This window comes from Trifolium pratense, linkage group LG4 (genome assembly GCF_020283565.1).
Source record: "Trifolium pratense cultivar HEN17-A07 linkage group LG4, ARS_RC_1.1, whole genome shotgun sequence".
Taxonomy (NCBI): Eukaryota; Viridiplantae; Streptophyta; class Magnoliopsida; order Fabales; family Fabaceae; genus Trifolium; species Trifolium pratense.
The window spans coordinates 54,267,258-54,411,436 of record NC_060062.1 but is presented as its reverse complement, the minus strand read 5'-3'; the positions used below and the strand labels follow the sequence as shown (position 1 = coordinate 54,411,436).

The 144,179-nt window shown below is 32.8% G+C and overlaps 12 protein-coding genes, 1 non-coding gene and 1 pseudogene across 18 annotated transcripts in view; 8 read left to right on the top strand and 6 right to left on the bottom strand.

The window, feature by feature from the left end:
* Window positions 1-27, bottom strand: part of TRNAN-GUU — a 74-nt gene extending 47 nt beyond the window's left edge. The window contains exon 1 of the tRNA in view: window positions 1-27. This exon is cut by the window's left edge and continues 47 nt beyond it. This is a non-coding gene — a tRNA (tRNA-Asn).
* Window positions 28-14,802: 14,775 nt separating this feature from the next.
* Window positions 14,803-17,237, bottom strand: LOC123921933 (L-type lectin-domain containing receptor kinase IX.1-like). Its single transcript, XM_045974670.1, has one exon. The coding sequence runs from the start codon at window positions 17,015-17,017 to the stop codon at window positions 14,987-14,989; it is 2,031 nt and encodes a 676-aa protein (XP_045830626.1). The 5' UTR covers window positions 17,018-17,237; the 3' UTR covers window positions 14,803-14,986.
* Window positions 17,238-30,456: 13,219 nt separating this feature from the next.
* On the bottom strand, window positions 30,457-34,085 carry LOC123922931. Its single transcript, XM_045975587.1, has 5 exons — window positions 32,435-34,085; window positions 32,269-32,354; window positions 32,098-32,190; window positions 31,620-32,009; window positions 30,457-31,539 (listed from the first exon to the last, which is right to left on the bottom strand). Exons 1-5 carry the CDS (start codon window positions 34,083-34,085, stop codon window positions 30,457-30,459), a joined length of 3,303 nt encoding a protein of 1,100 aa, XP_045831543.1.
* A 4,795-nt stretch (window positions 34,086-38,880) lies between these two features.
* On the bottom strand, window positions 38,881-39,797 carry LOC123924170 (lectin 11-like). The gene has a single exon (XM_045976959.1). It carries the CDS (start codon window positions 39,792-39,794, stop codon window positions 38,949-38,951), a length of 846 nt encoding a protein of 281 aa, XP_045832915.1. The 5' UTR covers window positions 39,795-39,797; the 3' UTR covers window positions 38,881-38,948.
* Window positions 39,798-42,422: 2,625 nt separating this feature from the next.
* Window positions 42,423-43,223, top strand: LOC123922930 (lectin CPL-like). Its single transcript, XM_045975586.1, has one exon. It carries the CDS (start codon window positions 42,423-42,425, stop codon window positions 43,221-43,223), a length of 801 nt encoding a protein of 266 aa, XP_045831542.1.
* A 2,568-nt stretch (window positions 43,224-45,791) lies between these two features.
* Window positions 45,792-46,580, top strand: LOC123881665 (lectin 7-like). Its single transcript, XM_045930388.1, has one exon. It carries the CDS (start codon window positions 45,792-45,794, stop codon window positions 46,578-46,580), a length of 789 nt encoding a protein of 262 aa, XP_045786344.1.
* A 17,545-nt stretch (window positions 46,581-64,125) lies between these two features.
* On the top strand, window positions 64,126-64,911 carry LOC123922928 (lectin 7-like). Its single transcript, XM_045975585.1, has one exon. It carries the CDS (start codon window positions 64,126-64,128, stop codon window positions 64,909-64,911), a length of 786 nt encoding a protein of 261 aa, XP_045831541.1.
* Window positions 64,912-65,818: 907 nt separating this feature from the next.
* Window positions 65,819-67,781, top strand: LOC123923595 (annotated as a pseudogene).
* A 1,866-nt stretch (window positions 67,782-69,647) lies between these two features.
* On the bottom strand, window positions 69,648-71,690 carry LOC123924705 (L-type lectin-domain containing receptor kinase IX.1-like). Its single transcript, XM_045977661.1, has one exon. The coding sequence runs from the start codon at window positions 71,688-71,690 to the stop codon at window positions 69,648-69,650; it is 2,043 nt and encodes a 680-aa protein (XP_045833617.1).
* A 6,530-nt stretch (window positions 71,691-78,220) lies between these two features.
* On the top strand, window positions 78,221-80,639 carry LOC123923536 (L-type lectin-domain containing receptor kinase IX.1-like). The gene has a single exon (XM_045976228.1). The coding sequence runs from the start codon at window positions 78,383-78,385 to the stop codon at window positions 80,378-80,380; it is 1,998 nt and encodes a 665-aa protein (XP_045832184.1). The 5' UTR covers window positions 78,221-78,382; the 3' UTR covers window positions 80,381-80,639.
* Window positions 80,640-92,555: 11,916 nt separating this feature from the next.
* LOC123921193 (probable rhamnogalacturonate lyase C) lies at window positions 92,556-104,381 on the top strand. Its single transcript, XM_045973629.1, has 17 exons — window positions 92,556-92,911; window positions 93,141-93,270; window positions 95,865-95,940; window positions 96,097-96,218; window positions 96,557-96,607; window positions 97,035-97,154; window positions 97,269-97,388; window positions 98,131-98,266; window positions 98,371-98,553; window positions 101,636-101,791; window positions 101,894-102,000; window positions 102,093-102,183; window positions 102,357-102,498; window positions 102,586-102,745; window positions 103,158-103,271; window positions 103,345-103,471; window positions 103,980-104,381. The coding sequence occupies exons 2-17, from the start codon at window positions 93,152-93,154 to the stop codon at window positions 104,217-104,219; spliced, it is 2,064 nt and encodes a 687-aa protein (XP_045829585.1). The 5' UTR covers window positions 92,556-92,911; window positions 93,141-93,151; the 3' UTR covers window positions 104,220-104,381.
* On the bottom strand, window positions 103,957-113,854 carry LOC123921191 (putative pentatricopeptide repeat-containing protein At3g15930). Of its 5 annotated transcripts, none has more exons than XM_045973627.1 (7): window positions 111,199-113,854; window positions 107,459-107,508; window positions 107,105-107,317; window positions 106,303-106,332; window positions 106,139-106,207; window positions 104,573-104,680; window positions 103,957-104,138 (listed from the first exon to the last, which is right to left on the bottom strand). In XM_045973627.1, the coding sequence occupies exon 1, from the start codon at window positions 113,725-113,727 to the stop codon at window positions 111,775-111,777; it is 1,953 nt and encodes a 650-aa protein (XP_045829583.1). In that variant the 5' UTR covers window positions 113,728-113,854; the 3' UTR covers window positions 103,957-104,138; window positions 104,573-104,680; window positions 106,139-106,207; window positions 106,303-106,332; window positions 107,105-107,317; window positions 107,459-107,508; window positions 111,199-111,774. The 5 variants fall into 5 exon arrangements, with proteins under 5 accessions (XP_045829583.1, XP_045829581.1, XP_045829584.1 ...); XM_045973625.1 differs by having other exon boundaries at window positions 107,105-107,314; XM_045973628.1 differs by lacking the exon at window positions 107,459-107,508 and having other exon boundaries at window positions 107,105-107,163; window positions 107,273-107,317.
* A 10,868-nt stretch (window positions 113,855-124,722) lies between these two features.
* Window positions 124,723-126,453, top strand: LOC123923236 (dof zinc finger protein DOF5.7-like). Its single transcript, XM_045975921.1, has one exon. It carries the CDS (start codon window positions 124,947-124,949, stop codon window positions 126,015-126,017), a length of 1,071 nt encoding a protein of 356 aa, XP_045831877.1. The 5' UTR covers window positions 124,723-124,946; the 3' UTR covers window positions 126,018-126,453.
* A 16,871-nt stretch (window positions 126,454-143,324) lies between these two features.
* Window positions 143,325-144,179, top strand: part of LOC123924720 (uncharacterized tRNA/rRNA methyltransferase YsgA) — a 6,801-nt gene continuing 5,946 nt past the window's right edge. For both annotated transcript variants that reach the window (XM_045977686.1, XM_045977685.1), the window contains exon 1: window positions 143,325-143,645. In XM_045977686.1, coding sequence (XP_045833642.1) covers window positions 143,389-143,645 — 257 coding nt within the window. In that variant the 5' untranslated portion in view covers window positions 143,325-143,388. The remainder of the gene's footprint in view (window positions 143,646-144,179) is intronic.

Below are 144,179 nucleotides of genomic sequence, written 5' to 3'. Positions count from 1 at the left end.
CGCTCTAACCAACTGAGCTATTCCAGCATCACATATTACAACTTCCAACATAACGATGTAATCTGTAATAATATTGATTACCTCGCTTAATTTTTTCTTCTTCATATAATTAGATATGTGATAGTCCAATTACTGCATAAGTCAGGATCCATTGACACCAAGTGTCAAAATTTAGATTGACACCAAATCTCTACCCTTCATTATATTTAATCTAAAGGCCTAAAATAATTACTAAAATAATTCATAAATTCAAAGATTATGTGATTATTTTCACAATCTTTCCCTAAATAGTTTTTTTTTTTTTGAATTATAAATACGTGATTTTTTTTTATTGAAATTTTTGGTGCAACTTTTTTTTTGACAAACAATGTTTTTTTTTGTACAACTTAAATGACTATATTTTCTTTCTCCCCAAATCTCGGTGCTCGTTGCTCCCACTCTCCCTTCTGTTCAATCTCAATTCTCAATCCAGGCTTTCAATCTTAATTCATGAAAAACTGACAAAAAAAATCATTGACAAAAATGCATGGACTTGTAGAGATCGTTGAACACTCATGAACTCTATGCCATCCAAACATCCTCATGTTGATCGACAAATACTAACAAGAGTATTCTGTAAAATAAAAAAAAATAAAAAAGTAGCAGGCATTGAAGCTGATACAAGGAAACAAACAAAGAACAATGATGATTATGAATTTATTTTAATTTTGTGTAGGTGATGGATAAAGAGATTGGGCAAATCAATTTCATTTAGGAAAAGATTGTGCGAATAATCACATAATCTTTGAATTTATGAATTATTTTAGTAATTGTTTTAGGCCTTTAGATTAAATAAAATGAAGGGTGAAGATTTGGTGTCAAACTAAATTTTGACACTTGGTGTTAATGAATCCTGCTGTATATTAGTTAATTCATCACATTATAAAAAGAGCTTGAGAAAGAAAAAACTTCATCGCATTATATCCTGTGGTCCGACTTCGTCTGAACAAATTTGTGTCATCCAATTATTATTATTATACAAAAAATAAAAATTGATTCAACTAATCGTTAGTTAGTTCAGTTGTGATTGTCGTTGAACTTGATAAGGAGGATCACGGTTCGATTCCCCGCAATTATGATCGGAAGGGGCTTGAACCACTTGATGCTAGATGGGACCCCCGAACCAGATTAAAATGACAGTAAAAGCAAAAAATAAAAAATAAAAAATAAAAAAATAAAAATTGATTCACTTGTGAAATTAATTATTTTACATCATTATTCAAAATTCATTCATCATTATTCATTATACATCTAACTCAATCGAAAGTCAACTCACTCTTACCTCAAAAAAGAGCTTTACCACAACATAATTTTTTTTCACAAACCTAGGCTTCAAAGGAATAATTTCAAGAACTTTAACGAAATATGACTCATTTTGATTTTAGTCCTTGTTAAAAAATAGTTTTGATTTGAAATCTTCCAAAACTACCAACATTTTAAAAAAGTTGTACGTTATTTGATTATATAGCTGAGTTATTTCTTTAGTCCGGACAACAGTGATTTAATTTTTTTAATTTTTTACTCTCACATTATGAATGTTTTATCTTAAAATTGAGGTATCCTTATTTATAATTTTTACGTTAGTGTACTTATTTATGTATCAAAATAATCACCCTTTCAATTGTGGAGTATCCATTAGCAACTAAATGTGCCTTCTATATTGTTTGATACTACTTGTTGTAAAAATTGTACCTACTCACAATAATAACCAACATATAAATTTAACCAATCAAATATATATGAATCAGAATAAAATAAAATAGAGTTCATAAGAACTTATCTTCTGATTGCGGTAATTGATGTCGGCAACCGTGCAACCACGATATCACAAACCATGAACACCTGCGAAATATCAAACCGTGATACAATACCTGAGGCGTGCTGATCACACTGTCCTTAAGTATTTATCCGCCTCATAAGCGCAAATCCTCCAGGATTCAATAGGTCCTTCCCGGATATGAATCATATCCGAGGTGACAGAATTAGCAAGATATTATTAGACACCGGTAACGTAATCCAGGAAGATACACCTCAATTTTTATTAGAAAGAATAAAATTAGCTTATTGTATGTGCCCATGTATATCCCCTCTCTCACTGCCTTAAGCCACGTTCCAATCTCTATATATGAACCAAGCCTCTTTGTGAGATGATACAAATGTATGCGCTGTATTCCCCTTTTATTTCTTAATCCCACATAAGTCTGTATATTGATGCAAGCATAGACAAATCCTAATAAATAGGATCAAAACCATATAAATTCAATTAAAAGAAAAACTTGACTAAGTGAAAAAACACATTTAACAAATCATCAATAATACTTTTTTTTTTTTTGATAAGCCATCAATAATACTATTAATTCATTTAAAACAATATATAAAAGTATTTTAAATAACTTTAAAATAAATTATAAGATCAAAATATCCAACACTACTATCATAAAATTGCGTTTGAAAATCCATCAGCAACCAATTGGTAGTGTTGTGAATTCGTCATAAAAATTACACAAATGAAAAAGAACTTGATGTGTGGAGCAGTAGAACGACAACCAAATAACAAGAGGAATAAACAATAATAATAACAACCGATAAAAAGATAAAGGAGAAGAAAGAACACAATGTTTGTTTACCCAGTTCGGTCCAACAATGACCTGGTCTAGGGGAGAGAGCAGCCACTTCGTTGCATTATATCAAAGAGTAACTTTACAAAGAAATTCCCAATTGGGTTACAAGAATTAATCTTAATTCAACCCAAAACCCGAATATCTTCCCGTGCCCAAGAGACTCAATTTGATAAGTGTTTCCCAAGGTGTACCACAAAGATAGTTTGTCCACCTTAGAGTTGTACCAAGAGAAAATTCTTTTTCCTCTCTAAAATCCTAGCCCTTGTGTAGTGGTAAACCTCAATCCTTGTCTCTAATCTCTACTCTCTTTCTCAATTTTTCTATGAATAAAACACTCCCTATTTATAGAAAAATATATGCCAAAAAATTAGTAACAAATCTGTTTTAAAATAAAACAAATCCAAGTCAGAGTGTATTCCAAGAAGCAAATATGCAAAAAAGATTTAACAAAGATTTTTCTGACTTCTTGTAACTAAGATTTCAAGACATATCTAACAGGTAGACGAGGTTCCGTTTTCAACCAAAGCATCAATTTCAAATTACATTACGCGTCTTGCGCCATTCCAAAAAATTATTGATTTTAAAGTATGACTGCTGCTCAGTTTTAAAAACCATGGAAGAAAGAAAAGAACGAAGTGAAGAAGAAAAACAAAGACAAGATAAGGAATTAGAAACAAGATAAATAATATCAAGATCATTTGGAGAAGAGGAGCACCGTGAATTGTTGTGAATTCGAACCGAAAACCACACCAATAACTTTGATGTGTGGGACAAATGAATTGAAGCAACCAAATCAAAATCGATGAGCAATAATCACAAAAGCTAAAACATAATAAAGCGATAAAAGACATGAAATTGTTTACCCAGTTTAGTCAAAATCGACCTACTCTAGGGGAGAGAGACTCTCCGTTCCACTATCGATAGAAAACTTGATTACAACGAGATTTAATACAAGAGTTGCATAAATTAGACTTCAACCCTAATTCCACCCTTTTCCCAAATCTTTTCCTGTGACCAAGAGATTTCAATCAACAAGTGTTTCCGGTGTTACCATGATTATCCCAAACTGTAACATCCCAAACTGCTTTCAGGATGACCGACTGACCCCACCAACCAACACGAGTCTTTTCAACGTGCTTTGTCCTCACTCGCACGCTTTCCGGGAAAACTTCCCAGAAGGTCACCCATCCAAAGACTACTCCAAGTCAAGCACGCTTAACTATGGAATTCTTATCGAATGAGCTACCGAAAAGAAGATGTATCTTGTTTTCCTAGAGTATACCCAAAAGAATCCCCTTTTGACCATAGATTGATGTTGGTGAAGAACCAACTGCAAAACCCTAATTTTTCCTCTCCCAAATATCAGAAAACGTGACACATACATATATTATTTGCAATTTCCGCCCGGGCCGGAAAAACAGTGAGATCAATCATGTTCTACCAAAATTTTAGCCTGAGGCGCCATTTCCTCCGCCTGGGGCGAAAAAAATCAGTTTTCTACTTCAATTTCAAGGCAAATTCCAACATGAATAAGTGAGGGAGCACAAATAATCATCAAGATGGCATGGACATTTTTATAAAGCGTGATGAACGATGATGAATATTTGATAAAAGATTTTGATAAAAAAGGTTTTTCAAAAAAATATATTTGATAAAAGATATTGATTTTTTTTTTTTGGGCTAACATAATATTTAAAATTTTCACCGTCATCAGCGATGACGTCGAAGAGTCAGTGGAACATACAAAGTATATATATTCTTTCATTCTAATCGAATTTTCTTCAAACACAATTAGCCTAGTCGAGTTTCAAAGCTAATTGTGTGGGTGGAACACGGTTCGAAGAAAGAAGTGTAGACGTGATGATAATTGAATTGTTACATAGATTTTTTTTAGATAAATCAAATATTTCATAGTATTATTATTATTATTATCCTCCTATTTTTTATTTTATTTTTGGTACAATCCTCCTAGTATTTTTTTGGTTTAGTAGTCTTGTGACTAGAAATTCCACCTTAAAGGTGGATAAATATAGTGTTCACGGTTCGAACCCTGTCTCCTACATAATATATGCAATATTCTTATCAACTGAGCTTAGCATCGTGATTCCTCCTAGTTATTATTTAAGAAATTATATGAGTTCCTTTTGACTCAAATATATTTCTAGAAAACAAAAATATATTTAATCTTGTATTTTTCTATTGAGTTCCTCAAAGGACGTATACTCCACTTTCACGTATCATCATCATCCTAACTAATCAATAACAATATAAGAAAGTTGAAGTACCTGGTAAAGTCAAAAATGCCCCTACCTAAGAATATGACATGTGTCCAAAGTAGGGACTTTTGTTGTCAAAAAATTAAGTAACTGAACTAATGTAGCATTGAACCAAGCCATTTTTCAAGCCAACCAAGCCATATTTCTATATTGTGAGTGTAAAGGTACCTTTTCATCAAGCCCCATGCAAAAAAGTAACCAAACCAGTTTCAATTGAAAAGTAACACATGTGACTTATCCAATCAAACATTTTGAATATCACACATTTTCCCTCTTATTGTGGAATTCAAATTTTGAATTCAAATCTTAAAATTAAATGCTATATTACCTTCTTTCACCAACATAAATAAGAAACAAATGAAATTTTATCATTCTCTCACAAATTTCTCTTACATTCATCCTTTCATTTTAAGTCTTTTTTTTTTCTACTACTTTTTATTACTACTACTTTCTTATTATTATTGAATAGTGTTCTTCATGTTTTATGTTTGTTAATTTTTTTCTATCTTTCAAGAGATGGCAAAACAGAAAATCATATACTAACAACTTATGTGTTTCTTGCAGCATGAATAACATAGTTGAGTTAAAAAATAGTGGTATATTTTGAAGAAAGGAGTACACTGGAAAATCAAAAACAAACCAAATCATGAGATGGTTGAAAGAAATATACTATCTCTCACTCTTTCTTTGCTATTTTTTGCCTTCATCTTTATTTTTTAAACTCCATTTACATTTATTTTATTTTGCAGGAAAGTTCTTTTTTTTGGACAATATGAACACATAAAAGTACCATCGCAAGGTAAAAGTTTAGAAAAAATAAATAAAACATCCAAAGTAGATAAAATGATATGATTTATTCTTTAATATTAATCGACTTTTCATTTGATTTGTTTCAATTTTGTGTTTTATTTTGTCAGGAACCTAAAACACATGAGAAGTAAAGATGAATGGCACAAATTCACTATTATCTATTATTTACTAATTGGTAGATGATCTTATCTCTTATTTACTAATTGTTAGCTGTCAATGTAACAGAATTAGCTAGTATTACTCATCTGTTATTTAATTAGCTTAATGTCCATTTAATTGAATTAGCATTAGTTTAGCTGTCATGGTTTTGAACTTGTATAAAAGATAGTACTTTGTAACAAGTTTTCATCGTGAATAATATACAGAGAAAATTCTCAATTATACTTTGCCATGGTTTCTTGAATATTAACATGGTATCAGTCGCAAATTTACTTTGCTTCCGCTATTGATTTCTATTCTGGTATTACTTTGCCTGTATACCTCAATTTTTTGTTCTTTCCTTTTCATTATTCAATTTCTCTGTGATAGTTATGGCTTTTCCAAATTACAAAGACTATCTCACAAATGCTTCAAACCCCTTTTACTTACACCCTAATGAAAATCCCTCTGTGGTTCTTGTAACACCATTATTGGACAACAAGAATTATCACAATTGGGCACGGCTAATGCACATCGCATTAATTTCTAAAAACAAAGAAAAATTTATCGACGACACATTTCTGAAACCACCAAACAGCGATCTGATATTTGCACAATGGATACGGTGCAACAATATGGTTCTTGCCTGGTTTCATCGTTCTGTTTCCGAGTCTATTGCAAAATCGATTCTCTCGATTTCTACTGCCGCAGGAGTTTGGTCAGATTTGAAGAATCGATTCTCTCAAGGTGACATCTTCAGAATTTCTGACATTCAAGAGGAATTGTATCGATTTCGCCAAGGTAACCTTGATGTATCTGATTACTTTACTGGTTTGAGAGTTTATTGGGATGAATTAGAGGATTATCGCCCAATTCCTTACTGTAAGTGCTCTATTGCTTGTTCATGTGGTGGATATACATCCATGAAACAATTTCGTGAGCAAGACTATGTTATTCGTTTTCTCAAGGGTTTAAATGAGCGTTTTACACACACCAAATCACACATAATGGCTATGGATCCTTTGCCTACTGTTAGCAAAGCATTTTCCCTGGTTTTGCAACAAGAAAGGGAATTACTTGGTAATGGTATCACTACTTCTGAAACTAATGAGAATTTTTTAGCTTTAGCTGCCAATACTTCTAAAAATGCATCAAATCATGGTTCTGGCTCTTCCTCGAATCGAGGACATTCAACTAATTTTGCTAATCCTAGCAATTTTAGTGGTAACAATGCTACCAATGGTCAAGGCAGAGGCAAGAATTTTTATGCTAACAAGGGTCAAACCGGTCATAATCGAATGTGCACTCATTGTGGTAGAACCAACCACATCATTGATAATTGTTTTGTACTTCATGGATTTCCTCCTGGATATAAACCTAAAGGCAAAAGTCAAGCAAATTCTGCTCAAACTGAAGCTTCAGCTGCACAACAACACCCTTCTCAGCAGCAAGCCCCTCAATTTAGTGGCTTCACACAGGAACAATTTCAAGGCATTTTGACTTTGATTCAACAGTCTCAACAACCACATTCAGGTTCCACATCAGAAGTACATCAATCCAATTCAGTAATGACACATCCTTTTGCTTTCAATTGTGATTCTAACAAGACAAGTGGTAAGAATCCTTTTGTTTGGTTACTTGACACAGGTGCAACCGATCACATTTCCTTCCACTTCCAATCATTTACTAGTTTCAAATCCATTAAACCTGTTCCTGTGTCACTGCCGAATGGCAACAAAATTTTTGCTTCTATTTCAGGCACTGTGCAACTTACACCTACACTAATTTTGCATAATGTTTTGTACATTCCTGATTTTTGTGTTAATCTTGTCTCTGTTGCAAAATTAACCAAAACTAATAATTGTTGCCTTCAATTTACTGATTGCGTGTGTCACATTGTGCAGAACACTACCAAGAAGACGATTGGTACAGCTAGTCTTGTTGGAGGATTGTATGTGATTGCAGCTGGTCCTTCCTTAGCCAATAAGAATTCTTGTAATTCAGTTTTTACCGATGGTTTTGATGTTTGGCACATGAGATTAGGCCATGTTTCTAGTTCAGGATTGTCTATCATTTCTAAGCAATTTCCTTTCATTTCTTGTAATAAAAATGCTCCACCATGTGATGCTTGTCATTATGCTAAACAAAAGAAATTGCCTTTTCCTCATAGTTCAATAAAATCTTCAACTCCTTTTGACTTATTACATGCTGACTTATGGGGACCTTATTCCACACCTTCTTTTCTAGGGCACAAATATTTTCTTACTCTTGTGGATGACTTTTCTAGATTTACTTGGGTAATATTTCTTAAAACAAAAGATGAAGCTCAACAACACTTGAAGAACTTCATTGCTTATGTAGAAAATCAATTCCATACTACTTTGAAATGTCTTAGATCTGATAATGGTAGTGAGTTTATTGCTATGACTTCTTTTCTTTTATCAAAAGGCATTCTTCATCATAAAACTTGTGTTGAAACTCCCCAACAAAATGGGGTAGTTGAAAGAAAGCATCAACATATTTTAAATGTTTCTAGATCATTGGCCTTTCAATCTCATGTTCCGATTACAATGTGGAATTTTACTGTCCAACATGCTGTTCATATCATTAACCGAATTCCCTCACCATTGCTGAAATTTAAGTCTCCCTTTGAGTTACTTCATAAAGAACCACCTTCTATAGTTCACTTAAAGGTTTTTGGTTGTTTGGCTTATGCCACTACTTTGCAAGCCCATCGCACAAAATTCAATCCTAGAGCTAGAAAGACTATATTTCTTGGCTTTAAAGATGGGACTAAGGGATCAATACTATATGATCTCAATTCCAATGAATTGTTTGTCTCTAGAAATGTTATTTTCTATGAGAATAATTTTCCCTTCACTCCCGTAACTAAACCAACTACCACCCCTCATATCTCTTCGCCTATTGATCTTGGTGATCCTATAACACATTTGTCCCCTCAACCTAATTTTGCACCTGAGTTTCAACTTGTTTCTGCACCTCCTTCTCCGCTTATTTCTGCTCCTGAAGTTCAGCAAGCAATTCCTGTTTCTGAACCCGAGGTTAGAAAATCTACTAGAATAAGTCGACCTCCCAGTTACCTTGCTGATTATCACTGCAATCTTCCTTCCAAGAGCTGCTCCAATGTGTCTTCAGGTATTTCTGCATATCCCCTTTCTTCTTTCCTTTCATATGATAATTGTTCACCCAATTACACACATTTTTGTTGCACTATTTCTTCCATAGCTGAACCCAAAACATTTACTCAAGCAAACAAATCAGAATGTTGGAGGGAAGCTATGGCTACTGAATTACATGCTCTTGAAAAGAATAATACTTGGAGTGTGGTTTCTCTTCCTCTTGGTAAAGTTCCCATTGGTTGCAAGTGGGTTTACAAGGTAAAGTATCATGCTAATGGATCAATTGAGAGATATAAGGCTAGGTTAGTTGCTCAAGGGTACACTCAAATGGAAGGTGTAGACTATTTTGACACTTTTTCCCCTGTTGCAAAGCTAACAACAGTCCGGGTTCTTCTTTCCTTAGCTGCTATCAAAGGTTGGCATCTTGAACAATTGGATGTCAACAATGCATTTTTGCATGGTGAGCTTCATGAGGAAGTATACATGGTTTTACCTCCTGGTTCTCCAACCGCTCATTCCTCTCAAGTTTGCAAGTTACATAAGTCCCTTTATGGCCTAAAACAAGCCAGCAGACAATGGTACTCCAAGTTGTCTGCATCATTGATATCTTTCGGTTATACTCAATCATTGGCAGATTATTCTCTATTTGTGAAAGTTTCTGGAGCTTCATTTACTGCATTACTTGTCTATGTTGATGACATAGTCTTGGCCAGCAATTGCTATTCTGAAATTCAATCTGTTAAGACCTTCTTGGATAAAAAGTTCTGCATAAAAGACCTTGGTCAATTGAGATTCTTTTTGGGCCTTGAAATAGCTAGATCAAAATCTGGAATTTTACTCAACCAGAGAAAATATACTTTGGAATTGTTAGAAGATGCAGGAACACTTGGTTCCAAGCCGGCTGCAACCCCATTTGATCCTTCTACAAAACTTGCAGCCACCGAGGGGACCCCTCTCACCGATGCTTCTTCTTATCGGAGGCTAATTGGAAGACTCTTGTATTTAACTAATACTAGGCCCGACATCTCCTATTCAGTTCAACATTTAAGCCAATTTGTCTCAAGACCAACAGTTCTTCACTATCAAGCAGCTCAAAGAGTTCTTAAATATCTCAAATCTTCGCCTGCAAAAGGCTTGTTCTTCTCTGCCTCTAGTGAACTCAAGCTGAATGGCTTTGCGGATTCGGATTGGGCATGCTGCCCTGACACTAGAAGGTCAATAACTGGTTATTGTGTACTTTTAGGTTCCTCTCTTATTTCTTGGAAGTCCAAGAAACAAAGTACAGTGTCTCGATCATCAACAGAGGCTGAATATAGAGCTCTAGCTCATTTGACATGTGAACTACAATGGTTGAATTACTTGTTTCATGACTTGCAAGTTGAATTTTCAAAACCAGCATATGTTTATTGTGATAACCGATCAGCTATATATTTAGCTCACAATCCAACTTTTCATGAAAGAAGTAAGCATATAGAGTTGGATTTCCATGTTGTTAGAGAAAAGATCAATTCAAAGTTAATTCATCTACTTCCTGTGCCATCAACTTCTCAATTGGCAGACATATTCACCAAACCCCTACACTCTACATCGTTTCAATCTATATTGTCCAAGTTGCAACTTTGTGATATCCACAGTTCACCAAGTCCAACTTGAGGGGGGGTATTATCTATTATTTACTAATTGGTAGATGATCTTATCTCTTATTTACTAATTGTTAGCTGTCAATGTAACAGAATTAGCTAGTATTACTCATCTGTTATTTAATTAGCTTAATGTCCATTTAATTGAATTAGCATTAGTTTAGCTGTCATGGTTTTGAACTTGTATAAAAGATAGTACTTTGTAACAAGTTTTCATCGTGAATAATATACAGAGAAAATTCTCAATTATACTTTGCCATGGTTTCTTGAATATTAACATCCACCATGAGATAGAAAAATGAAGAACAAATAAATATAAACAAAGATGGAGAACAAAGAGCAAATAGTTTGGGTAAGAAAATAAGTGTAAAGAGAAAGTACTGAAAATTAGAAAAAGTGGAATTTATGGATTGGATTTTATGATTTGGGTTATTTCTTTTTACAAGAATGATTTTGTTTATGTGATCATAGTATTGTTAAACAATTTTAACTCCTTACTATCTCCAACCTCTCAGCCCATACTCAAACTACACCACAAATGATACAAATGATAGAAGTGAAAAGTTTTAATAAACTGAAAAAACAGTTGTTTACAAAATGGAGTTCAACAGCCAAAAAAACAATTTTTTAAGCATGTTCAAAAATGATTTTACTCAAAAAAACATATATAAACATTTTCAAACCTTGACCGGAAAAGTGATAGCTGCGGCGGCGATGGTTTCCGGCGCAGTGGTTTCCGACGAACTTGCTCCTATTGAAAAAATAATAATTGTGGGTTTTGGAAGGGGATATAAGAGAGTATTTCTATGTTAATAGTTTTTTGAAAAATTACCCGTGGTTGTCAAGATCTAACTAAAAAGTTAATGGTTGTAAAATTTTAAAAGGATGAAGATGGTGGATTGGTGGTTGTGGAGGAGTCATTGAAGGTTAGAAAATGGAAGAATCCAGACAAAGGGTTGTGGCGGCGGAAAGGGTTTCATGAAGAAGATAAGGGAGAATTTGGTCTGTTAGTATTGTTAACAAGATTGAACATGTAGAAACATAGAGAAAGAGAAAGACCCTTGAACTTAGGGTTTAAATAGAATGAACAAAAACTTAGAAACATAAGAGTTACAATAGAGTATATAAACTAAAGATTTGAAAAGACCACACTACCCTTACATAATAATATAATTACTATTCTCTAATAAGTATTACATAAATTTGGGGTTGTGAGCAACAATTGAACCATGGGTTGATAGTTAGAAGAAGAGGAGATGATTGAAGAAGGTGAACTTATGAAATATTGAAGAAGATGTTGTTGAGAAAAAGAAGGAAAAAAAAAAAGGAACAAAGAAAGAAACGAAGGAGTTGCTGTTGAATTTTCATGAAAGAGGAAGTGAAGATTTAGGTTTTGGGATAATAATAATAATATAATAAGAATAATAAATATTTGGGTTGGGTAATTAGTTTTGGGCTGAAATATGGGTCTATATGGATCTCTTCTCAACAAACATTGAAACTTAACTCTAATTATTTTTGACAAAATCAATTTTGTCAATTAATAGGTAAACATTTATTTTAGTATTTTTTAATTAAATAAATCATACACTAAATATACTATTGATTTTGATTAAAAAAAATATCATTGTAAAATATGTTACTAATTGAAATACGGGAAACATTTCACTATAATGTATTAAATAAGTGATAAATTTTTTCAAAATACGGGAAACAAACTATAATATACTAATAAGGGAAACATTCATTATAAAAAATATATTTAATAATACAGGAAGCATTTAGCTAATGTGCTAAATAAATTATACACCGGACAAAATATATTATCATATACTCCTTTCAGTTTTATATATAAGCAAAATTTAACTTTTTAATTTTGTTAATTATAGCTAATAAAAGAGACTTCACATTATTTCTTTTTTTATATACAAAAGTGAGGTTACAAAAGAAATAGAGAGAAGTGCTGTGAGTTTTCTTTATTTATTTTATTTTAAATATAAAATAACAAGAAGGATGTAAAATATGGATATGTTTGGGAGTGAGAAGTGGTGGTTGTTAACTCAAGAAGAGAGAGATGAGAAAAAATTTGTACTTACTTCAATTTTAATTTTTTTTTTTAGGACCAATATACGATATAAAATATATACGTAAGATAATTACACTTGAATGGAAGGTAAACAGACAAAAAGTTGCGTCGCTACTCGCTACCCTTTTTTGGATGGCAAAACCAACACTTTTAAACACTACATCCTGAATAATAAATTAGTAGTACTAAATAAAAAGTAAAATATAAAGTTTATATGTACCATGTGTGATGAAGGAATGGATGGAGACATGAGATGAGGAAGTGATATCATTGTAGCTAGGTGCAGACACAAATCAATAGCATTTTTCGAATTTGAACTAACAAATTAAATTACTATAGTACTCATCTTCCTTTGCTTATTTGTGTTGTGAATTTTATTTTCATTTTAAAATTTAAAGTTTTTATATACAGTATTATTAACATGATGAAAAAATTATTTACTAAAATACAGTGAACAAGATACTTGATGATGAAAAACTTAAATTATTACTTCCTCCGGTCTTATATATAAGAAAAAGTTGATTTTTTAGATTCATTGTAGAATTCATGTATCTAGACAATAATATAGTCTAGATACATTCAGGACCGGAGGGAGTATAATATACGGGTCACAAGTTGTTCTTGATGAAAAAATTATTAACTATTATATACAAGGAACAAGTTATTCTTGATGAAATTTTTTAATTAACTGTTATATACGCGGAACAAGTGATTATTGGTAATATATGAGTATTTTTCATTTTAAATGTAGTAGCATTGTATGATTCAATTAAATTTTTATTTAAACTACAAAGAACATGTCCTTTATACTATAGTAAAATGGAAGGGACGTGCATTATTGGGCAGTGCAATGGCTGAAAAATTCATGGATACACTCCACATCCACATGTTCATGCATGGGCTAAGGCTAGCTATCTATACTAAAGTATGGATATTGTATTATTTTATTTCTAATATATTGCAAAGACAGAAACAATATACAATGGGTATTTGGACAAAATATTCTAACACATGGGAAAAATTATAATAATGTATTATTGTTTTTTTATAAAAATTTTAAAAATTTCAAAAGATCGTATATACCGATAACAATCTCAAAATAATTATCATATATACTAAATAAACCATACATATGAGACAAATTATGTCACTGATTCATGAAACTCATAACAATATCAAAATAACTATCATATATACTAAATAAATCTTACATGGAGAACTTATGCTACTGATTTATATAACTCATAACAATATCAAAATAACAATCATATATATATATATATAGAGTCAGGATCCGTTGACACCAACTAGTTTGACACCAAATGTTACACCTCTCAATAACGTTTTAACCGATATAAATTTTATAAAATCCACCGTTGGATTGAAAGTTTACATCATATAGATCATTTGTGTAAAATTTCAAATAAATCCAAAATCATTTGATATGTTATTGAGATACATCAAAATTAACGGTTTTTGTATTTTTTTAAATGCCGTTAATCTTTATGTGTCTCAATAGCAGATCAAATGATTTTGGATTTGTCTGAAATTTTACACAAATGATCTATATGATGTAAACTTTCAATCCAACGGTGGATTTTATAAAATTTATATCGGTTAAAACGTTATTGAGAGGTGTAACATTTGGTGTCAAACTAGTTGGTGTCAACGGATCCTGACTCATATATATATATATATATATATATATATATATATATATATATATATATATATATATATATATATATATATATATATATATATATATATTAAATAAATCTTACATGGGACAAATTATACTACTGATTCATATAACTCATTAACTTATTTGTACTAAAATCTTTGTATTAACCATGATTTGTGTCTATGTTGTAATTGGTATTGAATGTTAAATTACTATTAATGTTAATCATTTTTGAAATAATCATACTACTTAATATATTAATGAATATATAATTTGATTATTTTTGGAAGGTGAACTTAGCAAAGTGTAACTAAAAAAAAAAATACACGTAACGTTACGACCCGTGCGATAGCACGGGTATATTGCTAGTTATGATAAGATAGTTTATTTCTCAAATAATATTATATTTAAAACCTTAATTACATTCAAAGCTAAACCAATAAAATATATATCATGGTACAGAGTGATCAAGACAATAATTTTTATTTATAAACCATAGCAAGAAAAGGAGAAACATAACACCGTGTCATGAGTCCATTGACCAAGTATCAGTTAACGACCATCTTGAAGGCTATTGGTTATGGAAGCTTCAACTGAGCTTACAGAAGGTGTAGGAGGAGCATGATAAGTTGCAACAGGTCTCTTTGGTGGAAGATTTGGCAATGAAACCTCAAAATTAAACACTTGAATCGCTTGTCTAATCGACGGTCTAAGATTTACATCAGGATGTGCACACCATAAACCAACAATCATCAAACACTCTACTTGTTTCTCATCAAAATCCCTTTTCAAATTCTCATCCATGGCCACAAGTAACTCTCCTCTTCCATAATGATCCCAAACCCATTCAATCATTCCCTTCTCTTCATCTTTTTCTTTGATTACTTCGGTAGCTTTCTTTCCGGTAGTTATCTCCATCACAACTATCCCAAAACTATACACATCTGACTCTTTACTAGCCCTGCCTGTACTCACATATTCCGGAGCTAAATAGCCGAATGTTCCTGCTAACCCAGTTGTTTGTGGCCCGAGTTCGTGATCCATTAATTTAGCCAACCCAAAATCACCAAGCTTGACATTGAAACTAGAATCTAACATAACATTACTTGATTTAATATCTCTATGTACCACACACCTCTCCCATTCTTCATGTAGATAAAGCAAACCAGAGGCTAATCCAAGAGCTATTTTGTGCCTTACACTCCAAGAAAGAGGTGTTCTTTTACCAAATAAATGAGAATCAAGACTACCATTTGGCATAAACTCATAAACAAGAAGAAACTCACCTTTGTCATGACACCAACCTAAGAGCTTCACAAGATTCCTATGTCTTAGTTGACTAATGACTTTAACTTCAGTTACATACTCTTTCTTACCTTGTCTTGATCCTCTTGATATTTTCTTTACAGCAACTTGTAAATCTAAATCAACAAAGTAGCCTTTAAAAACAGCTCCAAATCCACCTTGACCCAATTTTCTATCCTTAGAGAAGTTATTGGTAGCCAAATCAAGTTCTTTGTAGGTAAATCTTCTTGGCCCTGCTCCTCTTTCAAGATCATCATTCATTGAAGTTAAATGCATAGCCTCTTCCCTCTGCTTTTCACTTTTCTTTCTTTTCTTCTTTAGTATTACATATGCTACAAATGCTACCACTACTAATATCACAACTCCACAAGAAACTGTTACTATCAGAATCAATCTCGTCTCTTTTGAATTACTATCATCAGTTTTGTCCAAAGTTGAATTAAATTCCCATGACAAAAGACTATTTACTTCTGCAATGGAACCTGTTGCAGCAGAAAATCCTACAGTAATCCATTCTGGTAAAACTTTCATCAAATCAATTTTATATGAGAGACTATTTTTCTCTTGTGGATTAGAGGTGGTTTGATATTTCCAAGATACAGTCAAATTCTTGGTAATAGAATTGTAGCTAATACTTACCTCAGCAGTGTCACCACTATGGAAACTTGCATTCCAAGGTGTTGATACTGATGAAATGATTGAATTATTGTTGATTCCAACATGTTGTATTGTCTCATTCCATTCATAATTTGGGTAAGAATCAAACTCCACATGAACAATTTGGTTACTTGTTGATGAATCCATTGTTGTGGTGTTAAATAGGCCAAAAAAGCCACCAGAAGAATTGGGTGGGATTTCAAATCCAAAAGGAGCCAAGAAAAAAGCAAGTCCATGACCATATTTAGAAATAGCATAATTTTGAGTGTTGATGATGAAAGTGTAATCGGTTGTGAAGTCAGTGAGTTGACCTGTGTTTGAGTCCCAAAGTAACACTTTTTTGGCATAAATGACCCTTCCAACTTGACATGAATATTTTTCATTGATGTTGAAGTTAACTTCTCCATCATCTTGTGCTGCAGAACCTTGGTAGATTATGTTAGCATCACTTGGATTAAAACGGGGAATTCGGAAGTGAATTGAATAAGAAGGGACGATGAAGAAAATCAAGGACAAGAAGAAGAGGGGAATGGTATACAAACTAGGAGCCATTCTTTGAGTTTCTAAAGAGATCAACAGAAAAGATGAGGTTTGACAATTTTTGACGATGATCTTCAACATATAAATGATAATTTGAACGTGGTTGCATCAAATGACACTATGACAGCTACATAAAAGAATAAAATAAGTTCATATTCATGTAACATGTGAATAGTTCAATCAGATTGAATTGAATAACATAATAAATTATATATTACTTGGAGAAGAAGAAAACAAATTATATATTGACCTATAGGCCGGATATGCTCATATTTTGATTTTACTTCAGATTCAATGTTTAGTAATATTTTTAAAATGTCTGCATCAATTTTTCATTAAACATATAATGGATAGTTCGATTCTTGGTGAGAACAATTTTTTGCCAAACATTACTTATCTCGCGGCAGAGTTCTGGATTAACAGCATCTCATTCTCTTGAGAACTAGAGTTAATGCAAAAAAATAATAAGGATCTTATTCCAAATCTTCTGTTTATTGAGGACAAGCGATATATGGTTAAAGACTTAAAGCATAAGGAGTTGATGACATGCAAATTCACATTGTTTTTTTTTTTTAACCAAAATTCGCATTGTTTTTAGTAGTATATTAAAGGGTAAATGATTTACCCCTGCAAAATAAACAAATTTTCGTTTAACCCCTGTTCAGATTATTAATTTTTTTTTTTTTTGTTTACCCCCTGCAAAAGATAGAACCCCTCATTTACCCCCTACTTGCACAATAGGACATCTGACTGTGCGAATCTGCTGACGTGACTTGTACACATGGATAAAATTCATTTATATTTAATTTCAAAATTCCACGCCATCTATTAAAAAAATTGAAAAAAAATAATTAAACCATTTTTTTAAATTAAAAATTCTTAAACTTCATAAAATTCACAAAATTACACCAAATGTCATTTATCTTATTTATTTGTAACACTTTAGTCCTATCTTATTTAAAAATTACTTTAGTTTGATTTTTTAAAAACTCCTAAATTTTCAATGAACACTAAAATTCTCAAATTCAAACAGTTGGGAATGTTGAATGGGGGCAATAGCCAGCATAATTTCACAATCCAATTTCACCCACAAATTGCTAAACCTAGCACTTTATTTTGCTACTGCAACTTTTGTTATGAAAAAAAATATCCTTTTTTTGTTCTTTTCCGCCATAAATTAATAAGGATCCACTAGTACAGAAAACACATTTTACATCTGGCCAAAAATCCATTTTGGAACCAGATGAAAAGACTACTCAATATAGCTTTTCACATCTGATATATGTTCCACATATGTAAACTTCTTATGTAATATGTCATTTTTCTACTAGTGATCGTAACAAATTGGGTTTGTTGAATTTGTTTATCTTCAACTTTTCCATGCAAAAAATCATTGCTTAGTTTAATTTGTTGAATTTGTATATCTTCAATTTGAGTTGTAATCGTTTTAGGTTAGTTTCTTAGCTCAATTAGGGTTATTAATTATTATAAGTTGACTTTTATTAGGGTTTTTTCTGATTTATTTTGTTGTTTACAGCTTCATTTCCTCTTAGACAATGGATTCGGTCTGTATTCATCCTTCTTGATTTTTTGAATGTGGGGTTTTTGAGTGTTTATTGAAAATTTAGGAGTTTTGATTTTTGTGTCTAGAAGAAGATTAAGGTTAATAAAAGTAAACTAAGGTGAATATAAGATAGATTTATGATATTTGAATGTATATTTGAGTAGTAATTTTTTGATTCAACATTTTTATTCAAAGAAGATGATGAAGGTTTAAGGAAGATGATGAAGCGTTGGAACAAGTTAGCAACTTGTATGATGAACTTGGTATAGAAGTAAATACAAGTGAAAGAACTAGAGTGTGTGAATTTGAAAAAGTTCACATTGAGTCCCACATTGGAAGGGTCACTCACTTTAGTAGTGTTTATATACTTCAAATGCACACCTTGAGGTGTGTCCCAAGGGGTACCCAGTTTTGAAAACGGGCAAGCACACACTCATTATCGAATATCACATGCGCGCTGCTGCCGTCCGTTCGACCGGCCCAGGCCGGACCTGGGCTTGGTGATATCTTAGGTTTTAATACCCAGAATTGAAAAATTAATTAATAATTAATTTTCACTAAATGTGTTGACCGTTTCAAAAACGCACATGTTTTTTGTGCTCGATATCAAGTCAAACGGAATTATAACCGTTGTTAAATTGAATTTAGTCATAACTGAGTCCCTAAAATCTTGGCCACGTTTTGATGTGCTGGCCCTGATTTTTCTCCCACTTATCGATCCACATCAGTTGCCCTCTTACTCTATAAATACTCTTCAGTTATCAAAATTATTTTCACGTTCAAAAACTACAACTTTCTTCTCTCTCAAAATTCTTACTTCAAAAATTCTTTTCCGTGTTGTTTCACAGAAAGTGGTTTTGCCACTTCGAATTGATATTTGTATATCAATCTTAGACTGGTTCGTAGTAACCATCAGAGGTGTTTTTCTGACCGTTTTCTACAGTGCAGTAGATAACGGTATTTCGCTTGAATTGACTGCTTTATCATGGGGACTTCACGGTTGCTAGTCTACCTTGCACAATTTTGGTAGTGCCGTGAAACGTCTTAAAGAGAGCGTATCGAACCGCGACTCGGCCGATAATTTCATAGTTGCTATTTTCAAAAACCGTTTTTTCAAAAACCGAAAAATTAACATGAAGATTTATAATTTTTCTGGATTTGTTAATTTTCAATAAAAATATGTTTTAAAATCAAATCAAAGTATTTTTTTTAATAAAAAAATGAGAAAAAGGACTTATATGTGCGCATTATAAAACATAAATGACCAAAATGTGACAAAAATAAAATAAAACAAAGAACTGAAGTGTTCCAAATAAATAAGATAAAAGACTTTGAATGTAATTTTGCCAAAAAAAATATAAGTTTTGTTTTAAAAATAATTTTTTCAAAAATTTTTATTTTTAATAGATGACGTGGAATTTTGAAATTAAATATAAATGAAGTTTTTCCATGTATATAAGCCACGTCAGCAAATTCGCACAGTCAGATGTCCTGCTGTACACGTAGGGGGTAAATGAGAGAATCTCTCTTTTGCATTGGGTAAACAGAAAAAAAATATGAACGGAGGTAAACAAAAATTTGCTTATTTTACAGAAGGTAAATGATCATTTATCCTGTATTAAATAAATAACATAAGCTTTTATTATAATTTATTAGATTTATTTACTTGTTTTTGTTTGGTATATATTTTTAGGATCACATTCTTGAAGTGCGAAGAAAATAATGTTTTTTGATGAATTTTATTTTATGGTGCCATAAAAATCAAGACATGTTTTACGGCAATGATTCATGAAAGACATCTCTAAATCGTTTTTCTTTCTATTTTAATTAAATAAGTGTGATTTTTACATATATTTAGTATTTCTTTCGTTTGTTTTTTGTGATTTCATTATCCTTTATTTTAATTTTCCATCTTAGTGTCATGTATTTTGTTTTTCCGTCTTAGTGCAGAGTATTGTTGTCTCGTCTTGGTATCAACGCTACAGATCCGGAGGCATGAATATTTCGGAAACTTCAATATAGTCAAATATGTCATAGAATTGAGTTTTGAGCCTAACTTATTCTTACAAATCGGAAACTTCAATATAGTCAAATATGTCTTAGAATTGAGTTTTGAGACTAACTCATCCTTACACATGGACAGAACCAGAAAAAATCATCGAGGGTGACAAAAATATCACACTTGTTAAATAACATCAACCATAACTAATTTCTACTATTTAATATTTTTAAACACAACATTATTTAAGAATATTTTTTAAAAAGACACAGCTATATATTTTAACCTATTAAACAATACAGATATTAGACCAGACACGGACACTGACATATCGACAACGAAAATAATTTGACTAAATAAAATAATTAAATTAATCATATGTGCCGATGTTGTGTCGGTGTCGGACATCAGGACACGTCTGATATAAAGAGTGTCCGTGTTTTTCTAAGATTATAACATATTAAAATAACCATGCTTAGAAAACCTAGTAGAATGTAATTAAAGTGTTTGATAAATTTAGCTTTTGTAATCATAAAATGACATAAAAGTACATGGTTATTTTATGTGAGTGAGTAGTTATTTTTGTGAGTGAGTTGCTTTTTATTAAAAATATAAATAAATAAAAATAACAAGGTTAAAATTGGAATAAGAGGTAAAAAACTATAAACTATAAACTCAAACGCTACTTGAAATAACATATGAAAAAAAAGCTATAAGCTACTAATAAAAGCTTATTACCAAACACCTCTAATTTTATCAAACAAGCTTATAAGCTATTATAACAAGCTATAAGCTAGTTTATTTGTGTTACCAAACACACCCTTGTGTTTTTATAAAAGAACCTAGACTACTTGGGAATAGGAATACACATGGTAAACAAGTTGGTTACTTATTTACTTTACTGGTTAGGTGGACCTAAATAGAAGGGTGACATACTACTATTTTTTTTTAAAATAACATGGTGGCAATATATATGTTACATAGGATATTATATTACTACTATATGTATGATGGGGTGGCGGCTGCCCCTTTTCTTCACTACCTAGTTCCGTTCGTGTCCTTACAAACCGGCTTATAAGGTGATGATTGGCTCTACTTTATAAACACTTATTCAGACCATCTCGCAACTAATGTGAGACTAACAATATGTAGGCTTATGCAATATGTTGTTTTATGCTATTAACACAGATGTTGTGGGTTTGTTTGCAGATTCATCTTTTTTGTTTTTAAGGATTTTGAATTTGTATTACATCGACATCGATGTACTCTTGTCAATTTGAATGAATGATCATCTTTTATTTAGTAAAAAAAAAAAACACAAATGAAAATGTTTAAAAAAATATGACACTTACCGCACAAAATAAAACATTATATGTAATCATATCTTTAATTATGTAATTTTTCATTTAGTCTAAAATATTATTTCATTTTCATCGAAAGTCTTAGTCTTGTATAACTATAATGTTTAATTATGTCACTCTTTTGATTCACTGTGATTGAAACAGTCAAATGCAATAATCAAATGTATCATTGTTGATTCATTGTGTTGAATCCGAATTTTGTGCGGTCAAAGAAATGTGATTATACTGCAATCGAAACATATTTAAATTTTCAAATTCCTTCCTTCAAAAATTAAAAATAAAAATTCAACTTAAATTTTATTTAAAAAAATAAATAAAATAAAATTTTAAAATTTAGACCGTTTGATGTTAATTAGACGATGATGTACTGCTAACTTCATGCAGTCTTATTACACTTAATCCAATTCCAATTCACTTTTACTATTGTTATCCCATATTTTAGCTCAAGGTAAAATATGTTATAATCTCCAGTTCCAAAGACATTTATTGCTATAAAAAACCTGTTGAGATGGCTTTAGGTAGCCTTAGTCTTTAATGTCTTCAAGAACAAGAGAATCCTAATGGAAAAGCTTCATAGCTCGAGACTGAAAGAATCTTTCGATGGAAGCCAATGAATCGAAGTAGTCAAGAATTGTGGACTTAGAGCAATTTTTATCATTTAAGGGTGATTCGACTTCGACGGTTACAACGGTTTACAGGCCTTGGTTCATTTCAAATGCAAAGGACGCGTGGCTGAAGTTTAGTAGTTTAACGTTAGGATAGACGTTGCTTAATTTTCTATAAATAGAAGTATATGTAGTCGAAGTAGGGGTCACAATTCATTTACACAAAATCTCAAACACTCAAAGTATCCATGTTAAAGCGAGAAACGAGTTATTCGAGAAAGATGTATGAATCGGTGAACCTTTACATTTTCTTTGTAACTTTTACATTCTAAATGCAAATTTACTTTTTCATAAGTCTTTATTTTCTTAAAGCGTTTACCAATTCTGCTTTTTATTGGTTCCCTCGTTCGAGTGAACTTGCTTTAATTGCATTTAACATATGTTTCAGAAATTAAACATATTGTTCTTTTATAAAATAAGGATGTCTTCAAAAATAAACTTCCAAGTTTCCTTTAACAAAATGCATAAACAATTGTCCCGAGATTTACTAGTTGATCTCTCAAGTAATTAATTTAAACTAGCGGTTGTTTACCAAAAATCAGTGTAAACAAATTGGCACACCCGGTGGGACGGGTTGTTTTGTGCAATTTACATTGTTTAAAAGAAGTTTATTTTCTAAAAATCCTTTTACAAGTATTAAGACAGTTAGTGTTTATAGTTTGTGTTTTGATTTTGTATGCATTTGAGAAGTGGTAAATCTTTACCAAATTTAACTAGTGTCAAATCTAGATCAAAAATGGTTAGACCACCAAATAATAATCAAAACAATAACAACAATGTCCCAAATCCTGAAGGACAGCCAACACAAGCGTCAATTAGTAACGCTACTGTCATGGCCCAAGGCTCTGGAACATCTGCTTCGAGCGTTCCTGCAGTCAGTTTTGGGAATATAGGGGTAACAATGCCCTCAACGAGTTCGACTGTATCTGGGTCGATATCTTCGTTAGTATCACATGGTATAGGGGGCAGTCAGCCTGGTGCTGAAGATGTAAGGAGCCCCATTCGATCGTTTCTGTTGAACCAATCAGGATTAGGAATGCCAGATTCTCTGATGGCAGGCTTACATAATTCTAACCCAAATCCTGACAGGAGTACCATGCCTTCCCCAGCAGCCTCTGTTGTGGGAAATAGGACTAGAGATATTGCCTTACAAAATTTAACCAATGTAACTATGATGTCTTTTCGACAACAAATGGACGAGAGTAATCATGAAATGGTTAATACTCTGACTTCACAATTGGGGACTATTTTGAACCCTTTAATCAACAATACAAATAATAATTATCAGTTGCTAGCCCATCAGATGGGGCGGATTGCAGATTTCTTTGGCACTCCTACAATGCCTAACCAAAACCTTCAGCCCATTCGAAACCAAACACAGGTTCAGCACCAAGGGTTTCGTGTGAACAATGAAGTTCCAAACGATCAAATACCACAAGTGGTACAAGAGGAACCACCGGCTCCAGTGGTGCACCATGTGCCAGAGCCTGAAGTAATTTTGGTTAATCGAAATCAGAATGCTGACGAAGTGGTTCGAAATGTGCAAAGAAATAATTTTGCGCAACAAGATAACTTGGCAAATTTAGTCGAAACTATTTTAACTCAAAATGGTTTCAATGTTGGCCTACATAGGCCTAACTTTATTTCCCCATTATCTGAATACGTGTTACAAACTGAATTGCCAAGGGGATGGAAGATCCCCAAATTCACAAAGTTTGCCGGGGACACAACCGAGTCAACAGTGGAACATGTGGCAAGATTTTTTGCCGAAGCAGGAAATTTGGCAGATAACGAAAATTTAAGGTTGAAATATTTCCCAAATTCCCTAACAAAAAATGCTTTCACTTGGTTCACAACTCTTCCCCCCCGTTCGATTCAGCATTGGACTCAATTGGAAAGGGCTTTCCATGAACAGTTTTATATGGGCCAATCTAAGATTAGTTTGAAGGAATTGGCCAGTGTCAGGAGAAAGACACCAGAGTCCATAGATGATTATTTGAATCGATTTAGGCTACTTAAGGCTAGATGCTTTACCCAAGTGCCTGAACATGAGTTAGTCGAAATGGCTGCGGGAGGCCTAGATTATTCAATTCGAAAGAAATTAGATACACAACATCTAAGAGACATGGCACAATTAGCAGATAGGGTAAGACAGGTCGAACGCCTTAAAGCTGAGAAGGCCAGATCATCGAAGTTTCAAAAAAGGGAAAAGATTGCTTATGTTGAAACTATAGATGATGAGGAGGAGGAATATGTAATAAACTATGGAGACTTAGAGGATAATGAAATTAATGTGGCCGAATTAAAACCTGGCCCCCCTTATGTCTGCAAATTATTAAAACCTTCGAATGGAAAAAATCCTGTCGAACCCAAGAATGATAAATTTGTTGCTAAAACTTATTCGTTTGATATAACTAAATGTGATGAAATATTTGATTTGTTGGTTACTGATGGCCAAATTGTTGTTCCAAAGGGATTGAAAGTGCCTCCCCTCGAACAGCAAAAGAAAAGAGGTTTTTGCAAATTTCATAATTTTTTGGGTCATAAAACCTCACAATGTGTTCTTTTCAGGGATCTGGTTCAAAAGGCTTTGAAAGATGGAAGGCTGAAGTTTGGAGAGAAATCCGGACACAAGATGAAAATTGACGAAGATCCACTACAAATATCTGATGCTTCCTATGTGGAACCGGTCGAATGCTTGATGATCGATGCCATGGACTTATCAGGAGGCGCTCAATTAGTTTCTATTCCAGAGAATGAGTACTATGAGAAAATGAAAGTAGTATATCCTGGGGCTGAAGAGGAACTGATTGATTTTCTACAAAGGTGTAAGCTTAACAAGTCTGAGGTGATGCTTTGCCCAAGGTGTAGTGCTGTATTCGACAAGAAGGCTACTGAGGGCCTCAACAAGTTTATACCATTCAGAAGAAACAAAGAGAATTGGCCAAATTCAAGGCCAATGAAAAAACAGAACATGGCGCATGCTAAACCAATACATCAAAGGTTGGGCAACCCAAATACTTTTGTGCCATCCAACAAATCACCAATGAACAAATGGGTTCATGGTCCTGCATCCAACTTTGTCAGAAATTCTGTTGACAAAGGAAGTTCGAGTCATTCTGTCGATTCGAAGAAGTATGTTTACAGAAACAATTACAAGGGAAAGAATCCCATGACCCGCACACAATGGCGTAGGCATCAGCGCCAACAAAGGCTCTCCCTTCAAGAGGCTCAAAAGACTGAAGACAATAAAGGAAAACAGGTTGTCGAAGTAGCTAGAAGGCCTCTGAAAGAAAGATTGACTCAACCAGAGGATGATCAAAAGGTTGAAAATGAGTTTGAAGGAGAGAACATGGAAGATGAGGATCTCCTCGATTCAGATCCCGAGTTTGATGTGCTGGTGAACGTAGTTTCGATTCTCCCTGCTGAATATGACGTGTGGTCAGAAGTGACTGAAGGGGAGGATGAATTCGATGAGTCTGAATTGGCTTTACACAGGCCAATGTGTTATTATGTAATGAATAATGGCTGCTTAGAGGAACAAATGGCCAATTTTGAGAGGCCAACTGAGGGAATGAAGAATCATTTGAAACCCCTCTTTATTCAGGCCAAAGTAAACAATGTGGGGGTCAACAAAGTGTTGATCGATGGAGGAGCAGCAGTAAACCTGATGCCAGAATTCATGATTACCAAGATTGGTAAATTCTCTACTGACTTGCACCCCCACAACATCGTTCTTTCGAATTACGAAGGTGAGACTGGTTTCTCGCTGGGGGCAATTCAAGTCGATGTGGCAGTTGGCAGCACTGTTAGGCCAACTTTGTTTTTGGTTGTAGCATCAAAGGCCAATTATAATCTGCTTCTAGGAAGGGAGTGGATACATGGTGTTGGAGCAGTGCCCTCAACTCTCCATCAGAGAGTGAGTATTTGGAGAGATGATGGTGTGGTAGAAAATATCGAAGCCGATCAAAGTTATTTTAGGGCTGAAACACACCACATAACCAGGCATTCATTTGATAAGAAATTGGCGAATATATCGCCATGCACTGAACAGGGATATGCCTATGCCCCTGCTGATAATGTCTACCATTCTGTCAAATTGGATCCAACTCATGGATTCATTTGGGAGAGAGAGGAGATAGATGAAGGTCCACATGTGGATGAAGGCAAAGTCCGCCCAACTGGGTGGGACCTTGAGGAGTACTGCGATGACTAAGCCCAATGCTTGGGCCAAGATTTCGGCTTATATGGCCGAAAACAAGATAAAGATGGCTTTGGAAGCCACCATGCTGCAAGAAAATATGGCTGTCGAAGCCAACAACTGTGAAGATGGCAAATTATTGCCAATAACTCAAAAATTGGACTGCGTCTATGATGAAGAACCATTAGGATTTGAAAAGGATCCTTCCAGTTCCAATCAAAAGATGCAGGCCCAAGACCCTTTGGAGGAAATAGATATTGGAGATGGCTCTATCAAAAGGCCAACATACATAAGTGCCAATATCCCAAAGGACTTGCGTGATGAACTGGTTGAACTCCTTAAAGAGTTCAAGGATTGTTTTGCTTGGGATTACAATGAAATGCCAGGTTTAGACAGAAATTTGGTCGAACATAGATTACCCATTCGACCAGACAAGAAACCAGTTAAACAAGCACCAAGAAGATTCGCACCAGAAATCCTATCTAAGATCAAGGAGGAAATTGAAAGGCTGCTGAGAAGCAAGTTCATCCGGACTGCCAGGTATGTCGAATGGTTAGCAAATATAGTTCCTGTCATTAAGAAAAATGGTTCTCTTAGAATATGTATAGATTTTAGGGACTTAAATAATGCTACCCCCAAAGATGAATATTCGATGCCTGTAGCAGAAATGTTAATAGATTCAGCAGCAGGCTTCGAATATCTTAGCATGTTAGATGGATATTCTGGATATAACCAAATTTTTATCGCCGAGGAAGATGTGGCAAAAACAGCTTTTCGGTGCCCAGGGGCTTTGGGTACCTATGAATGGGTCGTAATGCCATTTGGATTGAAAAATGCTGGAGCCACATACCAAAGAGCAATGAACTCAATTTTCCATGATTTTATAGATACTTTTATGCAAGTATATATTGATGACATTATTGTTAAATCGTCGTCACAAAATGATCATTTGGTTTGCTTGAAAAAGTCATTCGAAAGGATGAGAAAATATGGATTGAAAATGAATCCATTGAAATGTGCTTTTTGTGTGCATGCAGGAGATTTCCTTGGATTTGTGGTGCGTAAAAAAGGCATTGAGATAAACCAAAACAAGACAAAAGCGATTTTGGAGACTAACCCTCCAACAAACAAAAAGCAACTTCAATCCTTGTTAGGAAAGATCAACTTTCTGAGAAGATTCATTTCGAATCTAAGTGGTAAAGCTCAAGCTTTTTCACCATTGCTTCGACTCAAGAAAGAGGATGTTTTTACTTGGGGGCAGGATCAGCAAGAAGCATTCGATGCAATCAAAAGATACTTGTCTAATCCTCCAACTCTGATGCCACCAATTAGAAATAAGTTTATGAAGTTGTATATTTCAGCATCTGATATCACATTAGGTAGCATGTTAGCCCAAGAGGACGAAAATGGCGAAGAAAAGGCCATTTATTATCTAAGTAGAGTCCTTAATGATGTTGAAACTAGATATAGTAGTATTGAAAAGCTTTGTCTCTGTTTGTACTTTTCTTGTATGAAATTGAAGCATTATATAAAGCCTATTGATGTTTATGTTTATTCTCATTATGATGTTATTAAACATATGTTGCTAAAACCAATTTTACATAGTCGAATTGGGAGATGGGCTTTAGCTCTTTCTGAATATTCACTTTCATACAAACCTTTGAAAGCAATTAAAGGCCAAATAGTGGCTGACTTCATTGTTGATCATTCAGCAATCGAATCACCTCAAAATTACATTGCTCTAGAACCATGGACTCTGTATTTCGATGGGTCTGGACATCAACATGGTACTGGGATAGGTATTTTGATAATTTCCCCACAAAAGATTCCTACTAAGTTCAAATACAGGATTAATGGTATTTGTTCGAACAATGAGGCTGAATATGAGGCTTTGATAGCAGGATTAGAAATATTATTAAGCCTGGGGGCAAGAGACATTAAAATAAAAGGTGATTCAGAACTAGTTTTGAAACAACTGACCAAAGAATACAAATGTATCAAAGAGCATTTAATTCGTTATTTTGTCATAGCAAATGCGTTACTAAAACGTTTCGATTCGATTGACATTGAACATGTCCCTCGAATAGAAAATCAAGAAGCTAATGACTTAGCCCAGATTGCTTCAGGATACAAAGTGTCCAAAGCAAAGCTAGAACAATTAATAGAAATCAAAGAAAAATTGATTTCTAATGAGCCAATGCAATTGGAATTGTCAATACCAAAACTTGAGGGGGCAGAGATGTCACCAAATGACATAAATAATTCTGATAAAGAAATGAATTATGATGAACTCCAAATTTTGGTCATTGACAATTTAATAGATGGTGATTGGAGAAAACCAATTGTAGAATATTTGGAAAATCCAATCGGGAGTGCTCCTCGAAAGATCAAATACAGGGCATCAAATTATGTGATCATTGGTAATGAATTGTTTAAAAAGACCCTCGAAGGAGTACTATTGAAATGCCTTAGTGAGAATGAGGCCTACATAGCAATATCTGATGTTCATAGTGGGGCTTGTGGTTCTCACCAATCAGGCCATAAGATGAAATGGCTTTTAGTTCGACAAGGCATGTACTGGCCATCTATGTTGAAAGATTGCATAGATTTTGCTAAAGGTTGTCAAGACTGTCGAAAACATGCAGGAATCCAACATGTACCTGCAAGTGAATTACATTCGATAATAAAACCTTGGCCATTTAGAGGTTGGGCATTGGATTTAATTGGTGAAATAAAACCAGCATCATCAAAAAATCAAAAGTACATAATAGTTGGTGTTGATTATTTTACCAAATGGATCGAAGCTATACCTTTGCCCAATGTTGATCAAGAAGAAGTTATAAGTTTTATCCAAAACCACATTATTTACAGGTTTGGAATCCCTGAAACCATCACAACTGATCAAGGTTCAGTGTTTACTGGTCGAAAGATGCAAGAATTCGCCAGGCAAACAGGGTTTAAACTTTTGACTTCGACACCTTATTATGCACAAGCAAATGGTCAAGTAGAAGCTGCCAATAAAATTATTATTGGATTAATTAGAAAACATATTGCTCAAAAGCCAAGAAATTGGAACAAGACTTTAAATCAAGTCTTATGGGCGTGTAGAAATTCCCCTAAAGAATCAACAAATTCTACTCCATTTCGACTAACGTATGGTCATGATGCTGTGTTACCAGTAGAAATTTATGTGCAATCTATCAGAATTCAAAGACAAATGGAGATACCAACTGATCATTATTGGAGTATGATGTTCGATGAATTGGTTGATTTAGACGAAGAAAGGCTAAGAGCGCTTGATACTTTAAGCAGACAAAAAGAAAGAGTAGCAAAGGCCTATAATAAGAAGGTTAAATCAAAAACCTTTGACGTGGGGAATTTAGTTTGGAAAGTTATTTTGCCTATGGACAAAAAAGATAGAGTTTTAGGCAAATGGTCTCCAAATTGGGAAGGACCTTTTAAAATAATACAAGTATTTTCGAATGGTGCATATGAAATAGAAGAATTGACTTCAGAAAAGCGAACCTTGAATATAAATGGTAAGTATTTGAAAAAATATAAACCAACACTTTTAGAAGTTAATATTAGCACAGAATAAATATTCGAAACGAAATTGAAATGGCATAAACGAAGTAAAAGTGCCATAAAAGGCAATTGTCAAGGTTACAAACCAAATAAAACAAAACCAGATAATTGTTCGAGAAATAAAAACAAAACATCAAAAGAAAATCTAAGACAAACACTTAGATTTGAAATCAGCATAATGGTCCTTAATAAGGCCAACTTCGACAGTCTGGATCTTGATTGCATCCTCGAGAGATTTGATCTCTTCTTTGATCACAGTGGCAGCACTGAAGTGGGAAATACCTTCCTTCGCAGCTTCGCGAATAGATTCATGAGTGGTGGCAGCAACAGCTTCTTCAATCTTTACACGCTTTGCTTTCTCTTCAAGAATCTTTTTCTCTCGATCAGCAATCTCAGCTCGAAAAGAATCTATTTCTGCCTCCCACTTGGAAATATTGTTGGTACATTCTTGAATCCCAAGACCTGGTTGCTGAACTTGTGCTTTCATTTGGTCAACTTTTGATTGAGCAGCCATGGCCTTCTCAAATAATGCATCATAAGCAGCCTGTTGACCAACAAGTTTCTGAGAGTTGCGTTTCAGGTTTTGCACTGTGGTAGCAAACTGGTCCAAGATCGATTCGAGCTGGATAACTTTTCTCAAGGTTTCGAGGTCAGTTTGAGGATTGTGCAACTTGTTCAAAAAGGACTTGTGCTTGAAAGCATTAGCAGGGTGTTCCTCAACTGATGCCAAGATGTCTCCATTGATGAAATCCGTATATAGCTTTGAAATCAGAGAGTCTTGTCGAACAGAAGAATTGATTTCTGAGTCTGAAGCAGTTGAATTACTAGGTCCACTCGAACTTACGGGATCAGTAGTTGTTTTAGAAATCAGAAGTTTTAGAGCAGCTTCAGGATCATGAATTTGCAAGGAAATGAATTCTTCTTCAGCGAGCCCTAGGCTGGCTGACAGCTTCGATGTCGAAGTTTCAGGTAGCAATTCTGATCCACCAGCCTCTGCTTCCTTTATGGCTTCAGAATCAAAGTCTTCTTCCTCTAAGGAAGATTCATCAGCATCGACCTCGACTGTTGGATTTTCGTTCCATTCCTTGAAAGGAGAAGTCTTGTTATCAATCTCTGCAGACATAGGAGGCTCTGATTGATCTTGACTAGGCTCTGGTATGACTTTTTCAGAAATAGTGGTCTCACTATCTTTGAGAGTATCACCACTAGACTTGTTCGATAGGATGTCCTGAAAAACAGAATCGAATATGAGGGAATATAACTTTACTTATTATAAATCAGAAAATGCAAGTAAAGTAGTACAAGTACCTCTGGATTGTTGTCTTGCTGGGGCATGTTGTCCGATTCTTTGAGTGTAGCATCAGGCATAGCAGCATCTTCTTGAACTTCAGCGTCAGGGATAGGCTCTTGTTGTTCATTCGAGATCGAAGGAGATTTAAGGTTGGTTGCAGAAGGATCACTTGAGGACTTTGATTTTTTATGTTTTTTATCCCGGGTTCGATCCTCTGAATTTTTCTTTCCTTCTTTCTTCTTTTCCTCTTTCCTCTTCGCTTTCCTTTCCTGCTTCTCTCTCTTTTCTTTCATCTTCTTTTCTTTCTCTTCAGTAGAAAGATTATCAGAGGTAGTTTCTGGGATATTTGTTTCAATAATCACAGAAGGCTGGCCCCTCTTTCTCTGGAAACTTTGTTCTTCTTCTTCCTGCAAATAGAAGTCGAAACAAGAAGTATTCGAATTAAGGGATTTGAGTTGAGAGGAACTTTGGAAATAATTTAGAAAAAACTTATACCTCTTCTTCGTCACTGACGACTATTGTGTTAGGTTTTGGCTTCTTCGATGGGCCAGTCTCAGTGGAAGGGACGTTGGTTGGTCTTTTACGTGCCTAGAAGAAGTGGTTTAGAAAAGTAAAGATTTAACTTAGAATGTTTCGAAGGAAAACAAGTTTCGATTCAATATGTACCTTAGAAGGCTCTTCAGACTCAACTGCCTTCGATGTTGTTTTTTCTTTAACTGTCTTAGCAGATTCTGCAGCTTGTTTTTTGGTAACTAGGAAACATAAGCAAAAGTTTAAATCGAAACAATATGGGAATATTTGGTAAAAGAAAGTGCATATATAGACAAGTTACCTGTAGTCTTGACTTGCTGTTCGATTCTCTTTATCTGAGGTCGAGTAAACCCACTCTCCAACCTCGAGATAAGCACTGCATCTCCTAGGTGTTTGCTGTCGAAATATCGCCTCCACCAGTTGGCAAACTCTTGTGTACAGTAGTAAGAAAGGTTGAAGTCAAATGGCTCGAAGCCATAAACGTTATCACGACTAATCTTCATGTACCTTTCATACAAAGTGGAAGTCACAGTTGTCCCGAGCACGATGTTTTTCTTCCTTATATACATGCTCTTTGGTCGAAGCTGTGAAAAGCCAAACTGTCTAGAAACCAAGTTCGGTTGATACCCAATTAATGCATATTCAGAAGATAGGGTACCAATTCGAATTGACAGGATGGTAGGATCTAAATATGTTGTCCAGGTTTCATTTATTTCCTCCTCATCATTAGGATTCAACACTGGTATCTCTTTGACGAACCAGGAGGGGCCAATGGTTCTCTTCACAAATGGAGCGTGTTCAGGCTTGAAGTGGTCGATGGCTAAGAAAATTTTCATGTACTTCATGAATAGCTGTTGAGAGTTCTGTTCAAGGGGATTAGGTTGAAGCCTTATTAAGCGAGTACCTTCGATTTTCCTTTTAGCTATCGAAGCGTGATGTTCAGTGGGAATGAACAAACCAAGTTCTTTTTCAAAGGTGGCATTTAACCACAACTGTAATAGCCACATTGGCCCAGCAGCTTGAAAACATCCATCTGGCGCAGCTTTCTTCGATTTCGACTTGGCAGGAACTAAACCTTTCAGGTTATCACAAACTTCCCCAATCGACTCATACAGGGTTGCCAGCAGAAGGCGTCCTAAGGCAAAATGGCATCCTTCATGTATTTGTACAGCCATAGGTATAAATTTCCTAGCAATTTGGAGAGATCGAGAACAAAATACATAATGGGATAGCCATAGAGTGAGAAAGGCCACATGTTCTTCATCTGAGACTTCTTCATTCTCAGGTCCTGAATGTTTGAGGATAAAGGCAGAAAAGGCGTTTTCTTTGTAGTTTAAAGTGATGTTATCACTAACATCATCAGGGCTGTAAGTTTTGCCAGTGGGTCTTAACCCTGTGATAGCTGACACATCGAACAAGGTAGGTGTCATCATACCACTTTTAAAATGAAAGGTGTTGGTAGATTTTTCAAAGAAATGCATCGCAGCAATGAGCATTTCAGGTTGGTATTTGGGTCCTATCCTAGAAAACTGTATTAACTCAAAGATTCCGTAATCTTTCCAGAATTTACCAAAGGATTGCTCTATTCGATCAAGCCAAGTAAGGTAAAGGCTATTTCCGTAATAAGGATGGGATCGAAAGGGTTTATAATTTGTCAGCATATATTCAAAGTTATAGGGTTTGCTATCAAAGATTCTAGGCTCGCAGGTTTCGAGACATGGAAATATCTCGTCTACTTCCCTAGTCAAATTCATATCATCTGGAATCGGACCACCAAAAGCATAAACATTGTTATCAATAGCAAAGGGAATCATTACCTGACTCTCCCAGATTTCTCGGTGTTCTTTGCTGCCTTTGGGTTCTGGAACATACTTCGTTCCATCATCAGCAACGGAGAAACCGCTCCATTTTCCAGCAAAAGGAACTTGAAACTTATTAGATGAAGACGCCATGAAAGTTCTTGGGAAAACGAAGGAAAAGATGTAGATCTGAGATCTTGAAAGATGCGAACTGAAGAAGGTGATCAAAGATCCGGTAAGTTCAAATTTGTTTTGAATCTTTGATGTTTCAAGATTTGGAGAAAGATTTTAAGAGATTTTGGAGCGTGAAAAGCTTTGAAAGAAGTTGGAAAGGTTTCAACTGAAGTGACAGAGCTCTATTTATAGGCAATCTTGGATTAAGACAAAATTTAATTAAAAAGATAAATGCTGAAAAAGCGCTTTTTGTCTATTCCGATTCAACTTCTCAGGCTGACGCGTGTCCCACTACTCAAAAGGATGCAGAACGTGACAGTTTTGAAAGAAGTGAAACGGTTATCTTCTTAAATACCATGACATCATCAAATCGAAAGAAAAGGAATGGCATTTGGAAAGAGGTACTTTGAAAAAATGCCAATCTCTTATTTCATTCGAGTCATTCAAATCGAAATAGGCATTTTTGGGGGCAATTTGTTATCCCATATTTTAGCTCAAGGTAAAATATGTTATAATCTCCAGTTCCAAAGACATTTATTGCTATAAAAAACCTGTTGAGATGGCTTTAGGTAGCCTTAGTCTTTAATGTCTTCAAGAACAAGAGAATCCTAATGGAAAAGCTTCATAGCTCGAGACTGAAAGAATCTTTCGATGGAAGCCAATGAATCGAAGTAGTCAAGAATTGTGGACTTAGAGCAATTTTTATCATTTAAGGGTGATTCGACTTCGACGGTTACAACGGTTTACAGGCCTTGGTTCATTTCAAATGCAAAGGACGCGTGACTGAAGTTTAGTAGTTTAACGTTAGGATAGACGTTGCTTAATTTTCTATAAATAGAAGTATATGTAGTCGAAGTAGGGGTCACAATTCATTTACACAAAATCTCAAACACTCAAAGTATCCATGTTAAAGCGAGAAACGAGTTATTCGAGAAAGATGTATGAATCGGTGAACCTTTACATTTTCTTTGTAACTTTTACATTCTAAATGCAAATTTACTTTTTCATAAGTCTTTATTTTCTTAAAGCGTTTACCAATTCTGCTTTTTATTGGTTCCCTCGTTCGAGTGAACTTGCTTTAATTGCATTTAACATATGTTTCAGAAATTAAACATATTGTTCTTTTATAAAATAAGGATGTCTTCAAAAATAAACTTCCAAGTTTCCTTTAACAAAATGCATAAACAATTGTCCCGAGATTTACTAGTTGATCTCTCAAGTAATTAATTTAAACTAGCGGTTGTTTACCAAAAATCAGTGTAAACAACTATTAATTCAATTCACTTGGATATTTCCAGATTTAATCCTGGTGATGCCAGTATTGTGTACCAAGGAAGGATCTGCAACACTTCGTGATGGACAAGTTAATTTCAATATTAATTAATCGTGTGTATTCGTGTTCAAGTTGGAACTTGGAAGGGTTGTGTTGTGTATGCCAATAAGGTATTACTATGGGACTCGAGCACAAGTCAACTTACAGACTTCAAAACTCTATACACTTTTATCATCGATACTGAAGATGTGTCCAGATATGGACATGGACTTGCTTTTTTTCCTTGCTCCGGTTGGAACTGAAATTCCACCAAATTCTTGTGGTGGTTTTCTTGGCCTGTTCAACACCACTACTATGGATTCATCTAATAACCAAATAACTTCTCTACAGACAGGAAGTTAGGTCAAGGTGGTTTTGGAGCTGTTTATAAAGGTTATGTTTTTTATCTAGATTTACCAGTTGCAGTGAAAAAATATGTGAGTACAGGCAGGGCTAGTAAAGAGTCAGATGTGTATAGTTTTGGTATAGTTGTACGTCTTGGAAATCACCACTGGAATTTGAAAAAGGATTATGATGAAAAACAAGTAGAGTGTTTGATGATTGTTGGACATTGGTGTGCTCACCCTGATGTTAATCTATTAGACAAGCAATTCAAGTGCTTAATTTTGAGGTTGCCATGCCAAATTTGCCACCAAAGAGGCCTGTTGCAACCTATCATGCTCCTCCGCATTTGTAAGCTTTGTTAATTGATACTTAGTCAATGATTTCATTTAGGCATCCCATATTTGCTCCTCCGCATTTGTAAGCTTTGTTAATTGATACTACTCAGTTGTATTTGAATCCTAACAAATATAATCCGATCGTGAATAAATGGATCGATTGACTCATGTCACATAAATTTATTTTTACTTCATCAAATGACGGATTCGTTGTATTTTGTTTGTATCAAACAAGAAATTTTTGTTCAAAGTTAAATGAAATAGTAAAACAAAATGATGCTTTTTTGGTTCAATCCTCTCTCCTTTTTCTCAAGGGTGGAAAACAAAAATAGTTTAAGTGAGAGAAAAATAAATAAATAATTGAGATTGATGCCAGATGAAAGGCATGAGAGAATCCAAATTCGTATCAGTTCCGATTAAGAAACACTTTAAAAAAGTTGTCTTTGTATTGGATCCGCTCTTCCTCTTCTGTTAGCAAAAGATTCTTAAAGCATTTATTTATTAAGATAATTACATTTTTTTTCTAAGAGTAGTACTAATGGAACTCAAACTCAATACCTTTTATGAATTCGAAATTTGTCTTCTACCACTCAACTAAAGTCTTAGATTTAGATTGTGCAACTTTAGTCCTACAATTTTTTGAGACGATATTGGTCCCTTTCATTCTCCCTTTGCAATTTCAGTCTCTGACTTCAATTTCTGTCGTTTTTAAATGCACTCTTATTTCTATGTTGGCTTTTGTTTATTTTATTAAAAAAAAATATGAAAAGAAGTATTCGAAGGAGAGAATGCAAAACATTTTCGTTTGTTGTCAAATATCAAAGGTAACCATAATTTCTCAAAAACAAAGTGGAGACTAAAATCGCAGTACCATAGAAATAGGGGTGGCAAATTGATCCGTTTGACTGTTTATTCATTCATTTTATTTTATTCATTAACTTATCCATTTAATCCATCCATAAATAAAATAAAAAAGTTTAAATGCAGTTTTGGTTTTCCTATTTTTAATTTTTTGAAATTTTGTTCCCTATTTTAAAAACTAACTTTTTGGTCCCCCTATTACAATTTTTTACTTTAAGTCCCCCACTCAAATTGGGAGTCAAATATTTTAATGATGTGGCAAGGTTAATTATTATGTAACAAATAACATGTGGATTAAACAATTACACATGTCATTATTATTTAATTCAATTTCAATAATGAATATATTACAAAATATTTAATGTATTATATAATAGGTTTATTGAGGTAAACAACATTTTAATGAATGTAAATATTTTATAATATTTTTAAAAAATAAAATTAAATAATAATGGCACATGTACTTTGATTTATCTCCATGTCATTTGCCACGTCATAATTAATTTGACCACATCATTAAAATTGACTCCAAATTAAAGTGGGGGATCAAAATTAAAAAAATTGAAATATGGGGACAAAAAAATTTAATTTTAAAATAGAGGACTAAAACTTTAAAAAATTGAAAATAGGGGGACCACACCCCTACCTCCATTTTATGATTTAAAACTACAAGAAGAGTAATTGGTGAAAGAGGAGGTGAAACCGGTTGAGGCATGATATCATGTGAAACTGAAATGTTGAAGTTCAACTTCATGATCAAAACAAACAAGTTCACAACACTGTAATAGGCGCAGTTTGAGCTTAACAAGCATAGAAAACTAGAGAAAATAGATAGGCGCATAGATAGAGTAAAAATATATTGACATTAATTCACACCAAAAATTTGAATGTATACAATGTAGATTACAAGCTTTATAGTCTTCTGCTTACGATCTAACCAATGGGAAGTTACAATCATAACTACACCAACTAATCCTAAGAGTTAGTTAGCCTAACAGATTGCTTGTATGACAAGTAATAAACTAACTGAATATTAACTACTGTCATTAAAAGAATCTATAATTGACTCAAGTCAGATCATTCAATATGAATCAAAAGAACATCACAACAAGACGTGAAATCAAACAACGTTGCAGAGGACGACGAACAACACAACATTGCATCTGACGACAAAATCACGACAAACCACTAAAGGAAAAACTTGATTTATACTTATTTAGACTAAAAGAAAAAAAAAGGGATGATTTTAGAACAAAAAATGAATCAACTCCAAAACCTTCTCCAAGGAGTACATGAAAAAGAGAACTTAGAAAAAGCAGATTTTCTCTCTCTAAGAAAAGCTAGAACTTTTTTTATTTTTTTAAAGAAGAAAAGTCAGGAACTTCATGTATTGATTTGCGTAATTTTCTTTTCTTCCACTTTTTTTCCTTAAAACCAAACGTAGATAACTTATAAACATATACTCCTATTTGATCAAACTTAACGGCGACTTAACATTGTATAAATAAACCTATTAATTTATTTATTTTTCTCAAAATTCTCATAATTTTATAGTTGGGTATCTAGGCGGAGCCAAGGCCCGGCCAACCCGGGCACGCCCGGGCTCAACCCAAATTTTTTGATATTTTAGGAGTTATTTTAGGACAAAATTAAAAATTTCAAGAATTAATTTAGGGCAAAAATGAAAAATATATTTTATTTAAAACTAATTTTATTTAGCCAAAACTGAGATTTTGTCCGGGCTTTAAAAGATTTCTGGCTCCGCCTATCGGTGTTGAATTACCTTCAGTGACATCACAAGACAACAAGTATCGTTATTATTGACTTTATTTTATAGCAATAGTACCTTCAGTGACATCACAAGACAACAAGTATCGTTATTATTGACTTTATTTTATAGCAATAGGAATTACATTCACTTTATTATACATCCTCTTAACATACGAGGTTATTATTTTGGAACAAAATATAAACTTTCCCACATGTATACTAAATGTTTGACTTGAAAGACCAAGAGAGAATGTCATGTGTCTCAACCAAATCCCCGGTAGAAGCAGAGAACCCAATTTGAACCTTTTCAGGAAGAAAAGTTGTCAAATCAATATTATATACTAAGCTAGATTCCCCATTCAATATTGGTCCCTTATTAAAATAAGTTACCAACACTTTCAATTTTTTGTCACTAGAATCATACTCTATGCGTGCTTTTCCTACATTTCCATCAAGAGTAAAATCACTATACCAAGGTGTATAAACCACTGACCTAATTGAATTAACATCAATTCCTATATGAGCAAATTGTGTCACAGGACTTGGATCCCATTCATTTGAAAAAGTATCAAACTCAACAAGAAGAACTTCTTTGGTATATAAAGCGGTTTCCGAGGTAAATATTCCGAGGTTTCCGCCTTCCGATTTTTTCTTGTCGGGGATTTTGAAATTTGGTGATACGATGAAGAAAGCAAAACCATCACCATAATTACTTCTACCGTTTGTGTTCACCAAAAAGGTGAACTCCGTTACAAAATCCGCAACTTTTCCGGTGGTTTTGTCGTAAATTTGAATTGGTGTTATCAATCCAAATTGGCCGGCACTATGTTTGAGTGGATAACCATAATCGTCTTTCCTTGTTAATTGTATTACCCCGTTTTTTAATGTGGCGTCGTTTGCGAAGGCGATACCTTCTTTAATAGTGTCAAGGTTAAAATTAGGGAAGTCGAAGGAAAAATCGGATTTTACATTTGTAACAAGAAAGAGTATATATATTGAGATTATTAATGCAATAGAAAAAGAGTTTTTGGTTGCAAGGAATTTTGGGATGGTAGTAATATTCATGCTTGTGTTTTTAACCAATGATGAAAATGAAAGTATGAATATATTTTGAAAATACAATTAAGGTATATATAGTGATGAGTACGTGAAAAACAATCATGCAATAACCAATTGATCCTACAAATATTGATGCTAGATTTTGGTGTGTCCCAAATAATTGGATATGCCTAGAACTAAGCTTGTTTTTTGTCTATATATATTTGTTCTTATATTTTCATTTGTGGAATTTCATGTTTGAAATTTACCTAGCAAATAATTTTGACAAGATGATAACAAGGTACTAAAAATCTATACACCTAGAAACACGATAGAAAAGTGATTCTTAACATATCTAAAAGTGTGTAAATAATTTTTTCAAAAAAAAGTGTGTAAATCTTATCGGTGTTTACCAATCATAACATTTGTTTTTTATCTTAATCCTCCGGTTTTTCAGAGAAATGGCTACAAGTGTACAATTTTATTGGGTAATAAATTTTTTTTATCGATTCCATAAAAACATATTGAATACCAAATGTATTTGTCGAAGTTGTTTAGTTAAAAATGATTGAATACTTCAAAATTTGGTATTTGATTTAAGGAAATATGAAATATAAAAGAAACGTCTTAGAATTAATAGAATTTATCATTATAACATACTTAAAAATTATGTAGCTTAATTAAGAACAATAGATTGAATTATATGATCTTGTAATTCCATGAGAAAAGGGAAGAATTGAAATTATAGAAAGTATATCATTAGACTACTTTCCATTATCAATGGTGCCAGCCAGATCATTTTGTATCATGGATCACACTTGACCTCTTCCACCGGTAAGCTGGTTAATAGATTCAATAGATCTCGCGTTTTTTGTCGGGAATGAAAACATACACCGAGCAATAGTTGAACTTGAAGTTATACTTGAAAGCTATAAATTATATAATCGACTAAGAGAGGCTAGCTATACATTAGAGGAAAAACTAATGTAATTTAATCCCAGTACATTCTCTTGTCTATAAATAAATTTATCGCATCTTTTGTTTATTTGTGCTTATGCAACAAAACCTTTTACAAACTCTCACTTAGAATTATACAAATTACTTAACGACAAAGATAATATAAATATATGATACTGATATGGTTTTTTGTGTTTTTGGTATTGCGGAATTTGGTGGGATATGATAATATAAATATACTAAAGTTCTTGTTTTATTCATCATGCTTATGGCTCTACATATAGAGCTACATAAAAAAACACTAATCCTATAATAAATTTTAAACAAATCTTAAATATTCTAAATAGAAATATAAATCATAAACCCTAATATTATATTATTTCAAATATAAATCTAAACTATATTTAAATATAAAATCTTCCAAAAAAAGATATTTAGACATTATTCCCAACAGATACCATTATTAATTTCATTATTTTATTTTAAATTGTATTTTATAGAATAAATTAGTAAATTATTTTCTTATCCTATTCTGTCGATAATCTGCCTCAATTTCAGAATAAGATTTTTAACTAAAAAGACATGATATGATAAGTTTCAAGATTAATTTATCATATTTTATGGTCTCCCCAAACACTGAATTAAGATAAGATAAGATTCAATTATCATATCATGTCTGTTATCATTTGCACCAAATGAATCCTTAAGGTATAATTGGCAAATCCAACCAACAAACTTATGTTCACATTTATTGATCGTTCCTAGGATGTATATATCAAGATTCAAGAAATTAAGATAAATAAAAGATAAAAATAATTTATAGAGCAAATTGTAATTTTGCCATGAGGGAGTACATTGACAAGGTAAAAAAGTTCTAAAGATATATATATTGTCCCTTCATTCTAAATTATAAGTTGTTTTAAAAAAATATTTAAAATTGTAAGTCAACTTTATAATATCAATAAAGTATTCAATATTACTTTTTCCGTCTGGAAGCAAGTCTTTTTGTGGTTGGGTTTTGATTACAACCAACAAGAGGGCGGATGGAAACATTTCTTGAGGTTTGGATCATTAGTGAAAACGAAGAAGGGAATGAAAGTTCGGCATTTGATTTGGTTGGCCACATCTTGGTGCATTTGGCGCATGCGGAATAATATCTTGTTTAGAGGAGAGAAGGCGGATTACTCAACTTTGGTAGATTCTATTAAATTCATTTTGTGGCTTTGGTTTAGTGGTAGAGCAGGTCGCAATGCAGATTATTTGTACTATAACTGGTGCATTAATCCTCTCTACTGTCTTCATAGTATATGAGAAGTTATCTATATTTGTATTTGTAAGGGTTTGAGTATCCATTGTACTCCTTATTAATACAAATGTTTGCTTATCAAAAAAAAATTTACTTTTTCTATTGGTGAATGCGACCAACATTCTTGTATTTACATATCGATTGATTGTTCCTATGATCGTAGATATCAATCATATGTAAATGACATTGTTTCGATCACCATTTTGCTAGTACTATCGAAAGTCAACATCAATGCATAGGAGAGATTTGCTGTTTTATTTTTTTCGTTGACCAAAAAACACTAAACTCATATTTTTTTACTAAATTAATCATGACCAGATATATAATAGTGAAGCATTACCATTCTTCATCCATATGTTAATAATAACAATTCACAAGCTTAATAGAAAACCATGCCTTTATACAACAAAAAACCCGTTTTCTTAATTCTCATTCCACTCCTCATGCTTCATCACAATTGGAATTTATCTTTCGAATTTCCAAATTTTCTTGGTCCATATACAAACGACATCCTTACCTACCAAGGTGATGCCTTTGCATCTCAAGGTACCATTCAACTTACTAAAGTAATAAATCACACAAACGTGCCAAATAGTGTTGGTAGAGCCTCTTACGCTCTTCCATTACGCCTTACCGATTCCACAAATGGTGAAGCAAGTTTTATAACCACATTCTCTTTTCTTATTGAATCAAATGGATCAAATTCCGGAGATGGAATTGCGTTTTTTATTGTACCATATAACTCATCTATTCCGGAATCTTCTGGTGGTGGGTATCTTGGTCTTTTCAATCCAAAATATGCTACAAATGCTCTTCTAAACGAAATTGTTGCCGTTGAATTTGACACGTACCCTAACCAGTGGGATCCACCCTTTGCACATGTGGGTATTGATGTAAATTCAATTGAATCAGTAAAAACGGTAAAATGGGGAATCGAGAGTGTTGAGAGCATCTTAACAACGGTGATAGTTACCGTTAGTTATGATGCTCTTATACACAAGTTAAACGTTGTTGTAAGTTATCCTGAAAATACGAGGGATGTTACTACAATTAGTCTCTCGAGTGAGGTTAATTTGAAGGCAATTATGACAACAGATTGGGCTAGCATTGGATTCTCGGGTGCCACGGGATTAGTGGACGAAACACACAAAATTCTTTCTTGGAGTTTCAGCTCTACCATGCATTATAAGTAAGAAAAGTGGAGAGAATTAATTGTAAATAAACCTTTAAATTGGTCATACAAAAATTATAAATTTGTTGAAAAGAATAATTGCAAAAGTAGCAATCTTAATCTTGTTTGTCACTTGGAAACACGCATCCTCTTACTCTGCCACATCGCCTTAGATTTAGTTATCCACTTCAGTTTTCTTTGACTGGATCTGGATTAGGACTGATTTGCTAGAAATGATCTTGAGTTTGTTGTTGTTCACATATACCGCGGATTTGACGCGGGATTTGAAAGAGTCTGTGTTTGGTCATAGTTTGTTAGGATCGCTTTGTGCTGATTCTATTTGTGCTGATTCTATTTGTGTATCACCCATTGGGTTGATATGCACTTTATTGAGGATATACTCCGTTAGGTTTTATGTCGCCTTAATTTTTATTTTACTTGTAATTTCTTTTATTTTTTTATTTTTAATTAGAGTGTCCAAACTGACTTTCTTAAAGATCCTTTGATATTAGCTATTATCTTAACTTAGCAAAAAAAAAGTCTTGTTTGTCACTAATATTGGCTAAATATATTTTTAGTCTTTATAATATTCTAAATATGTCTGTAAAATAAATAATTATTTAAAAATACACATTAACAACAAAGACTAAAACTGTGTGCATTTTAATTTATAAAAAGTTTAAAAATTCAATACATAAAAATTACAATAAAATTTAAATCATTAACGTGTGTCCAAGTGATTTTTACTATGCTTAAACTTAAAACAAGTCACAATGGAAGGGTGGCGGAGTTTTGTTCAGTGTGATTGAATTGAATTTTTTTTTTTTTGTTCAGTGCTGATTTTTACTATGCTCAATCTGAGCCTAAGAGAATGAACGCAGAGAATTAGGCTCAAGTTGAGCCTAAGAGCTAGAAATTTTATTTCACACAAAAATCTATTTGATACATAGCATAGCTTATGGCTTATATACAATGATGAGATTAAAACAAACTAACTAACAACCTATTAAAAGTAGGTATTAGTTATAACCAAGTGTGTGAAATCATTTAACTTGTGGAACAAGTAATTGATTTCTCTATATATCTTTTACGGAATTCGTTAATCATTTGAGCTCAATATCTAACCAAATACCATTTTGATCCACAATAGTACAAACTCTAACATAAAGTTCAAGTAAACTGTCATATTTTAATTTATTGTGTGATATCACGATCTCTAACAATGAATTTCACAAAGAGAAACGTTTTTAATTTATATATTGACATCTTACAATGTCAATGAAGAATTTCTTATTTATAAAAATTATATACTAATTTAAGCGATAATTACAATTTCAAACACGAAATTGTCTATCTACTTATTTTTCAAACCTTAGATAGCCCCGAACACAAAATGTTAGACCCTTTGTCCATTTACCTAAAGACCTACATAAACAAAAACGATAAAGAGTTGGAACATATAAAAATCAGCTGGCATCACTAAGACCATCCTAGCTACTTGAAAACATAAATTATTAAAACAAGAAATTGAAGAAATATTGATTTTCAAAAATTAACATTAATTTTCCCCTTGTACCTATGTAAAAATGGCGACCCTACCAAGATCAATATATTAAAATTACGCCATATGTACAAGCATTACATAGTATAGTAATTACTCTCTCCGTCCCACAATGGACCATTTTGACCATATATATTATATATATTATATATATTGTTTTGAACATATTTCTCTACTAATAAATAAAAATAAATATTAGTATATAAGGTGTTGTTGGATTCTTCTTAATGAACATTTTTAAAATATCAAATTTTTATAATTTTTACTATTATACAATTATGTGTTGGCATGCGTGAAACAGTCAACTGAGTCACTCATTGTGGGACAGAGGGAGTAGTATAATATGATTACCAAGCTAGCTTATGTTAATCACTTAATTGTTGTTAAGAAGTTTCACATCGGTTTTAAAATAATCTGAATAAAGTAGAGACAATTTTCAACTTATAAATCGATTTTGTATGGTTAAGTTAGACTTAACTCTCAATTTTAAGAATTACGTCTGCTTTTTACATAGTTTTTTTTATGCAGAAGTTGAAATTTCATTGTTTCAATCACCCCTTTTGTAAAAAAAAAAAAAAAAATCACCCTCTTCATTAATAATCTAACACATATGATGTGTATATTGAAGTTGTATATGAGATCAACATTGCTTAGATTTTTAGATTGTTGACGTATAAATGTAGGTATAAATCATTTTGCTTCTTAAAAAAACAATTTAATTGGTTTAGTATCTAGTTGTTAAAAATTTTACCTTAAGGTGAATACGTGGGATGTTCGGAGCTCAAACCCCAACTCCTCCATAATATATGCAATATCTTTATCGACTGAGCTAAACTCACGAGTATATTTGGCTTCTTCGAATTAACACATTATAATATTAATTAAGTTTCTTTAGCTGGCCATGGCCTGCCTTGTATATAACTTATTTTTTGTTAGGCTTTTTTCCCTTCCTTTATATATACATATTTTCATCTTTTATATATATCTCATAACATTGGAATTAATTCTAAGTACCAAATTTAATTAACCATGGCCTTCAATAACTCATCAGGGACTCAAATCATTTTCATCACCATCGTTTCCTTCCTTATCTTAGCTAAAAATGTAAACTCAACTTCATTCACAATCAATAATTTTGAGTCATACCAAAACATCGTTCAACTCGAAGGCAATGCCTTCATTTCAAACGGGTCCGTCTTTCTCACAAATGTCATCCCAAAGAGTGCTGGTAGAGCCTCTTACACTGGAGCAGTGCATCTTTGGGACGCAGAAACCGGCAACCTCGCAGCCTTCACTTCCGTCTTCTCTTTTGTAGTTGCACCAAATGGCCCCGGACACTTTGGAGATGGAATCGCCTTCTTCATTGCACCATTCACTTCCAACATCCCAAAAAATTCAAGTGGTGGATATCTCGGACTATTCAACGCCGAAACCGCTTTGAATTCCTACCAAAATCAAATTGTTGCTGTTGAATTCGATTCATTCGGAGGGAATCCTTGGGATCCTGTTTATCCCCATGTTGGCATTGATGTGAACTCTATTGCTTCCGTAACAACAGAGCCGTGGAGTACCGGAAGCATTTCGAATGGTTACACTGCATTTGCTTTTGTGAATTACGAACCTTTGACGAAAAATTTAAGCGTTTTTGTACAATATCCTGAAAAATATGGTGTGAATGGAAATTCAAGTAGTGTCTCCTTTGTGATTGATTTGAGGACTGTGTTACCTGAATGGGTTAGAATTGGATTTTCTGGAGCCACTGGACAATTAGTTGAATTGCACAAGATTCTTTCTTGGACCTTTAAGTCAAGTTTCTAATAATGTGGCCATTAGGGAACATGAGTTATGTATTGTATTGTATTGTATCAGAATAAACATACTTTGATATTTGTTTGTACCGAACTATATTATGTTGCTTAGTATACCGTGCAATGCAAGGTATTGAATATTAAGAGTGAATAAAAAAAATTGTGTATTAATTAAATTTATTTCAAATGATACATTCTTTTATGTGTTTGATAGGAGCAATTTTTAATTTTGGGTAGGAAAATTGTTCGAAAGGACAATATTAGAAACAAACATTTGATATTAGAACAAACATATATTATCCATGTGATGTTTTGATAGGAAGATAATCCTATTGCAATCGGATATTTGAGAGCTTATGCTTCACCAATCCAAATTACTCTATACAATTTTACAATAGGGTAGATTTTGCATTGCATTGTATATATACAAGGGAGTAGATAATGCAACCCAATTTCTCAATTTTTTAAAATTCTTTTGCTATAAAAATCCAATGTAAACATCTTCCATATCTAAAAACATTTCAGCTTCCAACAATCAAACCAGGTGGTTTATCTTAATGAAAAGACAACTCCTAACTCTATCAGGTCGCCACCATGCGATAACTTTCTTACATCGGCAGAGACGGATCCAGGAATCTATAAAACGGGGGACCGGAATAATTAAATAATAAATATTAATAAATCATAATTATAATACTTAAATATACTCAATAAAAAATGTACATCACATTGTTTATCTAAATTGTATACGACATTGATGGATAATTTTCGCAAGTGAACGAAATACCACGTAGTAATAAAAATATCGATCCACAGGGATTGTGTGATTAAACTAGTCTAATAGTGTTCATAAACATTATGCAAGAAATACACATAAATTGGGGGTATGTTGAGTGATGAATTGTTAGAAAATGTGCTTTGTGATAAATGGAAAAGCGAGGTAGAATCATCGGAATCACCTAGTATATAGCTAAATCACATGCAATCTACCGTATCATACGAATTTACTCAAGTGTTCACAACTGGATCAACAAATTAGTGAATCGCAATCTCTTGTCAAAATCCACTCTATTCGTTGTCGATACTCCCCCGATCTCTCGGGCGGAAGCTACCTACAACGAATGATATGAAAGCACGTCGATCGTTCGCTACACTCTATGTTTCAATCTCTCGACCGGAAACACTCGAGTGCTCAATGCAATTCAGTTCAGACATTAAATCAATATTCTCATACGTGACTTAACTCAAAATCATTACAACACTAATGAAGGATCATAAAGCATTAAGAGACGAATTGCATTAAGTAAACACTGTTAACAGAGTAAATCCTTACAATTAAGCAGATTACATGAGATTCATCTACATCCTAAGCTATCCTAGATCCTACCTCCACAAGGAATTTAGCTCCTCATGTTGCTTCGATCGCGTCCTAGCTTCAACTTCATGGCTTGAGAATCCATGCTATTGAGGAGCTTGAGGCTATCCTATGAAGGTCTGGATCCAACTCTGAAAGCTTCAAAACCAGAAAAGTAGATGAATGTAGCAGATTTTCCAACCCCTTTTACAGAAAATGCAGAATCCTTATATAATAATCGCAACCACGCCGCGCGCCAGATCTATCACGCCGCGCGTGGTTGCCATTTCTTCAACTACGCGGCGCGTGTAACGGTATCACGCGGCGCGTGATCGACTCTGAGGTCTCTGATCTTCAACTCTGCAATCTTCACGCCGCGCGTGGTAGCTCCACGCCCCCGGCGCAGTTGTCCTTCCTTTCTTCACGCCGCGCAGTGTCAGTGCTACGCCGCACGTGATCAAGTCAGAGAGCAATCCAATTCTGATCAAAGCTTCACGCCGCGCGTGGTCAGGCATCACGCCGCGCGTGATCAAGGTGAAAAACTTGGCTCCCTGTGATCTCCATCACGCTGCGCGTGATGGGCTACGCCCCCAGCGTAGTGAAAATAAGCAATTTCCTGCAATTTTCCTGTTTTCTTGCAAAACAAGTAATCATGCTTATGAATAGATTTCTCTTACATTTATTGCTTAAAACCTACTAAAATGCATTTAATGTTGCTAAAATAGGCATGGATTAGAGAGTGTGACGATCCGTCATCACAACCCCAAACTTAAACCTTTCCTTGTCCTCAAGGAAACAACTTTTACCTCAAGCTTTTATGTCAAGACCTTGGCATTTTTCTTAGATCCACTCGAATCATACATACGTGAGAATCACCTGATGATCAATGATCCACCTGCAAACAATGCTCAATTGCACAATCGTTCCCGCAAGGCATTTTCAAGTAATTCACACTTTTCAACCAAGGCTCTATGCTTCCATCACACTACTCACATACACTCTTCAATTAAGGTAATTCACTCAAATCAACACATCAATGCAAGTCAACAATAATTTTGCAAGTAGTCTAAGAATTCATTCGGTTCACTTTGTGCACACACTTTAGAGGTCTTTTAGGGTTATAACGTGGCTTGGCTAGGGTGGATGGTGACATTTTTGGGATAAGTAGTAGAAAAACTTGGAGCTAGATCCCCCTAAGGTCAAAAATTTTCATAAACCAAACCCCTTTTTCTTTTGAACTAAAGTGGACTAGAGAACTTTTTCAATTCATCAAATAAAGTTTTGTAATTCTTTTGAATTCAAGGCTATTACTTCTTTTTGTACTTTTTCTTTTTTTTTTTCATTCATCTCTCTTTTTTTTTTTTATTATTTTCATGTTTTCATCAATTTTCTCTTTTTCATACTTTTCTTCTATCTTACTCATGACTAAAGCCTTGCAAATTTTTGAAATTTTTCAATCAAAACTTTGTATAAGTTCTGTAGTACCCTCACCCCAAACTTTATTTGTTGCTAATTCCAAAGAGCAACCTCAAACTTAGTGGTGAGCAATGCGCATCAACCACTAATTAGGTGCCTAACCTCCAAGAAAGTCATTCTTTTTTTCATCAAAATTTTCTTAAGGTTGTGCAAAATAACATTTTCTTTTTCAGCTCAAATTGGTTAAGCAAAGGATCATTATATGTAAGGGCGGATAGAAAAGCTCAAAGGTACCAAGGAACATGCCTCGTGTGTGCTACAAAAGTACCAATCAAATAAAAAGACGACAAGCAAAATCGAGAGACAATACATGAGTGGATATCACACATAGAATGAAAATGAGTGTTTGGCTCAATACCTCTCGGTTGGGTCGAATCAAAGAGCCGGTCAAAAAGTGTGCGTTCCCTTCCTTAGCCTCTTGATCACATGAGTGCAACAAGCTATTGCACTGCAAGTTTCACAAATTACACACGGAGAAAATCATGCAATTGATACTCAAGTAACTAGAAGGAACATGCCAAAATATCGAAACAAATTCTAAAGGTAAAAACTATTCCACAATTAAACAAGACAAAGTTCAAATTCGAAGTTAACATAGTACAATCCAGCCAATTCAAAGGAACATCAAACAATTATTCATAAAGTAGCATAAGAGTGAAAGGGAAGAAAGGACCGTAAACTCATGGGTTGCCTCCCATGAAGCGCTTCTTTCTCGTCATTAGCTTGACGCTTCATCATCACAAGTTAGGGAGGATACTTCAACTTTGGTTCAACCCGGCTCCTCTTGTTCTCTTCATTCAAAGGAGCAATATTAATATCAAATAGTAATGATTTCACGCTTCCCGAATCACTCTTGAGACCTTCCCATTTGGCCTTCAAATTGGTTCTTTCCTTCTTACTAGACCGTGATGGAGATTTCTTAGAACCTTTCTTCATCGAAGATTTCAATGTTGAAGTGGAAGACTTTTGAGGATTAACAACCGGATTGGGCTCTTCTTCTTTGCCCACCTTGTACAAACAATAGATAGGAACCACACCATCCAAGTCCCATCCTAGGTCGTCATTCACTTTCTCCGCTTCTTTTAACAAGTCATTCTCTTCTAGTGGAGTGAGCAAATCACTTATGATCATGGGTTTCCTAGAGTCGCCTCCCAAAAACACATACTTCCATTTAGGAGGAAGTTCTTTCAATTCCGGTGGCTTTTTTATCGCCTTTGGCTCTTTCTCCTCTTCTAGGGGGTTATCCAAGTTTTGAAGAAAAATTTCAATCTCATGATCCCACTCTTCTTCTTTCCCATCTTTTACCACTTTCTCTAGCACTTCCACTTTGAAACATTCGGATACCACTCCACAAAATTCAAGGTCTTGGTTCTTGACCCTCTTCATCCTAGGATAAGGCATTCTAGCATATGGTGAAGGAACTTGAAACTTGGGGTCCTTCACAAGAGGTTTCTTGCCTATCTTGTGAAGGGATTTAAGAGAGGTTTTTCAAAAAATTAATCCTCTTAGCGGAACAATCCCGATGAACGGATCTTGATTAAACCATTAATCACAAATCAACGAACACAAAACCACAAGTTTATGTGTTTACCTCTTGAAGTGCAGAACCTTTGAAGTAGAAACTGTTTCTGATCACGAGCAAAGCAAAGTAGCGATGCATCTACTCAGTCCACACGAACAGAACTTCTCCGATGACCGGTGCTAGCCAATTCCACCAGAGATTCAGAGAGAACAGGGTTTAGAGAGCGGCGGCTAGGTTTCACTTTGTGAATTAGGTTAAGCTTACAAAACTTCATCACAAGGGTTCTATTTATAGAACCACTTGTGTGGTCATCAAACCAAGCACTGCACCGTACCTTACGGTGGACCGCATTTCTCTATTTTCATAAATTAAATAATAAGTCATACTTAATTATTTAATTACTAATAAGTCCTACTTATTATTTTATAAATAAGTCTTATTTATTTCTCTCATCTATCTGTCATTTGTGTGTGACCCTATAGGTTCTCGTAACGTTGGCAATAATATTAAATCACATATTTAATATTATAAACAGTGAGCGGTATCTAGCAACACATCACTGCTACCCAAGTGACGAGAATGTCATGTGATCTGACGAAACTTCTCTGTGATAACGATCGTGTGTATAATTACCCCTTTGCCCTTATATCTATATTGAACACAAGGCATAGATCGTGTCACCCTTGTATGGTTCAATATTTTATTTCTTGATCCCAGGATATACTGAACAACGAATAAGCTCAATATCTCATATTGACTTAGTTCGGCGTGGCCACGCATTTTATCAGTCATATTCCATCAAGAGGCCTACAGATATTGCTCCTGTTATGTAGGAGGGGCAAATTCCATCTAGGTCACTCATGTCCCTCAGCATGATTTGTGGAGTACCCATCAACCAACTTTATAGTCATCCTGTTACGGATAACGTTTGAATGGCAACAAGGTAATACACTCCTACATCTAGGGTACATAGTGATTTCAGGTCGAAGGGTAGTATACACCATTATCACTATGAGAATAACTTATGACACTTTTCATAACATACTATGTAGTATTCTCATGGCGGGTCAATCCAATATAAATATTACTCCTAATATTTATATCTATGTGAAGACTTGATATCTCATATCCATGACTCGTGAGATGAGGTCATCAGTCTACTCACATAATAGTCTCTATGTTTTATCGTTATCCCACATCACAGTAAAACTTGACTATGGATACTTTAAGAATAGTGTCCTTATGTTTAATGGAGTCTCACTATTAAGTCACACTTAATGTTCCATTAATTAGACTAGCTATTCTAGGGACTTTATTAGTTTCAAATAAACATAATAAAGAAATGCCTTATTATATATATTAAATATATAAATCAAAGTCATCATACAAAAGACGATTCTATCAAAATAGATTGGCTTTTAGGGCTTACTCCAACAATCTCCCACTAGCACTAAAGCCAATCAGATATTAACTCAACATCTATTGGACTAGCGTGATCATCAAGCATCTTCTATGCAAGATTTTCTATTAGTGGATAAGGAACTCTTTCCTATGTTGGTACCCGATACATCTTCCAATTTACACTTTTGATCTTCTATCAAAAGAAATAAAGTGTCAAAACTTGTATTTGAATCGTTGGTGAGATCTGGTTTTCCGCTGCTTGCAAGATTAAACCATTACCATCTTTAATGAGGTCAAGGGAATCTGCAACGTAAGGAAAACAATTTTCTGCCTCATCTTATGAGACAAACGATTCAAATCATATATTTGACCTTTGTAATAGATATATCAATCTTCTGAAGCTTGTAAGCTTACAGATTTGACATCCGAGCATAAAGTTTATTCCAGACTACAATCTGGGTATACTGTTCTTCGGTTTTGGACAATCAGTATCATTGTAACTCATTTACAATGATCATTTCCAGATCCAATCAAGAAGCCATCCTTAATCCTTTAAGATATCCATGGATATTCTTGATGGTGATCTAATGACAATCACTAGAAATAATTTGGTACATATTGTTTATGCTAATAGCATATAGTACATCTGGTCTAGTACATATCATGATATACATGATCAACCCAATTGCCAAAGCATTTGGTTACTTCTCATGCATCCCTTTCTCATCCAATGAGGTTGGATATTGTCTTTGAGACAAAAAATACATCATGTGACGTGTGCAATAATTTCAATAAAATTAAGCACATGAGGTGTCTGTACACTTCATCAAATTTGTACATAGGCTAAGGTTGAGATATGTCAATAATCTATCTCTATAGATCTTGATTCCTAACTTTTAGGAAGTCTCGCCTAAGTATTTCATCAAGAAACAATTACCTAATCATGTCTTACATGTGTAGTGTATGAAAATTGTCTTGATGATCAGTATGTCATCCACATACAATACCAGATTAATTTAAATACTCCCACTGACTTTCTTGTGTGCACAAGAGTTCCTTTATTAATCTTAGTTTTCATAAAACTCGATCAATAAAACTGATAATTCAACTTTGAGAAATTTGAACAAATTCATAAATGAATTTTGTAATTTATATACTTTTCTAGCATCCTTTAGATTAACAAAACCCTATCCATATGTCAAATACATATGTAAGGTCATTCCAATTAAGGAATTCAACCTCGTTATCCATATGCCAGAACTCGTAGTGAAACATACAATAATTGCAAGTGGAATCAAATGAGTTTAAGCACTATGATTGAAATAAAGGTTTCATCATAATTGCATCATGATTTGTATGAAACCTTTCACATTCAATCACACCTTAAATGTATTCACAATACCACCCATGTGAGTCTTTACAACAAGACTCATATTTATCCTATGAGTCTTACTCAATTGGATGACAAAACAATATCCATATATGTTTTGTGTACATGGACTCTTTATAAGTCACATTCTCATCTTCCATGAGCATCATATATCACCTTGTCGAGTCATGGTAAAAACGTGACTCTCAACTGTGTGATATGACATATCCGACTTATATAGGTCTTGTGCTACTCGAACTGTTGATCCAACAACTCTTGTTGAACCGATTCATGTTCCATTCTCAAAATTATGTGTTTTGTGGTACTCGAATTTACTCAAGTTCTACATCACTCCCACTATTTCTTCTAGAGACACATTCCTTCTAAAGGAATATTTTAATTCTAGTAACAAAACAACTTTTGTCCTAGAGAGTGTTGTAGAATTAGTATTTCTAAGTTTCTTTAGGATCCCTCCACAAATACACATTAATCCAAGTTGGAATTATGTTTATGTTATAAACCTTACAATCCCAAACTACCATAAAGTCAAACTAGGTACTTTCACCTCCATATCAAATATGGTGTCTTTACGATTTCTTTTATTGGAACTTTTGTGGGTAAAGAATAACTCTAATTAAAATAATTTTTTTCTCGAAAGAGTCGTCGGAGATAAACGAACTATCTTATTTGTAATCATGTCAAACATGATGTAATATAAATAGTTATTACTATACTCCTTATCTAAGTATTTACCATTACGACTTGTTTGTATGGTCTTAATACTTTTTCAAAATTATTCATTTACTTCATAAATTCTTTGAACAAATTCAAAGAATCATACTTTGTGTCAACCACACATATTCACATCTACTAAGCTAATTAGTAACGTAAATGAAGTAAAAGAAATAAAATTATATCTAGCAAATAATTAGTTTAGTGATTCATATACATCTCATATGTATATATTTCAAATAGATCAAATGTCACTTTGCCTTAGTTGGTAATTGACATACCGAACTATTTTCAAAAGTGGAACTCACATCCTTCAAATGATATAAATCAAATGAGTCCAAAAATTCCTATCCATGGAGTATGGAAATGTGTGTCTCACCTATTAGTACTAAACAATATTAATTGCCACTAATTTACAAGGTTCAAATCTTATTTGATCCTTATTCATCATTGTTATAGATAAGGTTATCAAGTTGATGGAACTCAATTCCATTACTCAATTAGAACAATAGAATAGAAAACATTATTTGGATAATGAAACAACACTTGTTTATTATTCAAACAAGTAGTCCTTTTTCTTGTCAATACAAGGTTTATATCCAATGTTTCTATTATTAAATGAAACATAATAACAATTATTTGGTTCCATGTCAAACTCAACTTCTACGATCAATGAAACTATTTCATTCTAAACGTAGGTTGACTTTATCTATGGTCAAATTTTCACTTCTTTAAAACAACTTCATATTTCAACAAATATGAAATTAACAACTGGTATCATATACCTAAGATAAAAGGTGGATAATTTAACTTTCTATAACAAGGTCTATGAAGAAGTCTTACTTCTTTCTTCAACTTTAACTCTTTCAAAATCATTAGTAGTTTTTCTCGTATTTGAGAGAACAATTCTCAATACATGTACCAATTCAGAAACTCCTTTCTGAACCTTCTGTCCTTTCTAAGGACATTTTACAGTAAAATATAAAATATATGCCAAATATATCTAACTAGAAAATAAGAATATTTGTATCATGATTAAAACATATTTAACTAGGCCTTTAATTAAATATGCTCCCACTATTTTACTCAAACCAAATGACCCTCGACATTTGATTCGGAAAATCCCGTTGGAAGATTTTCTAGTGGGAATGAGATCCATATTTTACTATGTTCTAAGTCAGCGTTGGACTGATTACACAAAACATAGTTATTTTAGGTAGGAAACTCCTTTCCAATTGTATCTCATACAACTCTCATATCCTTTCCGTTGGGTGAATAACACTTATTCTAATCCATCATATGGAGTAACCCAACACTTGCTTCTAAAATCATATAATCATATTATATTTCTTTTAGTTAAGTTAGACCCAATGAATAGCAATCGGGTAAACTGGTTACCTCACCGCAACTTATCAATATAGACAATGCACTTTACGTTGGCAAAACCTACATTGATCGATATTGATCTTGAAGGGTGCTAAATGTTGGAAAGCTTTCAACTTAATATTTCTTTTAAGGGATTTTAATTAAATTTAATCTCACCGTATTTTGTATCTCATACAAAACGTGTTTCAATTTACATGACACTCATGTAAATATTTGTTTAACAATTATATAAAATATTCAAAACATATATAATTAAAACATTCATCTCATGCATCACATACATAAAATAAACTAAGGTAGTATAGTTATGGCCTCCTAAAACGAAAGAATTAAATAAACTAATTTATTACAATTCTTTGACCCTCGAGCAAACTTCTCAAGTTTCTCCATCGGCATCCTTTGTTTGGCTTTGTCTCCCGTCATCACGAGCAATTACAATTATTTAAAATAAATAAATAAAGTAAATAAATTGTCACGACACGCAGGCCGTATTTAAAAAAAAATAATAACCACGACACGCAGGTCGTATTTAAACCAAACAAAATAAAATTAAACACACTATGGCCATAACTATATACCTCTTATAAATAATTAACTGAAATTTAATTAATTAACACGGCATACGTCACTGAAATAAAAATTAATAATAATTCTATTATTATTCTTATCGTTAAAGTCATATAAAAGTGAACGTATTATTCTGAATTAAATCCAGAAGATACTAATCAAACCATTTATTTAATAACATTGATTGCCAAATAAAATCGTATGCCTATATGAGGAAATTTATTTATATGATTATCAAATAATCAAAACACCTTATTTAGCAATAAATAGAAAGCAAAATATTTGTTTCAACATGTTTTTTTTTTAACTAGTCATCCACGCATAACTCTTATATCATGAATGAAATCAAGATTTTGAAACAAATTAACATGGCAATTTATAAACACATGTGAAAAATAAAATCACATTTAACCGATTTCATGAATGAAATATTTGAGTCAAACTCAGATTTTAACCATATGATCACCAAAATAACTTTTAATTTTGAACCTGTGACGGATTAAAATACGAGCATCGGTTCATAACCAATTCAAAACACCTTTTGAATTAACTCTTGAATAATCATGACAAGCCATACCAATAACATGTATACATGATTTCTAAAACCAAGTTTTATTTGAATCAAAGGCAATTATCACATAATCACGTATGCTATTCAAACCGACCTTTAAATATCATATATAGATTGGTCTAGAAACCGTAATCGGTGTCATATTTTAAACTCAACAATTGAAATTCTGGAAACACGTGATTTAAACAAATTTAATCAAACACATATGCATATGACTGAATCATATTCAATAAATAAATAAAACAATAACGCGTGTTTTCCTTTTAAAGCCAAAACGATTTCAGACTAAAAGTTCAAAGACACGATCGTTCATACATATATCACATATATAATTTAACGACAGAGCAACCGATTCACAACATGCTCTTATATTGAATCGAATTAATGATTTAATCGGAACCTAAGCTCTGATACCACTGAAGGGATTTAAGAGAGGTTTTTCAAAAAATTAATCCTCTTAGCGGAACAATCCCGATGAACGGATCTTGATTAAACCATTAATCACAAATCAACGAACACAAAACCACAAGTTTATGTGTTTACCTCTTGAAGTGCAGAACCTTTGAAGTAGAAACTGTTTCTGATCACGAGCAAAGCAAAGTAGCGATGCATCTACTCAGTCCACACGAACAGAACTTCTCCGATGACCGGTGCTAGCCAATTCCACCAGAGATTCAGAGAGAACAGGGTTTAGAGAGCGGCGGCTAGGTTTCACTTTGTGAATTAGGTTAAGCTTACAAAACTTCATCACAAGGGTTCTATTTATAGAACCACTTGTGTGGTCATCAAACCAAGCACTGCACCGTACCTTACGGTGGACCGCATTTCTCTATTTTCATAAATTAAATAATAAGTCATACTTAATTATTTAATTACTAATAAGTCCTACTTATTATTTTATAAATAAGTCTTATTTATTTCTCTCATCTATCTGTCATTTGTGTGTGACCCTATAGGTTCTCGTAACGTTGGCAATAATATTAAATCACATATTTAATATTATAAACAGTGAGCGGTATCTAGCAACACATCACTGCTACCCAAGTGACGAGAATGTCATGTGATCTGACGAAACTTCTCTGTGATAACGATCGTGTGTATAATTACCCCTTTGCCCTTATATCTATATTGAACACAAGGCATAGATCGTGTCACCCTTGTATGGTTCAATATTTTATTTCTTGATCCCAGGATATACTGAACAACGAATAAGCTCAATATCTCATATTGACTTAGTTCGGCGTGGCCACGCATTTTATCAGTCATATTCCATCAAGAGGCCTACAGATATTGCTCCTGTTATGTAGGAGGGGCAAATTCCATCTAGGTCACTCATGTCCCTCAGCATGATTTGTGGAGTACCCATCAACCAACTTTATAGTCATCCTGTTACGGATAACGTTTGAATGGCAACAAGGTAATACACTCCTACATCTAGGGTACATAGTGATTTCAGGTCGAAGGGTAGTATACACCATTATCACTATGAGAATAACTTATGACACTTTTCATAACATACTATGTAGTATTCTCATGGCGGGTCAATCCAATATAAATATTACTCCTAATATTTATATCTATGTGAAGACTTGATATCTCATATCCATGACTCGTGAGATGAGGTCATCAGTCTACTCACATAATAGTCTCTATGTTTTATCGTTATCCCACATCACAGTAAAACTTGACTATGGATACTTTAAGAATAGTGTCCTTATGTTTAATGGAGTCTCACTATTAAGTCACACTTAATGTTCCATTAATTAGACTAGCTATTCTAGGGACTTTATTAGTTTCAAATAAACATAATAAAGAAATGCCTTATTATATATATTAAATATATAAATCAAAGTCATCATACAAAAGACGATTCTATCAAAATAGATTGGCTTTTAGGGCTTACTCCAACATCTTGGCACTAGACTCATTCTCCACTCTCTTTTCAACTTCACCCTCATAAGCTTTTTCTTCCTTATTTTTTCCTTCTTTCTTATTTTCTCTTATATTTTCAACTACACCATCCATCATCTTTTCAACTACACTATTTTTACTCTCATCCTTCTTAGGATTCTCCACTACTTTTTGTGATGAAACTTCTCTACTCCTCAAATTAATGGAATTACAACTTTCATTACGAGGATCCGTGGTGTTTCCACAAAAACCACTTTGAGTTTGTAGAGAAGATACTTGCCTTGCTAGTTGACCCATTTGGTTTTCGAGATTTTTGATGGAGGCTTCATGACGTTCGCTTGACACTTCTTGGTTTGCCTTCATCACCTCAAAATTGCCTTGAGTCATCTTCATGGCTAAGATAAGAGTGTATTCAAAAGATTCAAGGTGACCTTCAAAATGTTGATCTTGAGGAAATGCTTGATTTGGATTAGCTCCATAAGAACAATTCATGTGATTCTTCACTCCAAGATTGTAGGTGTTGAAATGAGGATTATTTTGAGAGGTTGCTTGCACCATACATTGAGCTTCTAGTTGTTTGGTAATGATTTGTAGAAAGACATTATTGAACTTGCAACTAGTTAAGAGTGCCTCTTGATCGTATGATTCAAACATGTATTCCTTCCGCTTTACGATTTGCTCGTGCTGTTTTCTCAATCTCAGAATCGAATTCCAGCTCAATTGGACCTGTTCTCCGCATGCACAAGAAAACAAACAAGTAGAACGCTCTCGACAGAAAAATGTAAAAACAGAAAAATCAAAGAAAACACAGAAAATATAAACACTATTGCCTTGTCGAATCAATCACAATCCCCGGCAACGGCGCCAAAAACTTGATGGATAATTTTCGCAAGTGAACGAAATACCACGTAGTAATAAAAATATCGATCCACAGGGATTGTGTGATTAAACTAGTCTAATAGTGTTCATAAACATTATGCAAGAAATACACATAAATTGGGGGTATGTTGAGTGATGAATTGTTAGAAAACGTGCTTTGTGATAAATGGAAAAGCGAGGTAGAATCATCGGAATCACCTAGTCTATAGCTAAATCACATGCAATCTACCGTATCATACGAATTTACTCAAGTGTTCACAACTGGATCAACAAATTAGTGAATCGCAATCTCTTGTCAAAATCCACTCTATTCGTTGTCGATACTCCCCCGATCTCTCGGGCGGAAGCTAACTACAACGAATGATATGAAAGCGCGTCGATCGTTCGCTACACTCTATGTTTCAATCTCTCGACCGGAAACACTCGAGTGCTCAATGCAATTCAGTTCAGACATTAAATCAATATTCTCATACGTGACTTAACTCAAAATCATTACAACACTAATGAAGGATCATAAAGCATTAAGAGACGAATTGCATTAAGTAAACACTGTTGACAGAGTAAATCCTTACAATTAAGCAGATTACATGAGATTCATCTACATCCTAAGCTATCCTAGATCCTACCTCCACAAGGAGTTTAGCTCCTCATGTTGCTTCGATCGCGTCCTAGCTTCAACTTCATGGCTTGAGAATCCATGCTATTGAGGAGTTTGAGGCTATCCTATGAAGGTCTGGATCCAACTCTGAAAGCTTCAAAACCAGAAAAGTAGATGAATGTAGCAGATTTTCCAACCCCTTTAACAGAAAATGCAGAATCCTTATATAATAATCGCAACCACGCCGCGCGCCAGATCTACCACGCCGCGCGTGGTTGCCATTTCTTCAACTACGCGGCGCGTGTAACGGTATCACGCGGCGCGTGATCGACTCTGAGGTCTCTGATCTTCAACTCTGCAATCTTCACGCCGCGCGTGGTAGCTCCACGCCCCCGGCGCAGTTGTCCTTCCTTTCTTCACGCCGCGCGTGGTCAGTGCTACGCCGCACGTGATCAAGTCAGAGAGCAATCCAATTCTGATCAAAGCTTCACGCCGCGCGTGATCAAGGTGAAAAACTTGGCTCCCTGTGATCTCCATCACGCTGCGCGTGATGGGCTACGCCCCCAGCGTAGTGAAAATCAGCAATTTCCTGCAATTTTCCTGTTTTCTTGCAAAACAAGTAATCATGCTTATGAATAGATTTCTCTTACATTTATTGCTTAAAACCTACTAAAATACATTTAATGTTGCTAAAATAGGCATGGATTAGAGAGTGTGACGATCCGTCATCAGACATTGCTCTATATCATAAAATTCATCAACAATTGAATCTGTATTAATTATTTTGAAATTAATTTTCTATCTTGTTTCTCAACTTATTTTTCACAATCTTCATAGCAAAAAATAAACAATCAGAACTAATTTAATTGAATTTGAACTTTAATAGTGTATAATATATATTATCAAAATATTTTAAATTAAATTGTTACAATTACTATGTTGTAGGTGCATATTTTGCACCAAACGGTGTTACTAATCTTTTAACGCATCTCTCATATATCAATTTATGATTACATATATATATCAAGAACAAGTATATGAAAGAAAAAAAATATGACAAGAGGGGGGCTCAGTCCAGTACATCGGTAAGATTCAATTGATGAAGAAGGCTAATTGTCGAGGGACATCAGCGATCCACCGTGACACAATACTAGTACTACATCAATGGTACCCTTCTCTATTTCCAGTTTCGGTCACTTTTCCCTTTCCTTTCACGATGTAGTGCCTCGTTCTTTTATTTTTTTTTTATTATTATTATTTTTTTTATGGGAGATATAACTTGGAATGTATGGCGACTTGACTTCCTACTGTAATTTTGGTGTCTTGATTTTTATCTTTTTGTATTTAATAGCTTAATTCCTCTTTAATCATTTACCACATTTCGATGGCAAAGGACTTTTATATGGGTTATGAGTTTTCAAGGAGTAATTTTATTTTAACAATATTATATATATATATATATATATATATATATATATATATATATATATATATATATATATATATATATAGATGGATAGATAGATAGATACACTTGAATGAAAGACAAACGGACAACAAGTTGCACCACTAACTCTTTTTGGATGACAAATAATTAAGTTGCATATTTACAATGACGAATCAAAGGTTTAAATCTTTATTATTGATTCTTAGTATTGGGAATTTGATTTAACTCAACTCAGACCGTGTGTGGATATAAATGGTGGGTGACCCGACAAATCTTAGAAAGGTATCTTACTTATACATCTTTATTTATACTAACTCATATCCGATGCGAGCAGGGGCGATTATGCCGCCAGGCATGCCCAGCACGTGCCTGGGCTCCCAATTATATAATTTTTTTTTTAGGGTTCTTACTTTAATCTGAAAATTCGAATGTTTGAGTAAGAATTAATAAAATTTAAGTGCATATTCATAATCCTCATGAAATTCTGAGCAAAATGGTATATTTACTTGTCCAGTTTGGTGCAAGAATGAAAAATATCGTTTTTTTTATTTTGGTCTAGAGGTTGAAGATGATGAACAGCAGTTTTTAAGGTTATTTTAATAAAAGCCTATATATATTAAGGAAGCATGATTTTAAACAGAATGCGTAACCTGGCCCAGTGGCACTGTGATTTATTTCTCACATGGGGGACTTGTGTTCAACTCCCACCTCACTCATTTATTTTCTTTCCTTTTTTGTTTTTATTTTCTTTATTTGTTTATGACTATCAAATATTTAGATTAATTCCTTAAAATTAATTATTTTTATTATAATTTCAGTATATAAATAATATATATTTTATTAGTTAGAAACGGTCCGATCCGGTTGAATTCCGATCGGAAAACTTTAAACCAATAAACATTCGTACATTTGTGGTTAAAATTGTGCCCAGACTTAATATTATTCCTGGAGTCGCCACTGGATGCGAGACTTCTTAATATATATACTAATTTTTCAAACCTTACATATATCCCGAACATAAAGTGTTAGACTCTTCGCCATTTTCTGCAAAGTCCTAAAAAACAAAATCCAAGAAAAGGTGGAACCTATCAACTGGTATCACTAAGACCAACTTTAATTGAAAACAAAAGTATTAAAACAACTAAACATATGAAATTCAAGAAATATATTTATTTTCAAATTGACAGTTTCCCTGGTAATAAGCTAATAGCTGTACCTAAGTAAGAATGGCGACACAACCAAGACAAATGCCAATTGTATTGTTTAAGCATTAAACTAAGGTGACACTAACTAGTGCTCCAGGACATTAGTTAATATTTTCCTTAAACTAATTCGGTTTTACAAATATTTGATTTCCAAGCTTGACTATTGTCCCTAACTTTTTAACCGACTTATTTGAACTTATTTATTAACATAAGTTTTATGAGATTGTTTGAGATAACTTATAAAACAACTTATGAAATTTTTTGAAAGATTCTTTTAACTTATTTGTATTACTCATGAAGACAACTTATATTATACAAAAATAATTTAACTTAATTTTATTGAAATAAATTTTGTAAATTTTGTAGACTTAGGTTTTGTCTAGTGGTGAATGGTTTGAGTAGTATGTTATAGGTCCTGAGTTCGATTCTCAGCTCATTGTAAACAAAAAAAAAATATGTTGATTTTTTTGGGTTTACAAAAATAAAAAATCAACATGTGTGGAAATTAGAAATTATTAGTTATGTGATTTACAAAATTATCATTAATTAATTATATAAGAAACAAATTAATTGAATTAAAAGAAAAAATAGTAATAAATAGTAAATTGTATGATCTGAAAAAAAAAAGACTGATATTTTTTTATATTATAAAAATATTAATAATTCACTTTAAGGGTGACAAAAATATTGATATTTTTTTTATATTATAAAAAGATTAATAATTGGAGTTTTTTTTTATTATTTTATTTTATAAAGTGGCATAATTTAGGAGAGTATGATTGTTTTTCTTTCAAAGAGCCAGATTTACATTGTTTTAATCACCCCTTCATTGTGTGTGTCAAAAAAATATCACTCCTTCATTAATAATCCAATACACTATGTTACCAATAAAAATCCAATAGTGTACCAAAAAAAGTAAAAAAAATAAATCCAATACACCATCTAATCTAAGGTGTTCAATGTAAATCATTTGGCTTCTTCTAATTAACTTTCATTAGCTGGCTATGGCCTGCCTTTGTATCTTCCATTTATCAAATTCATATTTTGTTAGGCCTTTCTTTCCCTATATATAGATACATTTTCATCTTGGTTATATATCTCAAAACATTGGTATTAATTCTAAGTACCAAATTTACTATGGCTATCAATAACTCATCAAGGACTCAAATCCTTTATATCACCATCATTTCCTTCTTTTTTTTAGCACAAAATGTAAACTCAGCTTCATTCACATTTTCTGATTTTGGACCATACACAACCAACATTCAACTCGAAGGCGATTCGTTCATTTCAAACGGGTCCATCTATCTCACAGGTGCCGTCCCAACCAGCGCTGGTAGAGCCTCTTACGCTGGCCCCGTGCGTCTTTGGAACGCAGATAACGGTAAACTTGCGGCCTTCACTTCCGTCTTCTATTTCGTAGTTGCACCAAATGGCCCAGGACTCTTTGGAGACGGAATCACTTTTTTCATTGCACCGTTCAATTCCCACATCCCTAAAAATTCGAGTGGTGGGTTCCTTGGACTAGTCAACGCCGAAACTGCTTTGAATTCCTACCAAAATCAAATTGTTGCGGTTGAATTCGATTCCTTCGGAGGGAATCCTTGGGATCCTGAGTTTTCTCATATCGGCATTGATGTAAACTCTATTGCGTCATTAACAACAGCGCCGTGGAAAACCGGAAGTGTTGCCAATGGTTTCACTGCATTTGCTATTGTGAACTATGAGCCTTTGACAAAGAATTTAAGTGTGGTTGTAACATACCCTGAAACATATGGTGGAACTTCAAGTAGTACATCGTTTTTGATTGATTTAAGGAATGTGTTACCTGAATGGGTTAGAGTTGGATTCTCTGGTTCCACCGGACAATTAGTTGAATTGCACAAGGTTCTTTCTTGGGGTTTTAAGTCAAGCTTCTATTAATGTTGCTATAAGGGAACGAACAAGTGTTATGTGTGTTTTTCAGAATAAACTTTAGTTTTATACTTGTTATTTGGTTTTTTTTTCTTCATGTACTAATGAACTAAATATGGTGGTGTTTATTTTATCGTGCAATGCAAGGTATTGAATATTACTAGTTGAATTAAAAATTACATTACTATATTTTCAATTTAGTCTTGAATTATGCTCTATATAAAAAAAAATTCAATTTTTATGTATACGGAGTTGAGGATCGAATTCAGAACCTCTAGCATAATATTCAAATTTCTCACCATTAAACCAAACCTAGTGCCTTATGCAGTGATTTTTTTTTTTTTCCAAAAAAAAATGCATCAATTTTTAATATTCATATTAAATTTAATAGCACTTTTGTTAAGTACAAGGTGTACCTAATCATGGTGTCAACTGAATATGATGTCAACAGTTGTTCTCAAATTAGACGGCTTAAATCAATAATTGCGTGACATTGTTACTTCGTCAAATCCAAATCCAAACCCCCTAATCATAAAGTAACAAAGTCACAAGGAGGTGTATAACACACCCACACATAAACAATTACAAACAAAACTTTGAACCAAAAACAATACAATCCAAATCAATATTTTTTTAAGTAAAAACAAGTATTCTACCCACTTGATAAATGAATTTGTTTTTGGTCAAGGTAAACGAATATATTTTTTGTAAGTAAAAACAAAATTGGGATATCACTACAAATAATAATATTCATGTAATTTATTGCGTTCTTCAGTTCAATCTAATTGAATCAGTCACATTTTATGAACATTTTATATTCGTTTTTGTAGGTGGCATTTGATGCAACCACTTTCCAAAATTTCATTTATATATATGTCAAAGATTATCACAAGATATTCACAACTCAAAGCTAAGCATGGCTCCCATTTTCTATACCAGCTTCTTCTTCTCCTTAATTTTCATGACCACTTTCCCTGTTAATTCAATTCACTTCAAATTTTCCCGTTTTAATCCTAATGATGTTAACTTAGTCTACCAAGGTTCTGCAGCACCACTTGATAGACTAGTTAACTTCAACATGAATGACTTATATACATGTCAAACTGGAAGAGTCTTTTATTCAGAAAAGGTGTTAATTTGGGACTCAAAAACAAGTCAAATCACTGATTTCACAACTCATTACACTTTTATCATCGACACTCAAAATGATACTAATTATGGCCATGGCCTTGCCTTTTTCTTGGCTCCTTTTGGATTTGAAATACCACCCAATTCTGATGGTGGCTTTTTGGGCCTATTTAACACCACAACAATGGATTCACCTGGTAACCAAATGGTTCATGTGGAGTTTGATTCTTATCCAAATGGTGAATGGGGTGAAGCAACTGAGCATGTGGGAATCAACAATAATTCAATCATATCATCGGCATCGATAACTTGGGATGCAAGTAAACATAGTGGAGACCCTGCTGAGGTATGGATTAGCTATAATTCTACAACTAAGAATTTAACTGTAAATTGGAAATACCAAGCCACCATTGATCCTCAAGAAAAAACTAGTCTTTCGCATCAAATTGATTTAATGAAGGTTTTGCCTGAATGGGTTACTGTAGGATTTTCTACTGCAACAGGTGCAATTGGAGAAATAAATTATCTTTTGTCATGGGAATTCAACTCTACTTTGGAAAAAAGTAGTAACAGTAATATAAAAGAGACAAAACTAGTTGTGATACTTACAACCTCTGGTGTGTTTGTAATAGTGGGAGTGGTAGCTTTAGCAGCATATGCATTAGTTTGGAGGAAAAGAAAGAGAAGTAATAAGCAAAAGGAAGAGGCTATGCATTTAACTTCAATGAATGATGATCTTGAAAGAGGAGCAGGACCAAGGAGGTTTACCTACAAAGAACTTGATTTGGCTACCAATAACTTCTCTAAGGATAGAAAATTGGGTCAAGGTGGATTTTGGAGCTGTTTTTAAAGGCTACTTTGTTGATTTAGATTTACAAGTTGCTGTAAAGAAAATATCAAGAGGATCAAGACAAGGTAAGAAAGAGTATGTAACTGAAGTTAAAGTCATTAGTCAATTAAGACATAGGAATCTTGTGAAGCTCATAGGTTGGTGTCATGACAAAGGTGAGTTTCTACTTGTTTATGAGTTTATGCCAAATGGTAGTCTTGATTATCATTTATTTGGTAAAAGGACACCTCTTGCTTGGAGTGTAAGGCACAGAATAACTCTTGGGTTGGCCTCTAGTGTGCTTTATCTACATGAAGAATGGGAGAGGTGTGTGGTACATAGGGATATTAAATCAAGCAATGTTATGTTAGATTCTAGTTTCAATGTCAAGCTTGGTGATTTTGGGTTGGCTAAATTAATGGATCACGAACTCGGACCGCAAACAATTGGGCTAGCCGGAACATTCGGCTATCTAGCTCCAGAATATGTGAGTACAGGAAGGGCCAGTAAAGAGTCAGATGTGTATAGTTTTGGGATAGTTGTCTTAGAGATAACTACTGGAAAGAAAGCTACTGAAGTTATGAAGGAAAAAGATGGAGGAGAAAAAGGAATGATTGAGTGGGTTTGGGATCATTATGGAAGAGGAGAGATACTTGTGGCCATGGATGAGAATTTGAAAAAGGATTATGATGAGAAACAAGTAGAGTGTTTGATGATTGTGGGACTTTGGTGTGCTCATCCTGATGTAAGTCTTAGACCATCAATTAGACAAGCTATACAAGTGCTAAGTTTTGAGGTTTTCATGCCAAATCTTTCACCAAAGAGGCCTGTTGCTACTTATCATGCTATTGCTATTGCTCCTACACCAGCAATAAGCTCTGTAGAAGCTTCTATAACCACAAGTCTTCAAGATGGTCGCTAATTGATTCTTTATCAATGGAATCAAGATGGTATTACTGCTTTTCTTGCATCGATTTATGAAAAAGCTAGTGTGTTGCTTGTATAATTAAGGTTTAATATGTAATATGTATGCAATACTAATGTGATGTATAAATATTTTTAACACAAGTTGTTATGTGATACCATGAAAGGTGAGTATATATTATGCCTCGTCGAAGTCAATAAATAAATTTTTTAAGTTTTGATTTTATTTTCTTATAAAATAAAATTTAGATTGGGGAGGTATACTGTCATGTAAGACCAAGCATTGTGAAATTTTAGACTTAAACTCAAGTCACAACATGTGTCAACGGAATGTCCGACCATTTGTGCCATTCACAATATAGATAGTTTTTCAGTTCTTATGATTTTTATACAATTCTATTAATATTAAAGGTCTAGAGTTGAATATGTAAAATGATAAGTGTGAACTCCATGGAAGGAGAGATCGAGCAAGAAAATCTTTCAAGAATAAGAAGCTATAGAATCAAAATTATCGCATTCACAAATCTAAATTGTACATTGTGTTAGATGATTTATTTATACTAACTATGACCCAATTATAACTAGAAGTCGTTGATCGAAACTTTAAACTAACTTCATCTAACAGTTAGTAACTATCAATTAGTGAGTTCACTAACTTGCAGTGCAAGAAACTATCTAATTCTTCTTAATTCCACAATTAACGCCCCCCAACTGGTGTCAAGTAAGCCTGTTCTGCAGTGTATTGAATGAACTAGGATGGAGAGATTTGGTCAATATATCTGCCGCTTGCTCTTTTGATGAAACTAGAAGCAAATGTGTTGTATATGCTTTGTTCTCTGATGAAAAACATGGTTTGCTGCTATATGTAGTACTAAACTTGTTAAATTAAATTTTGTTGAATATGAAATTTGAACTTTGGTCTTAGAAGATGATGCCTCATTTTGACTACATATGCTAGGTAGCTTTGCAATTGCCCCTTCTTTTTGTAGTAATTTCAAAGCTTTGTTTGTCTTCTTTGCATAGTTGCTAAAGTTTGCAAGTTTTCATGTGTTGAAATTTTCAATCCTTTTCTTTAGATGAATTAGGTGTGTGCAGAAAACATAAAGCAAATATTCAATTATTGTAATATTCAATTTTGTGTTAGATATGGGTTTGTTTGATTTGATCTCCTATCTAACACAAAATGGTTGTGTTAATAGGCAAATTTTAGTTTGGGAAATGGGAACCATACATAACTCTTCGACTAAACCATCCTCCATATTCATCTTCACGTAGCTGCACCAAGTCGATGGCACAAAGTCGATGGAGATTTCTAATATGTTTGTTATGGAAGGCCAGGCTACGGATGCAATCACAATGGCATCGAATTTGGGACTTGATCGAGATGTCTTCGAAAGTGATTCTCAAGTAGTAGTTAACCCTTGCAAGGGTAGTCATTTCTTGGACAACTCATCGTTTCTTTGATTTAATCCTCCTCATATTTGATTAATGATATGAGTTAACTTTGCTTTGGTAAGAAAAAACAAGCTTAAACAAGATTGACACTAGTACTGAGAGTGAGAACCGAATAAGACATGCATACAAATAACAAAAATATACATGATCTCAACATGTCAAAAAGAGTTGAAGAAAATTAATTAAGAAGATCCAAAGTGAACCAAGATGATTCAAGCACACACAAGATATTGCTTTAGCATTACATGAGAAATTCTATTCCAAGATCATTGCTCTTACAACCTTTTATATCATACGGAAAATCTAATTATCAAAAAAAATTAAGTAATTAACATAAAATGAATGAATTAAAACTTGATTTGCTACATCACAAACCAAATACAACACACAAAAAAACATAACTTCATTGCTACAATAGAGATTTTCTAGACCCAGCTGACAATGATGAATGAGTAGATGATCCTTTAGTTGTGAGACCATCAAAAGTAGAGGAAAATCTACACATCTCCATAGGAGGTGCAAAGTACATAGGCACAGGAAATTTTGAAGGAAGATTAGGCAAATTAGCTTCAAAATTCAAAACATTAATCACTTGCCTAATAGAAGGCCTCATAGTAAAATCAGGATGACAACACCATAATCCAATAATCATCAAATACTCCATTTGCTTTTCATCATATTCCAAATTTAACCCTCTATCAACACCTTCAAATAATTCACCTTTACCATATAACTCCCAAATCCATTCCACAAGCCTAACTTTCTTAGCCTCTTCTTTTGGTTCAATAGATCTTCTACCACTTACTATTTCAAGTGCAACAACACCAAAACTATAAACATCAGATTCTTTACTTGATTTTCCAGTAGTAACACATTCAGGTGCTAAATATCCCATAGTACCTGCCAAAACAGTTGTTTGTGAACCAAGTTCATGATCCACTAATCTTGCAAGACCAAAATCACCTAACTTGGAATTAAAATTTGCATCTAACATAACATTACTTGATTTAATATCTCTATGAACCACACATTGTTCCCACTCTTCATGTAAATAAAGAAGTGATGATGCTAAGCCTAATGCTATTTTGTACCTTAAATTCCAAGTTAGCATAACCCCTTTTCCAAATAAATGAAAATCAAGACTTCCATTAAGCATATATTCATAAACAAGTAATAACTCATTTTTTTCATGACACCAACCTAATAATTGAACCAAATTTCTATGTCTTAATTTGCTTATTATTCTTACTTCTGATATGTATTCTTTTTTTCCTTGTCTTGACCCTTTTGAAACCCTTTTCACAGCCACTTCCATTTTTTTGTTGGTTTTTCCAATTATGCCCTTATAAACACCTCCAAATCCACCTTCTCCAAGTTTCCCTTTTTCCTCAAAACCATTTGTTGCATTGCTTAGTACTTTGTAAGTGAACCTTTTTGGACCAGTTCCTCTCTCAAATTCATCTTCATCTATTGAAACATGAAAATCTCTATCATTGTCCACTTTACCACTATTTAGTACTTTTCTTTTTCTCCAAAAAGTGAACCAAAACAAACCTACAAAACAAGTTATAGAACCAAAACCAACACTTAAACCAACTCCTAAACCAACCTTGATGTTGTTACCATTACCATTTTTCAAATTTGAATTGAATGACCAAGATAAAATGTTGTGTATTTCAATCCATTTACCAGTAGAAGCTGAAAAACCAATCCTAACATATTCAGGCAAAACTTCACTCAAATCAATAACATATGAAAGACTAGAGTTTCCCTGAAAAGTTGGATTCTTAGCATAAGTAAGAAAAACGGTTAGGTTTTTTGATGTTGAGTTATATGAAATCCAAGCATTCGCAATTAAACCGTTTTTCATGTTACTCTTCCAAGATACATTTTGAACTGATTGAATCGAATTAACATTGATTCCAACATGATCAAGTTTTGGATCCCAATCATTCGAAAAACTATCAAACTCAACAGCTACTATTTGGTTTTTGCTAGTGTTGAATGCAGAGTCTTCGTTGAATAAACCAAGGTAACCACCCGATGAGTTTTTTGGGATATCAGATTGAAATGGAGCGATGAAGAACGATAAACCATCACCGAACAGCGATGAATTAACGGCTTTCATAACAAAGGTGAAATGTGTTGTGAAATCAGTTAGCTCTTTTGTTTTTTTGTCGTAAAGCTTCACCGGTTGGTCAAATGAAGCACGACCGACGCTGCTTGTGATTGGGCCGTCGAGTTGGTTTTTTGTTAGCTGAAGAACATTGTTTGATGAAAATGCATCACCTTGGAATTTTATTAGATATAAGTTTGAGGGAAAGTTAGAGAAGTTGAAGGAAATTGAGTATGCAGGATTAAAGAGTGCATAGAACAAAGTAAAAATTATGATTAACATGGAAAAGGTTTTTTTGGTTTGATTATAGTGTGAAGAATATGTGATGATAGCCATGGATGATGGATGCAAAGGTTGAAAAGGGATTGAAGATGAGAATGATGGTGGTGTTGCCAATGCCAATGCTTAGCTCAACTACATGCAACGTAGAATTCAAAGCTTTGTTAATTAAATTAATTTAACTAATAGTAGGATATTGTTAAGAACTGTCCATAGTAATTTGTAGCTGTTTAGAAAAACAGCTAATTGGTATTTGGACTTACTCTATAATAACATAAGTATTTACAAAGGTGTTTAGAAAAACTTTTAAAATAGTTATTATATATTTGGACATATATCTATTCTATACTATATACAAAGAGGATACATGAGTTTTGGTGTGGACTTTTCATAATACCAACAATATCCTTTATTTTATTTTTTTAAGTAGCAACAAAAATATTTTATTAACAAACTCACCGTAACATAAAACACGCTTGCCTGGTCCGCTAGTATTCTATAATGACATAGTATGAAGACCGCCATCACATGATAGTTGTTGAGACAGTGAACCTGGCTGGATAGTTTTTTTTTTTTTTTTTTTTTTTTTTGGGGTTAGATAGTTTATATTTATCAGAGTATGAAAATTGCTATTTTAGCCCCCTTTATTGCTCTAAGGACATTTTGGATTATAGGATCCAAAATTGCACAATTTCGGAAGTTACAATTGTCTTTCTGCTAAAAATTTCTTACGGTCCACCTTACTTAATTAAAAATTTCTGCTAAAAATTGTCTTTCTTGGACGAGATTATCTCATCTAAATTTCTTACTTAGATGAACATATCGATCTCAACACTAAACATTGTCTTTATAAGGAGGTGAGTTAGTTTCCAGGGTGTCCACAATTCACCCTAAAGAGGTATCATAAAGCAAATACTGTGCAGATAATGATCTGGTTAGCTACGGCATTCCCTCTATTGTTATTGATCAGAATAATATCATGCTTACTTGTTTGCTTCAAAGAATGATTAAAACAAATGTGGACTTCATTAATCTTTTTTCTATTTTGCTGGTTTGCAAATGTGGGCACGGATACTGTTGTCAACTTGATTGTTTACATTTGCGCGGGCGTGTACATTAGTGAATTTTGGTGTTTCCATCCAAGACTTTGTTTGGTAGAATTTGATCCCATTTTATTTATGTGGAATCTTTTATAATAGAAGTTTGTATCCTAACTTTTGATTTTCCCAATTGCGCATGAGTTTTATTTCATATTCCCTGGTGTTTTGTATTTTCTTCTTTTTTATTTAGTAAATCTCGGCCATGGTTTTGGATTGAATTTGTGGTTCCAACCCACTCGAATAGTTGCCCATATATCTAAATCTAAATAGTTTGGGTTTAAATGTCACAAACTTGTAATTTTGATTCATTAACTTTTAAAATAAAACTTTTGGCCTCCTAACTTTCGAAAACTTACGATTTTAGCTCCTTTACCAAGTCAATGCACATGTGACAAGTGAATCACATGCTACATCAGCATCTTTTGCCAAGTGGATAAGGACTCGCATGCCACGTCAACATACGGGGTAAGCCATGCGGACATGACATGTGAGTCATTGTCCACATGGTAAGACATGTTGACGTGTCATGTGAGTCATTTGCCACATGTGCATTGACTTGGACAAAATTAGAGTGAGGCTATCCTTTTGCAAAAGCGGCTAAAGTTATGGGGTCAAAATTGCAAGTTTGTTAAAGTTATGGGGTCAAAAGTGCTATTTTAAAAGTTATGGGATCGAAATCGCAAGTTTGAAAAAGTTATGAAGTTAAAAGTACAATTTAGCAAAAAAAAAAGAATTATGGTTATAAATTATTACTCTTTTTTAATGAAAAAAAATAATCAAAGTATAAAGGCGTTAAATAGTGGAGAATGGAGATTACAAATTAAATTACATTATAGACATGAGTGTGACTACTCTGAACAGGCGGAATTAAATGGTTTTCCTGAAGGATCGGTAATGGTAATGTCGATGGTGGTGATGATGATGATGAGGATGAAGATGATGAATGATACTTACAGAAATGTTAACACTACTACGCTCAAGTCATTAGCCACTCAAAATGAGAGTACATAAAATGGGCAAAATATATGCACTTTGAGGTAAACGTGTACTCGTGTATGTAGGGGAATAGTGGAATAACCATTTCAGTGGGTCTCCATGTGAGTGAAACGTAATGAATATCTCATGACAAGGGTCACTTATCTTCTATTAAGAGTATATCATAAGAGTCGGTGAATCTATGGAAGTGTTACTTATACGTTCAGTGACGGATCCATAAATTTTCTGTAAGGATAATATGTCTTAGTGAGGATGATGGCAGCAATACTGAACTGTGGTGCAAACAGTTATCGAACTTTATTCAACTTTAAAAACATCTCTTTTTTCTTTACTTTTCTTAAGAAAACATATATTATATTATCATGTTGAATATGAATATTTAGAAGAAATGGCCGGCACCGGCGTTACTTGTTTGGTATATCCCCATTATGATCTTAACACAATTTGTATCTTCTTGTTGTCTCAATTACTTATTTCTTAATTTGCCAAAGCATATATACTTTGACCTGTTCCTTTTATCTCATTGAATTTAATAACGTCAAAAGATTCCAATGTAGGAAGATATATCACTTTTTTTTTTTTTTTTAAGAAGCTAAATTAGCTTACCCAAATTGGCGCCAGAGAGAATCGAACCTCAGACCTCAAGAGGAGCACACTCCCAGGTCCCAAGCCAATACCAATGCACCAACTCAAGTGAGTTTTGGAAGATATATCACATTATGTCCAAACATTCTATAAATCTAAAAAACAAACATTTTTTTATAATAAGGATAAGATGAAGTATTTATAAATAGGAGTAATTAATCTTTTGACTGAGTTACATAGACAAATAACTCATGTCACGTCAGCATTTTTTATTACATATAGGTAATTTTTTTTTAAGAAGCTAAATTAACTCATCCAAATTGAGACCAAAGAGAATTGAATCTAAGACCTTAAGGAGGAGCACAATCTCATGTCTCAAGCTAATATACCGGACAACCCAAGTGGGTTTATATAGGTAATTATTAAAAAAATATTTTTTTAAAAGAAATTGAAAAAAATTAAAATTTTAAAACATTTATAAAAGATTAATTTTTTAATGAAGAATGCTAGCAACACACTCTTTAACAAACACACTCTCTTTTATTGATTGAAATTCACATGGGTCCCATAAAAAAATGTGGACCCATATAAATTTTATGGGACCCATGTGAATTTCAACCAATAAAAGAGAGTGTGTTGGAGTGTGTTTGTTAAAGAGTGTGTTGCTAGCACTCCTCTTTTTTAATAATCACATGTGGTAAGACATGCTGCCGTAACATGTGAATCACTTAAGTGACTATCGACGTTTGTATTGACTTGGTCAAAATTACCGTTTTGCAAAAGAGACTAAAATTATAAAGTCAAACTTGTTATTATAAAAATTAAGGGGATTTAACTTAAATTTATAAGGAGAATGTTAACTTGTGTTCTTAAGGCACATGTTAAGAAGATAAATGTGAAAAATATTTATTGAACTTGTTGTATTCAATTCTCTAAGCATTAAATTCTTTGTATCATTAAATACTATATATTTCTATTTTTAGGTAGCTTAACATGTGCCCTTAGAGCACAAGTTAACATGACCCAATTTATAATTGGAAATAAATTTTATCATACACAAATCAATTTTATAGTATTGTACCGGCCTCCATAATATGAACTCCATAAAAAACTCAAATCATAGAAAGTGCCGGCCGGTTGAGCCTATGAACTTAAAAGATATTATAGAGAGTTGAACTATGATTGGTTATTTATTCGAATGCTAACATTTTCTATATGTCTTTTATGTCCTCCTTCTATCTTGCAAATTCAGACGACTTTGATTTATTAAAAACAACACTCTGCTTCGTTACATCACTTAACATAAAGTCTAAGGGCTGAGTGGGAAGTGTTTGTATATTCATTAAGCATTTGTCGTATAAAAGAGATGGGGAAGTATCCAATGTGCTTATACAGTTATTCAGAACATCATTAAAAATCCTTAACTTTAAGTGGAAGTTTGAGTCTTCCTCGTCCTTAATTAATCGATGTTGATTCAACAAATATAATTAATTAAAATTAAAATTTAAGGCATTAATATCGTTTACCGACCCATCAATTCGATCATAACCTTAGTCATAACTCATAACTCATAAGATTAAATAATATCGTGTGTACGAATCTACTCACATGCAACAACATTGGTCATGGTAAAAAATTTGAACCATTTTTAAGTAATAGTACATCGTAAAGTCATAAATCATATAAGCAAAAAATGTAAGTGGATTTTTCCCTCATGATAGCTGCAGCTCGAGGGTGAGTTTTATTGGATAAAGTTAATGATCAGAGGTATCGGATGCGTAACGCCCTTGACTTATTCTCAAACTTTAAATAGGTACGACGACGTGCCTGGTTGTGCACTAACCTAGACCCCATAAAGGGTGTTGGTCGATTAAGACAGTAGGACGGTGGTCATGGAAGTCAAAATCTGATAACGAGTGTGTAACAACTCAGCTGCCGAATCAACAAACTCCAAAAATGGACGGCGCTAAAGCGCGCGACCTACGTCCGGTCTTTGTGGCAAGGGCCAAGCCCTGCTGAGTAGGAGGGTGCGGTGGTCGCTGCAAAACCCGGTGCATGAGCCTGGGCGGAGCGGTTGTCAGTGCAGATTTTGGTGGTTGTAACAAATATTCAAATGAGAACTTTGAATGCCGAAGTGGGGAAACGTTAAATGTGAACGACACTTGCACATGGGTTAGTCGTAGAGCTGTCAAATGGGCCGGCCTGGAGGGGGCCGGTCAAATAAAAGGGCCGGCCCAGCCCGGCCCGTTAACTTCATGGCACAACCCGCTTAGCCCGGCCCGATAAGCAAAAGCCTACATGGCCCGATGGGCAATTTAATAATTTATAGAATTTACCTCCTAAGGGTCACAAACAAGCAATCTATTTTCTCTATTTCTTTATCTCTGCGTGAATCATATGTTTGCGACAAAAGGGACAGAATTGTTTCAATTCCAATCGACTAGGCGTATTGTGTCGATTCTTTTGAGTAATATATCTAGAAATACCCCTTGATTCCTTCCACTAATTTTCATAATATTTTTTTTTTTGAAAAAAAAAAAACATATTCTACTAAATTTATGTTATATTTTTCAACTAAATCTTCAAGAAGGTAATTCTTATCCCTATATTTTCTCACATAATCTCCCAAATAACAATATCTTCCTCTTTATCCTCATCAAACAAACAAACAAATCTCTAACAAATAATCTCATTCTAATCCAATAAGTTTTTTGTCATATTATTATTATTATTACTACAAAAAAACAAATTCCAAGTTTTATATCTTTCATTCATCCATTGTAATTTAAGTAAAAAAAAAAAACAAAAATATAAAAGAATATAAAATAAATACAATAAAAAGATGATAGGCTTAAAATAACCATATTCCAAGTTTTATATCCTTCGTTGTAATTGTACAAAAAACAATAAAACAACAAAAATAATTAAAAAAATTATATATGGATTTATGCATAAAAATAGGACCAAAATATAACAATAAAAAGATTATACAATTTTTTTAAATAATTTTTTAATTCTTTAAGGGGCCGGCCCAAAAGCCTGTGGTCCGGCCCATGACGGCCCATGAAAAAGCCTGACCCGATATGGTCCGGCCCGATAAGGCTCGGCCCCCTTTTTATGAAGCCCGGCCCGTGTAAAAGAATAGGGCTAATGGGCCGGCCCGATAGCCCGGCCCTTTTTGACAGCTCTAGTTAGTCGTAAGGGACGGGGAAGCTTGTCTAATAGCGCTCTAAGCACCTACACCCGAAAAGAATCGAGTTAAAGTTTCTGAACCGAAACGTGGTGGCTGACGATAACATTAGGGAGTCCGGATATTATTGATGTCAGCTTATCTAAATAATTTAGTAATACTTATAGGGCCAATTCTAACATGGAAGACTTGATGAAGTCTTCCATGGTGCACAAGTTGCTCATATTATTATAACGAATACGAATTTTACAAAATCGACCGTTGGATTGAAAATTTATATTGTATAGATCATCCATAATTTATTTTAAAAAAATCGAAAATCGTTTGATATGTTATTGAGACCCATCAAAATTAACGGTTTATGAGTTTTTATTGTATACCGTTAATCTTGATTGGTCTCAATAACATATCAAACGATTTTCGATTTTTTTTTTTAAAAATTATGGATGATCTATACGATATAAACTTTCAATCCAACGATCGATTTTGTAAAATTCGTATTCGTTATAATAATATGGGCAACTTGTGCACCATGGAAGACTTGATGAAGTCTTCCATGTTAGCCAAAGCCATGTTATAGTATAGACCAAGTCCAAATACTAATTATTAACACTCATATTTGTATTTTGTTACAACTACTAACTACTAAGAACTTTTCTTGACCATATGCTAATGTCACAAATATATTAGTTAAATCAATTTAATTAACATAACATTGAATTCTACGTTGCATATAGTTGAACACTTGAACTAAACATTGGCAACATCACCATTATTCTCATCTTCAATCCCTCCTCAACCTTGCATCCACTGATCCACCCATAGCTATCATCACATATTCTTCACACTATAATCAACCCAAAAATACCTTATCTTCAATGTTAATCATAATTTTTACTTTGTTCTATGCACTCTTTAATCCTGCATACTCAATTTCCTTCAACTTCTCTAACTTTCCCTCAAACTTATATCTAATAAAATTCCAAGGTGATGCATTTTCATCAAACAATGTTCTTCAGCTAACAAAAAACCAACTCGACGGCCCAATCACAAGCAGCGTCGGTCGTGCTTCATTTGACCAACCGGTGAAGCTTTACGACAAAAAAACAAAAGAGCTAACTGATTTCACAACTCATTTCTCCTTTGTTATGAAAGCCGTTAATTCTTCGCAGACCGGTGATGGTATATCGTTCTTCATCGCTCCTTTTCAATCCGAAATCCCGATGAACTCCTCGGGTGGTTACCTTGGTTTATTCAGCTCGGACTCTGCATTAAACACTAGCAAAAACCAAATAGTAGCTGTTGAGTTTGATAGTTTTTCGAATGATTGGGATCCAAAACATGATCATGTTGGAATCAATGTTAATTCGATTCAATCGGTTCAAAATGTTTCTTGGAAGAGTAACATGAAAAACGGTTCGATTGCGAATGCTTGGATTTCATATAACTCAACAACAAAAAACCTTACTGTTTTTCTTACTTATGCTAAGAATCCAACTTTTCAAGGAAACTCAAGTCTTTCACATGTTATTGATTTGAGTGAAGTTTTACCTGAATATGTTAGGGTTGGTTTTTCAGCTGCTACAGGTCAATGGATTGAAATACACAACATTCTATCTTGGTCATTCAATTCAACTATGGAAAATGGTAATGGCAAAAAAAATAGCAAGGTTGTTATAGGAGTTAGTTTAAGTGCTGGTTTTGGTTTTATAACTTGTTTTGTATGTTTGTTATGGTTCACTTTATGGAGAAAAAGAAATGGGTTATATAGGGGTAAAATGGACAATAATAGAGATGTTGATGGTTCAATAGATGAAGCTGAATTTGAGAGAGGAACTGGTCCAAAAAAATTCACCTACAAAGTACTAAGCAATGCAACAAATGGTTTTGATGAAAAAGGGAAACTTGGAGAAGGAGGATTTGGAGGTGTTTATAAGGGCATAATTGGAAAAACCAACAAAAAATTTGAAGTGGCTGTGAAAAGGGTTTCAAAAGGGTCAAGACAAGGTAAAAAAGAATACATATCAGAAGTAAGAATAATAAGCAAATTAAGACATAGAAATTTGGTTCAATTATTAGGTTGGTGTCATGAAAAAAATGAGCTATTACTTGTTTATGAATATATGCTTAATGGAAGTCTTGATTTTCATTTATTTGGAAAAGGGGTTATGCTAAGTTGGAATTTAAGGTACAAAATAGCATTAGGCTTAGCATCATCACTTCTTTATTTACATGAAGAGTGGGAACAATGTGTGGTTCATAGAGATATTAAATCAAGTAATGTTATGTTAGATGCAAATTTTAACTCCAAGTTAGGTGATTTTGGTCTTGCAAGATTAGTGGATCATGAACTTGGTTCACAAACAACTGTTTTGGCAGGTACTATGGGATATTTAGCACCTGAATGTGTTACTACTGGAAAATCAAGTAAAGAATCTGATGTTTATAGTTTTGGTGTTGTTGCACTTGAAATAGTAAGTGGTAGAAGATCTATTGAACCAAAAGAAGAGGCTAAGAAAGTTAGGCTTGTGGAATGGATTTGGGAGTTATATGGTAAAGGTGAATTATTTGAAGGTGTTGATAGAGGGTTAAATTTGGAATATGATGAAAAGCAAATGAAGTATTTGATGATTATTGGATTATGGTGTTGTCATCCTGATTTTACTATGAGGCCTTCTATTAGGCAAGTGATTAATGTTTTGAATTTTGAAGCTAATTTGCCTAATCTTCCTTCAAAATTACCTGTGCCTATGTATTTTGCACCTCCTATGGAGATGTGTAGATTTTCTTATACTTCTGATGGTCTTACAAACACAACTAAAGGATCATCTACTTATTCATCATTGTCAGCTGGGTCTAGAAAATCTCTATTGTAGGCAAAAGTTGTGTCTGTTTTTTTTTTTTTTTGTATGTGTGTTGTATTTGGCATTTGATGTGGCAAAAAAAAAGTTTGATTTCATCCATTTTATGTAATTACTCAATTTTTTCTTTTATATAAGAGGTTGTAAGAACTTTTGATCTTAGAAGTGATCTCCTTATATATTGCTCCAGCAATATTTTGAGTTTGCTTGAATTATCTTGAATTATCTTAAATTATCTTGATTCACTTTGGATATTCTTAATTAAATTCTTGTTGAACTTGATTTTGTTCATTGTCTTACACAGACTTTTGATTATGTATATCTTTTTTGTATATGTAAAATTCTTCAGTTTTCACAGTATTTGTGTCAATTTATATATATTTGTTAAAAAGAAAAAGATGCGAGTTTTGTTGATTTTAGGTGAGTCTTATGCTTGTTCTTATTGATTGTCATTGTTTTTGTTTTTCGTTTTTTTATGCAATAGAAAGAAACAACAACTAAACAACTAAATTAACCACGAGGGAAGGAAATCCCCGTTTAATCAGCAAAAAGATAGGTAGAAAGAGGCGTTGGGCACTCCTCCAATAGATCATGTCCCACACCAATCTTGCTCCATGTTTTTAGCTAACCAGTCTGCACAACTATTATCTTCCCTCAATGAGTGATGGATAGACAAGAGTCACGGATAATCAACGAACCTCTTGATGAGGTCAATAATAGGTGCGTAGAGGTGAGTTGTAGGAACTCAATCTTGAATAAAATTCAAAGCCGATTGACAATCTGATTCACACTCAACCTGTCGATAACCATTGTCCCAAGCCATCTTGAGGCCATGTAAGATCGCTTGCAATTCTGCATTAATATTTGTAGTGATACCACAACTGCCCGAGAAACCTAATAACCAATTACCATTAGTGTGTCTCGGATTAAACCTCTGAAACCAGAGCGTCCCGGGTTACCAAGAGAGCTATCATCAACATTTAATTTAACGGCTGGACTTATGGGAGGTTTCCAAACTACCATACGAGTTTTCCTGTGAGTGTTGGCCGAACTAAAACACCTAACGGTTACTTCATGCTGAGTATTAATGAGATTCACAATTTTCCAATCAGCCCACAAGTTGTTAGAAAAAAGCTCTTTATTGCGAGCTCTCCAAATGAACCAACAAGATATCAAAAAATATTGTCCATTCCTCTCATAGGCAAAATGTTTAATCCACTCATAACAATTAGACATCAAGAAGTTATGAGAACTAGAAAAATGCAACAAGTTCCAAATTCTTACGGCTTTCGGACAATCCCTCAAATTGTGCATGATGTTTTTGTTTGTCGTTGAATATAGATTTAGTTGATTGATTGTCAATTTGACGTTAATTTCTTGTTCTTATTATTTTGGATTGTTGGTGAATAAATGCTATTCGAAGTCTAAGAATGCTTTTATGTTGGGATGTAAAATTCAACCTGGTTTATATACTAGATTTTTTATTTTGGAATATGTTAAACATATAGAGAATATTCTGTAGAAATTTCAATTAAATTATAGTTTCAAGTAAATATTTGATGTGTAATCTATTTTTCTTTTGGTTTGTCAAGTTTAGTTGTTAGACTTGGCAAAAACTTTGGTCGTGACAAAGTTGTTAAGCCTGGGATCATGTGATTTCTTTTTCGATGCTGAGTATGGAGAATGTAAGTTTTGCAAAACAGACATGAACAGTCAATGTGGCAAGGTTCATCAATTATATATGTAAGGGATTAATTTAAAAAAATTAAAATGTTAGGACAAACATAAAATCTGCAACAAGTGGGAAAAAACTTCTATTAATTCTGGTAAACACCACCCAATATAGTGTTGCGGGGACGCAGAAGGAAGATAATTCTTCTTTCATATGAATCATGTCTTAAAAAAGCTAGTCCAAATATAGTGGTGCCTTTTTGGCCATAGTCCATTTAAGCAAAAGAATTTCTTTTGACGCCTCCTGAATTTTATTGTGCACCTCCTGAAATTATCAAAATACCTCTTTCACTACTTATGTAGCAAAATCAGTTGCTTTTTTTTTTATAATAAAAAATTTATTATAAGGAGTACAAAGGGGTACTCAAACCCTTACAACAGAGAGCACTAAACTAAGTGCTCATAATACAAGACATAGAATTTAAACACCAAAAAGGGAAAAGGAGTACAAGTCCTACGTTCATACCGACTAGTGAACCACAACCAAGAATGAAGTTTGATTGTCTCCAATAACGACGAAACATCCGGAATATTGCCCTTAAAAATTACTTTGTTGCGAAGATTCCAAATATTCCAAGTGGTTGCCAACCATACCAAGTACTGGACACGACCTTTGTCTTTCATTTTGAACAAATCACCAAATAAAAGAAAATAATCTCTACATTCGACTCCGGTTTAACGATGTCCCTAACCAAGATAAAATTTTGTTCCATACTCCCTTACTAAAAGGACATGAAAAGAAAAGATGTTTTTCGTCCTCAGCTTGTTGAAAACAAAAGACGCATGATAATTCATGATGATTAGTCAAAATACCACGGTGATGAAGAGTTGCTCTAGTTGGTAATCTGTTTAATAATAACCTCCAACCGAAAACATTTACTTTCGAAGAAACATCCGACTTCCAAAGGCGCTGAATGGCCTCAAGCACATGAGCATCTTGAAGCTCTACCTGCCGCAGGTCTAATAAATACGTGTAACAAGATTTAGCGAAATCAGTTGCTACTTAAATAGCGGATGTGTAAAATCTTCAAAATGTCATGTTAGAGGGTGTTTTTTTTTCAAATTTATCATTTTTACAATGTCTGCTACTTACACAAGTAGCAGACGTGACAAAACTTGAAAATTTCATGTTAAGGGATGTTTTTTCTTAAATTTCTTATTTTAAAGTATCAGACGTGTAGAATCTTGAAAATATCATGTTAGGAGATGTTTTTTTCCTAAAATTTCTCCTTTATATAATATCCGCTATTTAAGTAGTGGAAGAATAAAATAAAAAACTAGAAGGCACGCAAGAAGCACATGAGACACCAAAAGAAATTCTCTTTAACCAATATGAAAATTGGGCCCAACCAAACTAGCCCATTGGCCATATTTCATTTTTTGTTAAGTTGTCTAATAACTTAACTGCACATTTTTCTTTTAGACAAATGTAAATCAATTCATTTCATCACAAATAATAATATTAATTAACATAATGAGGAGAATAATAAAAGATATTGGGGCTAGACTAAAATATAGACATTCTAGCTAGATTATGAGCGACTCTATTAGCTTGCATTCTAATAAAAGCTAGATTGTAGCTAGCATTAGATGAAATAAGGGATTTGCAACTAGTCAAAATAGCGCTGAGTTTATTAACATAAACATTACCGTTTGTTATAGTATTAACCACAGTTTAACAGTCACTCTCAAAATTGATCTGAGCATAATCACATTCTACCGCAATCTGTGGAGAACAACAAGAACAACTAAAGCATTACATTCAACGGCAGGAGCAACATAAAGGAAGGTATGAATGAGCTTGCAAAGTCCCGGATCTATCACACAACTTATATATGAAAAGTGGAGAGTTTTGAATTTCCGCCACTACATTATGAGCCTATTTGTTTCAGATTTTTCAACAAAAAAATCAATTTTTCCCAAAAAAAATCTATTTTTTTATCTTACTTGTGTTTGTTTCAGATATTTTCAAAAATCATTTTAGTAAAAAAAATCATTTTTTTTTTCATCAAAATGAGAATATATTTTCAATAGCTTTTATCAAAATCCATTTTTTTATCATTCATCATGCTTCACCATCTTAAAAAAATAGATTTTAATGATTGTAAACAAACGACAAATAATTTTAGATTTTTTTTTCAAAATCTCTACAAAAAAATGATTTTCTTGAAAATAATTTTTTTCAAAAAAAAAATCATTTTTTTTAAATCTCAAACAAAGAGACTCAATATGTCCCTCTAGCTACAATCAGTTGGATCAATGGGACCTTAATGTTTCATATTCTAAAACAAAAACAAAAAAAATATTAAATTTGAGAAAATATAAATTATTTGAACAATGTCCTTGAGGTTAATTATAAATACAAAGTATCCCACTTGGGGTTGGTCTAGTGGTGTATGCTCTTCTCAAGGTCTCAGGTTCGAATCTCCCTGGTGCCAATTTCGGTGGGCTAAGTCCATACAGAGCAACAAAAAAAAACTCTGACTTTAAATGGGACCCCTGCAAGTGGGCGGTGAGATTGGTCCCCTTTGATTAGTCGTCCTAGGGCCGAATACCAAGTTTTAAAAAAAAAAATTATAAATACAAAGTCAATCCCTAACACATCGTAGACATATTCTAAAAATAATTTATTCTATCTATAATCTATAATAACATCATATTATAACAAAAATATAAGATTCTAGTTGCTCTTCTGAAATCTTTGCTAATAGTTCTTTAACTATTTCAAACATATGACCTTCTTGTGTACATCATGGAAGAACATGGATCACGAAAATTATTTTCTTCCTAAATTTATTGGCTTAACTCGTTTTCTTTTTATTTAGTATACGTTATTAACAATTTCTTCGAGGAAAACGCTTTTTATTTAGTATACAACGTTGAATTGATATTGTTTGGCATGAGAAAGCAAATCATTGGACACATGTAAATAATAATAATAATAATAATAATAATAATATAAAAACATGTGACATTTTTTTTAATCATAAAAACATGTAACTTGTACTCAATGATTTAAGAGGTTTTTTTTCTTGTCTCTCGTGTTAGTCGGACTTCCTGCTCATTTTTATTTTTATGTTTTTTTTACTATTTAAGTTGGGGATGTTATATGGTTCAAAAAAAAAAGTTGGGAATGTTATAAAAATGAATTCTTTTTCGTCAAAAAATAAAAAATAAAAAAGAATTTTTTTTTCAAAATAAAACCAACGTCTGCTACTTGTCTAGCGAATCTTATGAATTATGAGGTATGTGATCAAATTTTTTGTTTGTATAGATCATCATTATTCAACGGATATGAAAAATACATTTTTGTTTGTATTTAAAACATGAGGGAGTACACCAATTATCCACTGGATTGAAGTCCAATTACGAATATGTTTAGGGATAAAAACAATGTTTTCTTGATGTGTGCTATCCTCCCATTGGTCGATCTTTCTATAGCTCACAACAAGTCCTCTCCAACTCCCATTTGGCAGCTGGTTCTATTTAATTTAATCAATTTAATTTAATTGAAAAACCATGTCACTTATAATGCTGAGATAACTCCCATTTAAAAATTAGACTACCACATATGAATAAGTTAGCTTTTGATACTTTTATTTTCATTTAGCTACTATTTTAGTTTATTTATATTTTGTTTGATTGAATATTTATTTTATCACATCTCATCATCAATGTTTAACATTTAATATGAGTCTATTATTATAAAATAAAATTAAAAAAATTTAACATAAGTCGCACACTTTTGTTTATATTTATGTTCGAAAATTTATTTGTAGATTATTGTTTTCTATTTATTAAATAAAGATAGAGTTATCAACAATGAATTGTTTCAAGTGGTAAGAGTCTTGGTCCCCTTAAACATGTAGTTGGAGGTTCGATTTCTGGCTCATGCGTATTGAAAAAATTCGGCTGGGAGGGGAGAACCACCATGTGTGTCCCACAGATTTCCCGACGGAGATTAGTCATTGCTAACGACAGTGAAAACTTCGTACCAGTATCACGATAAACAAAAAATAAATACAGATAAACTTTGTACAAAAAGAAAAACAAGCAATACCGCCATTTGTTTGGTATATACACTTAACAATTTTGACAGTTTTTTATCAGTTGAGGTAGGATTTGTGGATACCATGTTTTCTATTAGAGAAGGGTTATATTGACTCCAAGAGTAAGTTATAAAAGCTACTCCAAATCATGACCTTTGTTTTTAATTTCAATTAATGGCTAAGATTAATTCATAATAATTAGTTGGGTGAGACTTATATTTTTATCACACCGGAAAATGAACATTATCAAAACATTCTTCAAATTGAAGAGAATGAATTAATTATAATCATTAATTGTCAAAACAAGATCCTCCCTTGCTTTTTTTTCCACTTCTACTTGCATACTACATGGAATCTCATCAAAAACATTGACATCCATTATACTAAAAACCTGTTTGTTTCTTCAACAAAATCATTACAAATTAAATTATTAAATTAACCTATTGTTCAAATTTGTAAAAAAAGAAAACAAAAAATATTGAACTAATAACAAGAAAAGAAAAGTACGAGCAAAGAGAATATTGTAACAAAAAAATCATACACCACAAAAAAAATGGTACACTTGTAAAATTGAAAAGAAAAGAAGCATATCGTAAAAAATTGTATGAAAAGAAGCAGGATTGTCAAACGATTAGTGTTACACCATTTCAGAGTGTGTGGAATCCTTGTTTTCCCATGTGATCAAAAAATAAGTCTCAATTGATTATTATAATTGATTCATTCTCTTCTATTTAAGGTATGTTTTGATAATTTTCCAATACAATAAGGAAAATGCTAGATCTCGCAAAGCCTTGCTTCACGAAATTCTGCGAATAACGTGTGCTGCATCTTAATTGGAAATATTCATTTACCGGATCAAATAAATGCCCCGTTACTATACAAAATTCCATCCACTTGAAAACCCATCAAGCTGGCGGTTCTTTACGGCATCAGCCTCGGCGAGAGCATCGCCATCAAGGCATGTGCCTCACCGTGACGAACTTCATAGTCGATTCCCGCATGCTCTGAATACACTTGAGCATCAACTAACACAACAACAACAACATTAACATAGCATCACCATAGCTCATCAAATTGTTCTGCTAGTTTTCTTTTGCTCATAGTAGTATCACTTCGGCACTTCCACGGGTATCCTATTGTAAATGACTAATAATTATACACAACTTGAAGAAAACTTGATAATTTTTTCTATTGAACCGGTTATTAGCTCTCTTTAAGTCAAGTATTTTTCTCTGTTCCTGTTAGAGCTTCACACATGAAAAAACAGGGCACAATGAGTTCAATAAAAGATAAAATTGTACCAAAGCTAATTGGGACGGAGGAGTAATTTTTTGAGATGATAAAAAAGAGGTTCACACCTGTCAAAGAAATAAGAGGCCCACGTTTTCAAACAAAAGAAGCATGTTCACGCTCCAATAAAAGTGAGATGGCCACGCGCTCGTGAAAAATTCGTGATAAAATTGTCGCTGTAAATAACAGCGCTCATACAATAAAAAAATAAGTCTTATTTTGTGTTTTATGATCAATCAATCTTAGCCATTAATTGAAATTAAAATTAAAGGTCATGATTTGGAGTAGCTTTTATAACTTACTCTTGGAGTTAATATTAAAAACAAACAAAGATCATCATGTTAAAAAATAAAAATTCAAAAGAACCATTAAAAACTTTTTGCCACCTTTTCAAAAGAATATAACTTTTAAAAACAAATGAAAAATTTAAACTTTCAAAAAAGGATAGTCTATTTATAGTGTTCAATATTGTTCTTAGGCGTGAGCATCATTCAGTTTCGATCGGGTTCGGGCCAAAAATCATCAAATTGATAAAAATTGCAATCATTTAATTTAGACCAAATTCCAACCGTCTACATTTTCGATTTGTTAGGGAGTTGGACCGTGCAGATGGCAGGTAGAATGATTCGGTTATTACGGGTTAGATTGAAACTTTGTTTACATCTAAAACTCCATTATTATCCAAAAATTTCTAATTAATTTTTAAATATATCAATGCAACAAAGGATGGAGAAACTTAATGAAAAAACAAAGGGTGAGATGCAGTTACTTTGTTTCAAATCTGTAGCAGGGCCGCGACCCAACATAATGTGGAGTCTAAAGCGGATATTAATATGAGGCCTACCAAAAAAAAATGTATTTTTTTAGTAAAAAATATTGCAAGAAAAAACAAACGTAAAATTTATATTTACAAAAGTTTAAATAATAATTTTTTCGGTAAGAAAGCTAAAAATATATCGATTTTGTAATGAAAATAAAATTTATTACTCGTAGAAAATAAAATATACTATTAAAAAAAACTTCTATAATATGAACTAAATAAAATAAAATGATTTTTATTGTATAATATTTGTTTTATTCAAAAAGTCCTGAAACTAAATTTTCTAAGTTTCAAAAGCATTTTTGAAAACCTTTTTAAAGTCAAGTGTTTGTCTTTCCTTAATCAACACATTTGGCCTATTTTTGGCATCATTCAAAACAAGCAAGAATGCATATGCCGTTGCACCTTCATAATATAATATATCTCTTCTATATTAAAGATGAATAAAAACAACAAAACGAAGGGTATATGAGATTAAGAGAGAGCTAGAGAAAAAGAAGGAAAAAAATAATTTGCATCATAATGATTGTTCAGCGGATTTTGATTAAGAATAGATAGAAATTTAGAGACCCGCAACCACTCGTATGCAAGCGTTCATGCCCAATTTTTTGCAATTGTTGATCCGAGATCCGACCTACATCCAACTGAATGCTTCGATATGTTATCGGTTATACCAATTTTAAGTCGAGTCGTCAGTCCATGCTCAACCCTAATTGTTACTATGTTGCACATATTTTGAAATGAATCAGCATACCAAAATTGGTATTATCCACATGAATTGAATTTAAAATATACTTTCAACAACTTTTTTGTTATCAAATCCAAGCCATAAAAAATTAGCACAATTATTTGCAGACGAAGTTTTAATATCAACAATGTCCTTGTCTTAGATAATTTATTCAAGGGTGTTGGTAATGTTTTGCAAGTGTCATCGGTTTCAAGTTGAGCAGCAGGTCCATGCTTGCCCCTAATTATTCCTATTGTAGTGGGATTGCTTCTATTGCAACGAGATTTAACAAATTTTTTAATTTTAATATTCTGATAAGGCGGAAAACATCTATACATCAGGGGATAAAATAGACTTCGCTTCTATCCTTAGTCTATATCTCCTTATTATATATATAGGCTTTGTCTAACATGCACCATTTGATTAAGTGGTGCATGGTGCACAAGTGTTTGATATTTTTATAACGAATACGAATTTTATAAAATCCACCGTTGGATAGAAAGTTTATATTGTTTAGATCATTCATAAATTTTTTAAAATTTTTTGAAAATCATTTCATATTTATTGAGACCCATCAAGATTAACGGTATTGAATAAAAATCCATAAACCGTTAATTTTGACGGGTCTCAATAACATATCAAATGATTTTTAATTTTTTTAAAAAAATTTGGATGATCTATACGTTATAAACTTTCTATCCGACGGTGGATTTTATAAAATTCGTATTCGTTATAGTATTTTCGGTAACTTGTGCATGGTGCACAACTTAACTCACTTGTGCACCATAGAGTTTGCCTATAAAAGACTGAGGGATATAAACATTAACCTAATGAGTCCAAGGACAATGAAACAAAGCAAACCAACTTCTAGAAGTCCTAAAAAGATAAAATAGGTGTCCTAAAAAACGGTCAGGCGAATGAACCGATCGACCGTCAACACGGTAAAGGTTCACGTACCCATTACTTGATGCACCAAGCAGCAACCGATGATGGATTTTTCAAGCTAATCCGAAGTCAAGGAATGCTACAGATATTGAGATAGACCCGACACAAAATAGGCAATATGAGATCTCTCTATCAAACGCTGAGGAACAAGTCTTGTTGTGAATCCAAATCACCCAGAACCAATTGAAAGCCAGATTGAGGGATAGTCTATCAATGGGACTAAGCACCACGAGCAGAAAAATTACCAAAATAGATAGGAACCTGTTAGCACGACAAACGAATACTACCGTCAACACAGAGTATCAGTGCACTTGGCCCTTTCAAGCAATATTAGGCCAAATCAGGTCTTCAATAATCTAACTCGTAGAAAGCTTCCAACAAAACATGCAGTAGGCGAAACCCCCTATCTAAACAACCTCTCTAGTTGTGCATTAGAACAAAAACAACAAAAAATAGAGTCCAACACAGAAACAACCGACCCACTAACAAACTCACGACAACAACTAATACTCTCGCCGACGTGTTTGTTGAAAGTTTTCGCCTCCTATTATTAAAAAAAAAATAAATATAATAGTTCAAATGAAGGGTATATATATATAGGGGAGGGATCAAATTACACCGGTGTAACATTTGAGTAATGTTACACCGCTCAATAACGCTTCAACGAATACAAATTTTACAAAATTCACCGTTAGATTGAAAGTTTATATCATATAGATCATTCATGTTCAATTTTACAAAAATCTAAAATCGTTTCATATGTTATTGAGATTGATCAAGTTTAACGGTATATATATTAGTAGGAAAAACAGACAACAAAACTAGATATATTTGTTGTTATATAGTTGCACATATTTTGAAATGAATCATCATACCAAAATTTGTATTATCCATGAATTGAATTTTAAAATATACTTTCAACCACTTTTTAGTTATAAAATAATCCAAGCCATAAAAAATTAGCACAATTATTTGCAAACAAAATTTTAATATCAACAATGTCCTCGTCTTAGATAATTTATTTTATGATCATGTAATGGTTCAGATTGACCAGTGACCTTTATAAAAGGTATATCACGGGAGGAACTTTTGTTGGTATGCCGTGTCCTGAAAGGAGTGGTTGAATAGTGCCATTCACATACTTTGAGGGCACTATAGACTCTATTTGAGTATATATATCATGACATAAGGTTTGTTTTGGTTACCGACTTTGTTTCGTAGTGGTTTCAACAATGATTTTTCTAAGCTTCAAAATGACTTTTCTTTGTCTTTCAATTTGGTTTTTGAAATTTTTGGAAACATTTGTTACCTATTCTTCAAAAGCATTTTAGATTTTTCTTGTATATACACGTGTATTAAGTAGGATTTTTTCTTATTTTACAAAAAATGTATTATTTCTTTTTTAACCCTTTGATCCGACCTCTTGATTTTTTTTTTCTTCTTTTAACTTAACCAAAGTTCTGGATTCGGTTTTATCTTAAGCAAGTAGTAGTGTTAAAAATTTTAAGAAGAATTTGTCATTCATTTGGGTCTGACAAGGCTCGAGACATTAGTTTCTGCAGTTACCCACAAAGAATGCACGATTTATGCAAAACAAAAATAAAAATTGAATTTAAATAAGAGTTATTCACATAATCATGCAAATGCAAACTTTGTTTTGAGGACAGATAAATTTATGGTGCATTTAATCTAAACATCATATGAAGATTTTCTACCATTAGGATTAGGTACACACCAAATTAAACGCCTCCCTTGTAGTACGTAGTAGGAATATAATTAGACTAGAAGTTCTTAGGGGGCAAGTACTTTTATTTCAATTTATCACCAATTACACGTCTTTTTTCAACCTTTTGGTATAACGGCATAAACAACTCCATTAACGAAACTATTAATTTTATCATTGAGGGAAATTCTATGGTCAAAATTTTTGTTTAGTTTGACTTTTAGTCAAAAACTTCTATTACTTACGGAGTATATTAATATTTACTCCAATATTCTTCTACAGCGCCTAACCATGAGAATTTTGTTAAGAGGGAAAAATAAAGTCGTCAAATCAGACTCAAATAGCATTTTATTTTTCATAGAAAAATCAAGTATTTTTTCTTTTGAAGGATAGAAAAATCAATTATTGTAACTAGGATTCTTGATGAATTGATCGAAGCAACTGTCTAGATTAATTTCCGGTACTAATTAACCAGTTAATATGGCAACGATTAAATATATATAATATAGTACCAAATCTCTTACCATTTGAACCAATTCATTGTTAGTAACAATAATATATTAACAATAATTTATGTGTTAAATTAATTAGTCAACTAACATGCTATATGTGGTCTTCAAAAAAAAAATGTTATATGTTCATGCTATATGTCGTTCGAACAAGTGCATGGACTCGAGTGGTTAATGGATTCTTATAGGATGAATTTTTCACAAGATCCCAATTTTGATTCCTGATGATAATAATTATTGGTCAAATTTTACTTACTTTGTGTTACCGAACTCTAAATTACCGGACTCATTTCTTTGAGAATGGGTAAATAAAAAAAAAAATGCTATGCTGTTCAAAGGTGGTCCATGTTCTACGATGAAGGAAAGACTTACTTAACTTGAAATCGTGGAAATTGATGGGAAGGGGTTTGCCAAACAAATTTAGACCAAAAAATATATTTTCAAAAAATTAAAATTGCCATTGAAAAATAAAAATTGTAACATGAAAGAGAAGCTAGCTAGACCTTGTCATTGAGTTTCGGTTATATATATATAAGGTCCATTAACTTGCCATTATGTAAATGTTAGGACGTTTTATTAATATTTAAATAATAAGGTTCATATTTAAGTTTCAAAAGAGAATATAGTAACAAAGAGAGAGAGAGAGAGAGAAGGAGAGAAAGAGAATAGAATCATACAAACAATTTTATTCTTTCATCTCCTATGGTTTTATTTATTTTTCATGAAGGAAATTAATGCATTTGTATTCTAAGGTTCGTCCATGCCTTTCAAAATTTCTTTTCTTGTTAAAATTCTTTTAATTATGAACCACATTTATATATGGTATGTTAGTTTAACAATACTCTTTAGTTTTCCACATTTTAATTTATAACAGCTCCACTTTGACATTGTTCAATTAATTTCTTCTTCTTCTTTTTTAGCCTTGAATATTTTTGTCCATAAAATGAAGCTTCTAATTTTTTTTAATTTTTTTTTTTGTAGGTTATAAAGAGATGATGATGATGAATGTGTTGAGTAAGAAGAACAAAAATGTTATGTTGTTTTGGTGGCTTGGAATGATTGTGCAACTATGTTTCTTGCTATGTGGTTGTTCTGAGAAAACTTCATTAAGGTTCTTCTTCTTCTTGCTATTTTGGCTATATAGCTTTTTTTTTTTCTTTTATCTTTGTGTGTGTGTCAGAGAAAACATAAAGGAAAACAAAGGAAAAAGAAGCATGAGAGCATTAAAAAGAATAACATTCTATATATGTTTGTTTTGTTGATGTTGTCTTTGTTGTTGATGTGTTTATTCTTTTCATGAAAAGTATTTTATTTAAATAAAAAAGAGTTTAAATTGAAAGAGAAAGAGAGGGTTTAAGCAAAAACAAAAAGAGTCACGGTTTGTTTGTCCTTTGTGCTTCTCACATGAGAACTTTAGAATTTCATGTCTTTTATGTTTTTGATGTTTGTGTTTTTGTTTGGTATAATTTTGAAGTTATTGTTTTGTTTTTTTTTTTTTATTAAATTGTTTTCATCACTCACTTTATGGTAATGAAAGGACATTTTGCAAGTTACCCATTCTTGTGGTGAAAAGAATTTATTCTTGTATTGTATGTATCCACATCTTCCCCTGCATTTTCTGACACTTACTAGTTTCACATGTTTTCCTCTTGAATCATGTTTAGAACATATAATCTATCATACCAACTCTAATGAAAATGGTATATAATTAGAACTTCTAAGGAAATCTTTAAAATTTCAAAGTGTAATTTTAGATTCGTGGTGAGTTTGTTAGAAACTTAGAAGTTAGAACAATGGTGGATCAACATGATTTTGGCAAACGAAACTTGAACAAAATTATCGTGTCATTATAATTTTTCAAAATGATTGTTAATCAGATTTTGTCACCGATTTTGTCACCGATTAAATATCATTTACTTTTAAAATTGCGAGTTGGGTGATCCAAATTCTATATTCATTGTACTCTTTAAAGTGCATAAGCATGATCCATAAAGCTTATGAAAAATGTTTTAGCCACTCATATACACCCACTCATATACATCCCTTTTGTAGGTAGGGATGGCAACGGGCACCCATGGGTGCGGGTTTGACACTTACCAAACCCACACCCGAAATCATCATCCAAACCCAAACCCAAACCCAAAGGCTATTCGGGTGGCAAAACAACACCCACGCCCACACCCATTGGGTTCGGGTTTTTTCCACCCAAACCCAAACCCGCAGCACATTTAAAAATAATTTGCAAATTTAAGAAATTAAATTACAACATAGACTTTGAATTAAATTACAACTAAAATTAAGGTATTCCAAGGAAATTCAAATATAGACTTTCAAGAAATTACAACATAGACTTTCAAGAAATTAAATTACAACTAAAATTTAAGGTCTTCCAAGAAAATTGAGGGAGACTATGGGGGTAATTATAAAATATTTCGGGTGGGTGTATGGGTTTCGGGTGTGGGTTTGACTGATACCAAACCCACACCCATATTATCGGGTGTCACCCGAACCCAAACCCAAACCCAGTCAAATCGGGTTTCGCCCGTTGACTTGGGTTTGAGTTCGGGTGGGTCTCTCGGGTTTGGGGTTTTTTTGCCATCCCTTTTTATAGGTCTCATCTCTTTATTTTATTTTTTGAATAAGTGTAACTCATTTCTTAATTCAACAATGAAATTAACTATTTCACTTGCCTTATTTTTCAAGACTCACCGACCCCTTGCCCTTATAGTAAATTTTATTTCCGTGTCTCTCCCATTATCTCTCTCTCTCTCATCCATTTCATCAAAATAACTTTTTTGAGTGGAATAGTAAGAAAATCATAGTTGAAAATACATCTATCAACAAAATTTAGCATAGTACTCTGGTCCTTATTATAAGAAACACTTTGACAAAATCACACAGACCAAGGAAGGTAAATTTTCTCATTAATGATTCTAACATTTTATGTTATATTCCAAAACTAACCTTTGACTAGCATGAGAAATAGGTCTCTCTAATTAATGCACTAGCATTATAATGAATTATTTGATTGTATTTAATAAGGGTACAAATGGAATTGTGTCAAAGTGTTTCTTATAAAAAGGACCAAATAAAAATTCCAAAGTGTTTCTTATAAAAAGGACCGGAGGGAGTATTATTTATTTTGGATCCTATTCCGGTTATGCGAATAAAAATGGTATTGTTGTGACAGTTTCCATAATCTCTATGACTCTAGAAAATATAAGTCTAATATTAATGTCCAGTGATTCACATTTTACCTAAAAGTTAATCATAATCAAATGTGACTATGTTTTTCCAATATCAGTAAATATTTTAAATTAACAGTACATTTGATGAAATCACAAAAACACCGTAAATTTTGCATCATGTATAAATTAATTAACTTTTACTATGAGGTCAATAAATTTTCACTATTAGATCAAATGAGTCTAAAGTCGCTTATTAATTTAATGATGAAAAATATATTTATGCATAATGCACGACTATTTCACCTCTAGTCGGAAAAAAAATAATACTATTTTGCTAAAAATTCAATGACTTGCTATAATTTTGTCGAAATTACCGCAAATCCAAATAGCTTCCATCATATTCTTTCTCCTTCAAATATTACCCTGTTGCAAAAGCAGAGGATATTAAGTCCATAATATTATGATTTCATTTTTATTTTATTTAATTTTTCTTGCTATATATTCCTTTCATGTGCAGAGGAAGTTCAAAGATTATTAATGGCATGAGATCAACATCTATAGTCAAGCTAAATACAGAAGAAGACCAAAAGCAGGTGATAATAGCTGGCTTTGGGAAAAGTTTAATTGTTCAAAAATTAAATAATGAAATAAAATTATTGGTTAATTAGATTTTGATTGTTTGGTAATCTGAAATAAGTACTTGGTTTTTGACCTTAACATTTATTTTTTGACTTTCATAACTTTTTCAGTTGGTTGTTGATAATGGCATTGTTTCTGTGACATTATCAAGACCCGAGGGGTACATCCTTGGAATATCGTATAATGGAATTGACAATATTCTTGAATCTAAACTCGAAGAACAAGATAGAGGGTATGTTCCTATTTCATACTCTTTTTTATAAAAAAATAATAATAAATGAGATGATCGGGGTTTGAACTCCGACCTTCGACACAAAAATACAATATCTTAGCAATTGAGTTAAGCTCACGAGACTGTTCCTGTTTCATACTACTCCGTATGTTAGTCAAATTAAAGATTGAGTTTAAATAATGAATTAAAGGTTTCAAATAAAAATAAGAGTTCAATGTTTATGTACTATTAGGTTCCACAGTATTAGTATATATGGTTTATTATTTCATATATGTTAAAAAAAATTATAAAAGTTTAATTTATATACATTATTTTACATGTTATTTAATCATTTTTAGGTACTTCGACGTTGTTTGGAATGAACCAGAAAAGGTTGGTAATTTCCAGAGGTATAACATTTTACATTTAATTTTTATTTACATTCAATATAAATTTTTTGTTATACATATCATGTACATAGTTGTAGAAAATTTTCATAAACCTAACATAACAAAGTGTCACCATATTTAATTATGATTATATACATATGCACGTCTTGTGCTTGAATAGATGTTTTCATGTATTTTTAGACTTTTTCAACAAACAAATTTATAAATATTTATGTAAAAAACCAATGTCATGGCATAAAAATTTATCTCTAGTTTTTTTATTTGTCTTTTCAGTTAAAACAAATTCTAAGTTGGTGTATTCCTAATTATTGTTTTTAAAGAGATTTGGACAAAATGCCATCCAAGTAAATATATTAAACAAAAGCATATTTCCAACACCTAAGTGTATAATTTAATAGATTAATTTACAATTGTAACCATGCTGCAGAGTCCATGGAACAAACTTTTCAGTTATAGCAGCTGATGAGAATATGGTGGAGCTTTCATTTTTAAGATCATGGACATCTTCCATGATGGGCAAGGATGTCCCAATAAACATAGACAAAAGGTTGATTATTTAATTTCTCTTATTTTATATCTGTTACAATTTTTGAACAAGTTAATTTGAATTTTTTTGGTTAGGAACTAATTAATAGTGGCTGTAACAAATTTATATATGCAGATACATTTTCAGAAGTGGTGATTCTGGGTTTTATTCATACGTAATCTTCGATCGCCCGGAAGGAATGCCCGCAGCTGAGGTTGATCAAATTAGATATGTTTACAAACTCGATGAAGACAGGTATAATTAAAAATGTTTTTTAACTCGATTAATTATTAAGGAGCTTTTTCCACTATATATATATATATATATTTCACACCCAAAAATTTAATTTAATTACTCTTATCTTTGATGGTTTCATAAAATTACTATTAGTTTTTGTAACCAAAAAAAAAATTACTATTAGTTTTGTATAAACAATAATTAAAATAACTACTCACTTCAATCTCAAATAAATTATATTGCTTAAAAAAATAGTTAATATATCATTTATGCTTTTTTTGGTGTAAGCATAAAGTTACATTCTGCAATCTACCCTTAATTGAAGTATACTCAAATTTTGTCAAAATATTTAATGTGTTAATGAGAATAAAGATTATTGGAATATTAAATTCAAAATTTACTTATACTTCGGAGGGTAAAATTAATTAAACTGCTACTATATATTGGACCACTAGAATAGGGTAAAATTAATTAAACTTACTTATATATTGGACCACTAAAAGAGAGTAAAATTATCTAAATTTATACTTTGCACTGCTAGAATGCGAGAATAACTCAGTTAGTAGGGACATTGTGTCAAGATATAGACAAGGTAAGTGAAAATATAACCAAGTTTACTAAATTGAACAATAGTATATGGTAAGTGTAATATGCAATTGTATGTACAATAAAAAAAAAAGTCCTAAAATTATATTATAGACTTAAATTGTAATTAAATTGTGTCCAACAACATATTTTGGAAAAATGTTTAATTGCACAGATTCAAGTACATGGCATTATCTGATACAAGGCAAAGAAGCATGCCATCAATGAAAGATAGAGATACAGGTCAAGTCCTAGCTTACAAAGAAGCAGTTCTATTAACTAAACCAAGTAACCCAGAATTTAGAGGAGAGGTAAGTACTTATTTGGATTTTCTACTTTTTTATATATGGACTTATTTTTGGTTATAAGATGCACGTGAATGAATATGAATATGAAATGATTTTGTTGGATTCAGGTGGATGATAAATATCAATACTCATGTGAGAACACAGATAACACTGTTCATGGATGGATTAGTTTTGATTCTTCTGATGCACCCCCCATTGGATTTTGGATGATAACACCAAGTAATGAGTTTCGCAATGGTGGGCCCAATAAGCAAGATCTTACTTCTCATGTTGGGCCCTACACACTCTCGGTATGTTCCAACTTTTATTATTATTTATATAAAAAAAAAAATCAGTATATACTAATACTAGTATATTGTAGAGGAAAATGCTAAACAGTGTCCCCGGGGCACTAGTTAAGGATATAAATATGGAAATTTCATATCGTAAATTGTGCATTCAATGTTTTAATATGTAAAAAGTTATTCTCTCTCATCATCAACTTTTTCATTTGTTTCTTTTTTTAGTATGCTTAACTAATGTCCCGGGGGCACTGTTTAGCATGACCCTATTGTAGAATGTGGTAATTATTCTTTAGTAATGAAACAAAATATTTATAACGATTGAGATTAAGTGTTGACAATCTTGGTCCCCACATATACACAAATTACAAACTATATGCCCAATTAAAATTAAAATTCATAAACAATTATCAATATGGTACACCACATTTTCCACTAGCAAGTCTTACTTGAGCACCACCTCAAATAAAAATATTTCGGCACACTCACACAATTGAGTAAAAATAAAAGCTAAATAATTAAGTCACATCATCTAATAATAACTATTTCTTTTATCTTTTATTCTTTTTACTTTATGTATGTGTGTCTAAACATAATATATTTAGTATTTATCAAAATAATAATAATAATAATAATAATAATAATAATAATAATAATAATAATAATATGTTTCATTTGCCAAATATTTAGATTCTTTAACCATATGGTTAGGATTTAGGAATTTGATCTTCCACATGTATATATAGAAGAGATGAGATTGTATGATAAATAAATAATAGTGCATGTTTGGATTCACCCACTGGAGAACTAAGGGCCTGTTTGGTGCACATGATAAGAGACATGATAGGATAACTGTATCATATCCTGCCGCAATCCAGTGTTTGGTGATACAGCAGGATATGATAAGTTAATCCTGAAGCTTATCCTATCCTGTCTCTCTAGTTATAATTCTTATCCTGAATTTGAGCTGGGTTACCAGCAGGATAGGATAAGAAAAAAAAAACACTGATTTATTTTATAAAATATATTTTAAAATACATAAAATAAAATTAATAAAATATAAATAATAAAATAATTAATTTTTAAATATATATGTGATTTTCTCACAGGGTAATTTTGTAATTTATATATTTTAAAAAATCAAAATTTTACTAAAATTACAATATTTTAAAGTAAAATGATTATTAAAAAATTGACAAATAGGAATATTAATTTAAATTTTATAAAAAATTAAATATAATTCTTTTGCAATAGTAGTTTGATTATTTACGTATGAGATATATCATATATTTATTTGGCTTATCTAACATGTATATATTATTGAATTATTTATTTGATCATGATTCATATAAAAAATTAAACTTGATTATTTTCTCATAATTTTTATTTGAAATTATATAAAGTTATTTGATTACCTATTCATATTTTTTATTTATAAAATTAAAAGTATTACAAAATAATTTTAAAAAAATAACAATTGTTTTACAATAGTAATTTTGTCATTATCATTTAAATATGTTATATATCTTATCATATTATTATGAGCTATTAAAAACAAAATATAATAGTTATCATGTTTGTTATCCTGTGTGCACCAAACACAGGATATGATAACTGAGTATAACTGTTATCCTGCTGTTATCATATCCTATCATTATCCTGTTTTATATCATATCCTGTCACTATGCTATCCTGCGCACCAAACGGGCCCTAATAGTTATTTTGAAGATTTAAAATTAATTTTGGTATATCCTGATCTTTTCAACTTATCCTGAATTTTGTACATTTTGTCTGCAATTGTGATTTTTACGGTTAAATGATTGTTCAACTTATTTCCATGTGAAAATATCCTAAAATAAATCATTTCACCTTAAACTTACTTTTAGTCAAAAAAAAAAAAAACTATAATCAATCTTACAACAACAATTCAATCTTTAGCAGAAAAAAAATTTGCTACCTAAAACTAAACATGTAGGTTGATGCAGTTGGTAAAAATTTACCTTAGTCCTAGTGAATCTCCAAAGTCCAAACTTAGCTTGTCTAATCTAAACATTTTTTCACCAAAAGAAACCTTAGGTTACGTGAGTTTAGCTCAGTTGGCAGGAACATTGCATTATATATGCATGGATCGTGTCCCGAACACCCCATTTATTTACTTTAAGGGTGAAATCTCTAGTCATTAAGCTGCTTGACAAAAAAAAAATTAGCCTCTTAAATGGATAAATTTCTCGATTTCTTGAGTGATTAGCTCAGAACTCAATAATACCCCTTAAAATCCACAAATAATTCTTTGCCAGGATCTATTAAGATCAGACATAAACACCAATAAAGTAGTTCACAAGTTGTATATTCGTGCATGCACACAAGTCGCGTAGTGTTGATTATCAGGGGGCGGCTCCAACTTTTTAGAGACCCTGCTCAATTATTAAAAATAGGTCCTAGTAAAAAAATGAAAAAAAAAAATCCTCTCTATATAAGTTTTAAATAACATTAAAAAAGTCATTCTTATAACCAACATAAAAAGCGACCTCCGAAAAAAAAAAGAGACATTTTATAATCAATAAGATCTAAATATAATTTTCAAGTTAATATTACTATCAATCTTCTAGCTACTTAAAAGATGTGAACATTTTAACATTTTTTAAAGCAAATTGATCAATTAAGTCTTCATTTTATTCATCATTTATTAATTTAGTGTTTATTATTAAGTAGTAGTAGTAGTAATAATAATAATAATAATAATAATAATAATAATAATAATAATAATAATAATAATAATAATATTTCTATGAGTATTATTTGTTTACGCTTATTGTTACTAATATAACTACTATCCATTGGTATGATAGTTGGTATCATGATATCATACATTGAAGATCCATAGTACATAGGAGGCCTCCAACTTCTCCAAATTTAGAGGGGCCCTATGCGGTGGCACACCTTGCACACCCATAGGAGCCGCCCCCGTTGATTATCATATTAAAAAACACAAGTATATAATAGAAATGTCTAAAAATTTGTTAAAAATGTTGTAGTATAAGTGAAATTATTGAAATATAATACTTGATTTGCACATTTTGTTTAAGTTTAGATGTTTGTGAGCACCCACTATGCTGGCAAGGAAGTAACCATGGCATTTCAAGATGGAGAGACTTATAAAAAGGTTTTTGGTCCTGTATTTGTCTACCTTAACACGGATTCAAAAGAGAATGATAAACTATCTCTCTGGTCAGATGCTGTACAACAGGTACTAATAGTTGCTACTCTCTCACATTACCAGACACATTGTTAGATTGCTTATGTTTATGACAAATACTAATTTGAATTAGTTCTTTAAACATTTAATTAGTTGTCAAAGGAAGTCCAAAGTTGGCCTTATGATTTTGTTCAATCACAAGATTACTTTCCACCTAATCAAAGGGGAGCTGTATTTGGAAGATTATTAGTCCAAGATAGGTACATGTTAATAACTTGTTGAATTTGTATTTCATAACATCGAGCAATATAAGTATTATTTAATGTTTCCTTTCATTTCCTTGCTTATCAAGGTACTTCAAAGGAGGAAGATTTCAATGTACAAATGCTTATTTGGGTCTAGCTTTGCCTGGAGATGCAGGATCATGGCAGAGAGAAAGCAAGGTTTGTATTTACCAGACTACTATGTATTTTTTATTTTTTTTTTGGTTCACAATGGAACGAATGAGAATCAAACCTAGGACCTCATGCATACTACTCATGTTCAACCTATGTCTGTATTTGAATAAACAACATAATTATTCGTCTATGTTCAAACTATTTTATGCTATTCACAGGGCTATCAATTCTGGACTCAAGCTAATGCCAAAGGATACTTTAAAATAAATAATGTTGTGCCAGGTGATTATAATTTGTATGGGTGGGTCCCTGGATTTATTGGTGATTACAAATATAATGCTACAATCACCATCACCCCAGGTAAATTATGTTTTACTCTCTTATAGATTTAGCCTAAAAATTAGTTATGACTTGGATAATTAAAAAATTACTTCTTTGAACTTGTAGGAGGAATCATAAACTTAAGTTCACTTGTATATAATCCTCCAAGAAATGGACCAACCATTTGGGAAATTGGGATCCCAGATCGTTTAGCTTCGGAATTTCATGTACCTGATCCGTACCCTAGTCTCATGAACAAATTATACGTCGAACAACGCAAAGACAAGTTAGTACAAAACTCTGCGTTATTAAAAGCTATTATGTTTAATCTATATCTTAAATTTATGATTATATAGTATGTTGATAGTCCCTACATAAATTTACCAATCTTAGTCCCGCATATAGTCATTAAAACCAAACTAACGACTGAGATTGAACAAAATTTATGTTATTAAAAGCTATTATGTTTAATCTATATCTTAAATTTATGATTATATAGTATGTTGATAGTCCCTACATAAATTTACCAATCTTAGTCCCGCATATAGTCATTAAAACCAAACTAACGACTGAGATTGAACAAAATTTATGTATGGATTAACTAATCTTATAATATCGTGAATTTTGTTGAGATTAAAAATATATTTAACTCTTAATTTTATATTTAGTTCATTCAAAATATATTTAACTTTTTACAGGTTTAGACAATACGGATTGTGGGAACGTTACACTGATATGTATCCAGATGATGATCTTGTTTACACTGTGGGTGTTAACAAGAATAGGGATTGGTTTTATGCTCAAGTCACAAGGTAATAATAAAAAAATTCTGAACAATATTGTTAATTGTTTATGACTTTTGACACTGAATTGTATTGTAAGCAGAAGCACAGAAAATAAGACATATGAGCCAACAACATGGCAGATTGTATTTGATCATCAACATGACATAATCAGTGGAAACTACACACTACAACTAGCCTTAGCTAGTGCTGCTGATGCTGACCTACAGGTACATACATCATTTCTTTGTTTTTTAGTCAATTTAGTTTAAACAACGGTTCAGTCGAGCACTTTAGTATGTTAAATTGATAAAAAAATTATAGATAATTGATCACATTAATCTTATGAATCAATTAATATAAGGACCCTTAATATAATGTCTAAAATTGTCCTTTTTATTACTGTATGTCTGAATTGTCTTGGTGTGTTTTTGTTAACCTAGTGGGTTAATGCTACCTCATGTTTACGGCCCCTCCCACCGCAGTTTCCCATAAGCTCTAATTGTTATGCAGTCACACGGCGACTTTTCAAAATATCAAACAGATGTTTAGAGAAACTGATGTATTGCAAAATTTTCAATTTAAGGAATTATTATCTCAATATTTTGTTAAATTAATAGACAAATGTATAATTCCTACAATTTGAAGGACTAAAATATTTAATGATTGAAATAAATAACAATATATAATATAGTTGAAGAAATTACAACTAACCTTTTAAATGGATGACATTATCAGGTTCGGTTCAATGACCCTAGCATATATCCACCGCACTTTGCGACAGGGCACATAGGAGGAGACAATGCCATAGCAAGGCATGGAATTCATGGATTGTATTGGTTGTTCACCATTGATGTACCAAGTAATCTTCTTGTGAAAGGACAGAACATCATCTATCTGAGACAATCAAAAGCCATTAACCAATTTCAAGGAGTTATGTATGATTATATCCGTTTAGAACATCCACCAACAACTTGATTGTGTTCAACTTCATGTTGGCACTATGTATAGACAATTAGCCATCTATAATGTGATTATGCTTTGTGCAATTCAATTAGTTTTTCATTTTACATATATAGGACAACATAAGTATGTAGAAAGAATTGGTTTATAGAATAAATTACTCATTTAAAATCTCAATTTCATCATGTGTCAACAATTTTTGACAACTCAAGGTATTAAGGTTTTAATTTGTGGACTTCAAATTTGCACAAGGTATTAATTAAGGTTTTCATTTCGATTTCATTTCCAAAACTGCTTAAAAATTCAACAAAAGCTAACATTAATAAACTTAAAAGTTAAAAGTTCACAAGAAAAAAGGTGCAAAATACCTCTTTGAGTCCTGCAACACGCAGCAACTCTGCATCTTTTTCAGATATAATTTTTCTGGCATTGCTAATTTCTTCCTCCACCTTGGTTTGAGAGAGAGGCAAGGCATACTGAAAATAAAAACATGTGGCTAAGTAAGTTGTATGAAATAACTCTCATACAGTACAGAGGTGGAGGGGAGAAGGGGTTAGCATGATATCTTCATAAATATTTTCCTTCCTCTAAGCAATAGATCCGTAAGAAACATTTTTTTAACGTTTCATGTGCTGATAAATAAGATTCACAAATAACTCAGTTGCTTTTAGCAAGCTAAGATCTTGTTAAAACAACACACAAAAAACAAAATCTGTATTATGTTAATAGATTTGGGACACATTTGGCTTCACATGTACACTTAATTTTTGAACCCCGACGAAAAATAAAACAAGTTCAATATGATAGTATAAACTCTCTCAATATTACAATCAAAGTGTATAAAATTGTACGTCAAAGATCCTTTAGAAGACTAACCAATTACCGTCCAGTTTCAAGTTTTAATAACCTGTCATATATGTATCTATAATCGTCAACCTTAAAAATGACTTGCATGTTTGACAAAAAATTGAGAGGCTTAAATGCTGCCGTTACTCATAACTGATGGTGGAGACCCTTTATAAAGTTTCTCTCATGAACGAGAGCATCATATTTACATATTAAACAAATAGGATTTCGCATTGTAGTTTATTTTTTGCACCTTTTCACCCTCCATTAAAATAGAGTGAAATCAAACATCAGGCATCCGAAAAACTAATATTTTATGTCAAATCTTCTTCCTTTCTTTCTCTCATCAACTCATGCCCACTTGTTTCTGTCTTTCTATCATCATTAATCTTAGGTCATTTTAGAAATGATCTACTTTTTCCCTGGTGAATAAAATGTGCAAAAGCCCAGAGAAATAACTATTTTATGCTAACAATTTAGGGCATGGATGGAAGAAAGTTTATATTAGAATTGAGGTTGGACATTGCCTAAGTGGGATAACAATAATTGTGGGATAACAAAAATCAAAGAATCAAGAGAGCATAGTAATAAGAAATCTAAATGTAAAACCATTTAGTGGCGAATCCTCGACCGAGCAATCCATCCAACATCTTGGAAGATTTGTGCAAGTGTCAAACTAGGTAGTCTGACTCAGTGAACAATTCAAATCGGAAACTCAGTAATTCACAACAGCGCCAATGCTAGAATTCTCATAAAATTACAATCTAACATCACACACATAAAAAGTCATTATCATTGTTACTTTTAACATTTTCCTCTTTCTAACTACAATAGAATGATTAAAGAAATAACATGAGTTGATATAACTAAAATTCAACACTGAATCAGTCAACAATAAAAAAAGCATGGCGAGTCCATTGAACATGCATTGGTAATTTTCATTTGATTGTCAGTACAAGTATCATCACCGTCATCGTCAACCTCTAATGGTTTGTTGAGAACCTCTAATACGCACATAAATCGACAAAAAAGAAACTAAAATCAGGAAATTGAAAACGTACAAACAGTTTTTGCATGAATATACAAACCTTGTTCATCATCGAGATCAATTGGATCAACGGGAAGAGGCTTCGATGGAGATTTGGAACTATGTGCAACTGTACAGATACAGAATCAACTAATGAACTATTGCAAATAATGAATTGAAATGGAATGAAAATCGAATGGGATTAGAAAAAGATGAATGACTTACAAGCTTGGATGAACTCGTACATTTATCCACCTTGGCATTTTAAAAGAGAGGTTTTGGTTAAACTGATAAAATGAATGTCACTAGCTATCTATCATTTTTTGAAAAGAAAAAGCAATGCATTATGCTGATCATAGTCAACAGAATATAAGGAGGAGTTGAAATTGCAATTCCAACAAGTTCAAAACTAATTCCAACTCAAAAAGGATTCTTGTTTGAAAGTAACAGCTCAACTAAGTAATGAACTGTGCCTAACGTTTAGCAGAATACTAACCATACAAATTCAAGTTTAGCAAAATAAAAAGCTTTACAGTCAAAAGAAGCATTGTTCAATGGATATTTAAAAACAAAATCACTCACACATTTATTTCTTTTTATTAAATAGAGTAATTCATTTGTTGGAGTTAATTTTTTTTTTCATGCATAAAAACATAAAAAATAAGGTATTGTTACTGAGAAAATATATACTTCTTTTCCTTTTCAACATAAAAAGTACATCTCGCTAGAATCATATAATGTAATTCAGTCCAATTTTTTACAAAAAAATGTTTATTCACAATAAAGGGTGGGGTAAAACAATGTTCCATCAGAATATTTTTAACCAACAGAAAATCAATTTATGCAACTATGATACTCTAGACATATATGCATATACATTATACTACACCCAGCAACAATACACATCAACTGAACTGTGCCTAAAGTAGAATCCATCATATTCAACAAAAAAAGAAACAATATCATATCTATCATAGAATTTACTTGTCGAAACTGAGAGATTGAAAAAGAGAAATAGAATCAGTACCTGTCAAAAGCTTCGAACTGAGAAATAGAATCAGTGACTCAGAGATTGAAGCTTTGTGACTGCGATTGAAGCTTCGTCACTCGGAATTGCACTTAATAAAACCAATGTGGGATAACAATAAATGTACACACATCATGTAGGGCCAATTTTCAGAAATTGATCATCTACCTTTTCCTTCTCAATCCATTCCTTCAGCCGAGACAGCTCCAACTTCTTGTAGTATGCACCAAATAGCATTGGAAAAAGGAAGATACGAAGAGGAAAATGATAATTAGTTACATTTATAACGATTCTAAACAACAATTTGCCACAATCAGTAAATCTAAATCACAAAAGAAACTTCATAATTATTACCAGCATGAACTTGAGATGATTTATCTCAATTTGATTCATACATTTGGAGCCTGCATAATGTGATTAAGTAAAATAAGAAACAATTTAGGCCTCATGAAGCTATCAGGCAAGATGAGTTAATGGGTCCTCACGTGGCATGTAATCATCCCTTTGTATTTTTATAATGCAGGTAAAAAGGGGATCTCAGTTCAGACTTAAACATCAACAAACCACCACCTTTGCAATTGTAACGGATAAATAGATTCTAGGGACGAAACCGATAGAATCAAGTCTCAAAGTAGGAATTCTAATGAATTGAATAGAATTCGGTACAAGTGAGATTATGCAAAGATAAATTGAGAGTTGTTTTTAAGAGAAGAAGATAATGTTTCATTCATTCATTGATTTCTTTCAAACGAGGCACAAGACCTTTAAATACAACTCTCAGGGATAAAAATGTAAAATAACATAAAGTAAATTATTTAAAATAAACTACTTAATTCCTAATACTTATTTCCTGTTACAATACCCTCCCCTTCAAACATCCTTGTCCTCAAGGATGATAATTTCCAAGTACCATGCTTAGGAGGTAAAAACTTCCATTTGAGTAGAACTAAAGAAACATGAACACTTCCCCTTTGAATCATTTTCCTATGAAGAATAGCCACAACAAGATCAAAATTAGCAACAAACTTCTGACATCCATGCTTTGGAAGTCAATCCTTCAACTTGGATAAAACTTTAGGAGCACGAAAATTACCCTTGCAGATCATCTTCCTATGTAAAACAATTACCAACATTGTGTGTTGAAATATTAGCAAAAAATCCTTAGTTAAATTGTAGAAAGAAGCATAAAGTGGTGCTACACATAATTTCCAAGCAAGAGAATTGTAGACATGAGTCAACATGTTTTTCTCATTATCCAACTTATCCTCTTTCCAAAAGTTTGCTACTGCATAACTTTGCACCATCATATTAACAATCAGAGCAACATCTTCAACTAAATTTGCATGTCTGTAATCTGAAATGGTTGCAATATAGACAGCTTGGACTAGTGCACCAAATTTTGGCCATCTCACAGTGTTTAAAAAGGCTAGATGTGACACAGAAACAATTTCTCCAAAACCCCTAAAGGACTTATATTCTCCAAGTGCTTTTACCCAAGCTTCTTTCAACATATTTTCAAGTACAGTACCCTTCAAATTGTGTAACTCAAAGTGATTATTCAACAGAAAATGGTATGACAAAGTGACATCTTCATAGGCTTTTGACCAACCATCAATTGTTATAGCATAGTCCTTCATCATGCTATATATTTGAGTACTAAGAATATCCCCAGCAGGGTATTGTGTGATGCAACAAAGTTTTACTAGTGTGCTGCTTAGGAACCAAACATTCCTTATTGGGGGAATAAAGAAACTGCCATTGAGTGTTCCAAATTTTTGCAATAATAATAGAAAGAGTAAGACAATTGCATGGGGTTCCTCTACTAGCTCTGTTAAGGTGATGTTTCCATCACATGAAAAATATGAACAAATTTCTCTAAAGGATTTTCTCATTCCCCAAACAAAGAACAGTTTAGGCCAAAAACAAGAGAATGAAGTGATCTTAATGAACAACCAATCCTCCTCCAATAAATTGTTTTGTAATTCTCTTTCAGCCCACCTACCATTCATCAATAAGGATATAGTCATCGGAAACTTTACCACAAAAGGAGTTTGCCTTCCAAAATTTAAAAACTCCAAAGAACACAAAAGCAACATGTTGCATAAGGTGTAACAATCAGGCGCCATCCATATCAAATGTAGGCCTTTGGAAAAATCAAGAGAAACACCTTCAGACTGATAATTTGTGCACATGCTAAAGACGGCATTCCCAACACATATGTGACACTCTAGCATTTCATCCAACATTTGGAAGGAACCATCAATTTCATCAACTGAATTATGATAAACACAATTTAAAAACAAATTTGTTCCCCAACAATTAAGTAGATTAATCCACATTGTCCTGAAAAGCCTCTTTACGATTTCATCATAATACCCCCAAACAAAATTAGAAGCATAACCTTCAATAAGGAAATAGTAGTGAAAAACCTTGACTATGGCTTTTGTCCTCTGAAAATCTTGATCTGGTGTCATTGGCGGCGGTAATGTCAGAGTCTCCGTGGCATTAGAATTGTCGTTCGGTGGTGTGTGAAACAGCAACCTTTCAAATATGGCATGTTTAAGCTTTTCCCAGTCCAATATTGGGTCTGCAATTCTCAACTCCTTTACCCAAAACCATGGCAGTTTCATCGTACATGTTGGTGCGAGGCTTGCCGAAGACTGCAATGGACTTTCACACGTCGTCGAATCTCGGTGGCTTGTCTTTGGTAGTTCCGGCGGTGGAAGACTAGATAGCCATTGTGAATATTCAGAGTTGTGCCACTGTGGCTTTTCATCAAACAGTTGGCAGGAATTTTGAAACAATGAAAATGAATACACACATGCAGGTGCGATTGATACAAAATGCTTTGTGGTGGTAACCGGCAAAAACAAATTGAGTGATAGCATTGGAATGACAACCCTATCGGGTGGTTCCGGTGGCGGAATTATTGCCGGAATCGAAATAGGGAGAACACAGTGGGTGTCATGACGATTGCCTAGGATAGAAGAGTTGGTGTCGAGATGCTCCATCTTCGTGTTGGTTTCCAATCCAGCATCTGCGACCATTTTTGCTTGACCCTGCGATTTCTCTGCATTGTCATCGAATGGAGAATATGAGAGAAAAAGAACAGAATCGGCGAGGGGTTGAGATTTTTGCGAAACTGTGGTTAAGGCTAGGGTGCCACTATTAAGTTGCATAGCTTCCTCTTCATGTGGCCCTGTGTAAACCCTTGACCCATCAATTCTACTTAAATTCTGCGTGACAACTTCACTTTCTGGTTTCACTTCCTCGTGTTGTTCTTTGTGTGGTTCTTCGGTGTTGTTTGCTACAAGGCCATCCACCTGCTTCCAGAGAGCTTCATATTCCGATTCAGATTCTTCTTCTTCATCTTTCATTACTACCTGAATATTTTTATGATGCCACAATTGATGTTCAAAGTTAAGAGGTTTATCACATATGAAGCATAAACCCATTTCCATCTTGTCTTCCGCATCAAGTGCATTCAAAATTTTCACCAATTTGTATTTTGGACCCATAATGTCCGATGAATCGAAGGCTCAAGATACCAATTGTAACGGATAAATAGATTCTAGGGACGAAACCGATAGAATCAAGTCTCAAAGTAGGAATTCTAATGAATTGAATAGAATTCGGTACAAGTGAGATTATGCAAAGATAAATTGAGAGTTGTTTTTAAGAGAAGAAGATAATGTTTCATTCATTCATTGATTTCTTTCAAACGAGGCACAAGACCTTTAAATACAACTCTCAGGGATAAAAATGTAAAATAACATAAAGTAAATTATTTAAAATAAACTACTTAATTCCTAATACTTATTTCCTGTTACAGCAATAGTTCCCAATATGTGCCACACTGCCACCTTATTCTCTTTAGGTGGATGGGCACATATAGTGGCATATCAACAGTAGTTTCTTATTCAATATATATATACTTTCCTCTCCTAAGAATAATCTCCATTTGAAATGCAAGAAACATATTCTAAGAAACAAACAACTAGAATTATTATGTAAGCATTGCCCACAAAAAAAACAGAAGGAAAATGTCCATAAGATGTATACTAAAGAGAGAAATTATTCTTTAAATTTCTTACTTAGTCGGTCCATTACAATCGCTGTGATTGCCAATGATTCTTTTAATATGTTCCAAATCTAGGCAATGTAACTTGGCATAAAGTGACAATTTGAGTTGAACCAAGGTAGATAGATATCTATTTCTGTAGACACTTGCATAGTTATATTAAAGAAAGAACATGCTTCTAACGCACCCCAGTCCTTATGACCCATCGATAAATCAATTGCTGGTTCTAAATGACTGAATTATGTCTCCAGTGTCAAAATCAGGATCATTATATGAAAGTGTAATGGTTTTCCATGGAAGGAACTGCCAACGGAAAGATTATATCTCCAACCACCTTTCGTATTAAAGTGCCCTGACGCTGTGTCACAAATGATGATTCACCAGAAATTTTTGTTGGTATGGAACTTTTGCTATCAAAGTTGAAGATCCTGAGTTTTTCTTAAAAATCCGGAATGTCTTTGTGTTGGAGTAATGGTCACATACGTGATCTTCCTTTTATTATTCGATTTGATTTAATTTTTTCCAATATATACTAACACTGGACCAATTTCTCTAAAGCCAGAAGTTCCCAACAAAAATCTTTCTTGAATTAATTTATATCAAACACCATTTTTGATGCACTAATCTGGCCAATATATTTGAGTCCTGTATTAATGTCCCTAAGCATCAGCTCAGTGGTTTTGGCTTCTGGGTGAGACTTATCACCTGCCACAAACTTGTGAAGAGTTCCATTCATCTCCACATAGCTCCAACCGGGTGGCTTCTGTATGCCAACATTGTCTATTTCTTTTCTTAAACCTGCAGCTTCGTCATGCTGATCCATGTCAGCTAGCATGTTAGATAACATTACATAACCGGCACCATGATCATACTGCAACTCAAGAAGCTCCAAGCTGGCAAGTCTAGCCAATGCAACATCTCCATGTACTTTACAAGAACTTAACAGCGCTCTCCAAATTACAGCATTGGCCCTAAATGGCATCTTTAGAATCAAACGATACGCCTCATCCAGACAACCGGCCCTTCCAAGAAGGTCAATTATACAACCATAATGCTCCATTTCGGGGTTAACACCATAGACAGTTGACATGGACTCAAATAGCTTCTTGCCAACATCAAGCAAACCACAATGTCCACAAGCGCTTAAAACTGCTACAAATGTGATCCTGTCCGGTTTTAATCCTAATAACCCCATTTCTTCAAATAAAATTATAGCATATTCACCAAGGCCGTGATGAGCAAGACCAGATATAATGGAATTATACAGAAAAGTAGTTTTCATATCATCACTTGTTTTACGGAACACATCTAAAGCAGTGTCAATGCTTCCACATTTGGCATACATATCAACAACAGCAGAAGTGAACCATCTATTTGGACCACATGTCCAATTCTTGCCAGCATATTGACAGTGAATCCTTTTCCCCAACTCAAGAGCGCCTAGCCGTGCACACGCAGAAAGAGCAGCAACCACCGCAACATCATCCGGTTTCATCCCCAAACCTTCCAACTGCACAAACAATTCCAACGCTTCTTGAAAACATCCAGCATGAGAGTAACCACTAATCATGGCAGTCCAAGAAACCACATCTCTTTCACCCATTTGGTCAAACAATCTTCTAGCCACCTCAACTTCTCCTCGCAAAGCATATGCACTCACCAAAGAAGTCCAAGCCTCAACAACACCCTTCCCAACTTTTACTCCTCTCACAACCCTCTCAGCCATATCCAAGTACCCACATTTTGCATACATATCAACAAGTTTATTCACCAACAAAACATTCTCCCCAAAATTACCCAATATCCTATAAATCAACCCATGCACTTGCCTCCCAATCCTATAAGCCTCCAACAACGAACAACCAGACAACAAAGCAACAAAAGTGTACTCATCCGGCCGAATACAAAACCTACTCATCTCCACGAAAACCCGAAAACAACAACTCAAAACCCCCGCACGCACAAACCCATTAATCATTGTATTATACGAAACACAATCTCTAACAGGACTTTCTTCAAACACCTTATATGCATTATCAACATCACCAAAAACACAATAAAAATTCAAAAGAGCATTCTTAACAAAAACATCTGAATCAAACCCATTTCTCACAACATGACAATGAACCTGAAAACCAAGCTGGGGAGTACTACTAATCAACAAGTTAGCACATGATTTGAGTAAAAAAGGGAAAGTAAACGAATCAGGGGATATAGAAGAAGACAACATTGATTTGAAGAGAGAAAAAGGGTGTTGAGGTGGTGGAGAATGAAGGGTGAGAGAGTAAGCTTTGATAATGGCGTTCCATAGGAAAACATCAGGGTTGGTGATTTGGGAGAAGAGAATACGAGAATGGTGTAAAGATTGTGAGGCGTAAACGGAGAAGAGATTGGTGGAGAGGAAGAGATTGTTGTTGCGACCAGTTACTATGATGTGAGCGTGGATTTGAAGTGCTTGTTGCATGGATTTGCATGATGATAACAGTGATTTTAAACATTCGTTGCTTCGAATCCCTAATGATATTGCATGTTTTGTCGCCATTGTATCATGCTATTTGAAATGAAGTATGACAGAAAAAGTTTTAATTTAAAGAGTCGTGCAATATAAAACTTCACGTAAAAAACACATTACTTTTTAAATTCTGAGTAAGTAGTTAGTTTCGTGCTATAATAGTAATCCTTGAACCTGCAAAAAAAACATTTTAAAGTCTGAATTGTTGATTCTGTTAGTCAAATTAATCTAAAATGTTTGGTGTTAACTCTGGTGATGTGTCTCTTACTTGCCCTACGTCAAATTAGTCCAAAAATCAACTTAATAAACCATTAAAACACTCATAGTCCTTTCCCACCTCCTATTTTCCCTCAACAACTACATCTTAATTCTTTAGAGTATCTTTATGAGTTTAGATCCAATTTACATATTCAACATGTTGCTATTTTGGTTTCTCAATTTCTAATTTACACATAAGCATCTAACTTTGCGAAAGTAAGAGATACATCATCAGAATTAACAACAATTTAACATTTTGGATTAATTTGACTAACAGAATCAACAATTCGGGACTTTAAAATATTTTTTGATGATTCAAAGACTACTATGACAGCGAGTGACACTTTCGGGAATCAAAATGGTTGTTTACTCTTTTAAATTCATTTGAAAAATTAATAACAAATTACTTTTTAAATTCATTTTTAAACACATTGGTCTCAATTTATATTTTTGTCATATAAATTGCAACTTTCCTAAAAAAAAATTATAAGTTTGATTTCAAAAGTGATATTTTGTCTTTAGATTCAACCCTCTAAGACAAGAAATCTCCTTTCTTGGGCGTAAAAAATTACCACTTTTAAACCAAGACAAGTGATTAATTACCACTTTCTAGTGAAAATAATTATTGGCCAGATTTTTCTAACCTTACGACCGGACTCTGGATTACGGGAACCCCTTCTCTTGAAAGGATTATAATGCTGAAAGAAACACTTTTGAAGGAAAAAACATGGATCGAGACTAAAATTATAACAAATTTAAAACAAGATGACCAATAAAAAATAAAACTAGATTTGGTTCAAACCTCATTAGCTCTATCGTAAAATAAAAATAAAAAACCAAGGGACCAACAAGTTAGATTTTAGAAAATAAAAATTATTTTCATGAATTTGATAAAAATAAATGATTGAAAGTTCAACTAAGCCTATTTTCGTTAATTTCGTAAATATTGTTTTTATTGCGGTGTTGCATACAAAAAATGCTACTTTTAGTCCCTGAAATTATTTTAATTTGTTTGAATTTCATCCCTACGAAAAATAGCTTATGCTCGAATATATTCATAATACATTTATATAAAAATGAATTGAATAATAAATTTAATTTTAAATATCATATTTAGAGTCAAATACAAATCTTAAAGAACCTCGTATGGTGGTATGCACTCCTCCTCTTGATAACTGTGTTAAGCTTAATGTTGACGGGAGTTCCTTAGGTAACCCTGGTAGATCTGGTTATGGTGGTATCATTCGTAACAATGTTGGTGGATGGCTTTATAGTTTCTCGGGTTTTTGTGGCATAACCACCAATCTTAAAGCTGAGTTATTAGCCATTGTTCATGGTCTTAGTTTGACTTGGTCAAAAGGGTACATTAAAGTTATTTGTGAATCTGATTCCAAAGTCGCTATCGATCTCATTGATCAAGGGGTTCCGAATACCCACCCTTATGCCCATGTGGTGAACCGTATTCGAAATTACAAGAATAATGGTTGGTCTCTTCATTTTCAACATCCTTTGAGAGAAAACAATTTTTGTGCAGATTGGCTTGCCAAGTATGGCTCTAATATGAACTAATGTTTAATGGTTTGGGAATCTTGTCCTCTGCTCTATCTATTACCCTTTTAACAGTGATGCTATTGGTCTCATGAGAACTAGACCTTAGTTTTTTCTTGTTTATTTTCTCACTGATAAAAAAAATACAAATCTTAAATTTAAGTTAAAATTAATTATGAAAAACATCAAAACATGATAATTTTAATTATGGAAAATGCTAACAAGTGCCTTTAAGCACTCTTTAAGCATCTTAAATAGTAAGTTTTTGTGAATTTTTTATGAAAATGTGTTAAATCAACACATTGAAAATTAGAATGTTTTACTTTTTGAATAAATGATTTGTTTAAATGGAATGCTTATAGAGTATCTCGGGACACTCGTTAGCAAGTAGGGGTGGCAAAACGGGGGCTCCACCCGCCAGGCCGACCCATTTACCCTGCCTTTTTTGGCAGGCTGAGCCTAAGTTTTGAGCTCGACCCCTTTAGTTGATTCGCCCTACCGAACTCGCTTAAAAAGAGGGCCGAGCACGAGGCGGGGCGGGCCAGCCTGCGAGTTACATAAAAATATAAAATATATTTTTTTTATTAAGGATAGAATAAGATGATTCAGTCCAATAAAATACAACATTTATTTAAAATAAATTTAGTTTTTCTTTCTATTCATTCATACGAATGGTGTCAAATTTAGGATTACTTAGCTTGTTGCTGTTTTACTCTATTATCGGGGTATCATTCTCGTAAAAAAATAAGGTTAGGTGGTCTAGTACTTTAACTTTCTCTACTGCATCACCCTTTATCACATATCATTATGTTTCTTTTTTTCTTTCTCTTATCTTTTGCTTGTTTTGATTAGCTTAAAAAAAATGTCAAATTTAAAAAGGCAAGCTTAATCTTTTTTTCAAAAAGGACGTTTCAAAGAGGGGAAGTAGACAAGGTGTTGTATTGGCAGTGGAGCAGAGCGTCCAGTGTTGTTGTATTAATGCTGCTGTTTTGTTCCCTTTACTGAACTCTTCTTCCATCCTCTATAATTGTACGGCTCCTATAGGTTTGTCATCGATGCTTTTGCTAGCTAGTTCCACTTCTAGCCCATACATTCTATTAATTGATCCTTATTGCTAATGAAATTGTGGATGAGGCTAAAAAGAAGAAAAAAGAAGTGGTAATGTTCAAAGTAGATTTTGAGAAGGCGTACGATTCAGTCGATTGGAAATTTCTTGATTTTGTTATATCAAAAATGGGCTTTTCCGGAGAAATGGAGGAAGTGGATATCAGAATGTCTTACGTCTGCCTCTATTTCAGTGTTGGTAAATGGGAGTCTAACAAAGGAGTTCATCATGGGACGTGGTTTGAGATAAGGTGACCCTTTGTCTCATTTTCTCTTATTGATGAGAAAAGCAGTGGAGTTAGGGAGGTTCGATGGTTTCAAATTTGACAGGGGTGATGAACAGTTTACGCACCTTCAATATGCCGATGACACTCTCATCATTGGTAAGAAGGGGTGGGGAAATATTCGGATAATTAAGGCAAATCTTTTGTTATTTGAGTTGATATCGGGGTTGAAAGTTAATTTTCACAAGAGTCTTTTGGTGGGGATAAACATATCTCAGAGATGGCTGGAAGAAGCAGCGAATATCCTAAACTGTAAGATCGGTAGCATTCCCTTTAAGTATCTTGGCCTTCCGATCGGTGCTAGTCCGAGGAGAAAATCGACGTGGCAACCGGTGATCGATTCGATAAGATCCAAATTATCAAGTTGGAAACATAAGCATTTGTCTGTTGTAACACCCAAACCCTTTATTGCCTTTATTCTGGCTTTAAAAAAATTTCCTTTTCAAAAACGACGCAGCAGATGGAATAAAGTTCTAGACTTAAGTCAAATGGTTGATAAATTGTTGGTTTGAGATATTACACTCCTCTTTACAAAAATAATACTAATGTAATTAATTAGTAAAACTCGTTTATACAAATTATAAAATTAAATAGTGTATTTATTGATTATACAAAACAACCTAGATAAGGAGACTCTATATACATATAAAACCCCTTATCCGTGTCACAATCAGAGCTGAGCTTCGCTGACGATTCAACATCGACAAACACATAACTTGTGAAATCCGGTCCCAAACTAGTCAAATACACAAAACGGAAAGTTAGATAACATAATCAAATATACAGTGTAAGTAAACAATACTTAAACACAACATCACGATTCATGCATATTCATAAACCATAAATATACATCATTATTCACCATTCAATTATAAGTTTCAATACCACTATAATCAAACATTAATCAATCAAATAACAATTAGCACACTTAGCCAAAATATGTGTCACATACCAATTATCACATAATTGCACATATATCCTAATGCATTCTAATGCTTCAACTTCATGCCATGTCATCCTAGACATATCTAATGCATGTGGTACCATCGTCTTTATTAGAGTATCTCACCTCTAATATCCTTTTTTATCGGATAAATATAATCTGATATCCTTCTTTATTGGAATATCCAATATCTCTAGTATAATTCATGAATGCATGTATGTTTTCATGAATATTCTCATATCAACAATCACATTTAGCATTAAGCTCATCATTTATAAATGTGGAACACTATCCAACATTAAGCTTGTCTTTATTAAGATAACACTATACCTTAATATACGTCTTTATCGAATAACATAATTCGATATACTTCTTTATTAGAATAACATAATTCTAATGTCCTTCTTTATTAAGTTGATTTACACCTTAATATACTTCTTTGATATTTAAACAAACATCATCAACAACCATTAACAATTGCATACAAACACAATTAATTCATGTCATCAACATACATCGATTATCACATACAATGTATTTATTTCGCATTTTAACACAATACCAAAATATAAGTCAATTGTATTAAACATGCATTATCTCATAAAAAAACCTCCGGAATCGGAATCTACGCAAAAAACTAGGTAAAATAGGTTCCGGGGGCAAAAACTGTCAAAAGTCAACAAAAGTCAACGCTGTCAAAAATGAACTACGCTGGGGGCGTGAAAGGGTCACGCCACGCGTGATGGCCAGCCCAGGAAATTGCGCCGCATGTGAAAAGGATCACGCCGCGCGCGATGTCCAGAAAAACAACTATGCCAGGCGTGAAAGGCCACGCTGGGGGCGTAGTGCAAAATGCTGTTTCTGATTTTTTTACGAAAAATGATCAATAATCACTCATTTTGACCCAAAAACTTCATTTTTGATTGTTATAAATCCCAAATAAGTATGTTTTCATGTACATAACATATATATAAACACAAAATGACGGATTGATTCTCAGATCTACATCAAAACACGTCATATAGTAAGAGATCTATACATTTTACTCAAAACTCATAAAACACATTGTTCTTGGATCTAAGATCCACAAATTCCCATTTTTACCCATTAAATTCGTTCATACAACTTGTTAAGAGTTTATTAAACATGTTATGATCAATAGATTTCACTTTCATTAAGAAAATCCCACAACCCAAAACGAAAATGAGTGAAAGAGTTTGGGAATGGAGGAATCGACATCCTCCCCTCTTTATGACCACTCATGAATATGAAATCTAACTCTCGTACCTTAGATCCGACAAAATCTCGAGTCCTTCTCTTGATCTCAAGTTTTTCCTCTTCTAGCCCTAACTTTCTCTCTTCTCAAGCTCTCCTCCTCTCTCTTGCTTCTTGATCACAAAAGAAAGAAAAAAGAACTTCTCTCTCTACCTTGGGCTTAAGTAGCGCCCCCCACTCATGAGACAAGGCCCATTGGGCCTCAAGCCCAATTGCTCGGCCCAACTCGCGTTAACTCTCACTAACTCGCGCGTTAACTAAATCTCTCGATAAATAACTTAAAGTTACTATCTTACTTAAAAGTCACGTCACCAAATAAATAAACACTTATATAGTGAATAATAAATTTGGGTCGTTACATCTGTTGGTGGTCGAGTGGTTATTCTCAAATCAGTCTTGTCAGCGATTCCAGTCTACTTTCTCTCTTTTTTCAAAGCTCCGCCAGGTATCATTTCTTCGATCAAATCTCTTTTTAAAAAATTCTTATGGGGTGGGAGTGAGGGAGAGAGGAAAATAAATTGGGTAAAATGGGACATTGTGTAGACCTGTCGAAGGGGGGGTTTAGGGTTAAAAAATTTAAGGGCGTTCAATTTGGCGCTCTTAAATAAATGGGTTTGGAAAATTAACTCTGAGCATCAAGGGTTGTGGTATGGGGTCTTGGACATTAGATATAGGGTTGATAGTGTAGATAATATGGCAGGAGGGAGAGGTGGTTCTGTTTGGTGGAATGATATTTGTCAAATAAAGATGGATAACAGGGAGCTGTGCGTACAAATCGATTATGTCTGGGGAAACTAGGTTGTCTAATCCTTTGTGGGCTAGGGCGTGGCATAAGTCGGTTCCGTCAAAAGTTTCGTGTTTAGTGTGGAGAATGTTTCAAAATAGGTTAGCTACAAAAGATAATTTATTTAGGAGAGGTATTATCGATCAAGGGTCTCTTCTCTGCGTAGGTGAATGCGGCAAGGAAGAATCAGTATCTCATCTTTTCTTTGAGTGCTTGATTTTTGCAGGTTTATGGAATGGTGTGTGCAGCCGGCTGGGAATTTCAACAGCATTCAAGCATGAAGCTTTGCATCATTTAATCCATTTTGAAGGTCTGGTCGGAGGCGGCACGGTCCACTCGATGAAAGTTAATGTGATTTGGTTTGCTTGCATTTGGATCATATGGAAATCAAGAAATGACAAAGTGTTTAAAAATAAGGACATTTGTTTGCAAAATCTAGTGGAAGAGGTGAAAAGGTGCTCGTGGAATTGGTTGAAGCTTAAATCAAAATCCATTGATTACAGTATCGCTCAATGGTATTTGAATCCTAGAGCTTGTTTAGGATGTATAGATTCATGATACTTGTCTGCTCTTCGGGTTAGAGTGTTGCAGAGTGTTCTCATTTGCTGATTGTTATCTGCGAAGTTTCTCGATTTTCAAGGGCTTTGCCTTAGCTTTGGGTGTTCTCTTTTATCTTGAATTTCCTAATTGTTGGTGGAGTGGTCTTTGTTTTTTGTAAACTGTTTTATCAGTTATTTTTCCTGTGCTGGAGTTAGTAGGAGACTTGTGCAGGATAGGGCCTTTTTGTCAGTTTTTTTGGTGTTGTGATTATCATTTGGAGTCTTGGTTATAATTGGTTTTGGACCTTCAAAGTATTCCTTGTACTTTGAAGTGTGCTGATTTTTTAATAAATACCTTTATTGTTTTTTCAAAAAAAAAATAAAAAATCTATTAATTGATATACTCCTCCCTCACAAAATAAGTTACTCATTTATTTGTAAAGTAAAATTCTCTCAATTTTTAATGAAATAATTGTACACTTTAATTAATTCTATTTGCTTTGTCAAAAAATAATAATTCTATTTGCATCACTTTATTTTTAATTTTTTTTCACTACCAGTATCCAGCCTATTGGATCGTCTAATCTAATTTAGGGGTCATTTCTGCCATCAAGTGATTTTAGTCGCCTCCCGATCGCAGTTGTTGGGGATCTAACCGTGGTCCTCCCTACCAAGTTCAGCGTCAATCACCATTAAACCAACTAACGATTGGTTATTTGCATCACTTTAAACCAATGTATTCTACTTCTGACATTCTTATATATAAGTAAATTTTTACATTTTAGATTCATTCGCTTATTAATATATCTCATTATACAGACTAAATACATTAATAATTGAATAAAACTAGAAATCGAAAATTTACTTATAAATAAGACCAGGGAGTAGTTTGTATATTAATGGTAAAAGTTAGTAAATGTTTCACGATCATAAGAGAGGGAGATGCAGATCTCCACCCAAAATCTTAGGTTAATGGGTGCTTCAGGATAATAAGAGACAGAAATGCACATCTCCACCCAAAATCTTATGACATTAGGTTAATGGGTACTTCAGGATCATAAAAAAAAAAAAACAAAAAGAGATGCACATCTCCACCCAAAATCTCAAGGCATTAGGTTAATGAGTCACCTCTTATAAATCTAATGTTAAGAATGTACTCACTCCGTCCCAGTTTGATTGACACAGTTGACTGTTGTGCACTATTCACACATATTGTTTTGACCTTATTTTTCTACTAATAAACACAAATAAATATTAGCATATAATATGTTGTTTGATTCGTGTTGATGAGTATTGTCAAAATATCAAATTTTTATAATTTTTACTATTATACAATTAAAAATAGTAATCGTTAAAGTTATGCATCAGTATGCGTAAAATAGTCAACTGTGTCAATCAAATTGGGACGGAGGGAGTAGTTAGTTAATTAGTTAGAGCTTCCATTAGTTAGTTATAATCTCCATATATTATATTCCCTCCGGTCCTATATATAAGAAACACTTTGGAAATTTGTTTTTGTCATTTTTATAAGAAACACTATTTAAATTTATTCTTTATTAAATAGATAATCCCTTATATACCCTTATTAAATTGTGTAAAGTGCAACATATTCCAACGTTATGCATTAATTACACAAACACATTCTCAAGGTTAATTTTGGAATAACACATAACATTTTAGAAATTTTAATAAAAAAATAATCCTCCTTGATATATGTGTTTTTCTCAATGTGTTTCTTATATATAGGACCGGAGGAAGTAGTTTGTGACATTTGGTTAGCATTTGCGGGAGAACTTCTATTGTGGGATGAAGGAGTCGTAATCGTAGACTTATAGCATTTGCAGGTTTGGTTAAAGGGCTCCAATATATTTAAGACTGGCTGTCAAAATATTTAAGACTGGTTGTTCTTAAGTACTCTTTCTTTTTGTGGAGTAGTGTCCTATCATCATATGTGATTTAAGAAACAATACAATTAGAGATACTAAAAGGAGTCTAATATTGACTTATCCAAATATATATTTTACTATATTTTAGTAAATGTTAATAAAATATCACATTTGTTCTCTATTTTTATTATTGTAAATTTCTTTTTTTTTTCTTTCTAAAATTGGTCATGGTCACCGACATTGATTGGATTTTAGGATTTATTAAGTCCTCGCTTATAAGTGAGTGCAATCTAAAATAGGTAATAGATCAAAATTGTCGTTTGCATGGTGGTGTCAATGTCTGTCACAATGCTTGAGATTGTTGAAGTTGATCGTTTTATAATGGATTGAGTATCTCTGATACTCTTTGTCGATAATTTGTTTCTTATTATCTAAAATAGTCCGAAATACTAATATTGTTTGGGAAGCATGTTTGATGCATATTATGCATATTAATATTTGAGATTGCTGAAGTTGATCATTTTATAATGATTTGGTATCTTAATTATATTTAAACATAATTTTTATACTTGAAATTTTTACTTATTTTTATAAAAACTGAAATTTATGTTTAATCTATTTTAGGTGAATATATTCAAATATAAATTATTTTATCTTAAATTTACTTTTAATGAATATAAATTTTATAAATTAATTTTTATCACAAAAAGACTTTACAAAAAATTTGGTTCCTTAAATATAATAAAAATATAACATGTTAAAATTGTGTTCCTACAGGAGAAATTATAATTTGAAAAGTTATAGAGTATGATATATTTTGGTCCACTTAAAGTGGTTGTGGTTAAGAACTTGCCAAATATATACAAACAAGAGTGCCAAAATCCACGTATGTGTAACTTAAAAGAGAAAGAAAGAAAAGGCTTGCGTACTGTAGGGAGAAGTTTATTAGACATGTCCTCCTGGACTGTGAGTGTGTAGAGAAAGCTACGTTACTAGTTACGCAAAATAGTGATTACAAGCTACTATTTGCACCATGACTTGTGGATTATAATTCATTCATTGATTTGTGGTCATCAAATCAATTCCAATGATCCAATCCATCTCTTATATTCTTAAAATTACTTTTTTGTTTTGTTTACGATAAGCTAGAGATCGAACCCAGGATCTATAACGTATTACTCAAACCTCTCACCACATCACTAGACCAAATCTACTGGCTTACGAAATTTTCTTTTGGCATTCTTCAGCTTTAATTTCTCACATGCCCTAGATGTGTCCATTTTTACTCTTTTACTACTTAAATAGTGGATATTATAAAAATGTGAAATTTTAGATGTGTCGTCCGCTATTTAAGTAGTGGATCGGTCAGTGGTTAAGTCTCCTGCATTAGTCAAAGATCATTAAACATAGTTGTTGTATGTTACTAATCGTAGTTGTTGTCATAAAATGACTGTCCACTACTTAATTAATGGATGAGAAAATTTTGAAAATTCCCCATAGGACTTCTGCGGGCGTGGGATCTTAAATCATCTAAACTTTTGGAATTTTTTACCCACCCGCCAAATATGTAACAGATTGAATCGCTGCTATTTAAGTAGCGGACATAGTATTTTGGTAATTTTATTGGACGCGTGAGAAAATTGATACGATCCAAATTTTTTTTCTCTAAAATTACACTTGAGCCCATTTAATAATTAACAACAATTTGTCTCGAAATAAAGCTTTATATATTGAGCCCAATATTCATGGCAAGAATAGTTAATGATGATTCGATTTAGAGGAGTTCTTTAACTAGTGTTCTAAAGTGTCCCTAGAACACTATAGTTATCATTTTTTATTTATTTTATAACTACTTATAAAATGCACAAGTGACCTATACAAATTTACTTGATAAAAAAAAAACTAGGGGTTTACTCTTAAATTAATAATACTCTTTTGATTTCATATTTAAACACTATTCATTTTTCAGATTAATTAAATAACTGATATGTATCTGATTTATAATATAAGCTAAATACATCAAATTTTTTTATAGATAGACGAAATGACAAAGTCATTAGAAACTCACACACACAAGTGAGAGAGTCAGGGTTCGAACCCCAATCATAACATCCGATCTAACAATTTAAGCATTTTTTATCAATTGAACTAGAACTTATAGACAAATATATCAATTATTTAATGAATTATTATCAGAATAAATGAACACTCTCGTCATAATCCTACTGTTACATTAAAATGTTACATTGCACCACACATATAATGCTTGTTATGTTCATTTTTCTCGTTTGTTCTCTCTCTCTCTCTATCTCCCCCTTCTGTCACTCTATCTCTATATGCCTCTCTCCTCCATATAAATACATGTATATATGTATAGCTTTCTCTAGAATAAGATCTCATAAGAAAAAGACTTCTAAACCCACCTCTCACACATCCTTTTAATAAGAATCACAAGCACACTATTCAACTCAACAACACCCTTCTCTTCCTCCACCATCATCATGCATCCAATAAAATCATCATCATTCAACTACTACTCTCTACCCTTTCCCTAAAGAAACTAAAAAAAAAATTCCATAAAAGTTCTTCCCCCATCTTTCTCTCTTCCTTTATTTCACCACTTTTTCAATGATGCCACCAAATAATAACACCCCACAAGATCATGACCAAAACAAAAACCAGCAAAAACAAAAACAACAAGAACAAGTTTCTTCTTCAGAAACAAAGAAAAGACCATCATCATCAACATCAGATGAACAAAAAGTTGCAATAAAATGTCCAAGATGTGACTCACCAAACACAAAATTCTGTTACTATAACAACTATAGTCTCACTCAACCAAGACATTTCTGCAAAACTTGTAGAAGATATTGGACAAATGGTGGATCTTTGCGAAATGTTCCGGTAGGCGGTGGTTGTAGAAAGAAACAAAAATTCAAACACTCATCATCTCAATCCATACTTTCTAAGTACTCTTCTTCACCTTCACTTGATTTTCATCTTGGTGGGTTATTACCCTTACCATTACCATTACCATTACCCTTTTCTTCAAAGGTTCATCATCATGCAAATCATCAACCTTTTTTGAATAACCAATTCTCTTCAAGTTTTCAACTTGATCATTCTCTTAGCTCAAATTCATTGATGGGTCTAAATAATTTATACCCTTTTTCTTCTTCAAATGGAAATGGAATATTCAATGGTGCAAATGGAATGAATTTCATGAATGTGAATAGTACTAGTGCTATTACTACTAATAGTACTAGTCTTGCTTCTAGTATTGAATCATTGAGTTGCATGAATCAAGATTTGCATTTGAAGCTTCAGCAGCAGAGATTAGCAACAATGTTTGGTGGTGGAGATGATAACAAGAAAGATGATATTAATGGTATTAGCAGCAGCAATGTTTTGGTTTCTGGTCAAGTTAGTAGCATTGAAAAGCCTCAAACAATTTTGTTTCAGAATCTTGATATTTCAAAGACAAATGTTCCAAATGGTGGTGATGCACCAATGGAATGGTTGTTTGGGAATTCTTATTCTTCATTCATGATGACTCCTACAATTACAACATCTAGTATTGGTGGTGTTTGCATTAATGGTGATCATGATCATGGAAACAACAATGGTTGGATTAATAATGGTGTTAATGCTTGGAGTGATGTGCAGCAGCAGCAACAACCATATACTGCTTTGCCCTAAAGAGGATTAATTGATTAAGTCTATGTGCTTGGATGAGGGGTAAATTTGGAAAAATTCCTGTGATTTTGTTGAAGCTTCAACGTTCAATGTGTAGATTTTCTCAAAGTGATTCTGGCAGTCTCATCGTCAATCCAAATATTGCTAAGAAGTAGAAGTTTTTTTAATCTTGGAAGGAAAAGGGAAGAGTGAAGGAATTAATTGCAAGGTCAAGTACTATATAATTGTCTAAAATTAAAACATCTTTTATGTTTTGTTAAAAAAAAAAAAAAAAAAAAAAACTTTTATGTGAATTTGTCTCCTTTATTTATTTTGTGTTCAAAATCAAAATATTTATGTAATAATAGAATGAAAATTTTAGTTCATAGCATTTTGTTTATAAACTCATGTGTATTATAATTGTCAAAACTCTCTTTTCTATTGATGAATTTGAGCTTCATTCTTGTCAATATAATTGTCACAATTCTTATAATGAATATCTTATATGTTTGTGCCCTAATTTAATTTCCATGTGCTATAGCCATAATTAGTTTTGAGTATCATGATTACAACACAGACACTTCAAATCGAAGGTGTGGTCATACCTCACAATGATAAATGTAATTACAGTTAAGTATCTTATTATTATTATTATTATTATTATTATTATTATTATTATTATTATTATTATGTGAATGTATTAGTATTATGTTCGGTATCCGTGTCTGCATCACTATCAATCAATGTTTCATGCTGCTATACACATTATACATGAGAATCAGATATACTCAACACAAAAAAATAAAATTTTGGTGACTTGAAAAATGTTGAAAAGTGAACTGGAATCAGTTGATTAAATTCAGGTATTGATGATGATATAATGAACTGGAGTTTTGTCTTGACATAGCATTCTTAAGCTTCACAACTGAAAAAGGGGTCGGTGATAAGGTCACTTTTTTCATCTTTGGGATCTGTGTTTAAATTTTTGGACTGTTGTTAATTCAAACTGTTAGGCTTCAATAGTACTACCACTACACTTTTTATGAGTTTGTTTCCTTCCGGCGATAATTATAAGCAAATATTCACTTTTTTAGTTTCAAAATAGTCGATATATCGGTCTATAATATAATGGATTAGTGAGTATAATTTAATTTAATTAGGTTAAACAGAAGAATATGAATCAGAAAATAGCGTGTTCATCTTTATGTGTGTGTATCAGAGAACTGAGTGATCTTCAAATACTACATACTGATCAATGCAGCACAGTGTACTACCAATGTAGCAGTGACTGATCAAAGCCTGTACTGTAGTAACCATGCTCTATCTCTCTCAATCCTAATTTTCCTCTATACCTTTTCTTTCAATCTTGTAGTATGGTTTGATTTGGTGTCTGATAAAGTGGTGGTTTTTGAATGTACCAAAAAAAAAGTGGTGGTTTTTGAGAGTAATGATTCACTGCCAACTTTTGAATGAGTTAAGATGGTGAGAGAAAATAATTAAGTTGGTAGAAAAATTATAATATGTGGATGTCGAAGTTTGAATTTGAGTTTCTCATTTTTTTTTTAATTTTAAGGGGTGAAATGATGGTGACTAGACTATTTGATAAAAAAAATGGTTAGTTAAGTTAGTTTTCCTACTAAAACATTCTTTTAGAAAAGTATTTATCAAAACTAAATTGTTATGTTAAGTTAACAAAAATGTTATCTTATTTTTACAATTTCAAGAACAAAAATATTTATGGAATCTAAAATTAAGGATGAAAATGTTAAATTACATGGTGAACCCTAATTGTGGATCAAGTCTACCGATGGACGTGGACCTGGACCTGAATTATGTACTATGATGCCGTTTATCAACAAATTACCTACTAGACTACTATGATGGGCTGGACTTTTTTAAGTTTATATGAAAAGTCCTCCATTGTTTTAACTTGTGAAACAATCATCCCCTATACATGTAGAGAGTGTGTGTAGCTTTTACAAAATTACGAAAGTTCTATAAACTTATCGTGTTTCCAAACAAACACTTAACTAAATAATCAAAAGCCATGTCATTAAATCCTTGATAAATGCCAGTATGCCGCTGCTGACCAAACTCTCATTGCAAATCTTTATCATGTAACAGAGAAAGTAAAGCAATGTAGGAATTGAAGAATCAGTTTTCCATACTTGCTTTTTGTGATCTTTATTGCTTACTTTCACTGTTTACAAGAAAAATACAGAACATGCCCCACAAATGCTGGACGTTAATTACCCTTCTTTATTCAATAGACTGTGTATAGTGAAATTAATACTATTCACATTAGAAATTTATAAACTTGTAATGTGTCTCCAATATATAAATGTGTCTTTGCCCTTCAATTTTTAATGCTGCAAGACTGACATGTTATTAATTCCAACATTCCTTTGCCTCAAGATTTTGTAGGAAAGGCCACTTGGTTGTAAATGCTTTATGCCTCCATCACAATCATTAAATTTTGGATACATTTATACTATTCTTAGATATATACTCTTACTAGTATTATTTTTCTAAACTCATGTATATAATGAATTACTCCCTCTATTTTTTTTATCAAAGAGAAATTTTATTTTATTTTTCTTATAATAAGAAATAGAGAGAGTAACTAGTAAATTCTGCCTCCGAATTCTTCAACAAAAGAAAAAAAAAATTGCCTCCAAACACTCATAGTTATTAGTCCAAGTAAACCAATAAAATAATGGGAGTTATAACGTTGATTTGATAGCAGAGGTGAAAGAGTTAAGATGTGAGCGATAATAGTGGTCTTCAGTTTGATTCCACCTTTAACAAAAATTAACAATTAACATATTAATATTGATTGTTTTAAAAAGAAAAATGAAGAAAATAATGTTCTCCCCGTACTAATTTTATGTAAATTGATATAATAAGTTTTTATTTCTTAGATAAACATTATAACTACTCTAACTCATCTACAAGTGTGTAAGACACCATCAATATAGTCTAAATATATCATAAATCCACAAATGTATTATTTTTATAATCAATTTGGTCATTGGATTTATTTTTAAGGAGTTAATTTAAACCTCAAACATGTTTTCCATCAATTAGTTTGTTCATAATTATCTCTAATTAGTGACGGAAATTTGTCCCTCATAAATATTTTCCTCATAAAATCCCTCACTATTAGTTACGGAAATGTGTTCTAAAGTTGAATTTTGGTTTACAAATAGTGACGGATTTAATCTTTGAGACGGAAAAAATCCGTCGCAAACTGCAACGGATGTCAAAATCCCTCACAAATATTTTGCGACGCTCATTTTCTTTACGGATTTTGGTGCCTCACTAAATCCGTCGCTAAATTAGTTTGTGAGGGAATTTGTTGATTTAGTGATGGATTTCTTCCCTCTCTAAATTTGATTTTTCTAGTAGTGTAAAATTACCAACAAAAGATACACTAGAGATCCATTTGTAATTTTAATAAATTCAAAAATTATAGTGTTAGCTCTAACAACAAATGAATTCATCTCATTTTAAGATTTTTTATTAGTATTTTTCTTAATTGTCAAAATTTGAACTCTGAATCTTCCACTTTTTCAACTTTAAACTCAAATAAGTTGAACTATTCAATATATCCATCATTTTAAGATATAATTGATGAAACATACAACCCAACTTATATACTTCAAATATAAACTAGATATATTATTTTTTCGATGAACATAGATAAATAAAATTGAAATTGGAGGAAGTACAAATCAGGAAAACAACCAACCAACCAACCTATCCTCCTTCAACACAAACCAACCCTATGTAACAGTGTTTTATAACCGTAAGTTTGTTTGTTTGTTTGTGGACTCAATGGCTTATGGGTCACGATGTGAGATAGTAGTAATAGATAAGGGAGGATGGTGGCATGAGGAATGAAAAACATGACATGAGGACGCGTGATTACCGTGATAGAAAAACTCATCCTTTTTTAATAAATTATTTTGAACTATATATGAACTGTCATTTCACAACAACATACACAAAGTGCTTGCAAGAAGCTCATGACATATGCATTAACTCTATTCTCCCATGATTCCTACCTCAAACTTCTGTCCCCATCTTTCTTTTATCATTTTGATGATGAATGAATAGATACCCCCACTTACCAACGCCAAGCAATCATATGTAATGACATCAAACACAATCACCACTAAAATATTTTAGTCCTTAACTTTAAAAAGTTTTAAGTTAATCATTTTAGTCAAATTTAGGTATAAATCATTAACGTATCTAACAAATTTGTATACGGGAACAACTTAGGAGAGTGTCATGTGGAAGTTTTAGATGAAATTAACCCAAAATTTAACAGAAAGTTAGACGAAACATGTTTTTTGATTCAATTTCGTTTTTTTGGATTTAGTCTCTCTCTGCAATTTTATTTTTGAATTTGATCCTCTAAGTGGATGACTGGGCATTATCTTTGACACATCATCCCATTTGTCATGTCACAAGCTGCCACGTCAGCCTCCGTTTGCCCATATGCATTTTTTAATAGACTTTGACGTCAGAAACCAAAACCAAAATGATTTGCACATTCATGGACTTTTTTAAAACAAAAAAAAAAGATACAAGGACGAAAATCAAAAGCTCACAAACTTATAGGGACGAATTGGTTGTTTAAACCAAAAAATAATAATAAAAAGAAAATTAAAAGGACTTTAAAGTTTTATATTTTTTTACTAAAAAATAACGATATTCATTCATTCAAATTAACAGAGTACATCAATTGAAATCATTACATACTCAAATTCGCTAAAAACTAAAAAGGATGATTCTACGAATAAGCTCACAGCACCCGAGTTAATAGCATAAAACGGCCTAATATCTACAAATAAGACAAAATTCATTGAATTTGCAACGTTGACGAATCTAAAATCATTGAATCTGTACTTAATCTGGATCGGAGCAAATCTGCAAATCCGAACAAACAAACAAACAAACAATGTACAAAGATAGGAAATCAAAACAAACACCGTACGAAAACGGGATAACAAACAACTCCGCACCAAAGCAGGAATAAAACAACATCAGACGAAGAAATCACAAAGGAAAAATCTCAAATGAAACCTAAAATCATGTGTAAATCATGAAATTACAAACAATTCTACAAATTTAGGATAATTTCTTTATAACCTACATTTGAAGTGATATTTGTAAGGTTGCCGTCATCATCAACGCCTAAAATATTCAAATCATTTTTCAATGTGACTCTTGACACAACAATGTATAACTAACCATGTGAAAATATTGATTGCGGAAGATACACTCCAACATACGGTAGAATCTACAAAATTTGTGTTAGCAAACTCATATATGTAACACAATTGTATCATAAAATACATTGTTATAAAACTTACCAAAAACCCTATATATCTATGTATAATATAATAAAATTTGATTACTACCAAATTTACTAATTTATCCTTAGTAGGATTAACCACATTTCAAGTTTTGTATCCTTCATTGTAATTTCACTAAAAAAAATATGGAAAGAATATAAAATAAATACAATAAAAAGATGATATGCTTAAAAATAAGATAAAACAGATTATAGATATTTTTATTAAAAAAAAACAACAGATTATATATAGGAACAAAAGAGAACAATCTATAACATAAAAATTTCTCTAAAAGAATATTAGATAAATACAATAAAAAGATCGTATCCTTAAAAATAAGAATACAACAGATTATAGATAGGAAGAAAACAGAACAATCTATACGCATAAAAATAGCAACAAAACATAACTGTACACTAAAAGTAATTATAAGATTTAAACTTCTTTTTTTTATGAAATACTATAAGATTTTAGCATTTACTACCAATCTACCGACTATGATATGATAATATCAAATAAATTATTCTATAAAAAACAAAAACAAAAAAAAAAACTGAATAATTAGAACAGGTTAATTATAATTTATTTAAAAATATACACGAGACAACAATTTTACTAAAACAAATTTATTTGTTAATTATGAAGAAAAAGTATTGATTTAATAAGTCTTACAAGAAAGAAAATAATAGTTTTACTTATATTTTAACAATATTTTAATTATTTTATTTTAAATAAATTGTTTAACTTAATACAATTATAAACTTAAATATCAATAAAAGTTAATGGACATGTGCGAATGCACGGGTCTCTAAACTAGCTTTTTCTCAAAAGTGATGTCATCAACACCAATTTGATGAGTATACGACAAGAGACCGGTATCTTTTGGGGACACCAGCTACAAAGTTACACCAAACACGAAATTTTTCTAATATAAATTTCATAGGAGGCTTAAATGTTTGTGGGTCTATAACTACACAAAACCTATCTTTTAAATAAGTGTGATTTTTCACATATTTGTTTGGTTTTGTGTTATTTGTTATCCCGTCCTTGTGCGGTGTATTCTGTTGTGCCGTCCCTGTGCGGTGTATTTTGTTTTCCCGTCTTTGTGCGGTGTTCATTTGTTTCAGGTTGAAGGGTTAGATCCGATCAAGTACAAATCTATCCAATGTCGACTTTTGTGTCATCAACGCTGCAGATCTGGGGGCATGGACATTTCAGACACTTCAATATAGTCATATATGTAGGCTTATGTAATTTGCCGTTTTATGCTATTAACATGGATGCTGTGAGTTTGTTTGCAGATTCATCCTTTTTGTTTTTAGCAAATTTGAATTTGTATTACATCGATGTATTCTATCAGTTTGAATGAATGAATATCCTTTATTTTTAGTCAAAAAAAAAATTATACTAAATTTGTATAAAAAAAAATATCAAATTGTCCTCTTCCGGTATATAACAGAATAACCAAAGTCTCAATAGCGATATTGTAAAAATTCTTTCAAGCATACCAGCCATGCATTAATTAAATATTCTAGTTTATTTTTTCGACTAATACTTTGAATTGATTACCGAATGGGTCTACCAAATTTGCAAAATGCTAAATTTTATCTCGAAAATCAGCAGAAAACTTCTTTGGAAGTATCACTGCACCATATAAACGCAACATAAAACATAAATAAGAATCATATTATTTTGCAAATTACAGACAAAACCAACATACAACATAAATAACAATCATATCATCACTGCACCGCATAAACGCAACATACAACATAAAATATCTTTTTTCTTTTTGACAATACCAAAAGTAATTTCTTATATAACGTGTATTGCTTAAATTTTCTATTAAGTGAGCCAAATTTTTATATACAATTTTTAATAAATAATGGATTCAAAAATATTTCTAGATAGACTCAATATTTACTTGTGTGTTTTTAGAAGAATTTCCATCGTATTATTCTTTTTATAAATTTTACAAAAATTTAATATAATTTAATATGTTGTTGAGACCTGATGACAGTCAATTATATGATGTTTTTAGTAGTAATTTAAGCTAGTTTTAATAGCAATTGAAGACCAAAAGTAAGCAAATACATGGAAAAATGAAATTATTTGGCCCAGAAGCAAGAAAAGTCGTAAAAGCATAAAAAAAAGGGTAAAAACGTCAAAAATAGCATGAGTCATCGTACCCACGATGCGAAGCAGCGTGGTACGATGAAAGGCGGTGAGCCGGTGAAGAAAAACAGAAAATTTTGAGTAAATCTTCATCGTACCACGATATGATCCATCGTGATGGGACGATTTTGAACGTCATCGTGGCTAGATGCATACGATGGGTCGCAGAAAAAGCCCAAATTCAATTGAAAAACTATAAAATAGAGTCCTCCTCGTTCACAATTATTCATTCCAAAATATTCAGAAATAATGAGAGTTATTCAATATTCACTCTAGAGTTAGGAGAACTCTATTGAGAGCTATTCAATTGAGCTACGTGACCTAGTTGGTAGTGGGAATAGATTGAACATGTACTTGAACCCAGAGTACATGGTTTAATTCCCACGGAAGACAAAAACTCCACTAGTAAGGGGGGTGGAGAAAATCTCTTACGACTAAATAATTAATGTTGATATACTTAATTCGACTTTCACTTTTGTTATTCTTAGCAATAAAACCGCAGTTGAATTGTCACAATGTATCTTTAGTGGTCTAAAAATTGAGTTTACAAATTTAAACCCAAAATGAAACTCTTCATCCATACACCATGTGATGTAGTCTCAAACAAAATACGAACTTAGCTTCCATTGTGGAAGTTACGGCAAGGTCTGCTTTGTGCTTTTTTAAGAAACAGCTCCACCAACTAACATGAAAATGTAACCGGATGCTGATTTTCTTAAGTTAACACAACCTGCAAAGACTAATTTAGAGTAACCTTTGACCTCCAAAATTTCAGTTCGCATATACATAAACATGTAGTCTTTAGTTCCTTGAAGGTACCCGGTTACTTTATTTGCAGTTTTCTAGTGTTCCATATCTGGATTTACTCTAATATCTGTTTCACATTCCAATTGCAAATGCAATGTCAGGCCGTGTGCGAACTTGAGCATACATTAGACTTCCACCAGTGGAAGCATATGGAATATTAATAATTTTCCCCTCTCAAAATTATTTTTAGAAAATTGGCTCAAATTAAACTTATCACCCTTCACAATGGGAGCCACACTCGGTGAACAATCTTTCATCCAAAATATCTTTAAAACTTTGTTGATATATGTTTCTTGTGATAGACCTTTAATTAGAAACAACAAGATCAATAAACCAAATGTGAAATATCAATTGATACAAAGGTTATGTTGGAAAACAAGAAACAACAGATACATAGAGAGCAATATCATGTATTTAAGCAAAACAAAGGTTATGTTGGAAATTAGATGATTAATTGGTTTATGATTGCAAAAATTCACCCCATTGCAATGCTTCAGATTGAAGGAGGAGGATGTACGGTGTGAAAGTGAAATAGAGGCAAAAAAGAGAAAAGTTATTTGTACCTGCTACCTGCTATTGCTTCATTTCCTTTCAATTTAACCATTTATCTTTTTTACCATCCTTCTTCTCATCTTCCTCAGACTGTCGTGAACTAGCTAGTGGCGATCCCATCACCGAAGGAGACAGATGGCCCAACTCCCTAGGGTGGATCGGAACCAACACTCGTCAGTTTACGGTTCAAAGCGCCTATTATCTTCAGCGTGGGAATTATCTCCCAATTGTAGGAAATTGGAAAAGTTTGTGGAACGTGAAGGGACCTCATAGAATACAAACCTTTATGTGGATTGCTGCTCATGAGCGTCTTCTAACAAACTACCGAAGAAGCAAATGGGGGAATGATATCGATCCCCCATGTCCTACCCATGGGAATGGATATGAGACTATTATCCATGTTTTGAGGGATTGTGTCTATGCAACCCAAGTGTGGATCAGGCTAGTGGCTACTAATCACATTACTAATTTCTTTTCGTTGAATGGCAGGGAATGGATATTCGATAATATAGAGAAAGCACACAATAGAGAATGGAAGACTATTTTCATGATAACACGTTGACACTTGTGGATGTGGAGAAGTAAGAGTATTTTTTAAGAGAATTTTCGGCGTCCCAACAACCCAACTCATGTGATTCTCAAGATGTCTATGGAGATTGATAGATGCGAGCAAACTCATTTGGATGGATGGACTCGTCGAAAAGATATTATTTTCATTGGTTGGAAGCAACCTCAAGAAGAATGGTTCAAGCTTAATTGTGATGGCGCTCATAAAAGTTCAATTCATTTATCAGGACGTGGCGGACTCCTCAGTAAACAACAACGATATCTGTGTGAGTAGCTTTGCCTGCAAAATTGGCTCTTGTGATGCGCTCCATGCTGAGATGTGGGGCATGTACATTGGAATGAATTTAGCACGGAGACATGAAATTACTCATCTTCAAATGGAAAGTGATTCAAAGGTGCTAGTTGACATGGTTACTAGAGCTGGGTATGCGGGCTAGCCCGCCCCGTTTAACCCGCCCCGCATAAACCCGCATATTAAACGGGGCGAACAAGCCCGTCGGCAAATATAAACGAGTTATAATATTAAGCCCGAGTCCGGTCCGCATAAGCCCGCGGGTTAAACGGTTAACCCGCGGACTATTACCAAAAAAAATAAAAAAAAAAACACTTTTTTCAAAAAATAAACTAAATTAGGAAAATATTGATATAATGAAAATTTAAAAAAATATATTATTAATAATTTTATGTTATAACATATAAATTGTAACTAAGAAATAAAAATAAATAAAGTTTATGATATCATTGAGTTTATCTATCTTCTCTTTGTAAGTAATGCAATCAAAATCAAATTCAACTGATTCTTATCGTCATTTTTGTACCGTCCATTTTAGTGAGAAAAACTTTCTACATGTACCCAGAAAAGCATAAAAATATTAACAGATTCAACTTAACTAAATCACATAAAGGTAACCAAATTATTCAAAACATAATAGCGGAAAATACCCCCAAGAAAAATAACTATCCATTTGGACATGCATCTTTTAAATACTAACAAATGTATATACAGCTAAGGCAAAGTAAAAGATAGTGAAAAAGATCAAAAGATTATAAGTAGAAGAACACGCCTGAATCCTGATGTTTTGTGTTGTTGTCTACTTGATTAAAATTGGAGTGTGTTGTTGTTTTTTATAATTAGGGTTTAGACTAACTCTTTTTTTTTGTGGTTAAAAAAAGTTGAATTTGGACATGGACCAAGTTATTTATATATGATAAATTTTGTAATTAATTATATAAAAAAAAGAAGGCGGACCACGGGCTAACCCGCGGATTTAACCCGCATAACCCGCGGTTTTAACGGTCCAACCCACACGGGCAAAAATATAAATGGGCCAAAAAATTTTGGTCTTAAGTCCGTGCGGGCTGCGGGTTAAACGGGTTGGCCCGCGGACCTTGGTCCGTATACCCGGCTCTAATGGTTACGCGAAATTGCAAGCTCAACGGAAGGATTCTGACGTTAATCAAGCACATTCACGCTCTCAAGAACTTGGATTGACATGTCGAGATTAACCATAGTTGCCGAGAAGGAAACAGACCTGCCGATTGGTTAGCGAACTTCAGTCCAACCTTGAACTCTTTTGATTTACATATTTTTGAGACTCCTCCTCGAGAGTTACAAAGTCTCATTTTTTATGACTTTTCCGCCACTTGCATGTCTCGAAGTGTTCATTTAGTTTTTTAGTTTCTTTAGCTTTTGGGACTTTGCCCCTCTTTTGTTCCCAAAAAATTATTTTTATTATCATTATTATTATTAATATTATTATTATTATTATTATACCAAAAAATCAAAAGCACAAAAAAACAATAGCAATGCTGCTCTTTGCAGCACACTCCCCCCCTCCCCTGTTTTCAGCTTTCTCTATTTTAAACTTTTTCCAAAACAAGCTTTAGTGTTCACCAGATTCACACTCTATCAAAAAGGTGAGTCTTTTCTTCCCAATTCCATCCCTGCAAATCTGTTTCTTTGGCCAAAGCAAGCAAAAATCCAAACATAATTTTATCCAATGGTCACAAAGATTCATCAATTGGGTCTATAAATTAGAACAAAAAAAATCAGAAAGGAGGAAGAAAAGCAATAACAACACAGCAGCAGCAGTGCTGCGTTTTCTCCTCCATCACCACCACTTTCAGTAACCCAATCACCACCATCCATTCTCCATCCTCACCGGTCATAAATAAACACAAAAAGAATAAATAGAAAGAAGTACTTCACCATAACCTTCATCGATACAATACAACATCACTAACACTTCTCCTCCACCATTAGGAAAATGTTAACATTTGAAACATTAAATTTCTAGCATCATTAAATGTTGAGATTTTATATTTGGATATCTAAACATGTGCTGTGCCTTAGGGCACATGTTAACAAGACCATTATTATTATTATTATTATTATTATTATTATTATTATTATTAGTTTTTATGTTTAGTCTTATTTACTGTATTAGTTTACTTACTTGGGCTGATGTTGCATCATGGGTTCTAAGCCCATCCTATTTACACCCGATTAGTTTACTAATAACAAATAAAAACACTTAAGATAAAAAGAAGTTTAGCAACAAGCTTTTTTGTGTGATTAATTTGATATACAGAAAACTCGTTTTTTTTAAAAAATAAACTCAAATGAAAAAGGATTGGTCTGTCATATGCTTTTCCATTTCCTCGATTATTTTGGATTCCTGATGTATGTCGTAGTTCAAATAATTTTTATCCTCTAAAAATATCTTTTTTTCAAACATAAAAAAAAAAAATAATAAACTCAATTCATCAAACCATCTTTAGCTTTTGCGCAGTCAAAACACAGCCAATTTCCTTCTTAAAACGAATTATGGTTTATCCATTCTAAAGTGATACATACAACACTTAAGGTTGCGATGACCATATTTTCATTCTTTTAAGGTTTTATCGATATTTTTCTTTTCCTTTGGGAATAAATAAAGTTCGGTGGCGACTCTGTAGTCATTTTAATCGTTAGCACGCTCAGACGTTCTTTGCAGCGCGACAACTCTTATCTTTGACATTTGAGATATGGCCACATGAACATCAAAGGTTTGCAACTCTTAATACAAAAGAATATGGTTGTTGGGTTTCCCGAAATCAAAATACTAAATAATCAAGTTTGTGAAGATTGCATTTATGGAGATCTCAATCCTTCTCTCGGAAAGAAAATGTATTTTCTGCTTTTTGTTGATGACTACACCAGAATGGCCTGGATTTATTTTCTTGATTAGAAATCCGAAACTTCAATATCATGCTCATCTTCATCATCATTGATTGTCCTCCTTCAAATTCCAAACTTCATCGTTTTTGAAAGGTTCCTCAATGTTAAATATTATAAAACAATTCCACCATATGTCAAACTTAATTATTATTGCGATCTCATCAAAAACACACATCTCGTCGTCACTTATGTCAAACCATTTAAAGAAATTGCAATCATCAACATTCTTCTCGTTTCCGTTCTTTCTAAGACTAACTTGGTTTGGCATTAACTTGTCTTTTTTCCAGCTTAATGGTTGTTGATTCACTCTTTGATTTTTCACGTCCAATTTCTTTATCGGATTTTTTAACAGTGTCATTTTCAAAATAAGGATTTGGTGAAAATTAAAAGTGATCAAATAACATAAGTCATGTTCTTCATTTTCATGAGAACTTAAATGCTTTAGAATTATTATATCTTGTTCAGTCATTTGATCCGCAAGGCCACTATGACTCAAAAAAAATAGTGAGTCAAAAAACAGGATAATAATTTTTGGCTTACTATTTTTTTGAGTCATAACGGCTTTGTAGATCAAATAACCGAACAAGATATAATGATTCTACAACATTTAAGTTCGCTTGAAAATGAAGAACCAGACTTAGGCTATTTGATCGGACGTGACAACGTGACTGCAAGTATACAGTCGTGTCGTGTAGTTTTAAAAGATATCGAACCCAAAGGACCAATAATCGACCTACCGTTATCTAGTGTTGCTTTGTAAATCTAAGGCTAATGATTTAAAGGATTTTGATTAATTGAATAATTAAAATAAGAAAAATAAATATTTTTTAGATTTTTTATATGTAAATAAAATATTGCTAGGACGTGCTATTAGTTGCTTCAGAGGGTTCAATGCTTAATTCGTGCTAGACAAACTGTTAAATTTTCGAAACTATATTGATTTAAAAATACCAATCTCAGCTCTCGCAAATCTTGACTAGTATTATAAATTATAAAGGTGGTGCTTAACTCTCGTCCTCGCACCCGCTAATAAAATACTATTTGAAAAACAATATAATTTAATTAACTCTAATCCCAACTCTCGTTGCGAATTAGATTTAATGTTCAGTTTTTACTATCTAGTAGAAATCTCACGCTCTCGCTCTATTGATTTTTACTTTAATCAATTCTCACTCTCGTGACGAATTATAGTCAACGTTTAATTAAAAACTGCTTAAGAAAATAAAACAGTCGCCAGTTTTCAAGAATTATATTTGATTTAAAAACACTAATCTCAGCTCTCGCAAATCTTGACTAGCGTTATACTTAGATAAAATAAATGCTCAGCTCTCACGCGCCCACTTACCTATATAAGTACCTTTGAAAACCAATATAAAACTCATCAATCCTAAATAGCTCTCGCGGGCTTTAGAACTAACGGTCAGTTTTAACTATCCGACCCTAAACCTCAACTCTCGTCAATGTTGGTTTATTGCCTTTAAAACAATCTTCACTCTCGTGACGAATTATTTGAAAACGTATTTATTTAAAACTGGTGGTTGAAAACTATTAAGCACGAATTAACTACCGAACCCCTATTAGCTACTAACTACACATCCTAGCAACGCTAAATTTAGCTAGACATAACTAAAACTAAAGACATAAAAATAAAATAAGCAAATAAATAAATAGACATAATAAAAATAAAAACAAAAATTAAAAGCATAAAATAAAAGCAATAAAATAAAGACAAGAAATAAATAAGACCATAAAATAAAATAAGAACCTGAAATAAAAAGAAATCTCGAGTACGGATTGCGACAGCGTAACGGTAGAAAATAAAAAAACTTATTAAATTCTCAACGGAGAATAAAATAATACTAAACTCTCAACTTTAGAGAAGAAAACCTTGTGGTACTAAGCCTAGTTCTCAATTCTCCAAGTCAAGTGTTATGTTTTTGAGTGAAGAGAACTAGCCTATTTATACTAAAATACAAGGAGAGGGGAAAGCAGTTTGGCCGATGTGGGACTTTGTGAGAATCTCGCCTGGCCGTTTGATCACATGAATGGCCATGATGAAAAGGAAGTGGCGAGGGCCACTTGGTGCAAGCTGGCGGGCGCCATCTTGGCCTGGTTGGCGGACGCCAATGTGGCTTGGCTGGCGAGCATTTTGTGGAATGCACATGTGTGGCCCAATTGGCTGCACATGTGTGGCCTTTTTGTCCATTTTTGCTCCTTTTCGGTCCGTTTTCGCTTCTTTCTTCAACTCGTACACTTTTTATCTGTTTATTTAAAATACGAGAAATAAGTGACTATTTATATAATAAAACTTCGGAATCGAAATAAAAACATATAAGATATAATAGTAAATTAACTAAATAAATAGCATATTTTTAGGTGTATCACTATTCTATCATTTTTAATTTTTCACCATATCCTTATTTTGAGAATGACACTATTAAAAAGTCTTATAAAAAATCGGACATGAAAAATCAATGTTTGAATCAACAACCATTATTGTAACCAAAAAAAAAGAATCAACAACCATTAATTGAAAAGAGAGTGAGGTAATGCTAAACCAAGCTAGTCTTAGAAAGAAAGGAAACAAGAAGGAGAAGAATGTTGTTGTTCTCATTTTCTTTAATTGGTTTGACATAAGTGGCGACGAGATATATGCTTTTGATGAGATCCCAAAGATAATTAAGTTTGACATATGGTGGAATCCTTTTAAAACATTTAAAAGTGATGAACCTTTCGAAAAAGATGAAGTTTGTGATTTAAAGTAGGACAATCACGATGAATATGAGGATATGATATTGAAGCTTCTAACATGGTGAATATCAAAAAGTTGTATGCAATCCAAGATATTCTCAAACAGATTAATTATACAGAGGCAAGTTATACACGAGGAGAAAAAGATTTTGTCAAAGGATTCAAAACAATTGTATTTTTACCGAAATGATTATATATCGTTGATTTCTAGTTTTTGGCTAACCGTGTTTTTGAAACATCATGTCCTTAATGATCTTTTGAATGATGAAGATATAACGATCTTCGAGTATTTGTATACTTTTGAAGTTGGAGATCATCAGGATATCAACGGAAAATATGTCATTTACTTTACCTTTCATCACAATCCATACTTGAAGACAACTAGACTCTGATACCAAAATTATTGGAGACGTAGGAAGTAATAAGGAAATGGAACTTGAGAATCACAATTTTAAAGTAATGTTTCTTTTCTATGCAGAGCCTTTTCAATACATAGAACCTCTATTTATATTGGTGCATAGAAAATTCTAATAAATAAGTGAAAGCATCTAGCAATATTAAATGAGCCACTCTAGAAAATTCTAATAAATAGTTTGGTTAGTGATAGTAGATGGTTTGTTTATATAAGCGATAATGTTTTTTTTTTTCTTCTCTTTTACTTGCTATTGCTATGATTTCTATTAGTCAGTTGAGTATAGATTGCTCTATAGATCAATAAAAAACTAAGATAGTTGTTCAATGATAGATTATTCTATATAATTGGATGGTGTGTTGCTTAGCTGCTCCATATATGATATAGCCGGTTGTATAGTTAGAGCTGCAAGTTTAAAGCTTGTTAATGGTAATAATGATTTAGACAACATTGAAACATCTTATTGTTAGATAGTGTGATCATCATGCATATTTTTGTACATCAAAAGCAACAATTGGCATTAAATGTTAGAGGAGTGCTAGCAACACACTCCAATAACAAACATACTTTAACACACTCTCTTCTATTGGTTAAAATTTATATGGGTCCCATAAAAGTTATATGGGTCCACATTTTTTTATGGGACCCATGTGAATTTCAACCAATAAAAGAGAGTGTGTTGGAGTGTGTTTGTTAAAGAGTGTGTTGCTAGCATTATTCTAAATGTTAAACTAAATTGAGTGTTATGACTTATGAATACATTCTAAAAGACCCTTGCATTGCATGGATCGGCGTCTAATTTGTTAAATATACAAACTATATAATGTGAAATCAATTTGAAAAAAATGAATGACATATCATAAAGAAGACAAAGTTGACAAATGACAACTTATCATATTTTTTAATGATAAAAAATGTGTTTTTGAAAATAAAATAAAAAGATTGAAAAATAATTGTCAAAAAATGAAATGGGATTATAATTGGCAATTTGTTGGCTATATATATATGTCTAAGCATTTGCTATAAAGAAAGAAAAAAAAAAGGGCAGACAATTAGGGGGAGATAGTTCTAGTAACTTAAACTTAAGTCGTCGGTTAAGTAAAATTTGATATAAAGTTTAATTAACTAGTGACAAAATAATTATTTTGTGAGTTGTACTTTTTTTTTTTAATATTATTACCAGTATCCGTTCAATGTATCCTTTAATTTAGTTCTTGTATTAGTTTTGGTTTTTCAACCTTGCAACTATGGTTGTGAGGATCGAACTATGATTTCCCTACTAAGAACTAATTACCAAGTATTCGTTGCGAGTTTACTCCCTTCAATCCTATATATAAAAATTAGTTAATTTTTTAGATTGATCGTAAAATTAATGCATCTAAACTATAATATTGTCTAAATATATTAACTTTACGGTGAATGTAAAAAACAAATTTTTTTCTTATATATACAAGACTAGATGAAATAGCCGACAATTATTAGTGACTCAAACGAGCAAAGCAAAGGAAAGAGGAAAAGAACAGAAGAAAGAAGAAGGAACCAGAAATGCAATGTTACAGCAACATCTTTTTGTATCCTCAAACACATGATAGAAGAACAACACACTGTTTGCATCCAACAAAACTGTCGGTTACTCCACAACAACAAATTTCTCACGACGATGATGTTACAAATGACGCAAAATCCAAACTAATAACAAGTGCTTCAAACCCATTTGTTAAACACTGTCTCAAACTCCGTAACAACTCTTCTTATCGTCGCTCTCATGCTTCTGTTCTTGTTGTCGGTTCTACACCTATCAGGTTTCCTTCATTCCTCTCTTTTCATTTTCTTTTTCCACTGACTTTTGTGATTATTTTGAATTGACTTAATTTACCTTATTTGTTAGATAAACACTTTGAAGTTGTTTCCTAGAGTTTATGGTAATAGGTTATGATGACATGTTCAAGATAGCTTATGAAATGGCAATAGTTTTGACTTATTTCATCTTTTGTTATAGAAATAGCTTATGCATAAGTACTTATTTAGGTGCTTAAGTAAGTTGTTTATCCAAACAATGCCTAACTAAAGTGCAGTGACTATGTGATATTTTAACTGCAGAGAATAAATTTCGTCGACTGAATAGGCAAAATAGTTCTCGAAATTGTGAGGATAAGGAAAAATAGTACTGGAGTATTAGTGCTGATATGTGGTTTAAATATGATTTTAGTCCTTGCAATTATAGTTTTTTTTTTTTGTTTTTGTTCCTCTTAAGTTTATTTTGTTTGGATTCAATTCCTGGAAATTCAAAATTGTTGCTTTTAGTCCTAAGGTCAACTTATTGGGCCACGTGGTGC

Excerpts from the sequence above, each read along its gene's own strand:
- LOC123921191 (XM_045973624.1), bottom strand. The coding sequence starts at position 110,622 with ATGGGTCCAAAATACAAATTGGTGAAAATTTTGAATGCACTTGATGCG.
- LOC123922931 (XM_045975587.1), bottom strand. The coding sequence starts at position 34,085 with ATGGCGTCTTCATCTAATAAGTTTCAAGTTCCTTTTGCTGGAAAATGG. Across the intron at positions 32,355-32,434 it reads ACAGCAAGTCAAGACTACAG|TTACCAAAAAACAAGCTGCA; the intron begins GTAACTTGTCTA and ends TATGTTTCCTAG. Across the intron at positions 31,540-31,619 it reads AGCAAGACAACAATCCAGAG|GACATCCTATCGAACAAGTC; the intron begins GTACTTGTACTA and ends TCTGTTTTTCAG.
- LOC123923236 (XM_045975921.1), top strand. The coding sequence starts at position 124,947 with ATGATGCCACCAAATAATAACACCCCACAAGATCATGACCAAAACAAA.
- LOC123881665 (XM_045930388.1), top strand. The coding sequence starts at position 45,792 with ATGGCCTTCAATAACTCATCAGGGACTCAAATCATTTTCATCACCATC.
- LOC123921933 (XM_045974670.1), bottom strand. The coding sequence starts at position 17,017 with ATGTTGAAGATCATCGTCAAAAATTGTCAAACCTCATCTTTTCTGTTG.
- LOC123923536 (XM_045976228.1), top strand. The coding sequence starts at position 78,383 with ATGTTAATCATAATTTTTACTTTGTTCTATGCACTCTTTAATCCTGCA.
- LOC123924170 (XM_045976959.1), bottom strand. The coding sequence starts at position 39,794 with ATGAATATTACTACCATCCCAAAATTCCTTGCAACCAAAAACTCTTTT.
- LOC123922930 (XM_045975586.1), top strand. The coding sequence starts at position 42,423 with ATGCCTTTATACAACAAAAAACCCGTTTTCTTAATTCTCATTCCACTC.
- LOC123921193 (XM_045973629.1), top strand. The coding sequence starts at position 93,152 with ATGATGATGATGAATGTGTTGAGTAAGAAGAACAAAAATGTTATGTTG. Across the intron at positions 97,155-97,268 it reads CCAATAAACATAGACAAAAG|ATACATTTTCAGAAGTGGTG; the intron begins GTTGATTATTTA and ends TTATATATGCAG. Across the intron at positions 102,001-102,092 it reads AGATTATTAGTCCAAGATAG|GTACTTCAAAGGAGGAAGAT; the intron begins GTACATGTTAAT and ends TTGCTTATCAAG.
- LOC123924705 (XM_045977661.1), bottom strand. The coding sequence starts at position 71,690 with ATGGCTATCATCACATATTCTTCACACTATAATCAAACCAAAAAAACC.
- LOC123922928 (XM_045975585.1), top strand. The coding sequence starts at position 64,126 with ATGGCTATCAATAACTCATCAAGGACTCAAATCCTTTATATCACCATC.